Source organism: Phoenix dactylifera, unplaced genomic scaffold, assembly GCF_009389715.1.
Source record: "Phoenix dactylifera cultivar Barhee BC4 unplaced genomic scaffold, palm_55x_up_171113_PBpolish2nd_filt_p 000100F, whole genome shotgun sequence".
Taxonomy (NCBI): Eukaryota; Viridiplantae; Streptophyta; class Magnoliopsida; order Arecales; family Arecaceae; genus Phoenix; species Phoenix dactylifera.
In genome coordinates, this window is record NW_024067682.1 from 550744 (window position 1) to 672639 (window position 121896).

General features: G+C 42.5%; 4 protein-coding genes and 3 long non-coding RNA genes across 7 annotated transcripts; 5 read left to right on the forward strand and 2 right to left on the reverse strand.

The window, feature by feature from the left end:
• Positions 1-8681: 8681 nt before the first annotated feature.
• Positions 8682-11703, forward strand: LOC103698478 (cytochrome P450 71A1-like). Its single transcript, XM_008780505.4, has 2 exons — positions 8682-9715; positions 10841-11703. The coding sequence occupies exons 1-2, from the start codon at positions 8723-8725 to the stop codon at positions 11456-11458; spliced, it is 1611 nt and encodes a 536-aa protein (XP_008778727.1). The 5' UTR covers positions 8682-8722; the 3' UTR covers positions 11459-11703.
• A 23556-nt stretch (positions 11704-35259) lies between these two features.
• Positions 35260-36126, forward strand: LOC103721650 (protein translation factor SUI1 homolog 2-like). The gene is made up of 3 exons (XM_026810234.2): positions 35260-35296; positions 35348-35586; positions 35700-36126. Exons 1-3 carry the CDS (start codon positions 35260-35262, stop codon positions 35910-35912), a joined length of 489 nt encoding a protein of 162 aa, XP_026666035.2. The 3' UTR covers positions 35913-36126.
• A 20257-nt stretch (positions 36127-56383) lies between these two features.
• On the forward strand, positions 56384-57107 carry LOC120104774. The gene is made up of 3 exons (XR_005507140.1): positions 56384-56470; positions 56701-56761; positions 57045-57107. It is a non-coding gene; the product is annotated as an uncharacterized LOC120104774 (long non-coding RNA).
• Positions 57108-57225: 118 nt separating this feature from the next.
• Positions 57226-59244, forward strand: LOC120104775. The gene is made up of 2 exons (XR_005507141.1): positions 57226-57270; positions 58842-59244. It is a non-coding gene; the product is annotated as an uncharacterized LOC120104775 (long non-coding RNA).
• An 11979-nt stretch (positions 59245-71223) lies between these two features.
• On the reverse strand, positions 71224-79245 carry LOC113463086. Its single transcript, XR_005507143.1, has 3 exons — positions 79025-79245; positions 77694-77753; positions 71224-71346 (listed from the first exon to the last, which is right to left on the reverse strand). It is a non-coding gene; the product is annotated as an uncharacterized LOC113463086 (long non-coding RNA).
• A 376-nt stretch (positions 79246-79621) lies between these two features.
• On the reverse strand, positions 79622-81101 carry LOC120104779 (serine/threonine-protein phosphatase 2A activator-like). Its single transcript, XM_039116538.1, has one exon. The coding sequence runs from the start codon at positions 80890-80892 to the stop codon at positions 79885-79887; it is 1008 nt and encodes a 335-aa protein (XP_038972466.1). The 5' UTR covers positions 80893-81101; the 3' UTR covers positions 79622-79884.
• An 18380-nt stretch (positions 81102-99481) lies between these two features.
• Positions 99482-102386, forward strand: LOC103698407 (cytochrome P450 71A1-like). The gene is made up of 2 exons (XM_008780410.4): positions 99482-100441; positions 101552-102386. Exons 1-2 carry the CDS (start codon positions 99560-99562, stop codon positions 102167-102169), a joined length of 1500 nt encoding a protein of 499 aa, XP_008778632.1. The 5' UTR covers positions 99482-99559; the 3' UTR covers positions 102170-102386.
• Positions 102387-121896: the final 19510 nt, after the last annotated feature.

Genomic DNA, 121896 nt, shown 5'->3' on the forward strand with positions numbered 1-121896 from the left:
TTGGCTGTTGCTAAAAAGGGGCGCCCAAGGATCACGAGGATTTGTTTCTTAGGATTAGGCTCATGTTCCATATCAAGGACGATGAAATCTACTGAAAAATAGAATTTGTCTACCTTGACAAGAACATCTTCAATTATCCCACGTGGTGTTTTTACAGATCGATCAGCCAATTGAAGGGATACCGAGGTTGGTTTTAACTCACCTAACCCAATTTTCTCATAAACTGAATAAGGTAAAAGGTTGATACTTGCCCCTAGATCTAAGAGTGCTCGATCAATGAAATTATTTCCTAAGACACAGGAGATGGTGGGAGCACCAGGATCTTTGAATTTCAGAGGGGTGTTGTGTTGGAGAATAGAACTCACTTGCTCAGTTAGAAAGACCTTTCTGGGCACATGTGTCCTAGATTTTCGCTTTTGGATGCACAGGTCTTTAAGAAATTTGGCATAGGAAGGAACTTGTCTAATAGCATCAAGAGCGGAAGGTTGATCTTCACTTATTTGAAAACCTCCATCATCTCCTCTAGTGAAGTTCCCTTTTTGCCAAAGGGAGAGGGTGAATTAAGAGCTTCAGGAAATGGGGCCTTTGGGATGTGAGTTTTGGCAGAAGGTGGATTAGCTGAAGAAGAAGAAGGTTTTAGAGTTCCATTTGACACATGTCTATCCTCTTCTTCATCTTCCTTATTGTTATCTTCCCCAATCTTATTGTCTACTACACGTCCACTCCTTAGGATAGTCAAAGCATTGGCTTATTCATGATGAATTGCATTTAATTGATTTTCTTGAGCCATATATTGTCCCCTAGGATTACTTAGTGGTTGGCTTGGAAGCTTTCCTTCCTCTCGCTTGTTCAGTGCATTAGCTAGTTGCCCCATTTGGGATTCTAGCTTGGCGATGGATTGCGTGTGAGAATGCACCAATTGTGTAATGGTTTCCAAACCTTGAAGGGCGTTCAACACTTTCTCCTCAAAGGCTGTGTTTCTTTGGGGTGGAGGAGGAGTGTGTTGAAATTGATCGAGGGATGGTAGGGATGAATATTTTGTGGGGTTTGAGATTTTGAAAATTTTGGGAATAGGGTTGGGCTGTGTTCGAAGCTTGCTGCTTCCAAAAAAAATTTGGATGATTTCGCCATCTCGGGTTATATGTATTGGAAAATGGGTCAGTACCCGGTCTAGGCTATGTTTGAGCAGCATTGATGTGTTCTTGCACGAGTTCGGAGAATTGGGGCGCTGAAGGGCACTCATGAATAGGGTGGGATGGGCTAGAACAGATAGTACACACTTGTGCTTGGGAAGAGTTCATGTAATGCCCACCTATCATCAGTTGGTCAATCTTATGGGACAATGCATCTACCTTGCTAGACAGGTCCATAGAATGACTTATTTCACAAATGGTCTCTTTTCTTTGAGAACTCAGGGGTGCTTGACGAGAACAGGAAGCATGGTGGAGGGAGTTTTCATTTAGATTTTCAAATAATTGCCATGCTTCATGCTCATTTTGAAGCATGAATGTCCCCCCGCATGCAGCATCGATCATCTGACGGTTTCGTTCAGTCAATCCTGTTGGCGGAGGCCTGAGGGGCCGAGTCAACGTTGGCGGAGGCCTGGAGGGCCGAGTCAGTCCCGCCGCCTGCCAACGTGGATGCGCTGGAGAAGTAGGGTGGGTTATACCACTAAGGGGTCCCTGAACCCACTGGCGAGGCCCTGTCGGAGTCCGGAGTTGGGCGAGGCTTGGTCGGAGTCGACTCGTGGCGCTATGGGCCCCTGCGCTAGTTTAAGGAAATAAAGTTGCGCCTTCACTAACACCTGCGGATTTTGGTGTAATGGTAGCGCTTGATCCTGATAATTGGTATCAGAGCCATAGGTCTCGAGTTCGAAACCCAGGCATCACGTTGGGGGGGGGGATTGTTGGCGGAGGCCTGAGGGGCCGAGTCAACGTTGGCGGAGGCCTGGAGGGCCGAGTCAGTCCCGCCGCCTGCCAACGTGGATGCGTTGGAGGAGTAGGGTGGGTTATACCACTAGGGGGTCCCTGAACCCACTGACGAGGCCCTGTCGGAGTCCGGAGTTGGGCGAGGCTTGGTCGGAGTCGACTCGTGGCGCTATGGGCCCCTGCGCTAGTTTAAGGAAATAAAGTTGCGCCTTCACTAACACCTGCGGATTTTGGTGTAATGGTAGCGCTTGATCCTGACAAATCCGTCATAGAAACATTGCACTAGCTGCCACTTAGGTATTTGATGATGAGGTTATTTACGGATTAGGTCCCGAAATCTCTTTCAAGTTTCATGAAATTCTTCTCCCTCAGTTTGGGAGAAGCTTGTAATGGCACGTCTAAACTGGTTCGTTCTTCCGATGAAAAAGTATTTTTTTAGGAATTCTTGTTGCATTTGATCCCAAGAACGAATCGAGTTGGCTTCTAAAGAATTCAGCCATTGTTTGCCTCTATCTTTAAGGGAGAAGGGGAATAATTTAAGTTTCAGAGCATCATCAGTGAAATTCTGAATCTTGACAGTGGTGCAAATCTCAAGGAATTCATCTAGGTATTTATATGGGTCTTCATTGGTGAGCCCATAAAAAGATGGGAGCATTTGGATCACACTAGACTTTATTTCATATTGTACCGCTGCTAGCTCAGGTAATCGAATGCAAGATGGGGAAGTGTAAATGGTGGGAGTAAAGTACTCCCTCAGGAGTTTGGGTTGTTCTTCAGCCATCTTAGGAGGTGGGGATGATTCTAATGTTCTGATCTCAGCTCGAATATTCCTAAGGGTCCGTTCTATTTCAGGGTCAAAAGGTAATAGGTCACGTACTCTAGAACGACTCCCTTGCATACACTAGTACTTGATCAGTCAAGCATGCAATAAAAGATAAACATATCAATCCTTGTATTTGTTCTAAAATCACTAGACAGCTCCTAACTGGTTTGAAGAGGGCACCTAAGCCTCCAATCCGGTCTAATGAACCGAGTTGACCAGGTAAGCTCCCAGGTAAGTGGAGGGGTCACGATGCGTTCGCAAAGGTCCCACTTAAAACCCACTTGCCTCGAACAGATGAACTGTCTCCCTTATAGGGACAAAGCTTGCCTAGACATCAACTAAGCCACAGAGCGAAATTGGTGCAACTTTCGGTGATCTTCGTCCTATTGAGCTCGAATGTCCCTAGGAGCCAACGTCTAATTAATTTTAATTAAGCTGACACTATGTGAGATTGAGTTTACCTAAGTTCGGCAAGAGTCCGGTAATAAAATCTGGCTCTTATCTTGTTGGGGTGATTGCCCTTACTATGTGCGGATTAATTTGTGTATGTGTATCAAGCATGCATTCACACTTTTGCTGAAATTAAAATCAAACAATCACCACAAAATTTCAAGCTAATAATTAATTTAAATAAGAAAGGTTTAGAGGTTACCAAAGAAAATTTTCTCAGCAATTTAAAATTTTTAAAGCAAACCTCTAAAGCATTCCTTTTTGATAGCCCAGATCTCCTCTTCGATTCTTGATCAAATAAGACCAAAAGAAAAATTAAAAAAAAATTAGTAGAAGAGAAAAAGGAGATTAAAAAAGTAACAATAATAGAAAATAAATTTTTATTTTATTTTAGATATATATATTTTTTTTGAAAGTTTTTTAATTAATTAATTTTTTTTAATGATAGGAAAAATAACTATATATGCTAGCAATCCCTGGCAACGGCGCCAAAAATTGATCGGTTCTTTCAATTTCAAAAATAAACCACGCAATAGCATGTATCCTGTAGGATAGTGATTACGGGTGTCGGTCCACAGGGATTGAAGAATAAGTTATTTTTCTTTTAAAAATACATCAAGAAGAAGGATTTGCTAACTTGATTTAACTAAATTAATCTATGAGTACGAATTGAAATTTATCAAAGTAGATAGATCTAGGGTTTGGAATCCACCGCGTAGCATTGCATTAGGGACTGTGTTCTTAATTTTTATCTTTTCGAGAGGCATGCAAATTGGCTACAAGCCTTTTAAAATAAAAGCATAAAGAGTGTTAGGAAGATCCATCTTCGGTGTAGCATGAAGTGTCTACCTAAGTATGCTAATCTAGGATGCAGCACACTTCATCTTCCTAGGCATGAATCATCTTAGACTACTTTAGCAAACATGATTAGTAACTAGCATGCTCAAAGTTTAAATATCATAAAGGAATATTTCATTGAAAATAAGAATTTAAACAAGCACCAAAATAATAAAAAAAATAAGAACTACAATGCCCTGATACATTGCTAGGGCTTCATCCAGCCCTAGACTAGACGTTTAGCCGCGCATGGCTTCCGGACGACCTCCCATCTTCAATATCACAAAATATTCTCTTTCCCCCTCCTTTCTCTCTTTTTTTTTTTTATTTCTTTTTCTCTCCCTCTCGGCTTTCTTCTTCTTTTCACCGAAACAGGGGGTCTCCCCTGTTTTTCTGTTGAACCGAGCCCCCTCCTCCCCTTTTCAAGCCGATGGCCACCCTCTTTATACCTATTCTCCCCCTTGATGGATCCACTGAGAGCGCACTGGATATGCGGAGGTGAGATCACGGGATGTCCGGACGCGGAGGAGGCTGGGATCACGGAGAGGAGCTGGGGATTCACGCTCGCACGGCTCGGCTGCGGGCTGCGTCACGGGCGGAGGATGAGGCAGAGATGCTGGGATTTCGACTGCTAGGAGTGGATCGTTGATCTCGGAGGAGAAGATGCGGGCAGTGATGGCGAAGGGGCTGGATCTCCGCTGCTGGGAAGAGTCGACCGCACGGGCACGGTGGGCACGCGGCTGATTGCGGCCGACTGGAATCACGGAGGACTGGTTGCCGGCGGATTTGGTCGCGGGATCGTCGGGAGGACGCCGCGGACGGTGGGCTGCGCGTGAGATGTTCATCGGGGGAGGAAGAAGATGAACAGTGGCTGAGTCTTTTTTTTATTTTTATTTATTTACTTATTATGTATTATTTATTATTTTATTTTTTTCTCTAACACTGTTCACATGAACAGTGTTTTTACGGACACTGTTCATGTGAACAGTGTTTTCGTGGACACTGTTCATATGAACAGTGTTTTCGGCATTTTTTTAACACTGTTCATATGAATAGTGTTTTAACGGGACACTGTTCATATGAACAGTGAATCGTGAATATTTAGTTATTATTATCATTTTTTTGTTTTAAATTTATAAATTTTATATGAAGGCAGGTAACGAATTGGTTGGAAATTGGCTTTGGATTTGCAGTGGGTCATGATCGTTGATTTGCTTGGACTTGTTCTCGAGCCCAATGTCCTTCAAATTTAATTATTGCTAAACTGCTTCAGATCGAACTCGACCAGTCAAGACTAAAAACTAGACCATGACTTAATAAAAAGGGTTAATCAAACGTTTTCCTTAGCAAATTTAATTATAACTTTTGATCGAGTCAGGACCAAAACCAATTTAATTATAACCTCAGCTTGATTACAACTTCATCAGATTACCAAACCGAATCAGCACAATCTCCTCCTTATATGTTTTTCTATAGTTTTCATGAAAGATCGTAATCAAGAAAAAGGAAAAGAGAAAAAAAAAACATATTTCAAATTTATTTCAATGATTATTCAATTTTCTGGTAAAATATGTATTTATTAGTTTAAGAACATTGATAAGTCTATGGAAAGATAACTAAATTATGAATTATTAAGCACTTATCAAGCTCCCATCTCTGGAGTACTGCCAGTAGGGTCTATAGTGTGCTCCTGCTGTGGCACACCCCGAGTCGGCATGGATGAGGTACCTTCCTGCTGTCCAGAGGGTGCCCAAGCTGTGGAGCCATCCGCAAATTGGGTCGGCCTTCTGGCACGCCCCCGACCACGCCCTCGCGCCATATCAACCTACACAATTTTTCCAGCATCGAAATTATCAGATTGAGAAAATTTTGCATCCTTCATATACTAATCACACCATTTTAATATCTGACGTGTTTAGTGATTCTCCCACTCAGGCTTACTCGAGCCTAAACCCTAGGATTTCTAAACCTTAAGCTCTGATACCAAATCTGTCACGCCCCGTATCCATCACCCGGGTCCGGCACGTGACTGGCCGCATGAGCCCTAGAGCAGTGCCCTAAAGATCATGCAAGGCCTAAGATAAACAACAATTCAATAAATCCACAACTAATTAATTAATTCAAATTGACAAATCCAACATGTCCAAATAAACAATCGATTCAATTACAAGATTTTCAATTGTTCATCAATAAAAGATAAGCTGCTTCTAACTATCTAGCTATCTGATTCCAAATCGAGCTCACTTCTTGTCCCACCCGACAGATTCTACGAATCCAATGCCTCTAAAAAAAATGTAAGTGTAGTATGAGCTTTTCCAGCCCATTAAGAATCCCAACAGCCATACACAGTAATAATAATAAAGTAATCAAAGTATCAAATAAATGTCATTTCATCTTTTTAAAGGCTCAACAAACAACAAATATATATAACCATTTCATATACATAAATCCTTTTTCACATTATGTGATCCATTCACGTAATACTCTGATTCCCAAGTTTTCAGACTTTTCACTTCTGGCTTTAGACTAACCAAGTTCATGTCCCAGTCCAAGACTGCACAAATTCCACGCATAAGCTCGTGGCAGCTATCCCACGCGTAAACCCGTGGAGGCTATCCTACGCATAAGCTCGTAGAGGCTATCTCATGACAAGGTTAGTCCAACCCATTCTACAAGTTTAGTTTAAATGTTTAATCAAATTCCAATCACATCACATATTTTCTTAAATTCTCAAAAATATGTTAATTCTTCCCAATTTAATTATTTCAATATTTTCATAACAAAATGCACATCTCAAATGTGTTATACAAGCTCATAAAATTAATATCAACATACTGATAAATTATAACCAATGATAAATTCCATACATGCATAAATAGAGTTGCTCAGTTGTAGGAATTCTTACAGAAATTGTAGACTGATACAAGCACGATCCGAATCACAACCTACGCGCTGGGGTGCTGAGTCCCCTGATCAAAATCTCCTGACGCCGCTGACTCTTCCCCTACAACATCAATTATATTTCACAGACTAAATTATCCAATATTTAAATATTCTAAAACATAATTCACATCTACTATGGGGTCCATCACTAGGTCCCTAAACATCTCAATCCCTCCAAATCTAGGGCAGTCGGGGTGGCCCGACTCCCACCCTGTACCACCGGTCTTTGTCGTCGCCAGCCGTGGCCGCTGCCACACCGGCGATGATGGCCGGTCCTGGTGAAGAGACCAAAAGAAAGGGATGATCTCTCTCTCTCTTCATGGTTGGGAATACATCTTCCTCCCTCAAATTCTTTTTGATCCAAGGGCAACAACCATGGTGGCTGTGCCCTCTCCTTCCCCAATCCGACAACACCACTGGCCGAACCATCGCCGGCCGTCTCTATTGCAGTCGCCGGCGATGGTGGCCGACCAAGAGAGGGAGAGAAGAAGAAGTTTCTTCTCCTTCTTCTTCTTCTTCCCCCCAAAAAAAACCGACATAGGGTCCTCTCCCCCTTCCTTCATTCATCCACGGAAAAACCACCGTGATGGTGGCTCGGCTTCCCCCACCCGACGGCAGCCACGGTGGCCAGGTCCCACCGTCGGCGCCGGCCGGCGGCGAACCGACGAGAGGGAGAGAAGAAGAGGGTGGAACCACGAGAGGAAGCCCTCGGTCCACCATCCCCATCCACAACAAACCCTAGGAATCCATCTCCGACCCTCACACACACCCGACCAACCCCGCCGCCATGAATCCCGACCAACCCGGCGGCCGGCGGTGGCGAAATCCGGAGGAGAGAGGCCGAAACAGGGGTACCCTGTTTCGGACCCCTCTTCGGCGATTTCACCGGCCAAAACCCAATTTCACATAGTCCTACCCCTAACAAAGAAAGCACAAGGGAAGAAGCCATGCTTACCTCGGTTCGACGGGGTGTTCCGGCGATCTTTGCGGCAAGAAATCGGAGGAAGCGAGTTCGGATCGAACTCCTCTCTTCCCCCGATTTGTGGATGGTCTTCACCGAAGGAAAGGAGGCTTTGGAGCTTCCCCCGCGGCCGGTCGAATCTCGGCGCTCGGTCTCCTCTTCGGTGTTTGGTCCCCTCCGGCGATCAACCCTAGCGCCGCCGCCGCCCCTTCACCCCTCTTCTTCCACGATCGTGCCTAGGGCACGATCGTAATAAGGGGGATGGGCCCGGTCTTTTCGGGCCGGCCCGTCCACCCTTTCCTTTCCTTTTTTTTTTCTTTTTTTTTCTGGGTTTCACAGCTACATGGCAATCTTGGTGGCTCCACATGCACCGGTGAGTGGGCGGACTTTTTGGGGAAATTGCACCCTATATCAGATGCACGATGGCAATAGTGCATCAGAGGAACAATCTGAGATGAGATAAGGATGCAAAAATCTAAAAGAAATCTGATTGGTATGGTAGGCTATGTCCCATAGCCTGGCGCCATAGCCGCATTTTGAAAGCGACCGGACGTTGAGCGGCCACCAAACTCACCGATGCAGCTGTAAAAAATAGATCACTATATGGCTGGGTTCTCCTTTCTGTATGGCTGGAGCTAGCTCGGGAAAATGATATCTCCCCCATACTTCCACCTCTTGAATACGTCTCTTTGTCCTTTTATCACTTGGGAAAATGAAAAGTTCTCCCATACTTCACCCCTTGAACCACCTTACCTTTGCTCTGCACCTGCCGCTATTAAAATGGATCTGTTCTCATCTCTCTACATCGCTAGCTCTAGACCTCACAACCCCTCGAAGGCTCACTATAAATATAAGGACAAACTAGACAAGGCATCGAAGGCTTTGAACACAATGGATTCCTTTCTTACTCTACTAGCTTACTCATGTCTCCTCTTATTTCCAATAGCTGTATTCTTCTGCTGCAAGGCCACCTGGCCGAGCCCGACGCTCCCTCCTGGCCCGATAAGGCTCCCAATCATCGGCAATCTTCATCAGTTGGGTGAGCATCCACACCGCTCGCTCCGGCTACTCTCGGAGAAGTATGGTTCCCTCATGAGCCTAAAGCTTGGTTGCATACCAACAATCATCGTATCCTCCCCGGAGATGGCCTGCGAGATTCTGAAGACCCAAGATCTCATCTTTTGCACCAGGCCTCCCCTGGTCGCCTACAAGCGATACTCTTATGGTGGACGCGACATAGCCTTCTCACCCTACAGCGAGCTGTGGAGACAGCTGAGGAGGATTAGCATGTTGGAAGTCTTCAGTGCAAAGAGGGTGCAAGCCTTTCAGACCATAAGGGGGGAAGAAGTGAATACCCTAGTACGAACTCTATTAAGGCAATCCTCGAGCGGTCCTGTGAATCTTAGTGAGATGTCTTTCTGCCTCTTCAACAATATCACTGCTCGAGAAATCTTCGGCAGGAGGATTTCGGGTGATGGTGACTGCACGAGCAGCAAATATCATCATCTCCTAAGTGAGATGATGTTTTTACTGGGCGGGTTTATTTTGGGGGACTTCTTTCCCTCGCTGGAGTGGTTGGATGTGCTCACCGGCACGAGAGCAAGGCTCGAGAGGAGCTTCCGCGGCATGGACGAGTTTCTTGAGGAGGAGATCGAAAAGCACATGCACGGTGGAGGAAGCCGAGATGACTTCATTGGTGTTCTCCTCCGGCTTAAGAAGGATTTAAGCCTTGGGTTCTCCCTCACCAGGGATCATATCAAAGGCATCGCCATGGTTAGTATCTTTGCCCCACTTCTTCCTTTACGTTGTAGAGCACATAAGGTGTTATTTGTTGTTTTATAAACCTACGTGTGCATAGAAATTATACAATTACTTTATCATCCTTGAGACATGTATGCATGGGTACCTGCACACAGATGGATAGTTCAACTATTTTTTTTGATTGATTAAATTAAGCATATAGACTGGTATACATGCATACACAACTAGTTCAGCTTTCATTACAGTATACGTAGAGCATGTCCAACATAGCTGAGGCAGAGTCCATATCCACCACAGAGATGGGCCTTGCAACTTGACCTTGATTGCCATAATAGTAAGAGTAATACCAACAACATCAACAACAATAACCTCAATATGTCATATATCAATTACAATTATAATGGGACAAGCCTTGTTTTCAAAATCCCGTGGCCGATCGTTCCATATATTTTTTTTGTGATTGGACTGGTCCACCTCTCAGTCGACCAATATTTTCTCACATCACGAAATTATTGGAGGGCTACCCTTCAACAAAAAAGGAAAATAATGGAGGGCCACCCTTCAATAAAAAAGGAAAATATTGGAGGGCCCTCTGCGTCATCATTTCTTGGACGGCCAGACATGAAACAGCTGAGCTGTATCGTCTTCTTGCCAGCCGGAGAGTTCACACAGTGACAGACACATATGAGGGAAGATCTCCATAAAGAGCCAGAGAAGATAATATCAGCAAAAAAAATAAAAAAAATAAGATTCTCTTTCTGCTAAAAGACGGCACAAGTTCGGAGTGCGACATGCAAGGCGTGCGAGTGTGGTCCCAAGAAGGAATTGGATGGGATTACGGGGGGGAAAATTACAACACCTTTCTTTGTCGGAACTCAGAAGATATGCACCATCTACGAATTCTTCACCACGTAGCTGATAACGATACGAAAATATTTTGCCCTATGCTAAATGCTGTTATTTGCCTCTTTTACACATGAACACTATATCACTATGGTACCTATGTATATATACTTCTTTCTATTTTGTCCATACAAGTATATTTTCATCAGGTAAATCATGCTATATTAATTTTTCAAACAAGATTCTCAAAAATTATTTTATATTTAATCTGATTATTAGTTCCATTCCTGGCAGAATGTGTTTATTGCTGGATCAGACACCTCTGCATCTACTTTAGAATGGGGAATGACTGAGCTCATTAGGAATCCAATTGTTTTGAAGAAAGCCCAAGATGAAGTTCGAGGACTCCTTGGAAACAAAGGGAAGGTAGAAGAGGATGACGTTCAACAACTTCGTTATCTCAAGCTCATAATTAAGGAAGTTCTTCGGTTGCACCCTCCCGGTCCATTGCTAATCCCTCATGAATGCATGCAAGATTGCAAGATAACAGGATATAACATTCCTAAGAAGACAAGGGCGTACATAAATGTATGGGCCATTAGTAGGGATCCCCGGTATTGGCAAGATGCAGAAGCGTTCATCCCCGAAAGGTTCGAGGACAATGATATCAATTTCAAGGGGCAACACTTTGAGTTCCTACCATTTGGGAGTGGCCGAAGGATATGCCCAGGCATGTCATTAGGTGTGATTGCCGTAGAGCTTGCACTTGCCAATATTCTTTATAGGTTCAACTGGGGCTTGCCTGATGGAATGAGCAAAGAAGATATTGACATGGAAGAGCAATTTGGTTTAGTAATTCGCAGAAAGTCACCTCTTATTCTAGTGGCAACCCCAACATCTCTCGATGCCTAGAGCTTTCTCCATGAACCAAGCACACTTCACTATCATGGTTGATAGTAACTATAACTAAGGATGGATAGATTACTTATAAATGACATTGTAATAATATATACTCTTATCGTAATGAATCTATTAGAGCTTTTGCCCAATCTCTTCTTATGAAAAGATGAAAAAAGAACTCTGTATTAGGAAGAAGCTCGATTGATTTCAGCGTTAGGCCCTCTAGTTATTGGTTGGAATCTATGTGTTACAAGTTTAACCTTGTTTTCATGATGTCGAAAGAGTCTAAATTTATCCGTCCACATACCGAGTTCACGAGCTAGGGATGCGACAACCGCCGCATGCCCATTCTGTGCTCTCCACATAAACACAAGCCATTCTAACATGATATAATTAGCCAAGCAAAAGAATAAATTTAAATAACTAAAGTTCAAATTTTAAAATTAAGTAACTAAAATCTAAACATTAATATTTCACAAAATCCAACAATATCCAAAGGTCTTATATCAAATTTCAAGAAACCTTAATCTAAGTTAGAGAAGTCAAAACTCCAATTCTAATCACTTTTTGTAGCAAAACCCATGCAAGTTTAGTTCTCAGAATCTATAAAAGCAATAAGATATCAAATAATGAGCTAAACAACTTAATAAGCCATAAACATGTGAACTAGATAAATCAAGCAATAAGGTAAATAATAATTTTATTGAAAATAAACATATGAAATATATTAATTCAAAAACTAGAAGTAGATGTACAACATTATCAAAATATCATGCATGCAAATCAAATCTTCTCAAAATTCGCATTTTCATTCATGAATCTAATTTCTTTCAAAACATTAAGTTCATCTCGTCAGCTATAAGCTATAGCTATATTATCTCCATGGCAGGATCCTTTTCATCATACCGTGTATCTTTTTGCTGTGTACCACGTATCTTCTTGCAGTGCAAATCTTTCGGGATAATCATGTGCCAATTTTTAATCTCCATTGTGGGATATTTTGTCGCACATTTTCTTACAGCATGCCATGTGTCTTCTTGCAACATACATTCTTCAGGATTAATCAAGTGCAAACCTTTAACCCCTATTGCCAGTATTCTTAGCACAATCAAGCTAAGACTTAAAAATCATCTCAAATTAAAGCTCTTTGTCATAAAGACACGTTTTATATTCTAAATCGAAAGACATATAAAACCATCCGATATCAAATTCAATCAAGCAATCTACAACAAAATCAATACTTTCGATCATGTATTATGGAATATTCCAAAAGAAGACATATTCAATAATAAAACACCATGTATCAAGTTCCTAAAACACAAATAATGCAACTTCAAAATTTATTAATCAATTTTTTTTTATAAATTAGCAATAAATCTAAAAAAGAGTTACATTATTTACCTTGTGAATATAATCAACTGACAAATCCAACTAACCCTAAAAATATTCTTTAGTCCTAATATTTAAAAATTATCTTTCTATAAAAAATTCAGCTATGATTATTTTAAGAATAAAAATCCTAAATCTTGACACTCCTACATAGGATTGAGCTCAATATCAGAAAGTAATTCTATGGAAATTAAGTCCCAGGGTTGAGAGCCAAGTTTAAGGTTGGAAATGGGCTCAATCTGGGGTGACTTCGGGTCAGACTTCCAGCTAGGCCCGAAAGAGTTTATGCTGGGTTTGGGCTTAAATGTAGAGCCCATTTATTTTTTAAGCTAGGCTTGAGGATGTCATTGGCTCGGCCTAGTCTCCGCCCAAGCTCGAGCCCGAACAAGACCCGATTGAGAGACCAAATGCAGCCCCAAACCCATTGGGTTAGCAAGGCCCAATTTTTTCTTTGGCCCTTGCCTTTGGGTTAGCATGGCCTACCATTTCCCTCTAAGCGATAATTCTCGTCCGACATTTTCATTTTTTTTTCCTCATCTTTTTTCCTTCCTAGTCCCCCAGTCCTTCGATTTCTCCTCCATCCTTCATGTTAATCTTCTCGTTTCTCTTCATTAACCAAATACTTTGGGTTTCTAAGCCACCTAATAACCCTACTATATATGATTTTTGAGGTTTTCTAGAATTGTAGCGCTAAATCTAGATTTTAGCCTGTAGAAAGAAGCCAGTTTTTGCCACAAATTTTTTGGGGGCTTGGAACGGGTCTCTTGGGGAGGAGATAAAGCAGTAAGTGCTTTCTTTGTTTTTTTAAAGGTTCTTTCTTCGATGAATGGATTTTAGTTTATTCAGGGTTGCAGAAATCCTAATGCTAAATTGTGTTTGGATTTTTAGAGTAGGAGCTGGGTGGATTTGGGTTGTCGATCTTTACAAGGCCTAGGAGGAATTGTGAGTTCATTTGCTTATTTGTTTTGGTCAATCTTTTGATTTTGAATTTTGAGAGTTGGAAAATTGAATGATTTGATGGATATTAGTTGATTATGCTAGAGAAAAGTGGAAGTTGTCTCTAGCTTTCCACTCTTGTTTAAGTATTTTTTTTTCACAATTGGGCCAGGGCTCGGGTCTAGGTTTTTGAAAAATTTTCGAGTCTAGGCCCAGCTCGAAGCTCGAAAAAAAAATTTCAGGCTGAGCTCGGGTAGAGGTGTAGCTTGGCCCGGTCGAGCCCATTTCCAGCCCTAGCTAAGTTAGGTCGATCTTGATATTATGATAACGGGTCCTCGAAGGTCCATCAGTAATAATGAAGGGAGGGGATAGAGAGAGAAGGGCGAGAATTGTGAGAGAGAGCCGTAGTGGCTTTTCTTTTTCTAACATGGATACCGGGTAATAAAGTAACTAGGTGAGAATTATACCGGGCAACAATGATACCAGAATAATACTAGACGAAAAAAGTGAATGAAAGGATAAAAGAAAAGAACTTCACTAGGATACAGATATCACCACCTGAAGAAAAATAGGCTCACCACCCAAGCAAGAACGCCAAAGAAATACAGAAATCACCACCCAAAGTAATCTCACAAAGGATACAGAGCAAGAACTCGCGACCTGTCAGAATCCACCAACGGATAAGAGTTTAAGAAGAAGCTCTTCTTCACAAGCCAAAGGATCATTTGATAATCAACTCAAGCCTGAAAATTTCATTAGCATGAAGGTGTTTAAATAGAAAAATGATAGCTGCATGAAAATGTACCTTTTAACACTACCACTTTAAGCTAAATTATTAATACTTAAGCATGATTTGGGAACTTTTATGTTATTTTTCTATTCTAAGCGTTACTTCACAAAGTGTCCAAGTCTTAATTGATTTTGGTGATTTTATTGTAGGAATGAAGTTAAGAAGATTGAATGTCTCATTGCAGTTTGAATGAAATAAAACTTGGTGGAGATAAAATAGACATGTTGAGGTTTCATATGCATCAAGAATTAGGTCAATTGGAGCTCCAGAGAGAAAATTATGAGATTGCAAAGCTTGGTTTTCCTAAACCACCAGCCTGGGCCCTGACATATCAGACCTTTGTATAGTATTTTAATGATTTCGGAAGCTACAGAAGTCTAATTGAGCTGATGCGAACTTGAGAGCCTCCCAAACTTTATGCTGACATTGGTGTTCGAAGGTAAAGTCGAAAAAACGCATGCAAGCGTGTCTAAGCCGTGTTTTCTAGAGTTTTTAGTCCTTAAACCCTATATACACTAGGAAGAGCTCGCCGTTGGAAAAAAGGCAGAATTATAAAGAAATCATGACGAGGAGCCACAAATTCAAGGAGAGCTAATTCTTTAGTGAAGCTCGGGATGAACTCGCTTGGATGATGGTAGTTTCAGTTATATTTGATCTATGTAATAGATTCTCATGTTGATAAAATTCTTGTTTATCATCTCTCATCAATGGATCCTTTCTTGTGTTGGGATAATCTTGAACTGATTCCTTTCAAAGATTCAACCATGTCTTTTTCTATAGAGTTGTTGAGGTGCTTGATTATGTCCAGATTTGATTGTTTATCTAGTTAGTGTGATTCTCTGCTGAAATATAGCCATTGGGTATATCTTTGTCTTTGAATCTGAGTCTAATAGGATAACAATCCTTAGTTTTAAAAGAGGAGAATGATTTTCTACTATTACCACTAAATATTTTTTTGATTATAATGCTATATCTTTCGATTAGAGAATCTGGTGCTATGATCTGTAATTAAATTATCCAATGGATCAAATATGAATGGAATTACCTGATTCAAGTGAGGGATTTTTGATGATTTGCTGCCATTAATTCTGGTCACATCTTTTCACTACTACAATCTAATTGTCAATTTACTTTTAAACATTCACATCACGTTTTACTGCTTTGATATTTCTTCTTAGTTTTGTAGTTTCTTTTAGTATTTCTATCTTCTCCTTGTGGAATCGACACCTCAATTTATACTGCGATAGCCGCATTATTCTTTGGGCGTAATCAAAAAACTTGGAACGACCCTCCAAGTATGGGTAATTAAAACTTGGAACAACCCTTCAAGCATAGGTAATTAAAACTTAGAACAACCCTCCAAGCATGGGTAATTAATGCTTACCACTTTTTAATAACTACTAGATAAGATTAATGTACCTAATTCTTGAAAAGACCAAGAAAGTAAAGAATAACAAGAATTTCCGTAGCATCCTGCCAGCTTTGCACAGCCTTTAGTAAAATCACCATACTTTCTCTAGAAGACTCTAAATTGCTTGCTATCTGATGCATTGGAAACTAGAGACATAGAGCTTTCCAATGAGATATATCTTACTTGCAAATTCATCCATAATATTTCCAAAATTTAAATTCAAAAATGATATGGCAATTAGACTAGATAGTGGGCTAGTCTTGGGATTCATTGGGCTCAACGGGCAGATTCTCAAACACTCCTGTGTCATGCTCCCCTGGTTGGAAAAGACTTGACCTTGAGTTTTGCTCTCCTTCTTAATCATAATAGGGCGAAAGATCAGAAATCTTGAAAGTTGTGAATACATTATAGTCACCTGAGAGCTCGATCTTATATGTATTTTCTCCAATTCATTGAAGCATCTTGAAAGGGCCATCAGCTCTAGGCATGAATTTAGCATGAGACCCACTAGAAAATCAATCGTTTTGAAGATGAATCCAAACAAATCACCTTCTTTAAAAGCCGTTGGCTTTCGGTGCTTGTTGATTTGCTTTTTATATTTCTCAGTTTGCTTGAGAATTGATAAGTGCTAAATAATACATAAATTAACCTCTTTCTCATAGCACTTATCATCATTTTAATGCATATATTTTATATTTAAACATGAGAAAATATATTCCCTTTCATCAGTACATTTTAATAAAGTGTTAAAACTAATTCAAGTTTGATTCTATTTATTATTATTATTATTGGTTGAGTCTAATGTATGCAGGTCAAGTCAAATTCATTTAAGATAATCTCTGAACCCAAATCGCATGCACCCCATGAATCAGATCCTCTCAGATTTCGATTCAATCGTCCATTCCAATTCTCTTATTCCTTTTCCAACATTGAGCTCAACAACTAACCCCCTGTTCACGCCTTGCCATACTTCCCACGCCCGCATTTTCCACGCGTCTGGCCCATCACCTCCTCCCAACCAAATCCAGTGTCTTCCCTCTTCCGAACCAACCCAGCCTCCCTCCGGATCACGACATTCACCCAAAATCAAGTCCTCTATTTCTCCTCATCCTCTTCCCCGGATCACACCAGTGAATTTTCCGAATCACCCGCGAGCGAGCTCATCTTCCCAATGTCTCCCTCAACTTCTCGTCATCCCACGTCATCATGCAAGTCCCCTTCATTCCATTTCAACTTCCACGTCCTCAGCCGAATCCAAACTCCATCGTCCGCGGAATCCTCCTGCGTCCAGCTCTCAACCACGGATCCAAGATGTTCTTCTAGATTTCCTCCCGTTCGGATTAACTCCATCATCCACGGATGAATCCCTTGCATCCCGGAACCAAGTCTTCTCTGCCTTGCTATACGTTTGTTCCCAGCAACCCGAGCTTCACGTGCTCACCTCCCCTATTCCGAGTCCATCCTATGTCCCAAGATAGATCCCCTCCACAGATAAGCTCTCATCCCGTTCAGAATCTTCTTCCGGATTAATCTCCGCCTTCATTCCGTTCGCAAGATACAGCTTCCAGATAAGCTTCAAATCCCACCCTCTTCCCGATTGCCTCCCACAATTCTCTACTCCGGATTAACTCCATCATCCACGGGCAGAACAGAGTTATCCTCTCATCTTCTCAAAACAACATCCCATCTCCTCCCACGACCGGTTATTCAGCGATTCATCTTCATCCCGTGAGCCATATCCTCCCTCCGGATCACATATCCCAGCTGCCATCCGAATCCCCTGTTTCTCCGTGACCTCCTTCACGTCCTTCCCAAGCTCATCCTCCCAAGGAATAGAGCCGACATCCCATTCGGATTCATCCCAGCATCTTCCATATTAGCTCTCCAGCTTCCTCGGCTTCATCCTTCCAAGCTTCACGGCATCCAAGCTTTTCCTCCCAACTTATGGATCAACTCCATCCTTCCGCATCCAAAGATCCTCTGTTCTCAGCCGTATCCACCATTTTCAAGCCTCCCGCATCTCCATCTCAGCCATAAGCTCAATCTGACGTCCACGTCCTCGCCATCCCCTGCAACCAAGGATCAAGCCGACTTCATCCAACAAATTCCAGCTCCCAGCTCACTGACTTTCACGTTCGGAGCAGATCATCTCCCCATCTCGATCACGTCCACGGAACAGGAAGCCGTTCCTTGCCCTTATCTTCCTACTCGAAAGATCCTATCCAGAGAGAGAAATAGGAGGGCTGGTGAAGGCCATAAAAGGGGGAGGAGACGGATCCCATGGCAAGCTCTTCTTAGGCCGAGTTCCCACAAAAATAAAAGGAGGGAGAGAAGTTTGGATATTGTGGGAATAACTCCCCACGGAGAGAAAAAAAAATGATGAAGGGAGTTTGATTCTTATTCAGTTCATGTTGGGATTAGTCTGAGAAGGAAGATGAAGAAGGAAGGAACCTAGTCATGATGAAGGCCTTCTGCGTCGTTGCTACTACCTCCCATACCATGGAAGGCTGATCTCTTCACTAGGGCAGGATGAAGCCCTAACAAAGGGCCAAGAGTTTTGTATTTTTTATTTCTATTCTTGGAGTTGTATAAACTTTATTTTATTCTTAATGAATATTTTATTTCATCTCATATTTAATTTCTATGATTTTAAGTATGACGTTTATACAACTGTTCTTCATGATCACTAAGTTAATATAAGATTACCCATGCTTAGGGAAGATGCAGTGTCCTACCTATTAGTTTAGGGTAGACATTTCATGCCAACCGAAGATGGATGTTCCTAAATTACTTTTGTGAAACTTTATTTGAATGCTTATTCGGCTTGTAGCCAATTTGCATGTTAATCCAAGAATAAATTAAAATACAATTAATCCTTGTTGCTTTGTTAGTTGTGAATTCCTTGCCCTAGGTTCCCTCAAACTGATATCATTTTAATTGCATTTCTTATTAAATTTCTTAGTATAGTATTTTTCACAAACTCTTCTTTACAAAGTTTTAAGAAAATAATTGTACCCCAATTCTTATGGATCGATATCCGTAATCACTATCCTACAAGATACGTGCTATTGCGTGGTCTTTAAAGTTGAGTATCAATTTTTGGCGCCATTGCCGGGGATTGAAAGCATGGTTGTTTTCTTTTTGTTTATTTATTTTTGTTTGTTTCGTTTTAGCGATTGGATACATCTACTTCCTTATATTGCTATATTTTTGAGATATACTAATCATTATTTATCTTGTTAGGACTATCGAAAAAAAAAGAAAGACGGAACGAATTCTAGACGACTAGAGGACACGTACTGAAGAGGTTTGATTAATTAGCTTGCTGCAATTTTTGCTTGGTAACTTCTAAACCTCTCTTGTCTTTTCGCGCATCAGCTTACAAACGTAGTGGAAAAGCTCGGCACATACGTCTCGACATATGTGTGTCTAGTCTGTCGCCCCCTTTAAACTACGAGTGCTCGAATAGATATTATTTAGGTTGTTCATGCGTTTGAATCCTTGTTGTGATTGTTTGATTTAATTTGAGTAAGGCGTGTATGCTTGCTTGACACACCACTTAATATATCATGCACATAGTAAGGGCATTCACCCCAACAAGATAAGAACTGGATTTCATCACCAGATTCTTGCTCAAATTAGGTGAATCAATTCTCACATAGCTATCATTTTAATTAAAATCAATTGGACGTTGGCCTCTAGGGACATTCGAGCTCAATAGGACGAAAATCACCGAAAGTTGCACCAATTTCGCTCTGTGGTTCAGTTGATGTCTAGGCAAGATTTGTCCCTATAAGGAAGACCGTTCATCTGTTCGAGGCAAGTGGTTATTAAGTGGGACCTTTGAGAACGCATCGTGACCCCCCACTTACCTGGGAGCTTACCTGATCAACTCAGTTCATTAGACCGGATTGAAGGCTTAGGTGCCCTCTTCAAACCAGTTAGGAGCTGTCTAGTGATTTTAAGGCAAACACAAGGATTTTATGTATTTTTTGTAATGCATGCTTGATTGCACTTGACTGATCAGAAGAGTTTTAGTGTATGCTAGGGTGTCGTTCCAGATCTTCTGAATTAGTACCTTTTGACTCTGAAATAGAGCGTTCTATTAGGGCCTTAAGAGCTGAAATCCACACCTATAGAACCATAAGATCCGCTCCACCTGTTGAGATGGCTGAAGAACAATCCAAGCTGTTAAAGGAGTACTTCACTCATTTTATTTATACCTCTTCATCTTGTATTCGACTACCTGATACCACTGCGGCTATACAGTTTGAAATTAAGTCTAGTGTCCTCCAAATGCTTCCCTCTTTTTATGGACTCTACAATGAAGACCCATACAAACATCTAGATGAGTTTCTTGAGATTTGCACTACTGTCAAAATTCAAAACTTCACTGATGATGCTCTGAAACTTAGGTTGTTCCCTTTCTTCCTGAAGGATAGAGCTAAGCAGTGGCTCCATTCATTAGAAGCCAATTCTATTCTTTCATGGGCCCAATTGCAACACGAATTTCAAAAAAAAATATTTTTCCATAGGAAGAACGAACCAATTTAGGCGTGCTATCACGAGCTTTTCCCAATCTGACGGAAAAGAATTTCATGAAACTTGGAAAAAATTTAGAGACTTACTTCGAAAATGCCCGCATCATCAAATACCCAAGTGGCAATTAGTGCAATGCTTTTATGGCGGGTTGTCTGAACGAAATCGTCAAATGGTTGATGCTTCTTGTGGGGAAACTTTCATATTTAAGGGTGAGCATGAGGTATGGCAATTGTTTGAAAATCTCAATGAAAATTTCCTCCACCATGCTTCCTCCGCTCGTTAAGCACCCCCTAGTTCCCAAAGAAAAGGGACCATATATGAAGTTAGCCAGTTCATAGGTCTATCTGATAAAGTAGATGCACTGTCCCACAAATTGGACCAGCTAATGTCTCGAGAACAACTTCCAAACTTTCCCCAAGCAAAGTGTGTGCTCTCTGTTCTAGCCCATCTCATCCTATTTTTAAGTGCCCTTCGGCAGCTCAATTCTCTGAATTTGTGCAAGAATAAGTAAATGCTGCCCAAACATAATCCCGACCGGGTAATGATCCATATTCTACCACTTACAACCCGGGATGGCGCAACCATCCAAACTTCTCTTGGAAGCAGCAGACTCCCAATACCTCCCAACCTTATTTCCAAAACTTTCAATCCTTTCCAAATGTTCATCGAACCATCCTCCTACTCACTATTTACAATTCCAACATGTCTCTCCTCCAACACCCCAAAGAGATATGGCAAAGTTTTGACAGCCTTTCAAGGACTAGAAGCCAACACACAGTTGTTGCACTCCCATACCCAGTCTATTGCCAAATTAGAAACCCAGCTAGGGCAGCTAGCTAGTACACTGAATAAGAGAGAGGAAGGCAAACTTCCGAGTCAACCAGTGAGTAATCCGAGGGGGCAGTACATGGCTTAAGAGACTCACCCGAATGATATTCACCATGAACAAGCTAACGCCATGACTACCTTAAGAAGCAGATGTATAATGGACAATAAGGTTGGAGAACAAGAACATAAGAAAAATGAAGACAGGAGTGTGACTTTGCCGAAAGAGAATCCAAACTCGTCTTTGTCGCCATCTAGTTCATTACCGACCACACCTTTTACACCGAAGGCTCCTTTTCCTCAGTGTTTGAATGCACCTTCTCCCTTTGGCATGAAAGGAACTTCGTTAGAAAAAATAATAGAGGATTTTAAACAAGTCAAAATTAACCTTCCTCTTCTTGATGCCATAAAACAAGTTCCATCCTATGCTAAATTTCTCAAAGATCTTTGTATCCAGAAACGAAAATCTAGGACACATGTGCCTAAAAAGGTCTTCCTAACTGAACAAGTAAGCTCCATCCTCCAACACAAAACTCCTCCTAAATTCAAAGATCCTGGTGCTCCCACCATCTCTTGTATCATAGGAGATAATCTTATTGATCAGGCACTCTTAGATTTAGGAGCCAGTGTTAATTTTCTTCCTTACTTAGTTTATGAGAAATTTGGACTAGGTGAATTGATGCCTACTTCGGTGTCTCTGCAATTAGCTGATAGATTTGTAAAAGTACCACGAGGAATAATTGAAGACATCCTAGTCAAGGTAGACAAATTTTATTTTCCAGTCGATTTTATCGTCCTTGATATGGAGCCTGTGTCTAACTTTAAGAAACAGATCCCTATGATTCTAGGTCGTCCCTTTTTAGCTACAACCAATGCGTGTATAAATTGTAGAACTGGGGTGATAAATATATCTTTTGGGAATATGAAGGTCAAGTTAAATATATTTCGTGCCTTTGATCAATCCGCAAAGAAAGTTGAGTGCTTCCTAATAGACAAAATGGACGATCTTATAGAAGAAACCCTTTCCTATATTTTGGCAGATGACCCTCTGAAAACATGCTTGGCCCATTTTGACTTTGATATAGACAAGACCATAGAAGCAGTCAACTTCTTGCTCGACAATCAGTCTCCCACAAATTTTCTTCCTTGGAAAACTCGGCATGAACCCGGTATGATTTGATAGGGATGTGCTACGTCTGGCTGAAGACGTTAAACTTAGCGCTTGTTGGGAGGCAATCCAATTTTCGTAGGTCATTCTTGCATTTTTTTTCTTATTGCATTTTTTAATGTCTTAACAGGATCCCTCATATTACTGATGCAACTACGGTAAAATGCTTTTATCCTTCATATGCATCATATCTTCGTCCAAACTAAAAAATAAAAAATATAATAATAATAAAAATAATAATAATATAATATTATTAAAAAAAATACTAAGGACAATGTCTGATCTAGGTTGGGGGGTACAGAATTAGAATTTTTGATGAAATTTTTCAAAATTTTGATTTGTGAATAATGAATAAGTTTTTCAAATTTTTTGATTTAAAAAAAATAATAAAATAAAATAATCTAATTTCTATGCCTTAGTGCTGAAATGATAAACACACGAAGTATAAAAAAAGCCCAATGACTAGTTAGGAGTAAGACAATTTGAGTTCTTTCTATTAAAAGTTCTTTTAGCGAGTTGTAAGATAATTTTTACTTTAGAATTTCACAACACACATGGCCTGCATTTCTAAGGGTTAAATTCAATATTATGTTGTTAAATCTAGTAGCAACCTTGAATCCTGATGAATCATACTTATCTAATTCACTTTTATCTCCAATAAAAAAAAGAGAAAAAAATAAAAAAAGAGAGTGAATTTAGTCAGGTACATCGAAAAGGGCTACCTATTGTCAAAGGTCAGCGGGCTTGTGATGATGAACCCGAACATAGGTCCGTAGGGGAGTCTTGATGCCCAACACCTTATGCCATCTGGCGTTGGAGTTGTTGACTGAATGCTCGCTACACGGAGGAATCATTACAAGAATAAAAGTATATAATTTATTAATTAAAAACAAAAAAAAAGAAAAAGAGAAAATAATATTGACCTTGAAAAAGACGATAATGTGAAAGCCGTCGTTGTAAAAATTCGAATAAACTGGAATATTACAGATAAAGCCCATGAGGTATTACAGTAAACATCCACAACTCTCGAAATCCTGCAAGATAGGATGATTTTGAATCAGTGATTAGGTCTTATCTGACCAATTCTTGGAAACTACTAGCTTTAGCAGTATTTTGGAGGACCTAAAGTCTTAGCTTGTGTATGGTCCAGATTTCACCGAGCACCACAGTATAAATAAGTCTTACAACTCTCTAACAGAAACTTAATAACTTCAACTTAAGTTGCGTACTGACCTAGGATTTGGGCTGACTTAGTAATTAAAACTTTGTGTGCTTTTGAAATTCTTGGCACTTATGCATTTGAAATTAGATTTTACGCAACGATAAAATAAATTGGGTAGAGACCGCAGTTTGTAGGTATCTGAGTCGGAAATCCTCACGAGACAAAACTCGTCCACTAGGGTCACCTAGGGGTTTAAAGCCTTATTGCATACGGTAAATGCAATCGCGATTCCTGCGAAAGTGAGTGGGTTTTTATTTTACTTGAGGACTAGCAAAATGTAGGCTGGGGGTATGATAAGTGCTAAATAATACATAAATTAACCTCTTTCTCATAGCACTTATCATCATTTTAATGCACATATTTTATATTAAAACATGAGAAAATATGTTCCCTTTCATCAGTACATTTTAATAAAGTGTTAAAACTAATTCAAGTTTGATTCTTTTTATTATTATTATTATTGGTTGAGTCTAATGTATGCAGGTCAAGTCAAATTCATTTAGGATAATCTCTGAACCCAAATCTCATGCACCCCACGAATCAGATCCTCTCAGATTTCGATTCAGTCGTCCATTCCAATTCTCTTATTTCTTTTCCAACATTGAGCTCAACAACTAGAGTTGGGCACTGGGCCGGGCCGCTCACGGCCCGGCACGAAGAGGGCCGTGCCTGGCACGGCCCGATAGCTACAGTGCCGGGCCGTGCCTGGCACGACCCCTTTAAAGGGGCCGTGCCGGGTCACAGGTTACTGGCCCGCGGGCCGAGCCAGGCACGGCCCGCTTCGGGCCTGGGCCGGCATGGCCCGCTCTAGGCCCGCGGGCCAAGCACGGCACGGCCCGCGGGCCAGCCCGGCACGGCCCATCAAGGCCTGGGCCGGGCTGGCCCGCGGGCCTGGCACGGTCCGGGCCTGGGCCCGCCCGGCCCGATAAAAATTAATGCTTCATAAATTTTTTTAATAAATTAATAAATATTGAAAACTAAGGATTTATGAATATAAAGCCACCTTAATGGTGGGGGGTTTGGCATAGACCCCTACCAGTTTATTAATTTAAATCAAAATAGTACATGAAGGGAGGTTTGGACCTTGGTCTGACCTCCAGAATACAATAAGAAAGGGGCCAAAGGGCCGAGGTTTGGACCTTGGTCTGACCTCTAGAATACAATAAAAATGTACAATTATAAAAAATTAAGAAATCTTACTAATCATCAGTGTTTCAGTGAATCAGTATTCACTCTTCAGTCTTCAGTAGTGTTTGTATCATCATCATCAGAGGATGTTGTATTATGTCCACCTTTATCTTGAAGTCTTGCCTCAGCATCCAACCAATCTTTGAAGCAGAGAAGCATCTCCACCGTTTCGCCCGTCATCCTACTTCTCTTTTCGTCAAGAACACGCCGACCTGCACTAAAAGCGGATTCCGATGCTACCGTGGACATCGGCACAGCTAAAATATCGCGTGCAATTGCAGACATAACAGGATATTGATTTCTAACACTCTTCCACCAAGATAATACATCTAGATTCTCTATTTGATTTTCATCATATGCAGACTGAAGATCATTTCGTAAATAAAATTCTAGTTCACTACTTAAAGATGAAGAAGATGAAGATAAACTTGAAGCATGTGTGTGTCTTCTCTGTGCAATGAATGAAAAAATAGATGACGAACGAGAACTACTAGAAGAAGGAATAGAGGTTTGTATTTGTGTTCTAGATCCACGAATTTTTTCATCATATATAGCATAAATATCATAAAGAAGTTGTTTTACCTCATTTTTAGCAGGTTCAGGATCTTTAATCATATTTTCACAGTATGCATCAAGTAAAATTAGCACGCCATTTAATTTAACTCTAGAATCAAATACAGCAGCTAAGTTATGCATAGGACATATCTTGTCCCAATACTCATTCCATTTAGATTTCATTAGGTCAATAATAGGCATTAACATCATCATATCTATGTTCTGCAAATTTTTGACTAATTATATATGCTTGTTGTAAAAATGAACATGAAGTTGGATAATAAATACCAGAAAGAACATTGGTAGCATTATAAAAACTAAGCAAAAAATCTTCCAAAATTTTTCCTTTATTCCAACCAGTTTCAGTCAATGTAAAGCCTAATCCACGATCATTAATATATGCACTTAATAAGTTTCTATATGGGTATGCATTATGTATCATGCTATATGTTGAGTTCCAACGAGTAATTACATCAAGTTTAAATTTTTTAAAACGTTTACCATGATTTATACATAGTTCCTTAAATTCTTGAAGTCTTGATCTTGAAGCATGAATAAAAGAAACTGCATTTCTAATTTTACCAATCACATCTTGAATCATACCCATGCCAGCTTGAACAGAAAGATTTAAGATATGACATGCACATCTAATATGCAATAAATTTCCATCTAACATGGGATGCAATGAGTCTTTTAATAATGCAACAGTAGAATTATTATTAGATGCATTATCAAAAGTAATAGACATAATTTTATCATTAATATTATATGAACATGCAGTTTGATAAATGATATTTGAAATTTGTTGTCCAGAATGTGGAAAATCAAAAGCACAAAAAGCAAGAATACGTTTATTTAATTGCCAATCATTATCAATATAATGAGCACTAATGGCAATAAAACAATTACTACCTACAGATGCTGACCAAATATCAGAAGTTAATGAAATTTTTACATTTAAAGTAGAAAGTGATTCAATTAAACTTTGTTTCATTGCTAAAAAGTTAGTCATAGCTACTCTTCTAAATGTACGCCTACTAGTTCTTTTGTAAGCAGGTTGTAGGTTTAATTGAACATATTCTTCGAAATTAAAAGATTCACATAAACTAAAAGGTAATTCATCCTTAACTATCCGTTTTACAAGTGCTTTTCTTTGATTTTCATGATTATATGCAAAATTACCTACAAGTAATCCCCCTTGTATATTAAGGGTACTTTGAGTTTGAGCATGAGAATCATGCATCCTATGACTCTCTTGATGTCTTTTTAAATGCCCTGTTCCCCCACTACTACTACAACTATAAAGTTTGGCACATTTTTTACATTTAGCTTTCCAGACTCCATCAACCATAACTCTATCAAATTCAGTCCATACAGCACTAGTCCTCTTACGAGAAGAGGTTTGATCTTCACTCGGTTCACTAGTTCTAGAGGAACTAGGAACATGGGGTTGGGGATTAGTTTCTTCTCCCTCAGAAACAGGAGGAATGCCAAACTGACTTTCCTCAAAAGATGACATATCTAAATTGATGAATTAAAAAAATAAAAACTAACCACAAAGAGGATTGGAGGAATTGAGTAGAGGGTCGGAGGGCAGAGGCAGAGCCGCAGAGCCGAGATTCTGAGCTTCCTCTTGTGCTCTCAACAGGAGTGACCTTCTCTTCTCAACAGGAACCTCCTCTTGTGTAGCACTTGAACACTTGCTAAATGCAAACTAAAAATTAAATTGCTAGAAGAGCACTTTAGAAGAGAGAAATAATAGTATTAGAGAAGGAGAGAATAGTTGGTTTGGTGTGGTGAGAATGAGGGAGGAAAGGGCTATTTATAGAAGCCCAAAAATTTTTTTTCCCCAAAATACCCCTCAATTCAGCCGTTATTGGACTGTTGGGAGGGGTAAAACCGACTTTTTCCCAAAATAGCCGTTGGAAACGGCTATTTTCCTCACCCCTCACCGTTGCGGGCCGTGCCAGGCATGGCCCGCAACGGCTCCAAACGGGCCGTGCCTGGCACGGCCCGTGGCGTGCCGTGCCCGGCCCGACCCGCCAATAGACGGGCCGGGGGCCGGGCCGGGCTTCCTTTTGCGCCCGCGCCGGGCCGTGCCGGCACGGCCCGTTTCGACCTTGGGCCCGGTGGGCCGGGGCCGGGCCGGCCCGGCACGGCCCGATGCCCAACACTATCAACAACCAACTTCCCTGTTCACACCTTGCCATACTTCCCACGCCCGCATTTTCCATGCATCCGGCCCATCACCTCCTCCCAACCAAATCCAGTGTCTTTCCTCTTCCGAACCAACCCAGCCTCCCTCCGGATCACGACATTCATCCAAAATCAAGTCCTCTGTTTCTCCTCATCCTCTTCTCCGGATCACACCAGTGAATTTTCCGAATCACCCGCGAGCGAGCTCATCTTTCCAACGTCTCCCTCAACTTCTCTTCATCCCACGTCATCATGCAAGTCCCCTTCATTCCATTTCAACTTCCACGTCCTCAGCCGAATCCAAACTCCATCGTCCGCAGAATCCTCCTGCGTCCAGCTCTCAACCACGGATCCAAGATGTTCTTCTAGATTTCCTCCCATTCGGATTAACTCCATCATCCACGGATGAATCCCCTGCATCCCGGAACCGAGTCTTCTCTGCCTTGCTGCGCGTTTGTTCCCAGCAACCCGAGCTTCACGTGCTCACCTCGCCTGTTCCGAGTCCATCCTATGTCCCAAGATAGATCCCCTCCACGGATAAGCTCTCATCTCGCTCAAAATCTTCTTCTGGATTAATCTCCGCTTTCATTCCGTTCGCAAGATACAACTTCCAGATAAGCTTCAAATCCCACGCTCTTCCCGATTGCCTCCCATGATTCTCTACTTTGGATTAACTCCATCATCCACGGGCAGAATAGAGTTATCCTCTCATCTTCTCAAAACAACATCCCATCTCCTCCCACGACCGGTTATTCAGCGATTCATCTTCATCTCGTAAGCCATATCCTCCTTCCGGATCACATATCCCAGCTGCCATCCGAATCCCCTGTTTCTCCGCGACCTCCTCCACGTCCTTCCCAAGCTCATCCTTCCAAGGAATAGAGCCGTCATCCCTTTCGGATTCATCCCAGCATCTTCCGGATCAGCACTCCAGCTTCCTCGGCTTCATCCTCTCGAGCTTCACGGCATCCAAGCTTTTCCTCCCAACTTATGGATCAACTCCATCCTTCCGCATCCAAAGATCCTCTGTTCTCAGCCGTATCCACCATTTTCAAGCCTCCCGCATCTCCATCTCAGCCGTAAGCTCAATCTGACGTCCACGTCCTCGACATCCCCTACAACCAAGGATCAAGCTGACTTCAGCCAACGAATTCCAGCTCCCAGCTCACCGACTTTCACATCCGGATCAGATCATCTCCCCATCTCGATCACGTCCATGGAACAGGAAGCCGTTCCTTGCCCTTATCTTCCCACTCGGAAGATCCTATCCAGAGAGGGAAACGGGAGGGCTGATGAAGGCTATAAAAGGGGGAGGAGACGGATCACATGGCAAGCTCTTCGCAGGCTAAGTTCCCACAGAAATAAAAGGAGGGAGAGAAGTTTGGGTATTGTGGGAATAACTCCCCACGGAAAGAAAAAAAAAATGATGAAGGGAGTTTGATTCTTATTCAGTTCATGTTGGGATTAGTCTGAGAAGGAAGACGAAGAAGGAAGGAACCCAGTCATGATGAAGGCCTTCTGCGACGTTGCTGCTACCCCCAACCATGGAAGGCTGATCTCTTCACTAGGGCAGGATGAAACCCTAAAAAGGGCCAAAGGTTTTGTATTTTTGATTTCTATTCTTGGAGTTATATAAACTTTATTTTGTTCTTAATGAATATTTTATTTCATCTCATATTTAATTTCTGTGATTTTAAGTATGACGTTTATACAACCGTTCTTCATGCTCACTAAGTTAATATAAGATCACCCATGCTTACGAAAGATGCAGTGTCCTGCCAAATTAGTTTAGGGTGGACATTTCATGCCAACCGAAGATAGATGTTCCTAAATTACTTTTGTGAAACTTTATTTGAATGCTTATTACACTTGTAGCCAATTTGCATGTTAATCCAAGAATAAATTAAAATACAATTAATTCTTGTTGCTTTGTTAGTGGTGATTTTTTGCCCTAGGTTTCCTCAAACTGATATCATTTTAATTGCATTTCTTATTAAATTGCTTAGTATAGTATTTTCACAAACTCTTCTTTACAAAGTTTTAAGAAAATAATTGTACCCCAATCCCTGTGGATCGATACTCGTAATCACTATCCTACAAGATACGTGCTATTGCGTGGTCTTTAAAGTTGACTATCAAGAATGCGATCTTGAACATGTTCATACAACTTTTAAATAGACTTTACCCACTCTTCTGCATCTCCACTAAACTATTGAGTATTAGGGAGTGGCACCAAATCCAAAGGACTAATGGGATTTTGTCCATAAACAACCTCAAATGGACTATGACTAGTAGTTTGACTAGTAGACTGATTGTAAGCAAACTCGGCTAGTGCTAGTAAGAGATCTTTTATTGTCGAATGTTTTTTCCCCCAAAACTTCTCAACAAACCGCCCAAACTTCGATTAACAACTTCTATTTGGCTATTTGTTTAGGGATAGCAAGTTGAACTAAATTGAAGATTAGTTCCAAGCTTCCGCCAAATGGTGGGCCAAAAATGACTCATGAACTTGGTATCTTGATCAGGAGTGATTGTCTTTGGAATGCCATTAAGCTTGACAATCTCTCAAAAGTAAAGATCAGCCACATGAGAAGCATTAAGAGTTTTACAACAAGGAACAAAATGCGCCATTTTGGAGTAGTGGTCAACAACCACCATGACAGAGTCTTTGTTCCTTTGAGTCTTTGGCAAACCCACAACAAAATCTATGCTAATATCTTCTCATGGTGAATTAGGAACTGGAAGTGGTGTGTGCAACCCTCTATTCTAGCCATGACTCTTGGCAACGTGACAAGTTTGACAATGCTCCAAGTGCCGCATAACATCTCGCTCTATTTTTGGCCAATAAATTTTTTTCTTGATAAGAGCAAGCGTCTTATCTCTTCCAAAGTGACCAGCAAGTCCACCATGAGCTTCAATGATAATAAAATTTCTCAAAAAATAGTTCGGAACACATAACTGGTTGTCCTTAAAGAGATAGCCATCCTATAAGAAAAAGTATTGGTAAGAATCCTTCGAGCACACTTCCCATATCTTTGCAAAGAAATGATCTTCTTTGTATAACTCCTTCATTATTTCAAAGCCCAAAATATTTGCACGTGCAGTGGCAAGCAAGTAATGTCTGCGACTTAAAGAACAGCTACTTGATTTTGAACACCCGCCTTATGCTTTAGAATAAATGAAAATATTGCAAAAACTCACTCCATTTGGCATGTCGGCTATTGAGTTTCTACTGGCTGTTCAAATACTTTAAAAATTCATGATCAAAGAAGAGAATAAATTTCTTGGGAAGGAGATAATGAGTCCAATGGTGCAAAGAGCGAACAATGGCATAAAACTCTTTGTCATAAGTTGAGTACTTCTTCCGAGAATCACTCAACTTTTCACTAAAGATGGCTATAGACTTACCTTCTTAGCTAAGAACAACACCAATACCCATATTTGAAGCTTCATGATCATTCTTGAATACTTTATTGAAATCGGGTAAAATGAGGATTGGAGCTTCAATCACCTTTCTTTTTAGGAGTTCAAAATTCTTCTCAGCTTCACTTGTCCATTTGAATATTCCTCTTTTTAAGTATTCAGTGATAGGAGCAATGATAGTGCTAGATCCTTTGATGAACCGCCAATAGAATGATGCAAGACCTGAAAACTTTGGATATCATGGATTGACCTTGGTGTAGGTGAACTCGTGATTGCTTCAATCTTGATGGGCTCCATCTTTATGCCCCTACTAGAAACAATATAGCCCAAAAATACAAGGCTTTTAGTAAAGAAATGACACTTCTTCAAATTGGCAATAAACTTCTGATCTCTTAGAGTATTGAACACTCATCAAAGATGCTCCAAGTGTCGTTCCTCATGCCTGCTATATACCAAAATATCATCAAAATAGATAACAATAAAATGTCCGATAAATAGTCTAAAGTCATGATTTATAAGCCTCATAAAAATGCTACAAGCATTAGAAAGCCCAAACGGCATAACCATCCATTCATATAGACCATCTTGTGTCTTGAAGGCCATTTTCTATTCGTCTTCTGGCCTCCTTCGAATTTGGTGATAACCGCTTCGCAAATCTATCTTCGAAAAGATAGTGGCACCATGAAGTTGATCAAGAAGATCATCAAGTCGAGGAATAGGAAAGCTGTATTTGACAGTAATCTTGTTCACTGCTCTATTATCAACCACATTGTTCGCCATGTTCCCTCTTTCTTAGGAATAAGAAGAGCAGGGATAGCACATGGGCTTATACTTTCTTTAACCAAGCCTTTAGCCTAGAGTTCTTTTACTTGCTGTTGCAACTCTTCATTCTCCTTAGGACTCATCCTATAGGCCGTCTTGGTAGGAATGACAACACCAAGTTCTAGATCAATGCAATGCTGAATATCTCTTATGAGAGGAAGACTAGGTGGAATATCCTCTGGAATGACATCAAGAAACTCAGGAAGAAAAGGCTGGAAAATTGGGGGTGGCTCATTCATTTCTTCGTTTTCTTGGAACACCACAAAAGCGCAAGCTTCAGTAGCACACTCCAACACGTTCTCAAGCTCACATTTTGAAAGTAAATTACTTTTCTTTCCTTGGTCTGGTTTGGAAAATTTCTCTAATCGAAGAGGACCCAAGATTATCTTAACTCCATCTTTCACAAAAGAATAAGTATTTCTGAACCCATCAATAATGGCTCTTCTATTATACTGCTATGGTGTACCCAAAAGTAGATGGCATGCATCCATAGGCACAACATCTCATAACACTTCATCCTTATCATTCTTTCCAATAGAAAATTGAACAAGACATCACTTATTGACTTTCACCTCGTTCCCTTTGTGAAACCATGTAAGCTTGTAAGGTTAAGGATGCGACTCCATCTTTAGTTTCAAATTCTCCACCATATCATTTGCCACAACATTTTCACAGCTCCCTCTATCGATAATAACTTCACAAACTTTGTCATGAGAAGTACATCTCGTGTAAAAGATGTTGGTGTGGAGCCACTCATCTTCATCTTTATGGTCAACGCTCAAACTTCGTTGAACAATAAGTGATTCTCTATTATCAGCATAAGTGACTCCTTTCTTTTCTTCAACAAAAGTCACAATTCTGCAATTTGGATGATCAGAGGCAATATGGCCAATTCATTGGTACTTGAAACATTTGCGAGCATCGGCAATTGGACGACTTGAACGATCTCCTGCTTCTTTCTTTGAAAACTTACAATTTGTAGCCTTACCTCCAGAAATTTGTTTAGAGGTTGCAAGACTCCCTCGGTTGGAAGGTCCCTCTTTTGTCATAAACTATTAGCTTCTTCCACAAGCCTCCTTAAGTTTCTTCTCCACCTTTAGTGCTAACTTGACAACATCAGCATAAGTCCAATATGGTTGTAGTTGGACAACATTCTCGATTTCCGTCTACAGTCCACCAAAATAGCGAGCGATAATCTGCTCCTCTAGCTCGGCAACATCACATTTCGTAGAAGAAATGGTCTTGAGACATGTTAATTTCTTGTACTTATATTGTATATTATTTTATTATTTTATTCTTGTAATTTTATTACAAGACAGTGTTTTAATCATTCCTTGTCCTCTTTAATTTCAGTTGTTTGAAATTTATATGGTGGATTCAGTGAAATTTCTTAGAATTTTGATGAGGTTTTCTTTGCTATTCTTTTGTTTTTCTCTGCAATTCATGATATGCTTTCAGCGACCTTGAGGTGAAACATGCTAAAATTTGGAGTTGAAATTCTAGTCTTTGCTGCTGTTTGATAGTTGCAATCCTGTGGGTTCAGGACACTTTGAATCTTGATGTTTAGGGCCTGATTGATTTTATCTCTGAATTTATTTGGTAGAGTCTAGTTTGTTTCAACCAGATCATTGAATAGATTGCTTTAAGCTTCAGTGTTGTAGAGGACCAGAATTTGTTTGGGCTTGCAGTTGGTGGATGGAACTACTTATCATGTCCTTGTATTATTTTATTTATTTTTATTTTTTAAATCTATTGAACTGTTCTACGTACGAAGTCAAAATCAGCAGCCGGATTCATTTGTGAGGTGATCGAGTTTTGATTAGTACATTTTCAGTTATTTAGTATTTGAAGTGGCTATAAACATGGTGAAAAGGTTTGATAAGAATGACTGGTGTGAACATTTTGCAAGGGTTTAATTAGAATGGTTTTGATCTTTGATTTTTTTATAAAATTGTATTACTTTAAAATGGAGTTGATGTTATAATTTAAGGGAATATGTATATAATTGTCTTACATTTTGCCTAGTGTGTTGAAAATTTTAGCTCTGAATTTCTCGGTGTGATATTAGCAATTGTTGGAACAATATCCATCACTTGCTGCTTCCTTGTTAATGATACCTTTCTGACAAAAAAAATGGTAGATCTACCAAATTGTTAGCTGACAATAGCTTTTCATAATCCTCCATAAATTAAGGAATATATGATGATAGTGGCTGCTTGAATAAATAATCTAAATTGTTTAATTTGTAGTGCAGTGCTTTGAGTTTATAGCTAATGCGGATTTAAGGTCTTTGAGCTTTTGTTATGACTTGATTAGTATTTTAGCTTGACTTAGATGAATTTAATGAGTGAATATGAATGATTATCGGCTTAAAGTTAGCATCTTTTGCAAGAAATAAGAATCAATTATCTGTACTAAAACATGGATTTTATTTGGTTTTGGATGCATAATGTGAATTTGATATATGTCTGAGATCCTTAGCTTCATGTACATCAAAACAAGATATTCTAAGGATTGAATTCGAAATTTAAATTTCAGCAAGACAAGATTACTACAGGATTCAACAGTTTTAGTAGTTTTAGTTGAAATTAGAGAAAAATCATTATCATTATAAGAAATCAAAAAGTATTAGAAAAATAAATTACAGGATCTCAATGTTAGAGCCATCTGATAATTTTTTGTGTGGTCACCAACTCAGGCCATTATATTATCTAATATAAAAGTGTCATAAAAATTTGTCGAAGGATATGTACTATGTTAGTGCTTTAGCAACATTCAATGCTAGGCATGGTATATATGTGCTAGTGCCTGGCTGGTACACCATTAAGTCATGATACTTCGATTATTGTTCTAAAGAAAGTAAGAAATGATAAAAATTGCAGAAACAGATGACACTGGCCAACTAGTTTTTGGCTAGAGATTTGAAACAAACCCCAGTTTTGGATCTGTTCTGGCTAGAACTAATTGTTTGATTTGGTTTGGAGTGTTGGACAAAATTTTAAAATTAAAGAGATGCATGTGATTAACTTCTTATGAGGAGTAAGTTAAAATTGAATTGAACCAAACTCTGAACTAGGGAAGCCTCTTGTTGTACTGTTTCCAAGTTTTTCCCTTTATTCAGACGCACTTCATGTTGTTTGAGGAAATGTTAGATTTAGAGTGAACTTGAATAGCATCTGGTTATTTCTGTAAGGAAAAAATGCTTTGTAAGCATTCTCATGAGAGTAGTACTTTTAGTCAGTGATGGAAGTTTAACAGTATTCACTCCATCCCTTTGCAGGTCTAACTGATAAGAAAGTAAAGCATTGTTTGTCTATTCTCTTCAACTAGCAACTGTCAAGAGTTCATGTCTGATCTCGACGTCCAGCTCCCCACTTCATTTGGTATTTTAACAGATGACAGTTGAGTATAAGTGTGGATCTTTCTGTAACAAGCTGTTGATACACCTGTTGATCTTTTGGGTGTAGATCCATTTGCTGAAGCAAATGCTGAGGACTCTGATGCTGGTGCAAAGGAGTATGTCCATGTGCGCATACAGCAGCGGAATGGCAGGAAGTGTCTGACCACTGTGCAGGGATTGAAAAAAGAGTTCAGCTGTAACAAGATTTTGAAGGATCTCAAGAAGGAGTTCTGCTGCAATGGTACTGTTGTCCAGGACCCTGAGCTGGGCCAGGTACTATATTGCTATGTGTAGTCGACTGCTGTGATATGTGAATATTTATCTTGTATATGCATCCGTAAGCTTGTGAATGGATAAACTTGTGTATTTTTTCTCGTCATTTATAGGTTATTCAACTTCAAGGTGATCAGCGGAAGAATGTTGCTACTTTTCTAGTTCAGGTACAACAACTTATTACCAAGGTTTCTCGGTTAGAGTTGATCTGTGTTGGTGAGATTAGAAAGAAAAAAGAGCCCCTTGTGCATGAACTTGTAGACTATAGTACCAATATGGAGATTGTACTTAAGAAGTTGGCCTTTACTTTTTCCTTCTCATGTTGAGGGCCTGCTTGAATGCCCAAGTCCCATATTCCCGTGTGAAAAATGAGATTTGGAGGTGAAAGAAAAGTTTCGGGGATTGGGGGGACGTGTTCGAGTTGCAACAAAACTGAGATATTTGGAATGGCAGAAATAAAAATTTTAGATTGATCTAGCATCCCAGCAAGAAGGTAGTTGAACAATTCACCAAAAAAAGAAGGTTGTTGAACAAAGGGATTAGGGGATCAACCAGTTCTTCCCAATTATTTCTTCTCAGTATGTAACAACCCAAGATCTCACTCAAAATGGCTAGCCGGAAGTTACTAATTGGGTTCATTGATCCTGTATAAATACCCAAGATCTACCCAGTGAATAACCGATGTGGGACTAAACACACGCCTGCACGGGTCCTCACATACTCTTCCTGTTCAAGTTCTGACGTCTTCGTCAGGCTAAGGGTTCAAATCCATTCAAATCTAATTACAAACACCACGATCGGCTCATGGTTAGTTCTAATGGATTCGTGCTGCAGTGTCCTTTAGTCCACATAGATTATGAGCCGAGTCTGCTCTGATACCATTTGTAACAACCTAGGATCTTACCCAAAATGGCTTGTAACAACCCAGGACCTCACCCAAAATAGCTAGCCGGAAGGTATTATTTGGGTTCCTTGATCCTGTATAAGTACCCAAGATCTATCCAGCAAATAACCGATGTGGGACTAAACACATGCCCGCACGGGTCCTCACATGGCTAGCCAGAAGTTTTGGATTTCTTGATTTTGTATAAATACCCAAGATCTATTTAGCGAATAACCGATGTAGGACTAAACACACGCCCGCACGGGTCCTCACACAGCATCTCTCACTTCTGTGACACAGTGGATAAGCATCCCAATATGGGATTTGCAATGTGCAAACAAATGAATGCACTGGCATTGGCATCCAAATAGCTCGTTTATGCTTACACAAACATCCAAACAGAATGCATGAGTATACATGCACTTATAAACATGCATTTCTCATTGGCATGAAGGCAATTGCTGATCTTGGGAAATGTTAGGACATTGAAAGAGGGTTTAGCACAAGAAGAGTTGATCTTTTATCTGTCGAAGCATCACGGTGTCTAACCTTTTTTTATTTTGTTGCAGGCTGGCATCGTTAAGAAGGAACATATCAAGATTCATGGCTTCGGAGTAACTACATATTTATCTAACTACATATTAGGTTATTGGTCTGCAGGTTTTAAAGGGACTAATGTTATTGGCAAGCTAGTAAAGTTGATTATATAACATGTTTGTAGGTTTTAGGGGATATCCCGGTCAAATGACCTGCTTCTTCTACGTCCTCTTCTGTAATAAGAGAATATTCCCTTTCCTTGCTTTTGCTTTAACTTTCAGTTGTTCATTTACTTACTCGGGATTTATCGACGTTCAGATCTGCAGTTCTGGGTTATAATGAAAGGGGTTCGCATCTTGATACATTTGCTCCTTTGGATCTTTATAGTTGTGAGGCATCCATTGTTTTCCTTTTAGTTGCTTCGAGACGCTGTACCTGTGCGTGTTTTATTATGGGGATTGGTGAGCATGCAACTGATGGTGCTTCTTGCAGCAGTAAATATGAAGTTAGACTTTATGTGATACACCAAAATATTCAGTTGCTGATATGGAATATTGCCCTGGATTTCTGACCTGTTTTACGCGGAATTTTGTTAAATTTTTTGGGCATCTGTGAGCGGCAGAAAGTGAGAACCTCTGTGCTTGGAGTTTGTTTGCTTTGTCTGCTCAGTTTGGCTCATGAAGCTTCTTAAGAATATACTCTTTGGAGTATTTTCAAGCTCAAGGTCAAGCTTGATGCTGGATGTATTATTGAGAAGGAGCTTTGTCAAGCTGTGTCAATACAATTAAACAGGATTTGAATTAGTCCTCTGCGATCTTGTTGGACCACTGATGACAGTAAAGGAATGATCTATTGGAGTGGAATCAAATTCAGTCTAGTCTGACGGTGGGTGGTTCAGAAGGCTTAATAATAGAGATCGTATAAGAATATATAGTTGCTCTGATGATAGGAGATGGAATTCTTAACAAGGGGAGGCCAAGCAGGATGGTTTAGGTCAGAGGAGAAGGGACCATTGCAGAAGCTAGTTTGGTAGCTGAGGTCGGATTGAATTTTGACCCTGAAGTGCTTAAGATGATTTTGGTCATAACGTCAGCATGCCAATAAAGATTTCCCATGATTTATATCTGTAAGATCATCAGAATACCCGAAAAGCCAAACGAACCAATCAGCCCTGTTCGGTAGGATCCGAGATTTCTGCTAAGCTCTAAGTCTGAAATACCGACCACCTTTTCTTCAGAAAGCTATTAGTTTAAAGATTCAAACATATTAGCTTGATTTAATTACTACTTATGCTCTCCATCACAAGAGGGAGCGGAACAAAGGCAGCTCGCTTAACAGTGTGATCAGTTCTGACGTTAAGATTTATCCTCTCCTTTGGTGGAGTATAGTTGCAACTTGAGATGCATGTTGCTCCTTTCCTACACTTGGCCCTTAGGTGGCCTTCCTAGCCTTACCTAAATTGGACACTAGACAGAGCAAAGAGTAAATGAAAGAGAGAGAGCTCTCTTAACTAACATCTCTTCTATAAAGCCTGGGGAGAAGAATTTGTAACTGGATCTATCAAGAAGACTGGATTTACAAGGAGTCACTACAACATCTTGATGACAATATCGAGCCCACTAGATTTTTTTCTTGGTAGCCAACCCTAGAGATTTCTCCGGGAGCATACTTTAGAGATAAAAAGACTGAGCCCACTCAAATTTCTCTAGGTAGCCAACTACAAAGATACCACCGGAAGCATACTCCGGAGATGAGAAGACCAAGCCCACTCGGATTTTCTTTAGGTAGCCAACTCCAGAAATGCCTCGGAGAGGATACTCTAGAGATGAGAAGACCGAGCCCACATGGATTTTCTCTAGGTGGCCAACTCCAGAGATGCATTCGGGAGCATACTCTGAAGATAAGAAGACCGAGCCTACTCGAATTTTCTTTGGGTAGCCAACCATAGAGATGCCTTCAGGAGCATACTCCAGAGATGAGAAGATCGAGCTTACTCAGATTTTCTCTAGGTAGCTAACCCCAGAGATGCCTCCGGGAGCATACTCTGGAGATGAGAAGATCGAACACGTATGGATTTTTTTTAGGTAGCCAACCCTAGAGATGCCTGTACGAGCATACTCCAGAGATGAGAAGATTGAGCCCACTCGAATTTCTTCTAGGAGCCAACCCTAGGGATGCCTCAGAAAGCATACTCCAGAGATGAGAAGACCGGCCATCGCGCCGAATGTTCGAAGAGTCAACCGACCTCTTTAGGTTGATAATGGCCCAAGCAGGAGAACCAAATGTCGTGCCAAAGGCTTAGTATGCCAACTGACCTTCTTTGGTAAATAATGGCCCAAGCAAGAGAACCGACCACCGCGCCAAAGGCTCGACATGCCAACCGACCTATTCAGGTTGACAATGGCTTGAGCAGGTGAATCAACCTCTATATCGAAGGCTTGGTGTGCCAACTGGCTCCCTTAAGTCGATAATAGCCCGAGTAGGTGAACCGGCCGCTGTGCCAAAGGTGAGCATGCCAACTGACCTATTCTAGTCGAGAATGGACCAAGTAGGGGAATCGACCATCATGCCAACTGGCCCCCTTAGGTCGAGAATGGACCGAATATGAGAGCTAGCTATCGCATCGAAGGCCTGGCTTGCTAACTGATGTCTTTGAGTCGAAAATTGTTCGAGTAGGAGAACTGCCCGCTGCACAGAAGGTTTGGCATGCCAACAAACCTCTTTAGGTTAGGAACGGACCAAGTAGAAGACCAGGTCCACTCAAAATTTCTTGGGAGCTGGACTTCGAGAAAATCATCCGAAGAGCCCAAGACAAGGTAAAGCTTCACAACCAGGAGGGTTCAATGAGAGAACTTGAACTCAAATAAAGAAATAAGGAACAACAAGTAAAACCAAAGCTAGGTACTTCAAAAAGTTTTTTTTTTACGTTATCTTCTAGTACATGCATTAATCTCGGCAGAAACCAAGCAATAAGTGCTACAGTCAAAGGCCGAGGCCTGTCACAAACTCAAACAAAGAGCAAACAACAACACGATGCAAACCAAGACCGAAGTCAGGTACTTGGAAAACTCTTTGTTTTCAATAAAGTTGTGAATTTTTATACTGACCTCAGAAGAGGCCAAACAAAAAGAAGAATACATCAAACTTGGTTCACTCGAATGAAAAAAAAAAGCAAAAACAACAAGGTAAGGGGCTTTATTCCTAGCCTTTGCCACCCCTGTTGCTGCCGAAGTACCTAGTTTTCTTCGATTGAAAAGATCTTGATCTTCGTGAAGATCCTTGCTTGCAAGGTTGTTTCCTGAGGGATCGGTTTCTCAGACACGATCTTTGATGTCAAGGCTAAGATCCAAGATAAGAAGGGCATCCCCTCAGATCAGCTCCTTTGCCTCTACCCCTCAGTTTCTTCACCGTTGCCGCTGCCGACCTTGATGTCTTCATGAACTCTCAGGTTGTTGCCTTCATCGCTACCTTCGCCGCCCTCGCCTCCATAGTCATTGTTGTCAAAATCGGAGAAGTCCATCCTCAAAAAGAGTTGTCGTGCCCAAGCTCGGCATTCTATGAAGCCCTTCCTGAATGCGTTGGCTGCAGTCTCCAGGGCCCCCTCTTTGAACTCCTCGAAGGCACGATATTCTTTGATCGCCCCCACAACCTTTGCCTTATCATGAATGGCTCCTCCCTAGCTTCAGCGGCCTTCCACTCGACCTAGATCAGTTTATCGGCAAGCTCCAAGACCTTCTACTTGGAAGTGCAGTAGGCCTCTCTAGATGAGGACAATTTTTTCTCCATGATCATTGCTTGGGTCTGCACTGCTGAGGCATGTGCTTCTATGAATCTGACTTTGTCTTTGGCTATGTTCTCCCTCAGCTCAGCCTATTGAACCTGCACCTCGGCAGCCCCCATCCCCGCCTCGACCAGACAGGTGTGCTTCTCGGTGATCTCTGCCCTTGCTTTGTGCTCCAAGATGCATCACGAGAGTGTCCTGATCCTCTCATGCACGCAGCTAACCATGAGGGTGTGCTGAAGAAAAGAGGAAGTCATTTGTCGGGAAGTGACTTGGTAAAGTGATGCGGGATGAATGCGAGGGATTTAAACATAAGGATTATCAGTAAGTTATGTTGATTAACTAGCCTAATAGCAGCAGAAAATTCAGTCACATATGGGATAAGAAAACATTAACATGAGCATAGTAATTTCAAGACTAGTTACCTGCACGTACTAATTCATTTAGGACTTAGAAGAATGGACCATTGTGGTTGAGAAACCACTTGATTAGGACACTTCCTTCAATAAATCAGACCTAGAGTTGAGGTTTACCAAACATTGAACTTCTGGATTTTTTTTTGGAGGATCCTTGATCTCACTCTTGAAGGTTGATGATTGGATGACCAAGCTTCATCTTCCGTTGCAACAGGGCCCTTTTGCTATTGGTTTGGAAGGATAATTGACCCAATGACATGGAGTACTTTAAGGACCTGCAAAGAAACAGGGATTAGAACTTTGGCGTGAGAGAGGAATGGAAATCACAAAAGAAAAAGGAGGCGAGAGGAGGTAGGGCAATGGTGGATGTGGTTGTGGCTTTAGGGCCTCACGCCCAACTTGGAACAAGGGCCTCACGCCCAACCTTCTCTCAAGGTGACGAAGCAAGATTGCTAAGGAAGAAAGAAGCACTTTTTATTCATTCATCAATTGAAATTACAAGATATCATAAGGAGGTATTTATAGACTTTCCTCATGATTTGAAATTTAAACACATAATGAATGGCGCTCCACATTTGAAGGCTTGGTTGCTAGAGAAAAGAAAAGAAAGTCGGCCGGCTTTAAGGGGGAGGATTTGAAAAGTTGTTGGCTCCCATTTGAAATTTTCTTGCATTTAAATTGTGGCCGACCTCTTAGACTTTGAATTTGGGTGACGTGTCAACTTGTATGAGGTGGCATGGTGATTGGTTCTTCTGATGAGGTGGCATGACATTGCATTGGTTTCTTTGATGAGATGATGTGGTCGGCTCCTTATGCTTGACTTCATCCTGGTTGGCGTGCTTCCATTGGTTGGAGTGGTGGTGAGGTGGCCAGCTGATGTTGATGTGGATGCCGAGGTGGTGCTCCAAGGGTGTGCAAAGGTGGTGGTAGAAACATGCAACATATCCTGACTTGGCTTGCTTTCTAACTTATTGAGGCTTGCTTTCTGACTTATTGAATTTATTTACAGGACTCGATCAAAGCCACAGTGATCTTGAGTTAATTGATTGGAGTCTTTTCTGAATTCTGGTGCCCGCACCAATTCTCCCGGGGTGGGAAGAATTCGACTCTGTCGAACAGGGGTTGGTTTGGCTGTGGTACTTTTCTAGGAGATCTGGGTTGAGTCTCTGTAGGTCCTCTCGAGTAATCCATGAATCATCAGATTTTGGTCGACCCTCCCAGTTAACCAAATAGCGTTGGTACCCTTTGTTCCGGGTGGTGATAGCTTGATCATCCAAAACATGTTCAACCCTATCTCTCGATTCTGGAAATGTGGCTGGAGGGCACTCAGGTGTGGGTTCACTCTCAATGGGAGCATGATCAAAAGGCTCACTAGGTATCAATGTTGGTCCCTTATACTCTATAAGGTCTGAGATGTTGAAGGTCGAGCTAATACCAAAATCAAGGGGTAAGTCAACCACATAAGCGTTAGGTTCAATTTTCTTTAATATCCTAAATGGACCTGCACTGCGGGCATGCAATTTTTTCATAGTTCCCGGGGAAAACCTTTCAGGTTTTAGTCTAATCATTACATAGTCTCCTTCAATGAATTCCTTAGCCCGTTTGTGACGATTAGCTGCTTGCGCATAAGCTTTGTTACTCATGTCAATTTTCTTACTGATTTCATTATGTAAATCCCTGACATGTTGTGCATATGATTCTGCTGTCTCTGAGACTCATGCATGTGAGGATAATGGAATAAGATCTACAGGTTTCCTAGGTTTATATCCATGGACAATCTCAAAGGGACTCTTTCCTGTGGATCTATTGACTGAGCTGTTATAAGCGAATTCAGCGCGTGATAATAGGAGATCCCAGTTTCCTAGGTTGTCACCGACAAGGCATCTCAATAAGTTCCCTAGACTCCGATTAACGACTTCGGTCTGACCATCAGTTTGAGGGTGGTAGGCAGTGGAGAATTTGAGTTTGGTTCCTAGCATATGCCAAAGGGTCTTCCAGAAATAGCTAGTGAACTTAACGTCTCTATCTGATACGATGGTCTTGGGTAAACCATGTAGCCTAACCACTTCATTTAGAAAAAGTTTAGCTATTTTTGAGGCATCATAAGTCTGGGAACAAGGTATGAAATGTGCCATTTTGGAGAATCGGTCTACCACGACATATACTGAATCATGTTTTCTCAGGGTTTTGGGTAATCCTAACACAAAGTCCATGCTAATATCTTGCCAAGGGCATTCGGGGACTGGTAGGGGAGTGTATAGACCGGTGTTTTGTCGTTGTTGCTTTGCTGTGGTGCAGGTTCGACATCGGGCTACTATTTGGGCAACGTTTTTCTTTAGACCTGGCCAAAAGAACTGGTCTTCAACTTCTAAGATGGTTTTGTTCCTACCAAAATGACCAGCTAGGCCTCCTGCGTGGATTTCCCAAACTAGAAAGTCTCGGGTGGAGGTACGGGGAATGCACAACTTATTTCCTTTGAAGAGGAATCCGTCGTGAATGGTAAAATCGGGAAATTGGCTCGAGGGTCCTTGACGGATTGATTGGTAGGTTTCCTTAAAGTCGGGGCAATGTTCATACTCCTCCTTGAGCCTTTCAAAACCTATGACTTCGGTACTAACAGAAGTGAGGAGCATAGATCGTCTACTAAGGGCGTCGGCAACACGATTTTCTTTTGCAGCCTTATGTTTTAGGACGAAGGTATAGGCTTGGATGTACTCTACCCATTTCGCATGTCTAGGGTTCAACTTTTTCTGAGAGTTGAGGAAACGTAGGGCTTCATGATCGGAGTATAGGACAAACTCTAGTGGCAGAAGGTAGTGTCTCCAGTACCTTAGGGCTTGGACCACTGCATACAACTCTCTATCGTAGGTAGAATATCTTAGCTTGGCGTCGTTTAATTTCTCACTAAAGAATGCTACTGGGTGGTTTTCCTGACTTAGAACGCCTCCAATCCCGACTCCTGATGCATCACAGGCAACCTCGAAAACTTTGGAAAAGTCGGGTAATCTCAATATAGGTGCTTGTGTCATCTTGTCCTTATAATCTCTCTAAAGCCTTTTCAGCTGCCTTGGTCCACTCAAAATTTTCTCTCTTAAGGCAATCAGTAATGGGGGCAACAATTGTGCTGAATCCTCTAATGAATCTCCTGTAGAATGTGGCTAGACCATGAAAGCTACGAACGTCATGAATGTTTTTAGGTACTGGCCACTCGATTATGGATTTGACTTTTTCGGGATCGGCAGATACTCCTTCAGTGGTCACGACAAATCCTAAAAAGATAGTCCTATGTGTCATGAATTCACATTTCTTTCGATTAGCATAGAGGCTATCTTGTCTAAGTGATTGACAAACTTGTCTAAGGTGATTTAAGTGGTCATCTTTTGTTTTGCTATATATGAGAATGTCATCGAAATAGACCACTACAAACTTTCCAATGAATGTCCTTAAAACTTGGGTCATGATCCTCATAAAGGTACTAGGTGCGTTGGATAAACCGAAAGGCATCACTACCCATTCAAATAAGCCGTCCTTAGTCTTAAAGGCGGTTTTCCATTCATCCCCTGGCCTAATTCTTACTTGATGATAGCCACTCTTAAGATCGATTTTGGAGAATACCGTGGCTCCGGCCATCATATCTAACATGTCGTCTAGACGGGGAATAGGGAAACGGTATTTGACGGTAATCTTATTGATGGCACGACTATCTACACACATTCTCCAAGTGCCATCTTTCTTAGGGGTCAGAAGGGCAGGTACTGCACAAGGACTTAAACTCTCCCTAATGAACCCTTTCCTAAGTAACTCGCCAACTTGCTTTTGCAATTCTTGGTGCTCTGAAGGATTCATCCTATAATGGGGTAGATTGGGCAAGGTGGCTCCTGGAACTAGGTCTATGGCATGCTGAATGTCCCTTAAAGGTGGTAGGTTGTCAGGAAGATCTTTAGGAAATACATCTTTGAACTCCTCTAAGATTTCAACCACTTCTTGAGGGTGTGCTACTGGGGTTTGGTCCAGGGTCTCCTTAACAGCCAACATCCAAATGGGTGAACCTTCATTGATCTCTTGCTCTAATTCCTTAGCATTGATTAGGTTCAATCCAGGTTTCTTTTCCTTCAGACTACTACTAGCTCCCCTCTTAATGTTGTCCTTAGGTGGGGTAGGGTGAACTACAATATTCTTTCCATTATGATTGAAGGAACATGAATTTGATCGTCCAAACAGGATAGCATCATGATCGTATAGCCATGGTCTGCCTAGGATAATGCTACTTACTCCCATAGGAAGGACATCACACCATACCTTCTCCTGATAGGATTGGAATTGTATCTGGACTTGGCATCTAAGTTTAATGGGTATTGAGGTCGAATTTATCCAAGATACCTTATAGGGATTGGGATGGGGTACGGTAGGCAACCCTAAACTCTTGATGGTGTTGGTTGATATGGCATTGACACAGCTTCCACTATCTAAGATGATTTTGCAGGCTTTTTCTCCTATTTTGATAAAGGTTTGTAGGATGTTGGTCCTACGCCAATCTTCTTGTTCTTTAGCCTGGGTCAATATACATCTCACAACTCCTAGAAATTCAGACGTCTCAATGATTTCTTCCTCTTCTTCATATTCATCTACCAAATTGGTCTCTGCTTCGTAGACTTCTTCTCCATAATTCTCTAGGGTCTCAGGATCTTCTTCTTCTACTTCTCCTATGTGTAACGCTCTAGTGGGGCATTGGCTTGCATAATGTCCTATTTTATGACACCTAAAACAAGGGACATTGTTTTCCTTTCTACCTTCAGGGGCTTTCCTTTGTCGTCCCTACGAGCCTGTGGAGTGATAGGATTGGGTCTGTGTGATGGGTTTGAACTTGGGTTTGGCCTGCTTCCAGGGTTGCTAATCCTATTGGGTTCAGGTCGTCGAAAAATGGGTCCCCTCTGGAATCGTTCGCAGTTTCTGGCAATCTGGTAGGCTTGGTCTAAATCATGAATTTTCCTTAAGAACAATTCCCTTTGAATGTCCTCCTTAAGACCAGCTCTAAACCTAGATAGGGTTACGGCTTCTGACTCGACTATGTTGCACCTCATAGCGAACTCATCAAATTTGGCAATGTATTCAGATACAGTTTTCCCTCCTTGATTTAATCTTTGCCATTGATCTAGTAACCTCTGTTCGTAGGATAATGGGACGTATTTCTCTCTTAGCTTAATTTTCATCTGTCTCCATGTATTGATAGGTAGTTCTTCTCTTTGCCTAGTGATCCTCTCAATATTTCCCCAGTATAACCTTGCATGTCGTGTCAACCTAAGCTTGGCAAATTTGAATTTTCTTTCTTCCGACATTTCATACCACTCAAAATATTGATCCATGTCATTTTCCCAATCAATGTATACCTTAGGGTCTAGACTTCCTTCGAAGGAGGGTGCATCAAGTCTGATACTCCTAAGGGCTCGTTCATCCTGGTCTACATGATCCTGTTGTGGTCGTCGCTGATTATGTTCAGGAGTGAAAAGGTGGCGATGGGGTTGGGGTGTCAATTCAGGTTCCACGCGGGTCTGTTGATTTTTCTCTAGGGTTCCTAGCCTCTCCTCAACTTGATCAAACCTATTGTTCAATTGTTTGAACTGCTCAGTCATAGTCCTTAGGATGGTCTCAAGATTGGGGTCCATGGCTTCAATGGGTTGTGTATGTGATGGGTTGTAGGGTGATCCTGATCTAGTTGTCATACAAGGCTCAAGACAAAACAAAATGACTAGCCTATGCTAGGGTTTGCTAAATCTAAATCAAAGACTTATCTAATCAAAATTGGTTCACCACTTGCCCAGGCCAATTGGACCAAGAGTTCGTGTAACCGCCATTAACCATACTTAGCTGACACCAACCGCTTAACGGGGCTGGGCTGATAAGATGGTAGCCACGACCCTGATCGGAACTTTTCTAGACAGCAAGGAATTAGCCAAATTCAATTAGCCTAAAAACTCGTTGTGGTTTCTAAGTTAAGTTGGCTAGTTGAGTTTTAAATTAGGCTTAGGTTCTAGATTTATGAGGGTGGTTGTTTTGGGCTAAGGAAAGGTGATGAAATCCTTCCCTTATGTTGCAATTAGAGTGCCCTTAATATGATTTATGATGGATGCAACTATTTTAAATGTCCACTCAAGTTGAGATTTAAAATTTCAAATTTCAAATTTCGAATTTAAACTTTTGAATTTTGAATTTCAGATTTGAATTTTAGTTTTCAGCTTTTGAATTTCAAATTTCAAATTTCAAGTTTAAATTTCAAATTTAAATTTTGAATCTCAAATTTTTTTGGTTTCAATTTAAGTTCCCATTTTTAATTTCGAATTTTGAATTTCAAATTTGGATTTCAGATCTAATATTTCAAAATTTCAAGTTTTGAAATTCGAATGCAAAAGTCATATTGGAAATTTCAGATTTGGAAATTTTAGATTTGGAAATTTCAGATTTGGAGCCCAAACCTAGAATTTCAAATTTAACTTTGAAATTGTTAACTTCAAATCCTAAATTTATGGAGATCAGATCTCAACTTTAATAACTAAAATTCGGAATTAAAATTTGAAATATTCAGATTTAATTCATAAACTTAATAAGGCATGCAAACTAGGATTTTGGCATCAATGGATTTCAGAAAAGTGCAGAAATTTCAGCAAGTGCAGAATTTCAGCATAATCAATGTGCGTGTCCTAATTAACCTTGCTCTGATACCAAAAATGATGCGGGATGAATGCGAGGGATTTAAACATAAGGATTATCAGTAAGTTATGTTGATTAACTAGCCTAATAGCAGCAGGAAATTCAGTCACATATGGGATAAGAAAACATTAACATGAGCATAGTAATTTCAAGACTAGTTACCCGCATGTACTAATTCATTTAGGACTTAGAAGAATGGACCGTTGTGGTTGAGAAACCACTTGATTAGGACACTTCCTTCAATAAATCAGACCTAGAGTTGAGGTTTACCAAACATTGAACTTCTGGATTTTTTTTTGGAGGAGGATCCTTGATCTCACTCTTGAAGGTTGATGATTGGATGACCAAGCTTCATCTTCCGTTGCAACAGGGCCCTTTTGCTATTGGTTTGGAAGGATAATTGACCCAATGACATGGAGTACTTTAAGGACCTGCAAAGAAACAGGGATTAGAACTTTGGCGTGAGAGAGGAATGGAAATTACAAAAGAAAAAGGAGGCGAGAGGAGGTAGGGCAATGGTGGATGTGGTTGTGGCTTTAGGGCCTCACGCCCAACTTGGAACAAGGGCCTCACGCCCAACCTTCTCTCAAGGTGACGAAGCAAGATTGCTAAGGAAGAAAGAAGCACTTTTTATTCATTCATCAATTGAAATTACAAGATATCATGAGGAGGTATTTATAGACTTTCCTCATGATTTGAAATTTAAACACATAATGAATAGCGCTCCACATTTGAAGGCTTGGTTGCTAGAGAAAAGGAAAGAAAGTTGGCCGGCTTTAAGGGGGAGGATTTGAAAAGTTGTTGGCTCCCATTTGAAATTTTCTTGCATTTAAATTGTGGCCGACCTCTTAGACTTTGAATTTGGGTGACGTGTCAACTTGTATGAGGTGGCATGGTGATTGGTTCTTCTGATGAGGTGGCATGACGTTGCATTGGTTTCTTTGATGAGATGATGTGGTCGGCTCCTTATGCTTGACTTCATCCTGGTTGGCGTGCTTCCATTGGTTGGAGTGGTGGTGAGGTGGCCAGCTGATGTTGATGTGGATGCCGAGGTGGTGCTCCAAGGGTGTGCAAAGGTGGTGGTAGAAACATGCAACATGTCCTGACTTGGCTTGCTTTCTGACTTATTGAGGCTTGCTTTCTGACTTATTGAATTTATTTACAGGACTCGATCAAAGCCACAGTGACCTTGAGTTACTTGATTGGAGTCTTTTCTGGATTCTGGTGCCCGCACCATAAAGATTTATGAAACTTACCCGAATGATCGTGGCATAGGCCCCTCGAAGAAATCAATGGCATTAAGGAAGAATACGAGCTCCCTATCGGCTCAGAGCTACATGGCTCAGACCAGCTCCCTCGCCACCTCAGGCGTCTTCAGATCTAAGCCGAATCTGAGGGTTAGGGACACCCTTATATAGGGGCATGAACGGCCTCGATCGGAGCACCAGTCTGGCTACCTGAGTAGAACGAGCCATGTGTCAGCCTAGGGTATGACACGGGCGATCCAAACGATTCGCTACATTAATGGCATCTCTGTGTCAGCCCGCAATTATGACATCTCAAGATATCTTGGATCCGATGATGCTTCCGAAAGACCGTTCGACACACTTAACGCCCTTGATGAAGGTCTCGCCCTCAATCAAGGTGACTGCTTGACTTCTATTCAGCCTCAAAAGTGCGGTGTAAGTGATGAGAAAAATATGGGACACCTTGACCTCAGTTCAGACTGACCCCCCTAACCGCGGACATGAACCAAGGTAACGACTTTAGCTCCAACCGAGGAGTCGCCAACCAAGGAGAACCATCAAGACGCGTCGACCATGGTTGATAGCCCTGGCCGTCCGTAGTCCTGGTAGCCTCACGTCCCACATTAAACCTGCGCTGCACTTTGCCCACACATTCTAGCCCTTACACTACAGTCGTACCACCGGCCACTATCTGGCATCATTGCACGTTACATCGGCTTAGGTAACAAAAGAGCTAGTTTTCTAATATAAAGGGGCAACTTGGGAGACTTGAGGTACGCGCATAATAAGCATTCACTATTACTCACAAAGACCACCCTCTACTGAGATCTCTCCCTTCCACACTATTGCCTCGTTATTTGACATAGACATTGAAGGATCTTTTGTCAAAAACTCTCCAGCAAGTGGACTTCTTGTAGGCTACCTAGCAGAGGAGACCAGTGCCTGATGTCTCAACCAGCCTGCTCAGCTCGCCTTCAGCCAACCTCAGGGTCGTCCTAGCTGTACTCCCACCTCGGTCCGTATTCAGAGGCAACAGGTAGATTTCGAGAGATTTAGGACAGAAATTGTAAGTTACCTCCACCCCTAGTATCTTTAATCATATCATGATCTGATGTATATTATTTAGAAATTAATCTATTTCTATTAAGTATTTTATGTATACTGCATGAAATTGGATTGTAAAATATCGGATCAAGTATGATATGATTTACTTGAGCACGAATCATACTTTATTGCATCGATAAATGTGTTAATATTTTACATGTTCTGATTTTGGTACTCTCTAATCCGACTATGATCACAAGGGTTTAGAATCTAGTGTCCTTCGGGCCTAGTCAATCAGGGTTGATCACTGGAACACGCTGATGTAAACATGTTCTCCATGTGATTTCAAAACTAGTTTCCTTTTGGGCCTTTAGTGGGGCGATTGTTGGCGCGTGACCGATAGATATTACATCGTAATTAGGATCTAGTCTCTTTCGGGGCTTACCACGAGTCGATTATGGCCATAGTCACGAGGACTAGGATAGTGAGAAATGGATGGTCCATCCATAGTTGTTTTGGAGAATTTATTTTTGGCTAAGTGAACTATATATTTTGAAATCTATGTTGATTGATATGATATATTTTATATATATTTGACATATTATTATTTATGAAAAATCATGCAAAACTTATATTTTTGCACAATATACTTGATCTTATTTAAGGTTTTGGTAGCTTACTGGGCTTTGAAGCTCATTACCTTATGGGGCTTGTGATCGAATGGTGAATAGCCTAGGGTAGTGCTCTTAGAATAATTTGGTTATTAGTAATTGTGAACTGTTCTTTTGAATAAATAAATTAGATTATTTATTTCTACCACAATTTGAGTTGGAATGATATGTGTATGAATCAAAAGATAGGCCTTGCATGATCTCTAGGGCATCGCTCTAGGGTTCATGTGGGCAATGGATTCGGAGCAGTGGAATCACAATATAACATAAGGTTTAGGAAATGGAAATTTCAAAAGCATCGGAAATTAGCGACGCTTTTTAGCGACGCTTTAAAGCGTCGTTAAATGTGATTTTAACGACGCTTTAAAGCGTCGTTATAATATTATTTTTTTAAAATAAAATTTCGTGATTTTAACGACGCTTTAAAGCGTCGTTAGAATATTATTTTTTTTAAAAAAAATTTCGTGATTTTAACGACGCTTTAAAGCGTCGTTAGAATATTATTTTTTTAAAAAAAAATTTAATTCATCCAATCACATAAAATATATATGACTCCAGAATCACATGGTAACTGCATAATATAATTCATCCAATCGCTAAAATATATACTAGTGGTTGCAGCATAACAATTTCAGCTCTAATTATGAAGCAACCACATATCTTTTGACTACAATTGGGCACAATACAACAGCCATGGATGGTGTCTCCAACATAACTGACATGGAACAAGGAGACAGACTGAAAAAGGGATAGGCAGTGGATAAGATGACACCAAATAGTACATGTTCTCAGGAATTTACACTACTGAAATGACAGGAAGTTGGATAATAATAATATGGAGATGATTCTGAAAATTGATTAGCATGTCATGAACAATAAAAATGGATAAAAGAATATAATGAGGATATGAACCGAAACACAGCTTCTTTAAGAAATGAGCACTTGGCTTCTGTACAGGAAAGAGTCTCTCTTCAATTGATGATTAATTTTATAGATCTCAAACTACTTTTCTTCTTCTGGTGGCAATGTTGGACTCTTTGAGCACAAGCTGATACTGTGAAGCTCTTTCATCCTCTCCATGGGGTTGCACAAACCTGAGAAATTTAACTAATTTGGTCATTCAGTTGAAAGAAATTTTCTGTAGTTGGGCATGTACAAACCGGATGTGAATACTAGAAGGTTGTCCGCTGATGGCACCACGCTGACAGTGTTCAATGAACTAATTTATTATGACAAATGATCTAACTGTTGGATCTCTCAGATATTTTTCACATTGAATCAAATAACAAGCAAGAAATTAATGACAAACATGCTAAATCTAAGAACTGAGTTAAAATGTGTAGTATTGTCGGTACATGAATGCATCGGGCTTTTGTTATATAGGGCATACATGCAAAAATTTCAATGCAATCAAATGACAAGTGCTTTCTTTTCCTTTTTTGATTTCTTATACAAGGGATATTTATAGTTCTTTCCTTGTGTGCCAAAAATAATCCATAATGAATGCCTTTTGAAATAACATTGATTAAGATGATTAATAGGATAACGGTGAGATCTAGAAAGAGTTAATTTATGTCTGTTTATGTTGAGTTGAATATACAAGTTATAAATATAATGAGCAGCAATATCCAAAATTTTGGAAAATAGACTGAGCTCTAATTATGGAGCATTTGATAAGAGTGTGTTCCTCCACAACACACTCTTATCCCACTAAATTCCAAGAAAGAATGCAGCATTACAGTTCAGATCACCAAATCCCGCAAAAAGACCACCAAATAAGGCAAAAGATAGAACCATTATCACATAGAGATCTAAGGAAACTATCTCAGCAAGAATCCACAGTTCAGATGAGCAAATCGGCCAAAATAACCACCAAACGAATGGAGAAAAGAGAGAGAATCACAAGAAAGAAAGCCAACAAAAGTATCTACTCCATACCTGCCCTGACCCTGGACGCGCCGGCCTTCTTCAAACCCTTCTTCTTGACGATGAAGCTGGCGCCGATGAATAAGCTCGAGGACAGCGCGAGGATGAGGCCCTTGATGTTGTCGGCGGACATCCCGGTGTAGGACTCCACCCAGCTCCTCCCCGACGCCGCCCCCGACGCCATCGCGGAGAAACCCTATCGATCCGGATGCTACCTCGAGATCCCCACCGCCCGTCCCACGGCGTCGCCCATGGCGGCGGCAGCGGCAGCGGCTTGTCAGCGGGAAGGGAAAGCACCCGCGCCGCTAGATTTCGGGACGTAGGGGACGGCGCACGCGGCGGAGAGTCGGCGGCGGGGTGGATCCGTGGTTGCGGTGGGTCGTCGCCGTCGGTCGCCTCGGTCTTGTCGGAGATCTAGCGGCAGTGGGCGAAGAACTCGCGGAGAGAAGCGAGAAGACGCACAATGAGGAGGTAAGCGGAGAAAGAAAGTAGAAGGTTTGCCGGGGGGTGAATGGAAATATGATAGGGGAAGGAGAGGGGAAGAAGATCCCAAACCTGGCCAACGGAGAGGGGGAGAAGGGGAAGGAGATGCGGCGGAGGAACACGATTTGGGATCGTTCGTCGGAGGAGATTGGCTGAGATCGGTGAAAAGGGCTGAGGACGGAGAGGGTCGGTCGCCGTGAGTTAGGGATTTAGGGCTGTGGGCTATGGAGGGAGGGGGTCGATGGGGTTTTGTGTAGGGGAGGAGTGAAGTCCGACGACGCTTATAAGCGTCGTCGTATTTTTTTCCTACGCCGACGCGTACAAGCGTCGGCGGAACCTTTTTTACCGACGCTTTAAACAAGCGTCGGCGGTTACCGTTGCAAGAAAAAAATTTGCCGACGCTTTTTTGTAGCGTCGGCAATATAGAGTCGCCAAAACCCTTTACTGTTGTAGAGTAGTACTTGGACCCAAAAATGATCATGTACTTTGTAATGGAAGGAAGCTGTGAGCTTTCAATTGTAAAGAATTCTACTCCTTTGTTAAGCATGGTGGATTACGGTCTCCTTTTTGCACCACTCTCTGGAAAATAGTAGCTCCTGAAAAGATTAAGGTTTTTTCCTGGCTTTTTTTTCATGATAATCTAAATACTAAGCCTACGATAATTAGGAAAGATGCGCAAGTCCCCAGCACCTGTGCTCTTTCGAAGGCGAGACGAAACAGGCAATCACCTTTTCCTCCACTGTTATTTCTGAAGGAAGTTTGGAACTCCTTCTTGCAAAAGCTGAATATTACCTCACGACCAAGGACACTTAAATCTATGCTGATTGTTCGGAGGTGCATACATATAGGCAAACACTGGAGACGAGACTATGACTACCTGAACATGGCAATTTGCTAGGTTATCTCAAAGGAAAGAAATCAGAGAATCTTGTTGCAAAAAGCTTATCATCCAAAGGATGTGCATGGGAGATCTGAAAAGATGATTCCTACTTGGTCGACCTTAAGGAATAGGAAAATGTCGTTATTTTCTCCATGTTTCTCCCCCAAGTTTGTATGTAGTTTAGGTCAATTGTGTTTCTTGTGAGTCTGCCTCCTAGTTTTGACTATAGTCTTCCTTTTCAGACTTTGTTTTACCTCTTTTTTTTCTTAATAAAGTCGGATGGGTACTTTGCTCTCCTACTTAATTCAGTCAAGAATACAGCATGATCATCAGGTATACCAAAGCAATCTATACCTGATTTCACCTAATTAATTCTCAAGTCTACTCCAACTTCTAGACTAGAGAGGATCTGCACCCAACCAAGAAATTGTAACTTTTCCTCCATTGTATCTGAATATTGGCTGATCTCTAAGAAATCCAAAGATCGATTAAAGGATTTTGCGAAACAATAATGCTAAATGCGTCCAAATGGCACCAGAAGATTGGCAAACAATCGGCATATGATTTGTTGATTCCACCCGTTGAGAACAAAACAAGCACTACAAGAAAATACGGTTTTGCCGACTCTTCCCCGCCGACGCTAACAAAAAGCGTCGGCAAATTACGAGCGGGGGCCGAAATTGGACGACGCGTTTTGTTAGTGTCGGGTGGAATTTAGATACGACGACGCTTTAAAGCGTCGTTGGAGGCCAAAAGGATACGACGACGCTTTAAAGCGTCGTCGGAGGCCAAAAGGGGCCCATCGCCCCCGATCCCTCCTTTTTCCTCCCCGATCCCCTGCCTTCTCTGTCTCTCTCTCTCTCTCGCACGCGGAGCAAACCCTAACCCTTTCACCCAGCCGCCATCCCCCCCTCCTTCCTCCCCAATCCAACTTGTTCTGCTTTGGATCCCCCTCCCCCTCCGAGCTTCGAGGACGACGATGGCCGTCGAGAAAGGTGTTCTACCCCTCCGAGCTGGGGATACGGCGGTGACGGCGGGCGGGCTGTGGTCCGACGAGATGAGCGGCCATGGATGTAGGCAAATGGAGGCTGGGTTTGTGAGTTTCAAGACCCTCGTCCATCTCGTAAGTTTCATCTCCTCCTCACCTCTCCATCCACCCTTGCAGCCCCATCTCCCTCCAAGAACTTCTCCTCCTCTCACCCTCCCCTCATCGGAGGCCCAGGCCGCGGCTCGTGGCATCCAAAGTTCGATCAGGCCCCGAGGAATGTTCGAAGGGCTCGGAGGCAGCTGGAGAAGGAGATCGTGAGAGAGCTGTGATCCTTTCCTTTCCTCGGGTGGAGCCGCCACGTCGAGACAATCTTCGTCGTCTTCTTCCGCTCCCTCCCCCGCGTCGCTTTCCGCCGGGAGTGCCTGAGGACGCGGGACAACGCCGCCGTCGCCCTCGATTGGGTCTCCGGCAAGGAACTGCAGCTTCCCTTTGATCTCCAGTTCTCATTCTTCTGGTTAGCTTCATTCCATTTCTTGAATTCATCTAATTGTAAGAATTACAGACTTTTGGTTCTTTTTCAAGAATCAAGATTGCAACCTGTTTTGTGGTTAACATCTTTTTCTTGGAGGTAGGGTTTAGATAAGATAACTGGGGAATTCCCTGTTCCTTTTGAATTTTAGAAGAAATTCTTTACATCTGATTTCTTCTAAAATTCTTTATATCTGATTTCTTCTAAAATTCTCATCAAGACGCTTCAGGTTCTACACTGCTCTTTAATGTGGGAGGGTGGAGGGATAGAAACAGGGAAAACCCTTCTCTGCTCTCTTTCCCTCTCACCGAACCCTCGCTCGTCCTGATCGAGCGAGCCGGAATGGCGCAGAAGCTCCAGCACATATGTAAACTTTGATGAAATTGCATGTACTGCAAGCATCGCAATCTATACTTGTAGATTTCCACAGTTTATCTTACTGGATATACATTCATTGATTATAGATTTACTATGTTCTTAGGTGTGGTAAGTAAGAAGTGTTAGCTGCATAAATGGTTGAATTGCTTGTTGGTTTTGTTACTTGAGTGTGCTGCTATTCTCATTGAACCTCAATGGATTTGGCTCACTTGTTTAAGAGTATGGCAAGTTTCACTTCCTAAAGCTGTATGCCTCTTGCCTGTGTCTGCGATTTGCTAATCTCATTTATGTTTGTAGATTAATGAGGAAGCAAGTGATAAAGTTTTGGAGAACAGAAATATAACGAGGTTCGCAGACCTGTCTACATTAAACGGAATGAAATCATCCAATCCATTCCAGACTTTTGGTTAACTGCGGTTTGTAATCTCTCTCTTTTTAGTAACTTTATAATTAGGCTACAACCTAATTAGGACACATGTATTCCATTGTTCTCATCTCTACCACATTCATGTTCTATTCATAGAAAGATACTGAACACAAGTCTAACAGTAATATTTGTTAAACATGGTTTTGTATCATTATATGTTGCATGATACTTGGATGCCTGACTTGTTTTCTCATTCTTTGTTTTGATTTTTTAATGCAGTTTCTTTAGTTGGTTTGGTGAAACTGAACTGAAAAATTTCTCAGATGGAGTAACAGATGAGGTAATAATTCATAGTAACATTGGAAAGACTGATTGTTTTGGAGTTTGGACTATTCCAAATCTTTCAAATCAATTTTTCTTTTTATGCTTCTGTTATCATAAAAAAAATTATATGATAACCTGGTCTTGATGTTTGTCTTGTTTTTTTAATCTTCCTATTTTATGAAGTCTGCTATCTTGTATGCAGATTCCTGTTTTCAGTTTTTGAATTAGTTCAAACCTCGAGCTTCTTTTCCCATACATTTTCTGTCTGCTTATGTTTCCTCTACAACAAACTGATGCAGGTGGCAGAGATTATCAAGGAAGATTTATGGCCCAACCCTTTGAAATATTTTAATAATGCAAGTGTTCTCCCTTCCATCCATTACTCTTTCTTTTGTCAAATATTGATATTTCTTCTCACCGAACATCATTTCTGAGTTCACCTAAGACTCTTCTGCACTTTTCAATAATCTGATGATGCAGGAGGCTGATGAGGAGGATTTTGATGGGGATGAAGATGATGAAGAGGTAAATGTCTCACTTGTTTGAGTTTTAAACGAAGCTAGCCAGTTTCTGATGCTGCTGCTGCTGTTGACTTAGTCAAAGGGGTACCTATTATGAATATTGGCCTCCCATTGCTTGTCTATTTTGCTCCAATTTCTTTTGTAGTCAAACTATTTGCTTTTCTATGATTTTATGCACTGTATCTGCAATCCTCATTAGTTGTGCTGCTATTTTTCTGTATCCATATGGATATAAACTATTTATTTTAGCTTAATGTTGTGCGGGCGTCTAAAACAAACATTGTGTTTGACTCATATCTACATAAATCATATTGTTAAAAAGGAACCTTTAAATAATGGTTGCTAATTTTCCACTACAGTTTTTTCTTCTCAAGTATATGCATGTGTTCTTGTCTGCTGAAGCTTTATGCCCTCATTCTTGAAATCATCATTATTTTACTTCTTGTTGTATTATGATGACTTAAAATTAAGATTTCTTTGGAGAGATTGATATAAAAAATTTAGTGTTTTGATATAAAAATTATTGTTTTGAATTTCAGTTTTCCTGCTGTATGTGTAATTATTGTATCTTTTACCAGAAATAATTATTGTATAGGTTGTATTTCAGAACTAAAAGAACTCTTTGTATCTAAGGTCTGACAATGAGTTATATTTTAAATGGGCTAGTTTAAATTTATATGCATTGCACTGGGAATGTAACTAACAAGCAGTTAGTTGCTTTTGGCTATGCGACTATGGGTAGGATTTTTGATTTCTCAAACTTCTGCTCTCATTTATTCTTTAGTTCCATTTTATTTGTTCTGTGCTCTGTCTTTTGCTTAAGATCCACTCAGCTTTTGTGTTCATTATAAAATTCAATAAAAAAATTCAGCCAAAAAGGATGTATATACTACTCTAGTCTAGCATCTTTACTTGGTGTGGTGACTGATATTATAGTCATCATCCATTCTCTTTTTTTTTTTTTCCAAATTCTCCACTTTGAAAAAAAGAATATTTACTGATCCATAGAAGTGCTTCTGCATATTAATATTAATAATTTATGCAACTGATGCAATCTTATTCTTAGACATGTTAATTTTATTTATTTGTTATTTTGTTTAGATGTTTTTGCACTTTTTTACAGAAATAGTGATTGGCAATGGCTTGAATTGACTTTCTCGATGTCCGTGGAAATTTGACTAAATTACAGAGTAGGCAACCCAAAAAAATTTACTCCTATGATTCCTAATAATTCTATCCACTTTGAGGCTTCAGAAGTCTTTATTTGATATATTTTGAAATCTCTGGTGTTTTGCTTCCTGAATATTCTCATGTTCCATTCCTCTGTTCCTAAGCCTTTAATACGGTGCAATCATGATGTTCGATAAGGTATCATGGAGACCTAACAAATGACTATCAAGTAAATTAAAGAGTGAATGCCATGAGATCATCTGTAGACAAGTATAGCACTATATTAAATCATGGACATGAGTTTTGCTTGCTGTAGACCTGTGCTATTGCTGTGTATTATACAATATCTTCTTATTTGCACACACTAATAAATCATGTGTGACCAATTATGCTATTTTTTGTCAGAAGGGATCTGAAGATGATGAGGATGGCGACCAAGATGATGATGAAGAGGAGGATGATGAGGATGATAGTTAATCCCTTGTAGCTTCTTTCATTTTGGCTTCCACCACTTGCTGTGGCGAGTGCAAGGCAAGCTTATGACTATTGAAGGGCTCTTGACTCAAGCGGGCTGACTTTCGATCATGCTTTAAGCTTTGTAGTTGTCAATTTTTGTACTTGGGGAGTTTCATGAGCCCTAGTTATAGCTGGGGGCGTGTCTAAAGCTAGGAGTTTATTTACTGATGTGGGTATTAAATGTTTGATCTTGGACTTATAGCATCTCCGTATCAAGAATCCAGGACTTTGTATGGGCAGCTGCTGCATCATTTTTTATGAACTTGTTTAGTTTTACATCAATTTAATCTGATCTCTTTTCCTCTGTCTTTTAGTTGGTTCTTCTTGATATCTCTGCATGGGGTAAATTTTCTTTTCATCCATGTTCTAGGGTCCGGTCAGTTTGAACTTTTGTATCTCTCGGCTCTCAGTAGCACCACTTGAGTTGTGCGTGCCCATTGTGTTTGTTTTGACTGTGTTGGGCCAGGACCCCACATCGGTCTTCGTCCCAGGAACCAATATATGGGACATTGTGCCCGTTGTGTCGACTAATTACATTTGTCGCATAACAAAATTTTTTTACATAATTTGTCATGCAATATATGGGAGAGAAGTAATGCACAAGCTATTAATCCAACTGGAAAGGATCGGAGCTTAGATTTAGGTCCGCTATCTAAAAAATCACGAATTTTTTTTTAAAAAAAATAATATTCTAACGACGCTTTAAAGCGTCGTTAAAATCACGAAATTTTTTTTAAAAAAATTAATATTCTAACGACGCTTTAAAGCGTCGTTAAAATCAAGAAATTTTTTTAACAAAAATAATATTCTAACGACGCTTTAAAGCGTCGTTAAAATCACATTTAACGACGCTTTAAAGCGTCGCTAATTTCCGACGCTTTTGAAAGCGTCGGAAAATATTTTTCCCACTGTAGCATAGGCGACGCTTTACCGACGCTTGGGAAAGCGTCGGGATGGTTTTTACCGACGCTTAAAAGCGTCGCTAAAGGCCAAAAAAAGCGTCGCTAATGCCCAATTTTCTTGTAGTGAAGCAGGTTGTCTAGTCCATCTTTCTATGCTTGTTATCGGATGTGAGAATTTTGTTGTTCATAGTGAAGCAGTTAAATACTAATATGATAAAAGATAGCTAACATCTCCACGTATTCTTGGCAAAAGCGGAAAGGACTCTTGCTGGAACAGCTGGGGGGTGTGAGCCATGGCTGTGCCTGGAGCTGGGCCGTCGGAGACGACGGTGCCGGGGAAGGCTGGAGGGCTGAATCCCACTGGCCCCAAGGTTACGGCGAAGGGCCCTTCATGGGCGGAGGTGGCAAAGGGAATGTCGAGGCAACCGGAATGGATAAGCCACCGCATTTCCCCTCGTGAACTAGAAGTGATGCAGAGGATATATACTGAGGTGGTGGTGGTGCCGGAGGAGGAGCTGGAGGCTGCACGCTTGGAATGGAGGAGCACCACGGTATTGGTGAGGAGCCAGGGGAGGAGCATTCCCGTTGACTGGGTGGCGAGGGAAGTACAACAGGTAGGGCATCTGGAATACAAGGTCGAGTGTTTCCCGTTGGCGGAGGACTTCATCGCCGTTCGGTTCGCCAACGAGGCGGATAGGGAGGCAGCCCTGCGGAATGGTCCTTGGATGGTTGGCGGAAAGATGTTGGCCATGGACCGGTGGCGGCCAAATTTCATCTCGGGAGCTGGAGGAATCGGGCGGGTGGTTGTTTGGCTTCGCCTGCCCGGATTACCTCTGGATTACTGGAAGAAGGAGACAATCTTCCGGATTGCAGCGAGGGCCGGCAACCCGATGGCATTGGATGGATTCACAGAGAAGGGTAGCAGGCATGGATTCGCTCGGGTAAAGATTGAGCTGGATGGCTCCGTTCCACTCACACCGGGTACGTTTGTTTTGGGTAGTTCGGCAGGAGCAGAGGTGAAGTTCTGGCAAGGTTTCATTTATGAAAACTTGCCGGCTCCATGCTCCAAGTGTGGGCGGCTAGGTCACTCGGAGGCGGAGTGCGCATTCATGTTTCCGGCGACGGCGGGGACGAAGTCGGCGGAGGAGGTTCGTGATATGGGAAAGTCTGCAACTGAGAAGGATGGCGCGGAGGCTACGGGGCACGAGGCCAGGAAGGGAGATGGGTCTGGGGGGGAGGAGAGGGCTTACGGTCCGTGGTTGGTTACTAACCGGTTCGGTTTCCGGCGGGCGCCGGTGTCGGCGAATCGGAGGAAGGAGGTGAACGAGCCCAGGGTACGAAAGAGCTCGGTGCCCACATCCCCACCCCCCGGGTCAGGTGTGAAGGGGGATGGGTCATCTTCTTCGACCTCTCCGACGGATCTCGAGGGGTGGCAGAAGCCAACCAAGGTGGCTCGTCGGCGGACGCCGGAGAAGGATGTCTCTGTAGCAATGGGCGGGTCCACGGGCGGTCCGAGTCAACTCGCGCTTGGACCCGGGTCGGGAGCCGAGTTGGCCGAGAGTTCTGGCAGCCGGGCCAACAACGACCTGGGCCAGGCTACGGATAGGCCCATTCCCAGTAGTGGGCAGTGTTCGGGCGGGTCGGGCCCAAGCCCGTCGAAACGAGCGAGGAGCCCACCCAAGGCGGCGGGCCAAGCGATGGGAGGCCCGTCCAACCCCAAAGGAGGGACGGTGCCATCTACGGCGAAGGCAGGGCGGCCGGGGGCTAGTTTCCGACGGAGGTGCAAAAGCTCCCCCCAGCCCCTTGCGACGGCACGCGGTCGACCTCTCCGGAGGGAGCAGGTGCACAGAGGTGGGAGCTTCGGTTCGCGACTGTTCGGGGAGGCAGAGCCGGCTGGGAGGCGTTCGGCCCCGGTACTACTCGCAGCGGCGAGCTCATCCGAGCTGGAGGCGGCGGGGTCGCATGGTGCCGGCAATGCTCCGATGGGGGAGAGCCATGGCGAAGCAGGTAGCGGCGACAAACCGGGTGTAGGGGCAGAGGGTGCAGCCGGTATGGGGGAACACTCCAAGATCAGTGCGTGCCATATGGCACGGGGGCACAGTGGCTCTATCTGTGAATTGGGAATGGGGAAAAAGGCAGTGGGTGATTCATGTTTTCCCAAGCGCCTGGATGGTCTCAATATAGAGTCAAGAGGGGGGATGACAGAAGGCCTTGCGGCAATAGTGGAAGCTACTGGAGACTTACCGTGCCATTTGGCACAACTCGGTGATGGAAGGGCTCACCATCGAATAGTGTCTCAGTTGAAGGCTGCAGCTCAGGGAGCGAGGTCTGCAGGTTTGGAGAGTGGATGGGCTATTGAAGATGCGGTGTTCCATGATTGCAGCCCTGGGGTAGGGGGTTGTGATGTGTCGTCAGGTAACCAATGAAGGTCATCTTATGGAATTGCCATGGCGCGGGGAAGCCTTCTTTTGCTCCGACTTTTCGTAGGATTGTGCAGCAGCATAGTCCGGATATATGTGTGTTGTTTGAGACCCGGATATCGGGGAGGAGTCTACAGAAGGCTAGGAGAGCGGTTCCTCGGTCGTGGGGATTTTATGCAGTGGAGTCCCAGGGGTTGTCGGGTGGCATCATTGTCACCTGGGCGCAGGGCTCTTGTAAGTTGGATGTGTTCCATGTATGTAACCAGGAGGTGGCACTACAAGAAAACTCATCTTTCTCGGTGCTTTTTATAATCTTTACCGATGCTTATAAGCGTCGGCTAAAGTTCCCGCAATGCAAATAGAAGCGTCGTAAAAGCATTGGCGATACCGGAGTGGCAAAAGTTTTTGCCGACGCTAAGAGAAAGCCTAGGCAAAAACAAGGCTTTTCGACGCTAATAAAAGCGTCGGCAAAAATGACATTCACCGACGCTTTAAAGCGTCAGGAAAGCCCGCCCAGTTCTGCGTTTCGCCGACGCTTTAAAGCGTCGGTAAATGTCATTTTTGCCGATGCTTTCATTAGCATCGGGAAAGCCTTGTTTTTGCCGACGCTTTAAAGCGTCGGTAAATGTATTTTTGCGGACGCTTTTCTAGCGTCGGCGTAGACGTGCCACAACTTTTATTTACCAACGCTTTAAAGCGTCGAGATTGCTATTTTTAAAAAAAGTAAAAATACGAATGTAAATTATAAAAACACATTATAACAATATAAACCTGTATTATATTTACATTGACACAAACATTCAAATCATTCAAAATATTTAAATTGTCATATAATCAAACTACTTTGTCGCTACTATTGAACAATTCCCACACCAATCTTCCCTCTCACTATAATCATATAATGTATAGTAATGTTGCACAAGTTATAATTACAATTGTTGTTGTCAGGTAACCCTGCTGCCATTGCTCTTTTTAGTTTCTAAAGTCGAGCCTTCGTGGCCCTCCCATACAGTCATCATCATCATCTTCTCCATCCTCATCATTGATGCCGGACCAAAATTTTAAATGGGAGCAGAAGAAGAGGGGAAGAGAAGGAGGAAGAAGAAGAAGAGGAGAAGGAGAAGGGAGGAGAAGAGAAGAAGAGGGAAACGTGGGGAAAGAAATCTTTAATTCTGCATTAACCCTAATCAACATAAAAGTTCCCTATAAATAGGGCCCAATAAGAACACTTAAAATAAAACCCCTTACACAAAATAAAACCCACAAATAAGCCCTAAAATGCAAATGAGTCCAGAAATAAAATAAACCACAAATAAACCCCTAAATGCAAATAAACCCAGAAATAAAATAAACAAATATGCAAATAAGATGGGGACCTAGCTGATGTCCCCATCAACTCCTCCCGGGTGAGAAAAACTCGACCCCGTCGAGTGTATATCGGGTCGGCTGTCGTACTGCTCCAGAAGATCCAGATCAAGGCGCTGCAACTCAGCTCGCGAAATCCACGACATATCTGATTCGGGTCGACCTTTCCACCGAACAAGGTAACGTTGGTAGCTTCCTCTCCTGGTAGATATAACCTGCTCATCTAATATATGTTCTATATGTTCTCTGCGTGCATGAAACTGTGGAGGTGGAGGCTCACTAGCAGGTGCTAGATCAGGGTGATCAACAACAGTGGATGTATCAACAAAAGGGTCAGAAGGAATGAATGTTGATTTCTTGTATGGGACTAAATCTTCAATATTAAATGTCGCACTAATCCCATAGTCGTCAGGAAGATCTACAACATACGCATTCGAACTGATTTTCTTTAGTACTTTGAACGGTCCCGCACTACGAGATTGCAACTTTTTGAACGTCCCCGAAGGGAGTCGTTCAGGTCTAATTCTTACCATGACAGAATCGCCTACATTCAATTCTTTATAACGTCTGTGCAAATCAGTAAGGGATTTATATTTTAAGTTATTAGAGTGAATATGTTTGCTGATCTCCTGATGCAATGAATGCAGGTGTGAAGCAAATGATTGTGCAGACTCAGAGACTCTATGTTGATGAGACATGGGAATCAAGTCTATGGGTTGCCTAGGTTTATATCCATGCACCACTTCAAAAGGACTCATGCCTAAGGTCCTATTGACCGAACTATTATATGCAAACTCGGCAGTTGGTAACACTAGATCCCAAGTCCTAGCATGCTCACCTACCAGACATCTTAAAAGATTCCCTAGACTTCGGTTGACAACTTCGGTCTGGCCATCAGTTTGGGGATGATAGGCAGAGAAAAATTTTAATTTGGTACCCATCATATGCCAAAGAGTTTTCCAAAAATAGCTCATAAACTTAACATCCCTATCGGACACAATAGATTTTGGGAGGCCATGTAGTCGAACAACGTCGTCAAAATAGAGTTTCGCAATCCTAGAAGCATCGGAAGTCTTAGAACACGGGAGAAAATGAGCCATTTTAGAGAATCGGTCTACCACTACAAAAATGGAATCGTGTTTGGTCGAGGTACGTGGAAGCCCTAACACAAAATCCATGCTAACATCTTGCCACGGACAATCAGGAACAGGTAGTGGAGTGTAAAGCCCAGTGTTCTGTCTACGTTGTTTGGCTAGTTGACATGTGTGACACTGAGCGACGATTTTGGCCACGTCTCTCTTGAGACTCGGCCAGAAGAAACGTCTTTCCACCATTTCAATGGTTTTGTCTCTCCCGAAATGCCCAGACAGTCCTCCAGCGTGTACTTCCCATACTAGAAAATCTCGCAAAGACGTTCGAGGAATACACAATCGGTCGGAGCGAAAAAGATAATCATCTTGTAAAAAGAAATCATCGTGCTCTCTCTCTACTCCATCTCGTAAGGTCAGGTATACATCACTAAAATCGGGACAAGTGGTATATTGTTCCCTGATCCTTTCAAAATCAATTACTTCAGTGCTCATCACGGATAGGAGGAAGATCCGTCGACTGAGCGCATCAGCAGCCTTGTTCTCAACTCCAGCTTTATGTTTCAGCACAAAAGTATAGGCTTGTAGAAACTCAATCCATCGGCCATGTCGAAGGTTTAATTTCTTTTGAGAATTAAAATACTTTAAAGCCTCATGGTCTGAATACAGAACAAATTCTTGCGGTAGCAAATAGTGTCGCCAATGTCACAAAGTTTGCACTACCGCATAGAATTTCTTATCATAGGTGGAATAACGCAACCTGCCATCACTTAACTTTTCGCTAAAGAACGCGACAGGGTGACCTTCTTGGCTTAACACACCACCTATGCCAACGCCAGAGGCATCACATGCGACCTCGAATACCTTAGTGAAATCGGGGAGGCGCAAGACAGGTGCTTCAGTCATCCTATTCTTAATATCTTTAAATGCTTGGGATGCCGACTTAGTCCAGATAAAGTCTCCTTTCTTCATGCAATCTGTGATGGGAGATATTATTGAACTAAAATTTCTAATGAAGCGACGATAGAAAGTAGCCAGACCATAAAAACTACGTACTTCTGCTAAGGTCTTGGGCTCAGGCCAATCGACTATCGCGCTTACTTTTTCTGGATCAGCGGAGACACCCTTGGAAGACACTATGAATCCTAAGAAAGTGACGTGATCAGTCAAGAAGGCACACTTCTTAGGGTTTGCAAAGAAGCTTTCTTTCCGCAGGACTTCACAAACCTGCCTCAGGTGTGAGAGATGGAGCTCTTGAGTTTGACTATAAATGAGAATGTCATCAAAGTATACAACGACAAATTTGTTCAAGAAAGGTCGAAAGATCTGTGTCATCACCCTCATAAAAGTACTTGGAGCATTTGTTAATCCAAAAGGCATTACTAACCATTCGTAGAGTCCATCTTTGGTTTTGAATGCAGTTTTCCATTCATCCCCAGGACGAATCCGAATCTGGTGGTACCCACTCTTTAGGTCGATCTTGGAAAAAACTGTAGCACCAGACATATAGTCTAAAAGGTCGTCCAGCCTAGGAATAGGAAAACGATACTTAACCGTGATTTTATTGATAGCACGGCTATCGACGCACATCCTCCAAGAGCCATCTTTCTTGGGAGTGAGGAGTGCAGGTACAACACAGGGACTCAAACTCTCACGAATATACCCTCGAGTGACTAGTTCGTCAACTTGGCGTTTCAGTTCAGTGTGCTCGTTTGGATTGAGTCTATGATGGGAAAGATTTGGCAGTGACGCTCCAGGAATGAGATCAATTACGTGCTGGATATCACGCATTGGAGGGAGTGCCTCTGGAAGATCAGTGGGGAAGACAGAGTGAAACTCCTCCAACAGAGGAACTACGGCGGCCGGATGTTCGGCATTTGACTCCACATTGATAACTCTAGCCACAAGGGCGAACACAGGTGAATGGCTTTCGATATCTTTCATTACCTCTTTCGAAGTAATGATGTGAAGTGACTCATCTTTTTGTGGTGTAGCACCCTTCTTCTCAGGGCCGGGCTCTCTAGGAGGCAATGAATTCAGTATAATTTTTCGACCCTGGAACATAAAACTACACGAATTTGACCGACCATGAAGTGTGACGTCCCTATCGTATAACCAAGGTCTTCCTAGAATGACTTGACCTACGTCCATCGGGAGGCAGTCGCACCAAATCTCGTCTTTATAAGATAGAAATTGAATCGGGACAAGGCATCTTTCTGAAACTGAAATGGACGTCTTATCTACCCAGGCTACTTTATATGGATTAGGATGAGGGGTAGATTTCAGGCCAAGGCGAGAAACAACTCCAGACGCAATGGCATTGATGCAACTCCCGCTATCAAATAAGATTTTGCATGTTTTACCATTGATCTTGATAAGTGTATAAAACAGGGAGGTTCTTCGCCAGTCTTGTTCGGTCTTTATTTGGGCTAGTGTGCACCTAACCACATGGAGCCTATGGTTTTGGTCATTCCTATCAGTGGGCTCATTTTGGTATTCAGTCTGAACAAACTCTAACCCAGTCTTTTCGTCTCCAAAGTCATCTACAAAATCCTCAATGTTTGGTTCATAGACTTCTTCGACACATTCAGTATCCTGGGTCCCTGCTTCCAATTCAGTCATTAAATAGGTCTTGGCGTTACATTGGGACGCAATATGGCCAAACTTTTGGCACCTGAAACACTGGGTTTGGTTTCTTAAGGGCGGATTGGACCCTAATATGCCTTTTTCTTTATCAGTTGATGTACTTTGAACAGGCACCGGGAACGTCCTAGTCGGTGTTTGGCTAGAACCGGGCTGGGAAGGATGATTGGAGAGTGGTCTAGGTTGTGGGAGATAGCTTTGACTAGGTCGGGCTCCTGGGGGTAAGAACCGAGAGTCGGTACGTCTCACCACAGGGACTCGTAAAAAACTATCCACATCTTGAGCCAATTGGTATGCCTGGCCAAGGGTAGTAATCTCTCGAAGGATCAATTCTTTCTGGATCTCCTCGCGGAGTCCTGCTCGAAACCTAGAAAGAGTAACAGTCTCCTCTTCGATTACACCGCACCTCATGTGAAACTCCTCAAATCGTGCAATGTAATCGGCAACAGTTGAGGTTCCTTGAGTTAGTTTCTGCCACCTATCCATAAGACGTTGTCGGTAAGAGAATGACAGATACTTCTCATTCAGTTTTTCTTTCATATCCTCCCAAGTGGTGATACGTGGAAGCCTTTGGGTCTCACGCCGATGTTCAACGTTATGCCAGTACCAGTGAGCTTGCCCAATAAGCTTCATTTTGGCAAACCGTACTCTTCTATCATCGGTCATATCGTACCACTCAAAATAATTATCCATGGCTGCTCTCCAATCAAGGTACACGCTCGGCTCTAATTGACCAGCAAATGTGGGGGCTTCTACTCGCACGGTACGAAGTAGTCGCTCGTCAAGATCGCGCTGGTGATCAGGATGATGTTGGTTCCTAGGGGGATGGGAAAAAGCTACAGGCGGTGTGGTCAAACCAAACTCGGGATAAGCTGCGATTGGGGATGATGTTTCCGGAGTCCTAGGGTGTTGTACTAGAGCACGGATCTCACATTTGAATTCGTCATGATCAGCTCGTATTGCAGCTAATTGTTCCAGAATATCTTGTATAACTCTGGGGTCCATGGTGGATAAAGGGGTCTGAGAGTCAGTGAGGAGGTACTCTCTACCACTACGGGTGGACATACAGGAACTACTCTAGTTGGTGATATGATATGCAATGCTACTAATGAACCCTAATTGTCCAAATGTAATGCAGGACAACCTACTGATGCAACCCACTAATGCAACCTACTATGAATTCGGAAATCAGCAACTTTTCACAAAAATAACTTAAAATTAAATGTTACTAATTTGTACGTTGGTTATTTCAGAATTAAAGTAGAAAATTAGTCACTATAAGAAGTTAGGTTGCAAACACGTTTTACAGTCATTCAAAGTCTGAAAGTAATCTGATCTATGGATGTTGATGATGTCCTGACACTAAAGTGTGCTAATTTAATATTTAGATTTAATTGGTAGGTAGGACGGGTGTGGTGGAAAATGTTCTAGGTTTTGCAGTTTGACAAGAAAATAAGTTTCAAAATAGGATTGTCATGCAAGAGAACTAGAACATAATTAGATAAACAAGCCCAAAGGAGGAAGAACCTATTACCTGTGGTGAATGCAGTTGACCAGAATCACCTGCTCGTGGAGTCTCGAACACGAAGTTGGCGCCGCGCAGAGCTAGCTGGAGTTGTGGAACTGGATCTACAGCACAAGGACTCTTGGACTTCTGTACTGGGCTGAAAAGAGGTGCTGGATCGGGTCTGAAATAGGACCTGCAGCCGATTGTGCTTGGGCTCAAAGGGCTGGCGACCTTGTGGGTGTGGGGTTCAGAAAGGCATGCGGGCCGTGGGCTTGACGAGGAGTTGTGGGCCTCCTGACGGTCCAAGGGTGGAGTCAGCTTGAAAGAAAAGGGGGTGACATGAAACCAGGGGAAATGAAACAAAGCAGGGGGGGGGGGGTGGGTGAAAGCGGAGGGGAAAGGAGAAGGTGGAGGCGGCGGTCTGGTGCAGCGGCAAACGGAGGTGGGCGTAGCGGCGGTGGCGTGTTACGGAGTTGGCGTGGTGGCGCGGCTCGGTGGGGAGGGAGACAACGACGCTCGGAGGAAGCGGGCGGAGCTCGGGTGGTCTGCCGGCTGCCCAACGGCGTCGCGGCTGGTTCGGGCGGCGCTGTGGTTGGCCGCAGGGAAGAGGCACCTCGATCGGTGGTGTCGCAGCTGGTCCGGACGGCGTAGCGGCGCGACGCGGGCTCGGATGACGGAGAAGACAATCTCGGGCGACTGCAGATCTCGGCGGCGGTAGGAAGCGGCACTGGCGGAGGCGGCGAAGGCGGAGCGGCACGGGTGGGGAAGCTCTGGTTGGATGCCCGGCGGCGGCACTAGCGGAGGCAACAACGGCAGCGACTGGAGGCGGTCGGCGGCTCGGGCTCTGGTGGCACGACGGTGAAGACGCGGCAGAGGCGGTGGTGGCGCGGCGTGCGAGCTTCGGCGGCGGCGGAAGGTGGATTGGGCGCTGCAGGCTAAGCTCGGCGACGACGGCGAAGGAGGCGGTGGAAACCCTAGGGTTTCCTTTTCGGCAGAACAGAGGTTTTTTTTTTTTTTTTTTTTGGAAACACGTGCAGGTCACGTGATCCGACTTTTTTTTTTTTAAACCTTAACGGATTTGGGGTTATCGGATTCGGGTTTCGAATGGGACCCGCTCCGATAACTGTGAAACTCAGCACGTGCAGATCACGTGCGAATTTTTTTTTTTTTTTTTTTTTAAACCTGTTGGATGTGGACCCGGGCTATCGGATTTTGGGGTAACGGGTTTAGAACTTACCCGTTACCACTCATCTTCAACCTCCCGATTGATTCGGGAGAACGGCCCGGTCGCTTCGGCGGTGGTTGCGGAGCGGCCGAACGGCGTGGCGGCGGAGCTTGCGGCCGCAGCTCCGTGGTCGGAAGCGACAGGCGGCGGCCGGTTGTGGCGGCGGCTGGGATCCCCCTGTGGGCGGTGGTCGGCGGGTGCGTCGACAGTGCCGATGGATAATGCTGAGAATTGATCGGCGACGCCCTTCTTCTTTCCGGCAGCGGGAGTCACGCGTGGCCCTTCGACACGCTCCGGTGTCCGTGGTCGAGGTACGGCGTAGTACTCGTGCGGCCACAGGAATCCGGGGATCCGGCGACGCTCGGCCATACACCGGCTGACGGTGGTGGCAGGTGGTGGGGGCAGCGGCGTTGCAGGAAGGAGTCCGGCGGAGCTGTTGGAAATAGGTGGCTGCTGCGGGGAGGGACACGGTGGAACGGCACGGCCACGGGGAAGATTTCCTTTTTTTTTTTTTTTTCAACACTAACAGAGATAAAGAAGGGGAAACCGAGAGAAGCCCGGTGACCCAGGGATTGTTCACCTCTGTCCCTCCTTGTGAGACCCGAGAGAGTGAGAGATTTTTTTTTTTTTTTTTTGCTCTCGGTTTGGATGAAATGGCCAGGAGATGAAGTGCTACACTGCACGGCAGCCCACAGGAACTAAGGCCCTGATGGATCGGGCTTTGGCAGCAGTGGCAAAACCCTCCAAAGCTCTGATACCAAGTTGATGCCGGACCAAAATTTTAAATGGGAGCAGAAGAAGAGGGGAAGAGAAGGAGGAAGAAGAAGAAGAGGAGAAGGAGAAGGGAGGAGAAGAGAAGAAGAGGGAAACGTGGGGAAAGAAATCTTTAATTCTGCATTAACCCTAATCAACATAAAAGTTCCCTATAAATAGGGCCCAATAAGAACACTTAAAATAAAACCCCTTACACAAAATAAAACCCACAAATAAGCCCTAAAATGCAAATGAGTCCAGAAATAAAATAAACCACAAATAAACCCCTAAATGCAAATAAACTCAGAAATAAAATAAACAAATATGCAAATAAGATGGGGACCTAGCTGATGTCCCCATCAATCATCTTCACCTTTATCCCATGGAGCTTTTCCACCTCTCAAACTTCTTGGAGTAGGTCGTTTCCTCTTGACATTAGCTGTGCACGTAGCATAATCCATAGCATCTTCCCTAAACAACCTCTTGAACTCCTGCATTACAATATCATATTATGAATTGGTAGATCCTAAAAGCAAGACAATGATTGGCCTGATTGGGACAAAATCTGTTCGTTAATTCTATTTTTTGCATGTTTTTCTTTCTTTATTCTTTGGGGTGGGGGTTGAGGGCATCTATCTTCTTTTATCAAACTTGCTTTCTGTCTTGAAATACAAGTCCTTACTATAGAGAAAAAAGATTTTACTTCTATATTTAAATTTTATTTTGTGTGGAAAAAACCGAATGAATTCAAACTCACAAGGTTAATACTTGCATAAACATAACAATAACACAGTTTCAATTTAGTGCAAATAACGACCAGATAAATTAAGCTTCCAATTTCAAAAGAACTTAAAAAATAGAATGTAAGTTTGTTGGGGTATGTGGAGACCTTTGGTGATGAAGAGAATTGAAGGAAAATCAATTCTGCATAGTTTTCTGTCTGGCGGACTGTCGGAGTCGACTCGAGCTTCAGTCGAGTCGACTCGGGAACAGTCGAGTCGACTCGAGGTCTGTCGAGTCGACCCGAGAGGAGAAAGCCGCAAAAACCATGTTTCTGTCTGGACTGTCAGAGTCGACTCGAACTACAGTCGAGTCGACTCGGAGCATCGTCGAGTCGACTCGAGATACAGTGGAGTCGACTTGAGATCGTGCCAGTTAAACTGGAAGTTGTTCAGACGTGCCAGAGTCGACTCGGACTTCAGCCGAGTCGACTCGGGCTCGCGAAAAATCGTACGGATGATTTTCTTTTGGTGTTTTTTGGTGGCGTTTCGACGGCTATGATCATCTGAAGGTCTTGAGACTATATATAGGACTCATGAGAGCCCTAGGGTAAGATTATTGGCCGTATATTTGAGAGAGACTCTTGTTTGTGAGGCTAGGGTTCTAGAGAAGAAGAGGATTGGGATCCTACTTCTTGTGCAAAGGGAATTCTGTGTGAATCTCTTGTAGATCGATCGCTTGTGATCGTTCGGGTGTGTGCTATCTCTGTAATCAGTTCATCCTTATTGAGATTTGGAGCGGTGGAGGACGTAGGCTATTTGTAGCCGAACCTCGTTACATTTTGTGTTTGCTTTGCTATTTTCTTCCTTCTTCTTCCTTTGATCTTTGATAATCCGTTGCGGTGCTCAAGTGTTTTATCCTACTGATACCACGGGGTAATCTTTTGCCCTTCGTAGGCGGAGCGAAGAGGTGATCCTTGAGTCCGGAGTCGAGGGAGCGAGAGAGTGCTTATCCGTTTGTATCTCTCTTGCTTGTCCGACGTCGGTGGCGGCGCTGGTGTGAGTGGGTTCCGGTGCGGGGCGCCGACAACAATTGGTATCAGAGCTATTGGTTATTCTGCAATGGCGGATGAAGGAAAGTTGCGAATTGAGAAGTTCAATGGCACGAACTTCGGGTTTTGGAAGATGCAAATAGAAGATTACCTTTACCAGAAGGATCTCTATTTACCTCTTGGAGGTAGAGCAAAGAAACCAGAGAAGATGTCCGATGAAGACTGGGAGGTCCTCGATCGGAAGACGCTCGGCACCATCAGATTGTCACTTGCATCCCAAGTGGCATTCAACATCAAAAACGAGAAGACGACGATGGAGTTGATGGCAACATTGTCGCGGATGTACGAGAAACCCTCAGCATCAAACAAGGTATTTCTCATGAAGAGGTTGTTTAATCTTCGTATGAAAAAATGGCGGCAGCATAGCAGAATACCTCAACGAGTTCAATGGACTCACGGCCCAGTTGGAGTCAGTGGAGATTAGTTTTGACGATGAGATTCGGGCATTGCTAATCCTCTCCGGATTGCCTGATAGCTGGGAGGGCCTAGTGATGGCGGTGAGCAACTCTTCGGCAATGGGGAAGTTGATTTTTGATGACGTTGTGGGAGTGCTTCTGAGTGAAGAAGCAAGAAGGAAATCTTCTGGAGCTACGGAGTCGTCTGGAAGTGCACTAAACACCTCTGACCGGGGAAGACAAAAGAAGGACGGTCGCTTTCGAAGCGACTCGAAGTCGAGATCCAGCAGGTCTCGAGCACCTCAGAACAAGGGAGCGAAGTGCTGGAACTGCGGGAAGACGGGGCACTTTAGGAGGGATTGCAAATCTCCTAAAGGGAAGCAAGGCGACCACACCGAAGGAGTCAGCAAGGATCTGGCAAATCTTGCTGAAGACGGTGATATGGATGCCCTCGTTCTATCTTTGTCTACCTGTGACGAGTCTTGGGTGATAGACTCGGGCGCGTCTTTCCATGCTACATCCCAACGGAAGCTTCTTGAAGGATATGAGAAGGGAGACTTTGGCAAAGTCTACCTAGGGGATGGAGAGCCTTGCACCATACAAGGAAGGGGAAGCGCGGAAGTGAAGTTGGTTTCTGGATCTTCACTTGAGCTTGAGGACGTACGGCACGTACCTCAACTGCAGAGGAATCTGATTTCTGTTGGACAGTTGGCGAGCCAGGGGTACAAGGCTACTTTCACAGCTGATCAATGGAAGATATCCAGAGGTTCGTTGACGGTGGCTAGTGGCAAGAAGGTTGGGACACTTTATGTCACCAACGGCACGGAGAACTCTATTGGAGTTGTTGCAGCAGATGTGGACACCAAGTTATGGCATTGTAGACTTGGGCACATGAGTTATCAGGGACTGGAGGTGATGCACCAGTTGGGAAAGCTGCAGGGTCTCAGGAGTGTTGAGATGGACTTCTGTGAGGATTGTGTTCTCGGAAAGCAGAAGCGTGTTTCATTCAACAAAGAAGGTAAACCTCGGAAGCAAGAAAAGCTAGATCTCGTGCACACGGACGTGTGGGGGCCTGCACCAGTTTCTTCCATTGGTGGATCTCAGTACTATGTTACTTTTATTGATGATGCTACCAGGAAGCTTTGGGTGTTCTTCTTGAAGCACAAGTCAGAGGTATTTGGGGTCTTCAGGAGATGGCAGGTGATGGTAGAACTCGAGACAGGAAAGAGGTTGAAATGCCTGAGATCGGACAACGGTGGTGAGTATTGTAGCAGGGAGTTTGAGGACTACTGTGCAGATGCTGGGATCGTCAGGCAAAGGACAGTTCCAGGAACACCACAACAAAATGGAGTTGCTGAAAGGATGAACAGAACAATTAATGAGCATGCCAGGAGTATGAGGATACATGCTGGATTGCCACAGCAGTTTTGGGCGGAAGCAGTTAACACTGCTGCCTACTTGATCAACAGAGGGCCATCAAAGAAACTTGAATTTGGGATTCCTGAGGAAGCATGGACAGCGAAGAAGATTGATTTGGCGCACTTACGAGTATTCGGTTGTACCAGTTATGTCCATGTTGATTCCAGTCAAAGAAGCAAACTAGACGCCAAATCAAAGAAGTATATTTTCATTGGATACGGAGGTCAACAGTTTGGGTACCGGCTTTGGGATCCCGAACACAAGAAGATCATTCGTAGTAATGATGTGGTATTCAATGAGAAAATGCAGCAGAGCACTGAATCAGAAACAAAACCTGTTGAGCCGTGTTTTGTGGATCCTGAAGAGGAGTCTACAAATTCTGGTCAGAAGACTCATTCAGAGCAAGAACCTGAAGCATTGGCACCCCCTCCACAACTAAGAAGGTCCACTCGTAGTACTCATGGGAAGCCTCCTCAAAGGTATGATGGGACTCTTAGTTATTTGCTGCTCACAGATAATGGCGAACCTAAATGCTTCACGGAGGCATTGGAGGTTGATACCAGGAAGGAGTGGGAGTTGGCCATGGATGATGAGATGAAGTCATTGGAGCAGAATCAAACGTGGGATTTGGTGGATCTGCCCAAGGGGAAGAAAGCACTGTCAAACAAATGGGTTTACAGGCTGAAGGAAGAGCAAGGCGGGAAGAAGCGATACAAGGCCAGGCTGGTTGTAAAAGGATTTCAGCAGAGAGCAGGTATCGACTTCACAGAGATCTTTTCTCCTGTAGTCAAGATGAGTACTATTCGAGCGGTGCTGAGCATGGTGGCAGTAGAGGATCTTCACTTAGAGCAGCTTGATGTGAAGACGGCCTTTCTCCACGGAGATCTCGATGAGGAGATATATATGCAGCAGCCGGAGGGATACATTGCAGCTGGCACGGGTGACTTAGTCTGCAAACTAAAGAAAAGCCTCTATGGTTTGAAACAGGCACCCAGACAATGGTATCTCAAGTTCGATAGTTACATGCTTGAGATAGGATACAGGAGATGTCAGGAGGATCACTGTTGCTACTTCCGGGACTTCGGTACATCTTACATTATCTTGCTATTGTATGTTGATGACATGTTAGTTGCAGGAGCTAGCATGCATGAGATTGCAAAATTGAAGCTGAAGCTGTCAAGAAAATTTGCAATGAAGGATCTAGGAGCAGCAAAACAGATCCTTGGGATGCGGATCAGTAGAGATAGGTCTAAACATATCCTCAGACTATCTCAGGCGGAGTACATCAGCCGAGTACTCAGGAGATTCTGCATGGAGGGTGCCAAACCTGTTGGCACACCGCTGGGTGCCCATTTTAAGCTCTCAAAAGGGCAAAGTCCGAAGACGCGGGTGGAGGAGCTCAATATGTCAAAAATCCCGTATGCATCGGCAGTGGGGAGCTTGATGTACGCTATGGTGTGTACGAGACCAGACATTGCTCAAGCAGTGGGAGTTGTGAGTCGCTTCATGAGCTGCCCAGGCTTGGAGCATTGGCGCGCAGTCAAATGGATACTGAGGTATCTGAAAGGCACTGAGCACATGTCATTGTGCTATGGAGGTTCTGAGATCCGGTTACAGGGCTATGTGGACTCAGACATGGCAGGGGACTTGGACGGCAGGAGAAGCACGACAGGGTACTTGTTCACCTTGGGCAGTGGAGCCGTCAGTTGGATTTCCAGGTTGCAACCAGTTGTTGCATTGTCGACTACGGAGGCGGAGTATGTGGCAGCCACAGAGGCGTGCAAGGAACTAATATGGCTTCAAGTCTTGATGAAGGAGCTTGGGAAGGAACAGAAGGATTGCATGTTATATTCAGATAGTCAAAGTGCAATTCATCTGGCAAAGAATTCAGCTTTCCATTCAAGGACGAAGCATATTGACATACGGTACCACTTCGTGAGGTCATTGCTCGAGCAGGGACTCGTCAAGTTGGAGAAGATTCATACAAGTCAGAATCCTGCAGATATGTTGACGAAGGTCGTCACGGTGGAGAAGCTGAGGAGTTGTTCAGCTTCTGCTGGTCTTCATGCTTGAAGACGTTGAGGAGGCATCGTACCTATTTCACTAGGATGATTTAGTTTCAGTGGGAGCACAGAGGAGAGCCAAGTAACAAGAGGATATACCCAAGGTCTCCAAGTGGGAGATTGTTGGGGTATGTGGAGACCTTTGGTGATGAAGAGAATTGAAGGAAAATCAATTCTGCATAGTTTTCTGTCTGGCGGACTGTCGGAGTCGACTCGAGCTTCAGTCGAGTCGACTCGGGAACAGTCGAGTCGACTCGAGGTCTGTCGAGTCGACCCGAGAGGAGAAAGCCGCAAAAACCATGTTTCTGTCTGGACTGTCAGAGTCGACTCGAACTACAGTCGAGTCGACTCGGAGCATCGTCGAGTCGACTCGAGATACAGTGGAGTCGACTCGAGATCGTGCCAGTTAAACTGAAAGTTGTTCAGACGTGCCAGAGTCGACTCGGACTTCAGCCGAGTCGACTCGGGCTCGCGAAAAATCGTACGGACGATTTTCTTTTGGTGTTTTTTGGTGGCGTTTCGACGGCTATGATCATCTGAAGGTCTTGAGACTATATATAGGACTCATGAGAGCCCTAGGGTAAGATTATTGGCCGTATATTTGAGAGAGACTCTTGTTTGTGAGGCTAGGGTTCTAGAGAAGAAGAGGATTGGGATCCTACTTCTTGTGCAAAGGGAATTCTGTGTGAATCTCTTGTAGATCGATCGCTTGTGATCGTTCGGGTGTGTGCTATCTCTGTAATCAGTTCATCCTTATTGAGATTTGGAGCGGTGGAGGACGTAGGCTATTTGTAGCCGAACCTCGTTACATTTTGTGTTTGCTTTGCTATTTTCTTCCTTCTTCTTCCTTTGATCTTTGATAATCCGTTGCGGTGCTCAAGTGTTTTATCCTACTGATACCACGGGGTAATCTTTTGCCCTTCGTAGGCGGAGCGAAGAGGTGATCCTTGAGTCCGGAGTCGAGGGAGCGAGAGAGTGCTTATCCGTTTGTATCTCTCTTGCTTGTCCGACGTCGGTGGCGGCGCTGGTGTGAGTGGGTTCCGGTGCGGGGCGCCGACAACAAAGTTGGCAATAGCAATGAAAGAGAAATGGAACAGCAGTAACTTTTAAAGAACAGGGAAATCTAGCACCTGAAGATCCTCCCTGATTCTTAGATTCTGTCCTGCTGGGTTCAGTAAATCATTAACAACCTGGGACCAAGAAGGTTCAGTGAGCAATATATCATCTCCTCTATATATATAAAAGAGGCAAATAATTAGCATCAATAGGAAAGCGGTCATCTCAGTACAACCAGTATCCTTAGCAAAAGAAATTATTGTATCAGTGTTTAGAAGCATAAATTCTAGGAGACTTGATTCTTGCAAGATCACCAATAGAAAAGTACCAAACAGAAAACAAGTTGATTAATGGATAACATAATGGGAATCAACTACTATATGAAACAACAAATAAAAAGATAATCAAAAATTCACAAAAGGGAAAGCGTGGCATCTAGAAGGGAAATGTATACCGCATTTTGGACATCATCCTCCACAATGAAGTTGATTGCTGGATCATAGAAGGAGATGACAACATCTACTTTTGTTAACCATATTTGGAATTAATTAGGCTCCTAGAAAAAAGGGAAACAATGACTATGTTCTATATACTTTTAGGACATTTCTTAACAAAAATTTGGATATATACATATATATATATGTGTGTGTGTGTGTGTGTGTGTGTGTGTGTGTGTGTCTGTTTGTGTATGTTGGGCATATCTGGCTTTTTTTTCTTGACTATTTGAATCAGAGATGGTTCTAAAAAAAAAGAAAAAAAGAAACTATTAATTTGATTTGAGGATTTAACTTTTATAATCATTAGGTCCTACCACTTAAAGTTGAGAGACCTAACTCTTCATCTAATTAGAAGCTAAATGTAGTAAAATGAATTATATAATGATTGATATGAACAATTAACTTAAAGAGAATCTTGTCAAAAAGATAATACCTGGCAAAAGTGTTTAAATATCAGTACTACAGTCTTTTGTGCCAAACATGGCAATTTCACAAACATACTCAACTATATAATCATTATGCATCAAAGGATTAAAATAGAAAGACCTCTCACCTTCTAGATTCCACAAGTAGAGCATGCTGTTCAGATGTTTTATCAACACTAACATCTCTCTCTCTAGCAGTATAGCTGCACAAAAATAACTAGGCTACAGCAATCAGATGATCAGCAGGGCACAAAGATCATAATGTATCATGTATTGATACTGTAATATGCAGAAATTCAGCATTGAAAATACACCAATTACTATAAAAACTACTATTTACCAGTGAAAATTCATGAGAATACATCAAATTTATGTTAAATAGCTTCGCACAACCAAAAAAAAAAAAAGACAAATACACATGACTGACAATCATTATTCATGACTTCTTGAGACCTAATAAGAGCTGAGTGCGTAAATCAGTACCTCGAAGGAAGAACTGCTTGAGGAACAAAAGGGGCATAAGCAGTTTTCCTCTCAGCTGCAAGCCTTTGAGCTTTCTGAAACTCTTTCAGAACTGCTTGGAAATATTTTGCAAGCTTTACATCGGCTATCTTTTTGCTTGCCTGCATTTAGAAATTCATGTCTAAGAATCACGGAATTAAGGGGGAAAATCAGCATGATGTGTAGACCAATAGTCTTAGAGGCCTTATTAAAATGAAGCATATATACAATATGTCACCTCTATATAGCTAGAAGTCTCAAAATAGCTGCCACCATGCCATAGTAATTTAAACACCATGCACCAGAAGCAACAATCATGACCACTACATCATTTGACAAGGACAAGTTCATGAATCACCAATCAAGAGCGCAGCCAAGGTTTAACAACCCAAGAGATCAATTACAGCAATTAAATACTAAGGCTGTCTTTGGTTCATGGATAAACCCCAAAAGTAATTGCAATCATGACCAACTACATTATTTGACAAGCACAAGCTCATGAATTACCAGTAAAAAGTACAACTATGGTATGCCTCTCAAATAGTTTGAACAACTCAAGAGATCAATTCCCAAATCTACGTTATATCATAATCACAAAGAATAACCAATTTTATCATGCGGGTAGAAGCAATTTCACATGTGAAAGAACATAAAGTTTCCACTTAATCAAAATGCCAAGGGAAAGATGGAAATGGTAGGAACACAAAAACAATCAAAATAAATGCCATAATGAATATTAATGAGCCCAAATCTACATTATATCATAATCGCAAAGAATAACTAATTTTATCATGCGCGTAGAAGCAATTTCACATGTGAAAGAAGATAAAGTTTCCACTTAATCAAATGCCAACGGAACGATGGAAATGGTACCATTTGATGAGCAAACCAAAGACAAAATGCTGCATGATGGGCACCTTCTCAAGCACCTCAGCCTTATACATCTTCAGCATTCCACTGTTCACCTTGCTCCATGTCGGGACCGCACTGATATCATCAAGCATCGGGGAGTGCTCAGCAAACACCCCCTTCTTCACCTTCTTGACAAAAGCCACACAGGCCAAGTATATATACTCGTGGGAGAAGTTATCAAGAATGTCCTGGTTGTGAATCGACTTGGGCTTCATATACTTGTGATCAATAAGCTGAGCTGAGCCAAAGATAAAGGGGAGAAAGTGGTAGTTGTCGAGGCCCCAGACACCGTGAGACCCAGCGGGCTCGAGACAGTAGGTGATCTGGAGCCTGCGCATGAGTTCGAGGTAGGCGACGAAGACCCGGATGACGAGGGCCGGGTAGTCCTCCTCCCTGATGAGGCCGAGGCAGGCGAGGAAGGTGGCGAAGTTGGTCTCGTGGCCGGTGCCGTAGTCGATGTGGGAGGCATTGCCGAAGGAGTCGAGGAGGTAGGGGAGAAGCTCGTCAGTGGCGGGGAGGAGCTCCTCGGAGGTAATAAGAGGGAGAAGGAGGGCGGGGGCCTCGGTGGAGAGGCGGGCAAGCCAGGAGCGGTAGGCAGGGTTGCCGTAGCGGGCGGAGTGGGGGAGTGGGGGAATCTCATCGATCCAAGAGGTTAGGGCTTGGAGGAGGGAGAGGAGGGAGGTGACGGTTTGGGAGAAGGGGGGAACGGGGTCGGAGATCTTGCGGCCGCGGACAGAGTGGGAGAGGGCGGCGATGAAGCCAAGGAAGTGGCGGCCGGCGGCAGAGGAGATGGAGGCGGTGGGGCCGCCATAGGTGGAGCACACCGACGACGGCGGCGGGCTGGCCTCGGCCGCGGTGGCGGAGGTGGAGCAGACGGCGGCGCATGAAGAGTCGGCGGAGGCGGCGGAGGAGGGGGAGGAGGGCTCGGCGTCGGTCATTTTTTATGGGAGGCAATGCGGGGTTCGGAGGGAGAGGATGAAGAAGAATCGAGGCGGCGGGAGGGGGGAAGGGAGAAGAATCGGGGCGAAGAAGAAACGAGAGAGGGTGTGTGAGAGAGAGAGAGAGGAGGCGGGATGGGTGCGGGCGGAGGGAGAGGAAGAACCGGTTTCTTGCAACACTGGTCGGCGCCGGAGAGGAGGGAGGAGGAGGCAGAAGGAGGAGGAGGCATAGGAGGGGGGTTGGTTTTCAACGACGCTAATAAGCGTCATCTTAGGCCAACTCTACGACGACGCTAACGAGCATCGTATATTGCCGACGCTTTTAAAATGCGTCGGCTATTTTTGGCGCTCTGCAGGACATTGCCGACGCTTGTAGTAAGCGTCGGCAAAAAAGCGTCGTTAAAACCCCTTTTTCCTGTAGTGTGGTTATAGTGATTTCGGAAGGTAGTAGGGTTTTATGGGTCCTTGCTGCAGTGTATGCTCGTACTGACTTCAGGGATAGATGGATATTGTGGAAGGAGGTGTCTCAGTTGATTAATCAGGGGTATCCTATGATGGTGGCTGGTGATTTCAACTATATTGTTGATCCTCAAGAGAAGATGGGAGGGAGGCCTTTCTCATATGAGAGGAAGGTAAAGGAGTTCCAAGATTTTTTGACATCAAATGGTTTGATAGATCTGGGGTTCTCGGGCTCTAGGTTTATATGGTGTAACAATCAGCAGGGCCAGGCTAGAGTATGGGAGAGAATTGATAGAGCTTGTGCGACTGCTGGGTGGGTTCAGTGCTTCCCGGATTATCGTGTGAGCCACTTACCCAGGATTGCATCGGATCATAGTCCGTTATTGGTGAGTACAGACACTTATATTCCAGTTCGGCCCCCCTTTAGATTTAAGAAGATTTGGCTATGTTATCCGAGATCATGGGAGATGGTGAGGGAGGCATGGAGTGCACCAGTTAGAGGAAATGCTATGTATCGGGTGTCTCGTAGATTGGAGTTGACGAGGAGACGACTGAGGAGGTGGAACCGTGAGAAGGTGGGAGATATTTTCAGGAGGATTGAGGAGTCTGAGGAGGCTATCGCTAGGTTACAGACTCAGGAGGACCAGAGGGGGGCCTAGCGGATGAGGAGATGGGGGAGCTCAGATCACTACTGGCACTGCATGACGGCCTTCTCAGACAGCAGGAGACATTTTGGAGACAGAAATCGAGGGTGCAGTGGATTATGGAGGTGAACAAAAATACTAGATTTTTCCACCAGGCGATAGTTATCAGGAGGCACCAGAACAGAATTAGAGTTATTCGGGATGAGGAGGGGTAGCTTTCGGAGGATTCAGAGATGATTCAGAGGGTTATGGAGAGCTTCTTCAGGGCTAGATGGACAGAGCAGCCCACGGGTGGGGGCCCAGCGGATATACCCTTGCCGTTGGTTGGGGTGTTAGAGGAGGAGACAACAGTATTGATCAAACCGGTTTCGGAGGGGGAGATTAGAGAGGCAGTGAGGTCCCTAATGGGGGACAAGGCTCCAGGGCCGGATGGCTTCCCACCTTTATTTTTCTAGAGATATTGGATGATAGTAGGACGAGATGTGACGGCAACTATACAACAGTTTTTTTGCACAGCAGTGATGGCAGCAGATTGGCAGAGGACTTTCATTATCTTGATACCGAAGCGGCATGACGCCACGGAGCCGAGTCATTTTCGTCCGATCAGCCTTTGTACGACCTTGTACAAGGCTACAGCGAAGATCCTTGCTATCAGGTTGAGGGTTGTTCTTCCTAAGCTTATTAGCCCGGAGCAGGGGGCTTTTTTGGAGGGGCGGAGTATATCTGATAATGTGCTTATTGCCCAGGTGTTTGATCTCGGTAGCGCTTCGGTGAGGAGGAGCTTGATGGGGATCAAGCTTGACATGGAGAGGGCCTATAATAGAGTGAGATGGGATTTCTTGCAGCAGTCCTTGCAAGGGTTCGGATTTCATGAGACTTGGATCAGATGGGTGATGGGCTACGTGCGTGTCCCTTCCTTTGCTATCTTGGTGAACGGGACGCCATCCCGTTTCTTTCTGTCTTCAGGAGGGTTGCGTCAGGGATGCCCCCTATGTCCCCTATTATTCATTATGTGCTCAGATGCACTGTCTAGAGCCCTACGACGGGCAGTGGTCAGTCAGGAGTTGGAGGTTTATAAGCCGGCGGTGAGGGCTCCTCCGATATCCCACTTGCTTTTTGCTGATGATTGTTTGCTCCTAGCCAGATCGTCGCGGCAGACGGCCCGGTTATCTGTCATATTATTCAGGATTACTGTGCAGCATCGGGACAAAGGGTCAATTTGACCAAGTCAGCTGCTATTTTCAGCCCGAAGACCAAGGTAGTGGTGAGGCGGTCTATATTGGTGATCCTGGGGGTGGGAGAGCAGGAGGGCATGATGACATATTTGGAGGTCTCTCTATCCTGCCAGCGGTTGTGGCGTAGGGACTGTACATCTTTGGAGCTCAGTATCAGACGCAGGTTAGAGGGGTGGCAGATGCATACACTTTCTATGATGGGTAGGATTATTCTGGTACGATCAGTTCTTACCTCAGTTCCCATTTACCTACTCTCCAATACTCTCATTCCAGTTACAGTCCTGAGGTCCCTTGAGCAGTTATTCAGAAACTTTATTTGGGGGAGGTGCAGAGGCAGAGGTGGAGTCCATTTATTGGCATAGGATGTGGTGTGCCAGTCGACTAGCTACGGAGGTCTGGGGGTACAGTCCCTGGTGACGATGAGGGAGGCCCTAGCAGCTAGACATGCAGTCAGATTAGTGCTCGAGCCCGAGAGTATGTGGTCTTCGCTGATGAGGGCCAAGTATGGTGCCTTGGCTCCCGGGGTGCGAGCTGGTCACCACCACTCATGGATCTGGAGGGAGATATGTACTAGAGTAGTGGTGGTGCTTCCAGAGATCAGATGGGTCATAGGTGACGACCGATCTATTCATGTGCTGGAGGATAGCTGGATGACCGAGCTGTTGATCTGTTGCATGCCGACCATGGTGGATTTGACGAGATTAGCAGGCTGCAGAGTTAGCGAGCTGTTGACTTCAGAGGGGGGTCGATGGAGGGAGGAGATGATCCAGAAGGTTTTTGGAGAGCAGCTGGCGAAGTCGGTTCTGTCTCTTACGGTTCCCAGCGCAGGGGGGGCGACAGGCTAGTATGGGTCCCGACGGGACGAACGAGGGTTCGTGCTAGAGACCTCTATGCCTTGATTTGTAGGGAGCCAGCTCGTCAGATTGAGGGTGGTTGGATATGGAGGTTGCGGATTCATCCGCGGGTGGCTTTATTCATCTGGAAGGTGGCCTGGGGCTGCCTCCCTACGAGGAGCTTGTTAGTCCAGCGTGGCATGGCGGTTTCTCAGTGCTGTGAGGAGTGTGCAGATATTGAGGAGACGACCGAGCATGTTCTTTTGCAGTGCCCCAGAGCCAGAGAGATATGGAGGAGGTCACCGGTCCTACTACCCGACTTGATAGTCTCTATGCAGGACATGGTTCAGATGTTGAGAGTCTCCATGTAGAGTCCCCGATCTACTGAAGCAGGGATTTTGGTGGCATACTGTCCTACCACATCTGGTTGGACAGGAATGCCGGCCTATTTGAGGGGAGGAGGTCGTCCCCGAGGAGGGTGGTGGACAGAGCGACGCTATATGCGAGGGAGGTTTTTGCGGCTACCGTTGGATTTTCTTCTGAGATAGTCAGGGACATCTAGGGTACTTTCCACGCTGCTTCAGCGCCTGGGTTTGCCTTTGTTTCTTGGGTACCCCCACCCCTTGACTATCTCAAAGTAAATTTTGATGGCAGTCGGTCACTGGATGGCGTGGCTGGAGGGGTTGGATTTGTGATCAGGGACCACCTTGGTAGGATGATAGCAGCAGGAGGGCGGTGCACGCTAGGACTCACAGTGGTCGGGGCGGAGCTGCGGGCTGTTTGGGAGGAAATATCCTACGCGTGGCAGGTACTTGGAGTGGAGCAGGTCTGCCTTGAGGGAGACTCATCTATGGTTATGACTGGCTACGAGGGACGGATCGATTTGGGGATGGTCACCCTCTCATTCGGGAGACTCGTAGGGTGGCACCGGTGATGGGCGATGTCCAGATAGGACACGTATTCAGGGAGGCGAATAGGGCTGCAGACTGGGTCGCCTCTTTTGTTGCCCGGCATTCCGGAGATTTTTGTTGGACGTCCGTAGCAGACGTTCATCCTGATTTGCAACTTTTACTTTTCTGCGATTTAGCAGGTTGTAGTCACGTTAGAGTTATATGAGATGAGTAGCCGCTTTTACCCAAAAGAAAAAAAAAGAAAAAAAGAAAAAAAAAAAGAAAAGAAGAAGAAGAAGAAGAAGAAGAAGAAGAAGAAGAAGAAGAAGAAGGACTCTTGCCCCAACTTAAGCCTGCAACCATACTCGACCCATCCTAGCAATAAAAACCCATGATCCCACCCCTCTCCCCCCCCCGCCCCGCATGCCTCTCTCTCCCCATCACAATCGCTGAAGGACTCTTGCCCCAACTTAAGCCTGCAACCATACTCGACCCATCCTAGCAATAAAAACCCATGATCCCACCCCTCTCCCCCCCGCCCCGCATGCCTCTCTCTCCCCATCACAATCGCTTTTCCTTTCTCTTTCTATCCCATGATACCTTGCGCTGGTACCCGGGCCCATGGGCCATAACCCAACCAGCAGATGAGATAGGACATTTTTGCAGCAGTTGATTGTGGAAGATATGGAATGAGAGGAATTGAAGAATTTTCAGGTTCTCTACTATGTCTGCCGTGTTGGTTTTGGGAGGCTAAAATTTGTAAAGCGAAAATTTTCAGAAGGAGAGATGTTTGGACTCTAAAGTTTTTTTTCTACCTTTCTCCTTAATATTCTCATTCAACATATGAGTTTAAATCCATAAAACATGCTCTTTAGGCTTCTTATATTCAATGCATCTTAATCTCTAAAACATTAAAAGACAAACAATGTTGGGTACATGAATTAGTAGAAATTCTCCAACTGTTGCTCTCCCTAAGGTACATGAACGGCAAAACTTCTTCAATTGTAACTTCTTTTGAATTCCAGCAAAAAGGTCACTTTTTCACATGCCAACTTGACTATCAAGAAAATATCTTCTTTGAGCATCATTGGTTGGACTCCTGCTTCTTGCGGAAAGTTGATCAGTTCTGATATCGAAGGCTTTCATTGTAACCTTTTGCTTGAAGATTGTGCCTTGTTTAATTTCCACAATGAAATGATTGTGATAGGCATTAACTATCTTCTTCTGTGGAAAAAGAAGGGGAAAAAAATGGCCCCGAGCACGCGCAGATGGTTCTTGGCAAGCTAGTTTCCGGTCAAGATTTTCTGCTCGTTGCTATAGGTTTGAGTTGAATCTTTGGACGGCATCTTGCATAGATTTCAAAGCATTCCATATAGATCTCGATGCAGGGGCGGCCCAATGCATTTGGAGGCCCAAGACGAATTCACAAAACAGACATTTTTTAAAAAATAATAATTTTTTTAATAAGTGTAAAATAATTTAAAAAATTATTTAAAAATAATTCATCTAGCTTTTTGAGATACAAAATTACTAATCAAGCTTTTGTACTTAAGATTTATGAAAATACTATTTTCAATCAATAATATAGCTAATCCATTTAATCTTTTGATGCCGAACCAGATCCAGGAAGAATGATTGCGGTGGTAGAAAGTAAGAGAAGAGAAGGAAGAAGAAGAAGAGAAGAAGGAGAAGGAAGGAGGAAGAGAAGAGAGGAAAACATGGGGGAAAGAAAATGCTTAATTCTTCATTGAACTTTCATCATGAAAATAACTCTCTATATATAGAGCCCAAATACACAATTTGCATAAACCCCCTTACACAGAAATAAATCCTAATAAACCCATAAATAACCCACAAATAAGCTCTAAAATGCAGATAAGCCCTGAAATAAAATAAACCACAAATAAACCCTAAAATACAAATAAGCACAGAAATAAAATAATAAAATAAATATGCACATAAAATGGTGGCCTAGCTGATGTCCCCATCAACTCCTTCCGGGTGGAAAAAACTCGATCCCGTCGAGTGCAGATCTGGCCGGCTGTCGTACTGCTCCAGAAGATCAGGATCAAGGCGCTGCAACTCGGCTCGCAAAATCCATGTCACATCTGATTCGGATCGACCTTTCTACCGAACAAGATAACGTTGGTAGCTTCCTCTCCTGGTAGAAATAACCTGCTCATCTAATATATGTTCTATGTGTTCTCTATGTGCATGAAACTTTGGAGGTGCAGGCTCAATAGCAGGTATGGGATCAGGGTGATCAACAACAACAGGTGTATCAACAAAAGGATAAGAAGGAATGAATGTGCTTCTTGTAAGGGACTAAATCTTTAATATTAAATGTCGCACTAATCCTATAGTCTTCAGGAAGATCTACAACATAAGCATTCGAACTAATTTTTTTGAGAACTTTGAACGGTCCCGCACTACGAGATTGCAACTTTTTAAACGTTCTCGAAGGGAGTCGTTCAGGTCTAATTCTTACCATGACAGAATTGCCTACATTCAATTCTTTATAACGTCTGTGCAAATCAGCAAGGGATTTATATTTTAAGTTATTAGAGTGAATATGTTTGCTGATCTCTTGATGCAATGAATGCAGGTGTGAAGCAAATGATTGTGCAGACTCAGAGACTCTATGATGATGAGAAATGGGAATCAAGTCTATAGGTTGCCTAGGTTTATAACCATTCACCACTTCAAAAGGACTCATGCCTAAGGTCCTATTGACCGAACTATTATATGCAAACTCGGCGGTTGGTAACACGAGATCCCAAGTCCTAGCATGCTCACCTACCAGACATCTTAAAAGATCTCCAAGACTTCGGTTGACTACTTCTGTCTGACCATCAGTTTGGGGATGATAGGCAGAGAAGGATTTTAATTTGGTGCCCATCATATGCCAAAGGGTTTTCCAAAAATAGCTCATAAATTTAACATCCCTATCGGACACAATAGATTTTGGGAGGCCATGGAATCTAACGACTTCATCAAAATAGAGTTTCGCAATCCTAGAAGCATCAGAAGTCTTAGAACAGGAGAGAAAATGAGCCATTTTAGAGAATCGGTCCACCACTACAAAAATAAAATCGTGTTTGGTAGAGGTACGTGGCAGCCCTAACACAAAATCCATACTAACATCTTGCCAAGGACAATCAAGAACGGGTAGGAGAGTGTAAAGGCCAGTGTTCTATTTACGCTGCTTAGCTATTTGACATGTGCAACACTGACCGATAATTTTGGCCATGTCTCTCTTGAGACTCAGCCAAAAGAAACGTCTTTCCACCATTTCAGTGGTTTTGTCTCTTCCGAAATGCCCAGATAGTCCTCCAGCGTGTACTTCCCATACTAGGAAATCTCTCAATGAGGTTCGAGGAATACACAATCGGTCGGAGCGAAAGTGATAATCATCTTGTAAAAAGAAATCATCTTGTTCTCTCTCTACTCCATCTCGCAGGGTCAGGTATACATCACTAAAATCGGAACAGGTGGTATATTGTTCCCCGATCCTTTCAAAACCAATTACTTTAGTGCTCATCACGGATAGAAGGAAGATCCGTCGACTGAGTGCATCAGCAGCCCTGTTCTCAACTCCAGTTTTATGTTTCAGTACAAAAGTATAGGCTTGCAGAAACTCAATCCATCGGCCGTGTCGAAGGTTTAGTTTCTTTTAAGAATTGAGATACTTTAAAGCCTCATGGTCTGAATACAGGACAAATTCTTGCGGTAGCAAATAGTGTCCCCAATGTCGCAAAGTTTGCACTACCACATGGAATTCCTTATCATAGGTGGAATAACGCAACCTGCGTCACTTAACTTTTCGCTAACGCGATAGGGTGACCACCTATCTTGGCTTAACACATCACCTATGCCAACGCTAGAGGCGTCACATGCGACCTCGAATACCTTAGTGAAATCGGGGAGACGCAAGACAGGTGCTTCGGTCATCCTATGCTTAATATCTTTAAATGCTTGGGATGCCGACTTAGTCCAGATAAAGTCTCCTTTCTTCATGCAATCTGTAATGGGAGACATTATCGAACTAAAATGTCTAATGAAACGATGATAGAAAGTAGCCAGACCATGAAAACTACGTACTTCTGCTAGGGTCTTGGGCTCAGGCCAATCGACTATTGCGCTTACTTTTTCTGGATCAGCGGAGACACCCTTGGAAGATCCCCGCATACAGGGCTTATAAGGGCAGATCACTGTACGGAAACAAACAAAGATGCCAATGTGAATGAAAAGTGCATTTCCTCTTGTAGCCAGTAGAAATGAAATTCAAGGCCTACGTTTATCAGCTGTCAAAGTTGCTGGCTCGGGAGAGAGAGCTTACTCAAGCAGTAGCAGTAAGGGTACTAGAGGCGAGCTCGAACCCGTTTTCACAATCTTCTAGATGGATAGCGACAGAGAACTCGTTAGTCAGTAAAGCCCACGGCAGGTGCTGCTGTTAGTAAAGCAAGTCATTTTTGCTCGGTACTCGGTTGATCAAAATCAATTCCAAAAACCTTATTTTCAGGGAAGGAAAGCCCTGGCTCTAACGCTCTACTCTGGTCACCGATGGCTAAGTCAGACGTTGTGAAACCGGCTCTGGCCTTCGCTTCTTTACTTCAAATTCTGATGATCTTTGACTTTCCCCCCATTCGTCGATTCATGTGCCTCCGGCCTTACTTCACAATCTTACCTCTCCATGGCCATTTTGCACATGGGGAATTGACATCATAGGAAAGGTGACACCCAAAGCATCAAATGGACACGAATACTGGTAGGTCAGCTCACCACTTTTGGTTTTTCTGTTATAAATACATATCTACTGGCACACCTTTCATTTAATATCTCTTTCCCGTCTGCTCTGTCTGAGATGGATCTTCCCGCTCTCATCCTTCCAATGGACTTTCCTGTTTTTTCTTTCTTTTGTTCGTTTTCAAAATAGGAGAGGCATTGCATTCAAGGCAGTTGATTGGATGAAGTTAGAAGTGACTATAACGTCTTCTTCTTATTATATTAAGATGGGGTATATAAATGAAAGTATCATGGTACATCGTCCTTCCTTGAAATGGAACTTGAATGCGTCTTCTTGCTCCAGCATTCAAGTCGATCTATTACGACCAGCGCGGTTGTTCGTATTTCATTTTCTTCTTCCAAGCCAAGCCCCTCTTATAAAAAAAAGCACTCACTGAATTACTTACGGGAAGGCGGCAAGGGCCGCTGAAGGGGGGAAAACGAAAGGCGTTTTCTAGTCTCCCCTTCGCCGGTGAGTCCACCAGCCGTCTCTTTAGTGTCAAACTCGTCTCTCTAGCTTGGATAGAAGATCCAACCCCCTGAAGCAAGGTATGCACGAACCACTTGGGAGAGGTGGGGGCCTAAGCAAACTACCAAGGGGCCGGAAACCTTCACGGAAAGTGCTTTTTAAGGCACGTCACATTAGTTGCATTCGCATCGTAACCGATTAAATGATCCCCCGCCAATGGTTAAGGTAATCCTAGTCTTTTTTATTAACCCTTAGATTCTCCAAAAACATCTTTTAGCCACTCTTTTAATGCAATCGGCCATCTTATACCACATCACAGAGGTTTCTTCCGATAAATTCCATTTCCCTTCCTCGTTATAAAGAGAAAGTCGGAATGGTTCCTGCCCCTGGGTTTGCCCTGGGCTTTGTTTACAAAAAAAAAACTACTATGAACCTTAAGAAAGTGACGTGATCAGGAAAGCACACTTCTTAGGGTTTGCAAAGAAGCTTTCTTTCCGCAGGACATCACAAACCTGCCTTAAGTGTGAGAGATGGAGCTCTTGAGTTTGACTATAGATGAGGATGTCATCAAAATATACAACGACAAATTTATTCAAGAAAGGTCGAAAGATCTGTGTCATCACCCTTATAAAAGTACTAGGAGCATTTATTAATCTGAAAGGCATTACTAGCCATTCGTAGAGTCCATCTTTGGTTTTAAAGGCAGTTTTTCATTCATCCCCAGGACGAATCCGAATCTGGTGGTACCTACTCTTTAAGTCAATCTTGAAAAAAACTGTAGCACCAGACATATAGTCTAAAAGATCGTCCAGTCTGGGAATGGAAAAACGATACTTAATCGTGATTTTATTGATAGCACGGCTATCGACGCACATCCTCCAACAGCCATCTTTCTTGGGAGTGAGGAGTGCAGGTACAGCACAGGAACTCAGACTCTCACGAATATATCCTTGAGTGAATAGTTCGTCAACTTGACGTTTCAGTTCAGTGTGCTCGTTTGGGTTTAGCCTATGATGGGAAAGATTTGGCAAAGATACTCCAGGAATGAGATCAATTACGTGCTGGATATCACGCATCGGAAGGAGTGTAACTGGAAGATCCTTAGGAAAAACAGAGTGAAACTCCTCCAACAGGGGAACTACGGCGGCTGGATGCTCGGCATTTGACTCCACATTGATAACTCTAGCCACAAGGGCGAACACAGGTGAATGGCTTTCGATATCTTTCATTACCTCTTTCGAAGTAATGATGTGAAGTGACTCATCTTTTCGTGGTGTAGCACCCTTCTTCTCAGGGCCGGGCTCTCTAGGAGGCAATGAATTCAGTATAATTTTTCGATCTTGGAACATAAAGCTACACAAATTTGACCGACCATGAAGTGTGACGTCCCTATCGTATAACTAAGGTCTTCTTAGAATGACTTGATCTACATCCATCGGAAGGCAGTCGCACCAAATCTCGTCTTTATAAGATAGGAATTGAATCGGGACAAGGCATCTTTCCGATACCGAAATGAACGTCTTATCTACCCAGGCTACTTTATATGGGTTAGGATGAGGGGTAGATTTCAGGCCAAGACGAGAAACAACTCCAGATGCAATGGCGTTGATGCAACTCCCGCTATCAAATAAGATTTTGCATGTTTTACCATTGATCTTAATAAGCATGTAAAATAGGGAGGTTCTACGCCAATCTTGTTCGGTCTTTGTTTGGGCTAGAGTACACCTAACTACCTGAAGCCTAGGATTTTGGTCATTCCGATCAGTGGGCTCATATTGGGATGCAGGCTAGGCAAACTCTAACCCGGTCTGTTCGTCTCCAAAGTCTTCTACAAAATCCTCGATGTTTGGTTCATAGACTTCTTCGACACATTCAGTCTTCTGGGTTCTTGCTTCCAGTTCAGTCATTAAATAAGTCTTGGCATTACATTGGGATGCGATATGGCCAAACTTTTGGCACCTGAAACACTGAGTTTGGCTTCTTGAGGGCGGGTTGGACCCTAATATGCCTTTTTCTTTATCAGTTGACGTACTTTGAGCAGGCATCGGAAATGGCCTAGTCGGTGTTTGGCTAGAGCCGGGCTGGGTAGGATGGTTGGAGAGTGGTCTGGATTGCGGGAGATAGCTTTGATTAGGTCGGGCTCCTGGGGGTAAGAACCGAGAGTCGGTACGTCTCACTACAGGAACTCGTAAAAAACTATCCACATCTTGAGCCAACTGGTATGCCTGGCCAAGGGTGGTAATCTCTCGGAGGATTAATTCTTTCTGGATCTCCTCGCGGAGTCCTGCCCGAAACCTAGAAAGAGTAACAGTCTCTTCTTTGATTACACCGCACCTCATGTGAAACTCCTCAAATCGTGCAATGAATCAGCAACAGTTGAAGTTTCTTGAGTTAGTTTCTGCCACCTATCCATAAGGCGTTGTCGGTAAGAGAATGGCAGATACTTCTCATTTAGTTTTTCTTTCATATCCTCTCAGGTGGTGATACGTGGAAGCCTCTGGGTCTCACGCCTATGTTCTACGTTATGCCAGTACCAGTGAGCTTCCCCAATAAGCTTCATTTTAGCAAACCGTACTTTTCGATCATCAATCATTTCGTACCACTCAAAATAGTTATCCATGGCTGCTCTCCAATCAAGGTACACACTCGGCTCTAATTGACCAGCAAATGTGGGAGCATCTACTCGTACGGTACGAAGTAGTCGCTTGTCAAGATCGCGCTGGTGATCAAGAGAAAGTTGGTTCCTAGGGGGATGGAAAAAAGCTACAAGTGGTGTGGTCAAACCAAGCTCAAAATAAGCTGCGATTGGGGTTGACGGTTCAGGAGTCCTAGGGTGTTGCACTAGAGCACGGATCTCCCATTTAAATTCATCATGATCAGCTCGTAATGCAGCTAATTGTTCCAAAATATCTTGTAAAACTCTGGGGTCCATGGTGGATAAAGGGGTCTGAGAGTCAGTGAGGAGGTATTCTCTACCACTACGGGTTGGCATGCAGGGACTACTCTAGTTGGTGGTATAATATGCAATGTTACTAATGAACCCTAACTTACCAAATGCAGTGCAGGACAAACTACTAATGCAATCTACTATGAATTCGAAAATCAGCAAATTTTCACAAAAGTAACTTAAAATTAAATATTACTAATTTGTACTTTGGTTATTTCAGAATTAAAGTAGAAAATTAGTCACTATAAGAAATTAGGTTGCAAACACGTTTTACGGTTATTTAGAGTCCGAAAGTAATCTGATCTATGGATGTTGAGAACTATCCTGTCGCTAAGGTATGCTAATTTAATATTTAGATTTAAATGGAGGGTAGGATGGATGTGGTGGTAAATGTTCTAGGTTTTGTAGTTTGACAATAAAATAAGTTTCAAGATAGGACTATCATGCAAGAGAACTAGAACATAATTAGATAAACAAGTCCAAAAGAAAGAAGAACCTGTTACCTGTGGCGAATGCAGTCAACCGGAAGCGTCCGTTGTAGAGTCTTGAACACAAAGTTGGCGCTGGGCAGAGCTAGCTGGAACTGTGGATCCGGAGCTGCAGCCAAAAGGGGTTCTTGGGCTCCTGGAATGGACTGACGAAGGGCTGGATCGGGCCTGAGAGGACCTACAGCCGCTTGGGCCTAGGCCGCGTTCAAGTGATGGCGCGCAGGCTTGGGCCAATACGGGAGCAAGAGCGGCCGGTGTGGGCGACGCACTGAGTCGGTGGGGTTGGAGCTGCTGGCCCTTGGTTCGTGTAGGAAGGATGGAGAGCCAAGGGGAAAAGGCAGAGTGGGAGAGAAGATGAGGGAGGTGACGGTGGGGGTGGCGGCCGAAGTCGGGGAGGTGCTGTGGTGGTGCTTGGGGTGGCGGTGGCAAAGATGGCGTGGGTTCTGGTGTCGTTCACGAGAGACGTCGGCGGGTTGCAATGAAGGCGGACACAGCGGCGTTGGTGGACGAGGCTCGGTGGAGGCGGAGCTCGGCTTCGGTGATGGCGCGGCGAGTCGGGCGCAGGCGGCGCGGATCGGCGAGGAAGCAACGGCGGAGGCAGTGAAGCGGCGACACGGCTGCGAAAGAAGAGGAACAGAGGTAGGGTGGGCCTGACGGTTCGGGTGGGCGAAGGCGGAAGCGGGCGCGAGAAGCGGCGGCGGTGGAAATCGTCGGGGTTCGGAGACATGGCGGAGACGGTGGAGGTGGCGAAGGCTGGAGGCGGCGCGGCAGGCTGAGCTCGGCGACGGCGGCGAAGGAAGCGGCGGAAACCCCTAGGGTTTCCTTTCGGCAGAAACAGAGGTTAGTTTTTATTTTATTTTTTTGGGAACACGTGCAGGTCACATGATCCTACGGGATTTTTTTTTTTGAACCTTAACGGGTTCGGGTTTCGGGTTTGGGTTTCGAATGAAATCCGCTCCGATAACTGTGAAATCCAGCACGTGCAAATCACGTGCCAACAAATTTTTTTTTTTTTTTAGAATGACTAGTGGGCTCGGGTTACCGGGTTCTAGGTAACGGGTTTAAGACTTACCCGTTACCTAACTTCTTCTTCAACCTCCCGACCGATTCGGGAGGCCGATCCGGTCGCTTCGGCGGTGGTTGCGGAGCGGCCGAACGAAATGGTGATGGAGCTCACAGCTGTGGCTCCGTGGTCGGCGGCGATAGGCGGTGGCTGGTCTTGGTGGCGGCTGGGATTCCCCTGTGCGCGATGGTCGGCGGGTGCGTCGACAGTGCCGAGGGACAAGGTTGAAAATAGATCGGCAACTTTCTGCTTCTTTCCGGCAGCGGGATTCACTCGTGGCTCTTCGACACGCTCCGGTGTCCGTGGTCGAGGTACGGTGTAGAGCTCGTGCGCCCACAGGAATCCGGGGATCCGACGACGCTCGGCCATACACCGGCGGACGGTGGTTGCAGGTGGTGGGGGCAGCGGCGACGACTGATGGCGGCGGCAGGATCAAGTGCGACGACGGGCAGGGAGAATCCGGCGCAGGGACTATTGCCCTTTCTTCTCTCTCGGCTACAGAAGGTTTTTTTTTGGGAACACGTGTAGGTCACGTGATCTTACGGAATTTTTTTTTTGAACCTTAACGGGTTCGGGTTATCGGGTTTGGGTTTCGAATGAAACCCACTCCGATAATTGTGAAATCCAGCACGTGCAAATCATGTGCCTACAAATTTTTTTTTTTTAGAATGACTAGTGGACCCGGGTTACCGGGTTGTGGGTAACGGGTTTAAGACTTACCTGTTGCCTAACTTCTTCTTCAACCTCCCGACTGATTCGGGAGGCCGATCCGGTCGCCTCGGCGGTGGTTGCGGAGCGGCCGAACGGAACGGTGACGGAGCTCGCAGCCGTGGCTCTGTGGTCGGCGGCGACAGGCGGTGGCCGGTCGTGGTGGCGGCCAGGATTTCCCGGTGCGCGGTGGTCGGTGGGTGCGTCGACAGTGCCGAGGGACAAGGCTGAAAATAGATCGGCGACGCTCTTCTTCTTTCCGGCAGCGGGAGTCACTCGTGGCCCTTCGACACGCTCCGGTGTCCGTGATCGAGGTACAGCGTAGAGCTCGTGCGCCCACAGGAATCCGGGGATCCGGCGACGCTCGGCCATACACCGGCGGATGGTGGTTGCAGGTGGTGGGGGCAGCGGCGACGACTGATGGCGGCGGCAGGATCAAGCGCGACGACGGGCAGGGAGAATCCGGCGCAGGGACTATTGCCCTTTCTTCTCTCTCGGCTACAGAAGGTTTTTTTTTTTTTTTTTTTGTGAAGCTGACAGAGGGAAAGGAGAAGGAACCGAGAGAAGCTCGGTGAACCAGGGTTGTTCCCCTCTGTCCCCTTTTGTGTAAACTGAGAGGACAAGAAATCATTTTTTTTTTTTTGGTGAGCGGACTGACAGAGGGAAGGGCCCTGTTCTTGTTGTTGATGGTAACCGAGGGAAAGGAAAACTGTTGATGGATCGGGGCTTTGGCAATAGAAGCAAAACTGATTGCTCTGATACCAAGTTGATGCCGAACCAGAACCAGGAAGAATGATTGCAGTGGTAGAAAGTAAGAGAAGAGAAGGAAGAAGAAGAAGAGAAGAAGGAGAAGGAAGGAGGAAGAGAAGAGAGAAAAACGTGGGGGAAAAAAAATGCTTAATTCTTCATTGAACTTTCATTATGAAAATAATTCGCTATATATAGGGCCCAAATACACAATTTACATAAACCCCCTTACACAGAAATAAATCCTAATAAACCCACAAATAACCCATAAATAAGCTCTAAAATGCAAATAAGCCTAGAAATAAAATAAACCACAATAAACCCTAAAATGCAAATAAGCCCAGGAATAAAATAATAAAATAAATATGCACATAAAATGGTGGCCTAGTTGATGTCCCCATCATCTTTCTTGTGACATAGTTGACCGCAAATAAGATTTTATCAGCTTTAATTTTGAAAAATTTCTTTCAGCAGAAACAACTATTACAGGTATTGTTAACAATATCCTGCAAGCAATACTTGCATTTGAAAAAAAAACTGTTTTTTTTTATAAAACTTAAGGTATCAATAGGGGTACTAGTTTCTATTTGTAAAACTTCTTTTAAAACTTTTAACTCTGCAAACAGATCAAGACCATAATATCAGAATATTCACCATGCTTTAAAAAGTTTTCAAGATTCAAACAATATTTTTTCAAATCCTCTTCATGAAAATGCGTTGTGTCTGAATGCATTGTGATATCAGAGAGATTTTGGGTTCCAATATAATATTCCATCACAATAAGTAACAGTTTTTGAAGTTTAACTATAGATGGAGGTTGCATTGATATCAATCGACACTACACCTCTGCTCTCATGTTTCACTGGCACGGCACAACATAGTTTGCACTAGCATGGCAGTATGGCACGGTTTTATTTTTCTACTAGCAACCACGCTCAATTGTTTCGTCTCTTCATGTTTACTTCAGTGTGCTGAATCTTAACTTGCAGACTTATCAATAAAAATATGATTTATATCTCTGTCTGAAGATAAGCTGCCATAGCAAATAATCACTTTGCTCTACTTCAGTTTTTCAGCAGGCTTTGCATATGTCTACTAGCATTCTACTTCAATTTCAGCAGGCTTTTCACTCTTCCCCATATAATTTTATGATCAGTAATTTTAGAAATACTTATGGGCTTATGGCAGAAACTAGAAAGAAGTCTTTGCATAGTTTGTTTCGACATATCTTCCTTTTTCTAATCCTTCAAGCAACGTTAAGATGACCCTGGGCTTTATCATGCTCTTTATCTTTCGTCAGAAAATTTCAATAATATTTTATGGAATTGTTGATTCACTAATCGTTTATAGCAATAGCAATGCTATTACTCTGGTCACATGCCCTATTCTCGATTAAACGACTCAGCATATTTGCAAGAATGGCTTGTAAAAAACATATACTAAGGCTCTATTTGGGGGAGCTATTGGCAGTAGAGTTTTCGGAAGTAAAACTGTTAGAAGTAAAACTTTCTGAAGTAGAGCTTTTATGAAAAGTTGTTTGCTGTTTGATAACTACATTTCTAAAATGTTGTGGCACTTTAACATTTGTTTGGTAAACAAACTGAGAAAGTACTTTTTCGGAAAACTTCAAAATGGAGCTTCTCCCAGAAAGCTGTTTTTAGCTTTCTAGAAAAGCTAAAACAGCTTGCTGAAATTTTTACCAAACACCTTTTTTTTTATCCAAAAGTATTTTTAAAGGGCCAGAAAGTACTTTTTGGCCCTTCAAAAGCTCCTCCAAACAGGGCCTAATGCAATAAGCATAATTTTGTAATATGTAATAATGGAAAATGGAGAGAACTAGAGTTGTTTGCTTATAACTAGAGTTCATGTCAAATTTTTATGGTTACTTCTACTCTTGTATCCAATGTTGTTTGTAATGTGTGTTTTTATTCAGATTAGGCTTTAGAGTGGGATGAAAAGTAAAAAGAAAAATCCATCTAATTTGGTTTTATGCTTTCATGTCTATTTAATAAGCATCACATATAATCTCCAAAAGAAGTCAAATTTCCGCACTTGATAAGAGTCCAACAATCCATACCGTTCTTTTTCTTTTTCTTTTTTCTAGGAAGCCAACACCATTCAGTTGGCCCAGCATACTCTGAGGACATATAGGGGAAACAACAAAAAAGCTGAGTATGTGTAAAAAACAATTAAATAAACCCCGACCTCTATAATTTTTCTTCCCGCTACAAAGCAAAACAGAGGAAGGAACCATTGAACCAATATACTGAATTAGATATTCAAAAAAAAAAAAATCTTTTGGTTGATCGAGCATATAATAACAAAAATAAATAACCCATTACCCATGTTACCCATGACCCAAGTAACCCAACTAACCCAAGTTACCCAACAAAGAGAACAGAACACTAAACCGCCTTGCTGGTCTGCTGGATGCCTGCCTGGATCATAGATTCGTACTTCGTAAACAGAGCAGCAGGCAGGGGCAGGCAGCAGCTGTGAAGCTATGATGGGCATTGGGCAGCTGGAGAGTAGAGGCAAATGGCGACCCCAGACTGGAAAGGAGACCTTCCTTTGGGCCGAGGTCTTAGGCGACCGCCTCGGCCGCTTAAGGCTTAGGCCAGCATTGTCTCGATGTAGAAACAAGTGGAGAGATGAATCCGTCTTTTGCAGGGGAGAGACCACCCCCTATCAGTTGCCGTACGTGACAAAAATTCTTGTGATAAGGGACAATCTTGCTGGCCCCACAAGCTCCACTGGGCAGATCTGGGTAGGACTGGGTTCACGGAAGAATTTGTTTTTTCAACTTCAGCATCCAGAGTTGTTACTCTCTCTTCTAAGAAGATCATAGCTACACGGCAATCTTGCTGGCTACACATGCATCGGTGAGTGGGCGGACTTTTTGGGGAAATTGCACCCTATATCAGATGCACGATGGCAATAGTGCATCAGAGGAACAATCTGAGATGAGATAAGGATGCAAAAATCTAAAAGAAATCTGATTGGTATGGTAGGCTATGTCCCATAGCCTGGCGCCATAGCCGCATTTTGAAAGCGACCGGACGTTGAGCGGCCACCAAACTCACCGATGCAGCTGTAAAAAATAGATCACTATATGGCTGGGTTCTCCTTTCTGTATGGCGGGAGCTAGCTTGGGAAAATGATATCTCCCCCATACTTCACCACCACTTGAACACGTCGCTTTGTCCTTTTAGCACTCGGGAAAATGAAATTTCTCCCATACTTCACCCCTTGAACGTGGCCTTACCTTTACTCTGCACTTGCCGCTATTAAAATGGATCTGTTCTCATCTCTCTTCATCGCTCTAGACCTCACAACCCCTCGAAGGCTCACTATAAATATAAGGACAAACTAGACAAGGCATTGAAGGCATTGAACACAATGGATTCCTTTCTTACTCTACTAGCTTACTCATGTCTCCTCTTATTTCCAATAGCTGCATTCTTGTGTTTCAAGGCCACCTGGCCAAGCCCGAGGCTCCCTCCTGGCCCGATAAGGCTCCCAATCATCGGCAATCTTCATCAGTTGGGTGAGCATCCACACCGCTCGCTCCGGTTACTCTCGGAGAAGTATGGTTCCCTCATGAGCCTAAAGCTTGGTTGCATACCAACCATCATCGTATCCTCCCCGGAGATGGCCTGCGAGATTCTGAAGACCCAAGATCTCATCTTTTGCACTAGGCCTCCCCTGGTCGCCTACAAGCGATTCTCTTATGGTGGACGGGACATGGGCTTCTCACCCTACAGCGAACAGTGGAGACAACTGAGGAGGATTGGCATGTTAGAAGTCTTCAGTGCAAAGAGGGTGCAAGCCTTTCAGTCCATAAGGGCGGAAGAAGTGAACACCCTAGTGCAAACTCTATTAACGCAATCCTCGAGTGGTCCTGTCAATCTTAGTGAGATGTCTTTCTGCCTATTCAACAATATCACTACTCGAGAAATCTTCGGCAGGAGGATTTCGGGTGATGGTGACTGCACGAGCAGCAAATATCATCATCTCCTAAATGAGATGATGTCTTTACTGGGAGGGTTTTTTTTAGGGGATTTCTTTCCTTCGATGGAGTGGTTGGATGTGCTCACCGGGACGAGAGCGAGGCTCAAGAGGAGCTTCCATGCCATGGATGAGCTTCTTGAGGAGGAGATCGAAAAGCACATCCATGGTGGAGGAAGCCGAGATGACTTCATTGGTGTTCTCCTCCGGCTTCAAAAGGATTTAAGCCTTGGGTTTCCCCTCACCAGGGATCATATCAAAGGCATCGCCATGGTTAGCATCTTTGCCCCACTTCCTCCTTTACGCTGTAGAGGATATAAGTTGTTATTTGTTGTTTTATAAACCTACGTGTGCATAGAAATTATACAATTACTCTATCATCTTTGAGACATGTATGCATGGGTACCTGCACACAGATGGATAGTTCAACTATTTTTTTTGCATGATTAAATTAAGCGTATAGACTGATATACATGCATACACAACCAGCTCAGCTTTCTTAACAGTATACGTAGCATGTCATAGCTGAGGCAGAGTCCATATCCACCACAAAGATGGGCATTGCAACTTGACCTTGATTACCATAATAGTAAGAGTAATACCAACAACATCAACAACAATAACCTCAATATATCATATATCAATTACAATTATGATGGGATAAGCCTTGTTTTCAAAATCCCGTGGCCGATCGTTCCATATATTTTTCTCAGTCGACCAATAGTTTCTGACATCACGAAATTATTGGAGGGCCACCCTTCAACAAAAAAGGAAATTGTTGGAGGGCCACCCTTCAATAAAAAAGGAAATTATTGGAGGGCCCTCTGCATCATCATTTCTTGGACGGCCTGACATGAAACAGTTAAGCTGTCTTGTCTCCTTGCCAGCTGGAGAGCCCTGGAATCCCCTCATGCTTACGCAGTAACAGACACATGAGGGAAGATCTCCATATAGAGACAGAGAAGATAATATCAGCAAAAAAAAAAAAAAAAAAATCAGATTCTCTTTCTTCTAAAAGACGGCACAAGATCCGAGTGCGACATGCAAGGTGTGCGAGTGTGGTCCCAAGAAGGAATTGGATAGGATTGCGAGAGGGAAAATTACAACAGCTTTCTTTGTCAGAAGATATGCACTATCTACGAATTCTTCACCACGTGGCTGATAACGATACAAAAATATTTTGCCCTATGCTAGATGCTGCAATTTTTCTCTCTTACACATGAACGCTATATCACTATGGTATCTATATATATATATATACTTCTTTCTATTTTGTCCATGCAAGTATATTTTCATCAGGTAATCATGCTATATTAATTTTTCAAACAAGATTCTCAAAAATTATTTTATATTTAATCTGATTATCACTTCCATGCCTGGCAGAATGTGTTTATTGGTGGATCAGACACCTCTGCATCTACCTTAGAATGGGGAATGACTGAGCTCATGAGGAATCCGATGGTTTTGAAGAAAGCCCAAGATGAAGTTCGAGGACTCCTTGGAAACAAAGGGAAGGTAGAAGAGGATGATGTTCAACAACTTCGTTATCTCAAGCTCATAATTAAGGAAGTTCTTCGGTTGCACTCTCCTGTTCCACTGCTAGTCCCTCATGAATGCATGCAAGATTGCAAGATAACAGGATATAACATTCCTAAGAAGACAAGGGCGTACATAAATGTATGGGCCATTAGCAGGGATCCTCGGTATTGGCAAGATGCAGAAGCGTTCATCCCTGAAAGGTTCGAGGACAATGATATCAATTTCAAGGGGCAACACTTTGAGTTCGTACCATTTGGGAGTGGCCGAAGGATATGCCCAGGCATGTCATTGGGTGTGGTTGCCGCAGAGCTTGCACTTGCCAATATTCTTTATAGGTTCAACTGGGGCTTGCCTGATGGAATCAGCAAAGAAGATATTGACATGGAAGAGCAATTTGGTTTAGTAATTCGCAGGAAATCACATCTTATTCTAGTGGCAACCCCAACATCTACCGATGCCTAGAGCTTTCTCCATGAACCAAGCACACTTCAGTATCATGGTTGATGGTCACTATAACTAAGGATGGATAGATTACTTATAAATGACATTGTAATAATATATACTCTTATCATAATGCATCTACTAGAGCTTTTGCCCAATCTCTTCTTATGAAAAGATGAAAAAAGAACAATGTATTAGGAAGAAGCTCAATTGATTTCAGCATTAGGCCCTCTAGTTATTAGTTGGAATTTATGTGCTACAAGTTTAACCTTGTTTCCGTGAAGTCGAAAGAGTCTAAATTTGCCCGTCCCCAAACCGAGTTCACGAGCTAGGGATGCGACAGCCGCCGCATGCTCATAATGTACTCTCCACATAAACATAAACCATTCTAACATGATATAATAAGCCAAGCAAAAGGATAAATTTAAATAACTAAAGTTCAAATTTTAAAATTAAATAACTAAAATCTAAACATTAATATTTTGCAAAATCCAACAATATCCAAAGGTCTTATATCAAATTTCAAGAAACCTTAATCTAAGTCAGAGAAGTCAAAACTCTAATTCTAATCACTTTTTCTAGCAAAACCCATGCAAGTTTAGTTCTCAGAATCTATAAAAACAGTAAGTTATCAAATAATGAGCTAAACAACTTAATAAGCCATAAACATGTTAACTATATAAATCAAGCAATAAGGTAAATAATAATTTTACTGAAAATAAACATATGAAATATGTTAATTTGAAAACCAGAAGTAGATGTACAACATTATCAAAATATCATGCACGCAAATTGAATCTTCTCAAAATTCACATTTTCATTCATGAATCTAATTTCTTTCAAAACATTAAGTTCATCTCGTCAACGATAAGTTATAACTATGTTATCTCCTTGGCAGGATCCTTTTCATCATATTGTGTATCTTTTTGCTGTATACCATGTATCTTCTTGCAATGTAAATCTTTCGAGATAATCATGTGCCAATATTTAATCTCCATTGTGGGATATTTTGTCGCACATTTTCTTACGGCATGCCATGTATCTTCTTGCAGCATACATCCTTCAGGATTAATCAAGTGCAAACCTTTAACCCCTATTACCAGTATTCTTAGCACAATCAAGCTAAGACGTAAAAATCATCTCAAATCAAAGCTCTTTGTCATAAAGACGTGTTTTAGATTCTAAATCGAAAAACACATAAAACTATCCGATATCAAAATCAATCAAGCAATCTATAACAAAATCAATACTTTCGATCATGTATTATGGAATATTCCAAGAGAAGACATATTCAATAATAAAACACCATGTATCAAGTTCCTAAAACACAAATAATGCAACTTCAAAATTTATTAATCATTTTTTTTATAAATTAGCAATAAATCTTGAAAAAGTTACATTATTTACCTTGTGAAATAATCAACTGACAAATCCGACTAACCCTAAAAATATTCTTTATCCTAATATTTAAAAATTATATTTCTATGAAAAATTTAGCTATGATTATTTTAAGAATAAAAATTTGAAATCGCGACACTCCTACATAGGATCGAGCTCAATAATCGGAAAGTAATTCCATGGAAATTAAGTCCCAGGGTTGAGAGCCAAGTTTAAGGTTGGAAATGGGCTCGGGCCGGGCTGACTTCGAGCTAGGCCCGAAAGAGTTCAAGCTGGGTTTGGGCTTAAATGTAGAGCCCATTTATTTTTTAGACTAGGCTTAAGTATGTTATTAGCTCGGCCCGGTCTCCGCCCAAGCTCGAGCACGAACAAGGCCCGATTGAGAGCCCAAATGCAGCCCCAAACCCACTGGGTTAGCAAGGCCCAATTTTTTCTTTGGCCCTTGCCTTTCGGTTAGCATGTCCTACCATTTTCCTCTAAGCGATAATTCTCGTTCCACGTTTTCATTTTTTTTCTCATCTTCTTTCCTTCCCAGTTCCCCCAGTCTTTCGATTCCTCCTCCATCCTTCATGTTAATCTTCTTGTTTCTCTTCGTTAACCATATATTTAGGGTTTCTAAGGCACCTAATAACCCTACTATGATTTTTGAGGTTTTATAGAATCGTAGCACTAAATCCAGATCTTAGCCTGTAGAAAGAAGCTAATTTTTGCCACAAATTTTTTGGGGGCTTGGAACGGGTCTCTTGGGAAGGAGATAAAGCAGTAAGTGCTTTCTTTGTTTTTTTTAAAGGTTCTTTTCGATGGATGGATTTTAGTTTATTCAGGGTTGTAGAAACCCTAATGCTAAATTGCGTTTGAATTTTTAAAGTAGGAACAGGGTGGATTTGGGCTGTCGATCTTTACAAGGCCTAGGAGGAATTGTGAGTTCATTTGCCTATTTGTTTTGTTCAATCTTTTGATTTTGAATTTTGAGAGTTGGGAAATCCCCAACCATAATTATAACCCTCACCCTGATTTCAAATTATAATCAATCTTTTGATTTTGAATTTTGAGAGTTGGGAAATCCCCAACCATAATTATAACCCTGATTTCAAATTGAATGATTTGATGGGTATTGTTGATTATGGTAGAGAAAAGTGGAAGTGGTCTCTAGCTTTCCACTCTTGTTGAAGTATTTTTTTATCACAATTGGGCCAGGGCTCGGGTTTGGGTTTTTGAAAAATTTTCGGGTCTAGGCCCAGCTCGAAGCCCAAAAAATAATTTTAGGCTGAGCTCGGGTAGAGATGTAGCTTGGCCTAGTCGAGATAATGAAGGGAGATAGAGAGAGAAGGGCGAGATAGAGAGAGAAGGGTGAGAACTGAGAGAGAGAGTCGTAGTGGCTTTTTTTTTCTAACATTGATACCAGGTAACAAAGTAACTGCGTAAGAATAATACCAGGCAACAATGATACCAGAATAATACCAAACGAAAAAAGTAAATAAAAGGATAAAAAAAGGGACTCCACTGGGATACAGATATCACCACCCAAAGGAAAATAGGCGCACTACCAAAGCAAGAATACCAAAGGGATACAGAAATCACCATCCAAAAAAATCTCACAAAGCATACAGAGCAAGAACTTGCCACCTATCAGAATCCACCGATGGATATGAGTTTAAGAAGCTCTTCTTCACAAGCCAAAGGCTCATTTCATAATCAACTCAAATCTGAAAATTTCATTAGCATGAAGGGGTTTAAATAGAAAAATTTGGCACGACCCTCCAAGCATGGGCAATTAAAACTCGGAACCACCCTCCAAGCATAGGTAATTAAAACTTAGAACAACCCTCCAAGCATGGGTAATGAAAACTTAGAACAACCCTCCAAGCATGGGTAATGAAAACTTAGAACAACCCTCCAAGCATGGGTAATGAAAACTTACCACTTTTCAATAACTACTAGATAAGATTAATGTACCTAATTCTTGAAAAGACCAAAAAAGTAAAGAAAAACAAGAATTTTCGTAGCATCCTGCCAGCCTAGCATAGCCTTTAGTAAAATCACCATAACTTTATCTAGAAGACTCTAAATTGCATGCCGTCTAATGCATTGGAAACAAGAGACATAGAGATTTCCAATGAGATATAGCTTACTAGATAATTCATCTAGAATCTTTCCAAAATTTAAATTGAAATATGATCTAGTAATTGGACTAGATAGTGGGTTGGTCTTGGGATTCATTGAGCTCAATGGGTAGATTCTCAAACACTCCCGTGTCATGCTCCCTTGGTTGGAAAGACTCAACCTTGAGTTTTGCTCTCCTTCATCATAATAGGATGAAAGATCAGAAATTTTGAAAGTTGCGAATACATTATAGTCTCCTGAGAGCTCGATCTTGTATGCATTTTCTCCAATGCGTTGAAGCACCTTGAAAGGACCATCGGCTCGAGGCATGAGTTTAGCATGACACCCACTAGAAAATCAATTGTTTTGAAGATGAATCCAAACCAAATCACCTTCTTTAAAAGCTGTTGGCTTTTGGTGCTTGTTGGCTTGCTTTTTATATTTCTCAATGTGCTTGAGAATACGATCTCGAATTTGTTCATACAACTTTTAAATAAACTTTACCCTTTCTTCTGCATCTCCACTAAACTGCTGAGTATTAGGGAGTGGCACCAAATCCAAAGGATAATGTGATTTTGTCCATAAACAACTTCAAATGGACTACGACTAGTAGTTTGACTAGTAGACCGATTGTAAGCAAACTCGGCCTGTGCTAGCAAGAGATCTCTCATTGTCAAATGTTTTTTTCCCCAAAACTTCTAAACAAACTGCCCAAACTTCGATTAACTTCTATTTGGCCATCTGTTTAGGGATGGCAAGTTGAACTAAATTGAAGATTAGTTTCAAGCTTTCGCCAAATGGTGCGCCACAAATGACTCATGAACTTGGTGTCTCGATCGGAAGTGATTGTCTTTGGAATGCCATGAAGCTTGAAAATCTCTCAAAAGTAAAGATCAGCCACATGAGAAGCATCAAGAGTTTTACAACAAGGAACAACATGCGCCATTTTGGAGTAGCGGTCAACAACCACCATGATAGAGTCTTTGTTCCTTTGAGTCTTCGGCAAACCCACAACAAAATCCATGCATGCTAACATCTTCTCATGGTGAATTAGGAACTGGAAGGGGTGTGTACAACTCTGTATTCTAGCCATGACTCTTGGCAATGTGTGAAGTTCGACAATGCTACAAGTGCCGCATAACATCTCGCATTATTTTTGGCCAATAAAATTTTTTCTTGATAAGTGCAAGCGTCTTATCTCTTTCAAAGTGACCAACAAGTCCACCACCATGAGCTTCAATGATAATAAAATTTCTCAAAGAATAGTTCGGAACACTTGGTTGCCCTTAAAGAGATAGCCATCCTGTAAGAAAAAATATTGGTAAGGATCCTTCGAGCACACTTCCCGTATCTTTGCAAAGAAATGATCTTCTTTGTATAACTCCTTCACTATTTCAAAGCCCAAAACATTTACTCATGTAGTGGAAAGCAAGTAATGCCCATGACTTCAAGCATCAGCTACTTGATTTTGAACACCTGCCTTATGCTTTAGGATAAATGAAAATGATTGCAAAAACTCACTCCATTTGGCATGTCGGCTATTGAGTTTCTGTTGGCTGTTCAGATACTTTAAAAATTCATGATCGGAGAAGAGAATAAATTTCTTGGGAAGAAGATAATGACTCCAATGGTGCAAAGAGCGAACAATGGCATAAAACGCTTTGTCATAAGTTGAGTACTTCTTCCGAGAATCACTCAAATTTTCACTAAAGATGGCTATAGGCTTACCTTCTTGGCTAAGAACAACACCAATACCCACATTTGAAGCTTCACAATCATTCTTGAATACTTTATTGAAATCGGGTAAAACGAGGATTGGAGCTTCAGTCACCTTTCTTTGTAGGAGTTCAAAATTCTTCTCAGCTTCACTTGTCCATTTGAATATTCCTCCTTTCAAGCATTCAGTGATAGGAGCAATGATAGTGCTGGATCCTTTGATGAATCGTCAATAGAATGATGCAAGACCATGAAAACTTTGGATATCATGGATTGATCTTAGTGTAGGTGAACTCGTGATTGCTTCAATCTTGCTGGGATCCAGCTTTATGCCCCTACTAGAAACAACATAGCCCAAAAGTACAAGGCTTTTAGTAAAGAAATGGCACTTCTTCAAATTGGCAAATAACTTCTGATCCCTTAGAGTATTGAACACTTGTCGAAGATGCTCAAAGTGTTGTTCCTCATGCCTGCTATATACCAAAATATTATCAAAATAGATAACAATAAAATGTCCGATAAATGGTCTAAAGACATGATTTATAAGCCTCATGAAAGTGCTACGAGCATTAGAAAGCGCAAACAGCATAACCATCCATTCATATAGATCATCCCGTGTCTTGAAGGCCATTTTTCATTCGTCTTTTGGCCTCCTTCGAATTTGGTGATAATTGCTTCGCAAATTTATCTTCAAAAAGATAGTGGCACCATGAAGTCGATCGAGAAGATCATCAAGTTGAGGAATAGAAAAGCAGTATTTGACAGTAATCTTGTTCATTGCTCTATTATCAACGCACATTGTTCGCCATGTTCCATCTTTCTTAGGAACAAGAAGAGAAGGGATAGCACATGGGCTCATACTTTCTTTCACCAAGCCTTTAGCCAAGAGTTCTTCTACTTGCCGTTGCAACTTTTCATTCTCCTTAGGACTCATCCTATAGGTCGTCTTGTTAGGAATGACAACACCAAGTTCTAGATCAATGCAATGCTGAATATCTCTTATGAGAGGAAGACTAGGTGGAATCTCCTCTGAAATGACATCAAGAAACTCAGGAAGAAAAGGCTGCAAAATTGGGGGTGGCTCATTCATTTCTTCATTTTCTTAGAACATCACAAGAGCGCAAGCTTTAGTAGCACACTCCAACAACTTCTTAAGCTCACATTTTGAAAGTAAATTACTTTTCTTTCCTTTGTCAGGTTTGGAAAATTTCTCTAATCGAAGAGGACCCAAGATCATCTTAACTCCATCTTTCACAAAAGAATAAGTGTTTCTAAACCCATCATTAATGGCTCTTCTATTATACTGCCATGGCGTACCCAAAAGTAGATGGCATGCATCCATAGGCACAACATCACTTAACACTTCATCCTTATAATTCTTTCCAATAGAAAATTGAACAAGACATCACTTATTGACTTTCACCTCATTCCCTTTGTGAAACCATGTAAGCTTGTAAGGTTGAGGATAAGACTCCATCTTTAGTTTCAAATTGTTGCCCAAAAAGACAACCCAAGAGGGGGGGGGGGGGGGGGGGTGAATTGGGTTTTAAATAATAATTGCAATTTAAAACCTTAATGAGTACCTAATTAACCTTAGTTGCAGGTGGATTAATTAGTTTACTATATGCAGTGGATGAGGGGAATGGAAGAGACAATTAAACAGTCACAAACACAAGTGATTTTATAGTGGTTCGGAGCTAACCCTTGTTCCTACGTCCACTCCCCAAGCTTTACTTGGGAGTTCACTATAATCCCTCGGATTACAGTCGGTTGTTTTACAAGCTCACAACCCAACTTGTTGTTTTACGAGATCACAATGAACTCGGTCGGTTTTCACAGGCTCACCGACTAGAACCACCCGATTGTTTTTCCGGGATCACAATCAAACCCTTACACCGTTGGTTTTAACCTCGGCTCACCAACCAACCTTAACACCCTTGATTCAATCTCCTGATTAAATCAAGTAAGAAAAACAGTTTGTAAAGAATACAGGAAAAGCTTCTTAACAAGCAAATATAAGCAATATAAGAAATGTGGAGTTAGAAGCCCTCAAACAGATATTGGAAGAGGAGGAAGAGGCTTCTCGAACTCTGAGTCTCCTCTTTGAATGCTCTGATGATCTGATGTCAGAGGAGAGCCTTGAATGCAAGGAAGATGTTTGGAGAGTAGACTTCAATGCACTTCTTCCTTCTTTCTCTTGTATTAACTCTTGAAAGGCTTTGGTAGGTGAAAATCTCTTTTTGCTTTCAATGGAGTCTCACTTTCTTACTCTATTACTGTTCACTCTGGCTATTTAAGCCATCCCCAACGAAAACTAGCCGTTAGACACACTTTTGGAGCCGTTCTGCACAATCTGCAACTCCTGACAAAGTGTCAGTTAGGATCGGAGTCGACTCGCTCGATCAGGAGTCGACTCGGCTGTTGCTGGAGTCGACTCATGCTTTACTGGAGACGACTCGCCCACTGTTCAGGATTTGAATTAAAGTGCTGTCCCGTTCTGGAGTCGACTCGGCCAAACTTGGAGTCGACTCGGCAATATTCGGAGACGACTCTGCCTTCTGGTGACGACTCATTTTCAGGGATCCAAAGATCTTTCTTTCGGATTTACTTCCTCGAGTCGACTCGGATTCTCTTGGAGTCGACTCGGCTCTCAGGGCCTGAAAACTGGTCTTCTGTCTTTGGAGTTGAACTGCCTCGGAGTCGACTCGGACTTTGCGGGAGTCGACTCGGCTCTCAGAGACCAAAAAACTGCTCTTCTGTCGTTGGTGTTGAACTGCCTCGGAGTCGACTCGGACTTTGCGGGAGTCGACTCGGCTCTTAAAGACCGAAGTTGGCTCTCTGACTTTTAGTCTTGCATTCCTCTGAGAGTCGACTCTTGCTTTCTTTGGAGTCGACTCGCCAACCGTTGGAGTCGACTCGAGTTCTTCTAGAGTCGACTCGGTTCTCAGAGTCCAAAACAACTTCTCTGTCTTTCTGTCTGTTACTCCATGGAGTCGACTCGTACTTTGTTGGAGTCGACTCGGCAAGCATCGGAGTCGACTCTAATTCTTCAGGAGTCGACTCGGTGACAGGGTCTGAGATTCATCTTTCTGTCCTGCTGTCTGTTCTCAATCGGAGTCGACTCGTAATGTGCCGGAGCCGACTCGAGCTTGTGCCAGTGCTTCTAATACACTTGGAGTCGACTCGTAATCTTCCGGAGTCGACTCGAGCTTCAGACTTTGGTTCAAATTGATTTCCATGCTTAGCCAAAATGTATTGAACCAAAGCTAGAGACACTTAAACATAAATTCACAAATATTTGGCTGAAACACTAGATTGAATTCATTAGTATAAGATATACTCAAATGCTTTGAGCTCATCAAAATCAAATAGGGTTATAATCAATCACTCCACAATCTCCCCCTTTTTGATGATGACAAAACATTGAGTATTTATAAAGTGAATTGCTCAACCAAAAGGAGATTTATAATAAAGTTTTGAAATGAATTCAAGGTCTAGTCATTTAATTTATCTAATATTGAAAGGTGTGAAACAGTAAATTCTGAAGTTAAAGCTTCCCTTTTTATTTGGAATTATATAAGCCCTCATGTCATGCAATCAATTGTTTGGCTTATATATGTTTAATGAATTTGCTTTCTTAAAATTTTAGATTCTCCCCCTCAACATATGCATTCAATTTTGTTTAGATTCTCTGAATTTTGCTTTCTTCAATTTTTGGTTTTAGAGGGATAATCTGCCAATTTGTTCTTGAGTATGATTCAACTAATCTCCGAATATCCCTTGAATGGATTCTGGAGATTACTCCTTTAGGAGCCCCAACAGAGAGATAATGAGCCTCGAGGTATCGAATCCACTTGGAACAAATTACTTTGTGCTTTGAAAATCTTCTTTTTTTTGATTCTCTTTACATTTCAATTCAATATATTTTCTCTCCCTTTTTGTCATCATAGCAAAAAGGCAGAAAGCACAGTAAGGTACAAAAACTCAAGAATGCACAATTTTTGAAAGGAATTTCTACTCATTGTATTTAATTCAAATTTAAGTACAAGTGTGATTACATATCAAGTGAGTCCTCAAGGGACTGTACATCATAAAGTAAAAAGAACAAAAAAGAAACACTAGGGTTTCTTTGTGGTGGAGGATGTGGCTCCTGATCTGAGTCTATTCATTTGCATGACTCAGCTTATCCCCTCAGATACGTTCCCTAGCTGTGCGATGATCTCCGGGATGAGTCTAGACTGTGTCGAGAAAATCGCGTTCACTTTTTCTTGGATGGTGTCAAGCTTAAAGATCAAAGCATTAGCTAGCCGCTCTGCACCCTGACTCTGGTTGCCTAGCTCATGTCTGATGCTGTCTCGCATCTTCCTTGTGTTGTCCTTGACGTCACTTATGTTCCAGTATTGAGCTTGAACTAAGCTTCGAATATTGAATATCTCCTCCTTCAGATTTGCAACCATTTCTGTCACGGCTGCTAAGGAGGGAACAATCTCGGTGGAGGGAGCACTCGAAGGACCTCGGAGCTCCCTCAGCAACTCATCTCTGAGATCCCTCACTATCTCCTGCCGCAACTCTCGGAGCTGCTCAGAAGAAATGCGGACCTCCAATGGCTGCTGCTGAGTAGATGGGGCAGTGGAGGTGGAGGGCTCTGTATGTGCAGGACCAGAGGTAGAAGGATGGGTGGGTAGATCTGTATGGTGGTCCTGGTCATGGTCAGAGGTAGGAGAGTGATGAGTGGTAGGGTCAGAAGATGTGGATGGTCTCCGTACCCAGACTCCCTCTACTCTATGGAATCCCATCCGATGAAGGGTTCTCTCACCCATGCGATCTGTAAACCGCAGTGAGCGAGAGGGTTCCCCCTCAGGAATGGGGACCTCTAACTCCCTAAATATCAGGGTAAACAACATGCCATAAGGGAGACTGAGCCTAAGTTTATCTAGGGGCTCACAGAGGTACTTGTAGATAAGTTTAGGAAAGTGGATGGGAGTGTCTTGGAGGAGGTAGAACATCAAGGCTAGGTCTCTCTCCGAAATGAAGTCAAACCTACCTGTCTTCGGAAAGAGAGTCCTAGAGATAACACTAAGGAGAAGTCGCATTTCAGCCGAAAGCTGATTTGCGAACACCTCCTCTATAGGGGACACTGGTGGACTCCCTAGAATGGCCGTAGGGGCCTCTGTCCTGTCAGAGGAGTGTGTGGGAACAATCCCCTCACTCGAGAGATGGAGGACTTGTGCAATAAAGTCCTCCGAGATGAATACAGGGACACCCATAACAGTTCCCTGGATGTCCCTGCCTACCCGTGCCACTGAACCATAAAACTCCCTAACAAGCCCTGGATAGGTAGGGAGGTCAAAAGTGCAGAAAAACTCTAAACTTTGGGCTCTAAGGTGATGCCCTAGGTTGAACCCTTCCCGGGAGAGGAAGTCAAAGTTGACATACCTCCCGGTAGAGACAACCTTTCCGGCGCATGAGCGCGAGGGAACCGGCCTAGGCGGGGAAGGAACCGGAGGTGGTGGCCTCGCCGGTTCGTTCCGAGCCTTGGACCGTCGCTCGGCCCCGCTCGCGGAGATGGGTCTCTTTCGGCTTGGGACAACTGCTTTCCTAGGCATTTTTGACCTAGACACGGGAGAGGAACTAGAAAAAATGGAGGAAAACTCGATGGAGAAGACCTAGAATGGGTCGGAGACGAGGTCGGAGTCGGCTCTAGGGTTTTGGAACAGTGTCGGCTGTGAATAAAAGTAGGGATTGAACGTTTCGATTAGGGTTAAAACATCGGATTTCCGACCTCGAGTCGACTCTAGTAAGTCGCGAGTCGACTCGACCGCGAGTCGACTCCAACATATGCGCGAGTCGACTCCCCCATGAGCCGACTCTAAAATGTATCCGAGTCGACTCGAACTCTGGCACGCATCCAAAATCATGTTATTTTCGTGCCACAAGAGAGAGTTATGGACTTATCCATGATTTAGGAACTGATTTGATGATCATAGATAACAAGTTCTATGTCCACCATAGACTAATCCTCAAAATCTATGAACTAGAGGAGAGTATCACGAGAATAGATCAATCACTCCTAACCCTCTTCTAAGTATGCAAAATCGATCCTCACTCAGAGGTTTTGTGAAGATATCAGTAAGTTGATCATCAGTACACACAAATTGAAGTGTCACATCACCATTCAGTACATGATCTCTTATGAAGTGATGTCTTATCTCAATGTGTTTAGTTCTTGAGTGCTGAATTGAATTTTTAGTTAGATTAATGGCACTTGTATTATCACAGTTAATGGGAATTTTATCTTGTTTAATGCCATAATCTTCAAGTTGTTGTTTAATCCATAAGATTTGAGCACAACAACTCCCGGCAGCAATATATTCGGCTTCCGCCGTAGATAGTGCAACCGAGTTTTGTTTCTTGCTAAACCAAGAGATTAAATTTTCTCCTAAGAATTGACATGACCCGCTGGTGCTTTTTCTATCAAGTTTACAACCAGCAAAGTCTGAATCTGTATACCCTATTAAATTTATGCTAGATTCTTTAGAGTACCATAAACCTATATTTTTTGTTTCTATTAGGTATTTAAAGATTCTCTTAACTGCAATTAAATGTGATTTCTTAGGATTAGATTGATATCTAGCACACATGCATACACTAAACATGATATCAGGTCTACTTGCAGTGAGATATAATAAAGAACCTATCATACCTCTATACATCTTTTGATCTACTGATTTACCTGATTCATCTTGGTCTAGTTTGCATGATGAACTCATGGGTGTGCTGATTGACTTGTTTCCTTCCATATCAAACTTCTTAAGCATCTCCTTGATGTATTTAGCTTGATTGATGAAGATCCCTTCTTCAGATTGTTTGATATGGAGTCCGAGGAAGTAGTTCAGCTCTCCCATCATGCTCATTTCAAATTCACTCTGCATTAGGTCAGCAAATTCTTCGCAGAGGCGATTGTTAGTAGCACCGAAAATAATATCATCTACATAAATCTGAACTACTAACATATCTTTGTTTTTCCTTTTTAAAAACAATGTTGTATCAACGTTCCCTCTAGAGAATTCATGGTCTAACAGAAATTTGCTAAGTCTTTCATACCATGCTCTAGGTGCTTGTTTCAAACCATAAAGTGCTTTGTTTAATTTATACACATGATTGGGGTATTGATGATTTTCAAAACCAGGAGGTTGTTCTACATACACCTCCTCATTAATATACCCATTCAAAAAGGCACTTTTTACATCCATTTGAAATAATTTGAAATCTTTAGAGCATGCAAATGCTAGTAACAATCTAATTGCTTCAAGTCTAGCTACAGGAGCAAAAGTTTCATCAAAGTCTATACCTTCTTCTTGATTATAGCCTTTTGCTGCTAGTCTAGCCTTGTTCCTAATCACGATTTCATTTTCATCAAGTTTATTTTTATATATCCATTTGGTTCCTATTATTGAGTATTCAGAGGGTCGCTCAATTAGGTTCCATACCTTGTTTCTAGTGAATTGGTTTAGTTCTTCTTGCATTGCATTTATCCAATTTACATCATTTTCAGCTTCTTCTATGTTTTTAGGTTCAAGGTGTGAGACAAATGCTAGATGATTATTTAAGTTCCTAAAAGATGCTCTAGTTCTAACAGGTTGAGATAGATCATCTAAAATTAATTCCTTAGGAAGTCCATGAGCATACCTCCAAGCCTTAGTCAGCCCATGATCCACAATTGCCTCTTGGTTTGTTGATGCATTTTCAATTAGTTTTTGTTCATCTTCTTGTAATGTCATCTCATCAATCTTTTCTTCAAGAATTTCTGCATCATCATCAGGAACAACTCTCTTGCTAGAAGAGATATCATTAGTATCATCAAAAACAACATGTATAGACTCTTCAATAACAAGGTTTCTTTTGTTAAACACTCTATAAGCTTTACTTGATGTAGAATATCCCAAAAAGATACCTTCATCAGATTTTGAATCAAATTTACCTAAGTTATCCTTGCCATTATTATGAATGAAACACCTACATCCAAAAACATGAAAATAGTTTACTTTGGGCTTTCTATTTTTCCAAAGTTTATAAGGTGTTTTCTTTATAATGGGTCTCAATAAAACTCTATTTAGTATATGACATGATGTATTAATGGCTTCTCCCCAAAAATACTTAGGTAGGTTACTTTCACATAACATGGTTCTAGCCATTTCCTCTAGGGTTCTATTCTTTCTTTCTACAACTCCATTTTGTTGTGGTGTCCTAGGTGCAGAGAAATTATGGATTATCCCCTTTTTACTACAAAATTCATCAAATAGATGATTTTCAAATTCTGTTCCATGGTCACTTCTAATAGCTATGACTGAAGCATCTCTTGCATTAGTTACTTCTTTATGAAATTTATTAAATACAGAAAATGCTTGATCTTTATGAGCTAAGAACATGACCCAAGTATATCTAGAAAAATCATCTACAATAACAAGACCATATTTGTTTCCACCAAGACTTGTGGTTCTAGTTGGTCCAAATAGATCCATGTGTAGTAGTTCAAGAGGTCTAGAGGTAGAGACACAATTTATGGATTTAAAGGAGTTCTTCGATTGTTTGTCATATTGACATGCTTCACAAATTTTATTTTTCTCAAATTTTAGTTTTGGCAAACCTACTACAGAATCTCTTTTAACTAACTTAGATATTGTATCCATACTAGCATATCCTAATTTACGGTGCCATAACCAACTTGCATCATCAACCTTAGTATCACTAGCTACTAAGCAAGGACTGTTTTTAGCAAGATCATCTAGATCTACTACATAGACATTTCCACGTCTTATTCCTGTGAATACTAAGCTATTGTCAATTGAGTTGGTTATGATGCATAGGGATGGTTTAAACAGAACATCAAAGCCCTTATCATATAATTGACTTATGCTAAGTAAGTTATGTTTAAGACCATCTACCAATCGTACATTATCAACAAAGGTTGAGGAGGTGATTTGTATTTTATCTATACTAATGATGCGACCCTGATTATTGTCTCCAAACGTCACTGCACCTCTCTTTTTAGGCTCTAGGGTGAAGAATTGCTCCTTGTCACCCGTCATGTGTCTTAAGCAGCCACTATCCAAGTACCAACAGTTTTTGTCGACTTTGGCTGCAAGACACTCCTACACAAGGAAATCATACAATTTTAGGTACCCAAGTTTTCTTGGGTCCTTCATGGTTAGTAATGTTGGTTTCTTTTGGAACCCAAACCTTTTTAATTTTTCTTTTAGCTTTTCCTTTTCTATGGTCACACACATTAGCTTTATGTCCCATCTTTTCACAGCAAAAACAGGTTATATTCTTAATTTTGCTTTCCCCTGCTTTTACAAAAAAATTACTAAAGAGCTTTTGCTTATTCTTAGGTTTATACCCTAAACCAGCTCTATTGAACACAGCCCGTTGATTATTAAGTATCATTTTCAATTTTTCAGAACTATATATAAACTTTTCTACAAAAGGTTTGTATTTTTCAAGTTCTTGTGCCAACTTTTGTTTTTCTGTTTTTAGTATGTTTAAGTCTTTTGTGAGATTATCTCTTATAGTTTGTTTATCGTTTTTAAGTTCTGAAATTTCCTTGGTTAGTTCTTCGTTATCTTTAATTAAGGTATTAGTTTTTTGAATTAACATTTGCTTGCTTGTTTTAAGTTCTAAATTTTTTTTAATGATAAAATCCTTATCCTTAACTAATTTATCGTATTTATGGAAGTGAGATTGAATGGTTAGTTTTAGCTCTTTATTCTTAAGATTTATTGTCTTATATTCATCCATTAATTCATTAAACGCATCATACAATTCATCAAAGGTAAAATCTAAATGCGTTTCAGATGTTACCTCATTTTCATTCGCCATAAAGTAGAGGTTGGCCTTTTCCTCTTGTTCCTCATCCGATGATGATGATGATGAATCGGAATCCGATAAGGTGGAGACGAGGACTTTCTTTTTCTTATATTTGCTGGCCTTCTTGAGCAAAGGACAGTCCGCTCTGAAATGTCCCGACTTCTTGCATTCATAGCATCCGATTCCCTCATTTTTCCTTTCCTTACCTTTATCCTTGTAATAGGAACTCGAGGGACCTCTCCTCTGATGAAAGGACTTCTTTCGGTTGATGAATTTTCTGAACTTTCACACGAGAAGAGCCTCATCATCATCTCCCTCATGATCTTCTTCTTCACTGCTGCTACTGCAAGATAAATTCTTGTTAGAACAAGTAGATTTGAGAGCTATTACCTTTTTCTTATGAGAGAATTCTTCTTCGCTGTGTTGTTTCATTGTGAGCTCGTGCGTCATTAGGGATCCAAGAAGCTCCTCAAGTGGAAGCTTGTTCAAGTCCTTGGCTTCTTGGATTGCCGTAATCTTGGCCTTCCATGACCTTGGCAGACATCGAAGAATTTTTCTGACAAGGTCACTGTTAGTATAATTTTTGCCAAGGCTTTTTAGGCCATTGACAATATCAGTAAATCTAGTAAACATGCAAGTGATAGTTTCATTGGAATCCATCTTAAATAATTCATACTTATGTACTAGTATATTTATTTTAGATTCTTTTACTTGATTCGTGCCCTCGTGGGTCACTTCAAGTCTATTCCATATCTCTTTTGCAGAATTGCAAGTAGAGACTCTATTGAATATCATTTCGGTCTAAAGCACAATAAAGTACATTCATTGCTTTGGCATTTAGTTGTGCCTTCCTAATATCATTGTCATCCCAATCTTTTTCAAGTTTGGGTATAGTAACACCCTCTACAAAAGTAGATGGGGTGTATGGTCCATTAACTATAGTGCTCCAAATCTCATAGTCTTGAGCTTGGATAAATATCCTCATCCTAGCCTTCCAATAGGAATAGTCGGTTCCATTAAAGAATGGAGGTCTATGGGTGGACTGCCCCTCAATATGAGAAGATCCAAATGGGGTTGTCATTTTGATCTTTTACTCTTTTGGTAGAAGAGTTCCTGCTCTGATACCACTTGTTGCCCAAAAAGACAACCTAAGAGGGGGGGTGAATTGGGTTTTAAATAATAATTTCAATTTAAAACCTTAATGAGTACCTAATTAACCTTAGTTGCAGGTGGATTAATTAGTTTACTATATGCAGTGGATGAGGAGAATGGAAGAGACAATTAAACAGTCACAAATACAAGTGATTTTATAGTGGTTCGAAGCTAACCCTTGCTCCTACGTCCACTCCCCAAGCTTCACTTGGGAGTTCACTATAATCCCTCGGATTACAGCCGGTTGTTTTACAAGCTCACAACCCAACTTGTTGTTTTACGAGATCACAACGAACTCGGTCGGTTTTCACAGGCTCACCGACTAGAACCACCCGATTGTTTTTCCGGGATCACAATCAAACCCTTACACCGTTAGTTTTAACCTCGGCTCACCAACCAACCTTAACACCCTTGATTCAATCCCCTGATTGAATCAAGTAAGAAAAACAGTTTGTAAAGAATACAGGAAAAGCTTCTTAACAAGCAAATATGAGCAATATAAGAAATGTAGAGTTAGAAGCCCTCAAACAGATATTGGAAGAGGAGGAAGGGGCTTCTCGAACTCTGAGTCTCCTCTTTGAATGCTCTGATGATCTGATGTCAGAGGAGAGCCTTGAATGCGAGAAAGACGTTTGGAGAGTAGACTTCAATGCACTTCTTCCTTCTTTCTCTTGTATTAACTCTTGAAAGGCTTTGGTAGGTGGAAATTTCTTTTTGCTTTCAATGGAGTCTCACTTTCTTACTCTATTACTGTTCACTCTGGCTATTTAAGCCATCCCCAATGAAAACTAGCCGTTAGACACACTTTTGGAGCCGTTCTGCAACGCCTGACAAAGTGTCCGTTGGGATCGGAGTCGACTCGCTCGATCAGGAGTCGACTCGGCTGTTGCTGGAGTTGACTCATGCTTTACTGGAGACGACTCGCCCACTGTTCAGGATTTGAATTAAAGTGCTGTTGCCCAGATAGACAACCCAAGAGGGGGGGGGGGTGAATTGGGTTTTAAATTAATTTGGATAATTAAAACGTTATGGATGATTAATTAAAAACTATTGCAAGTTATTTAATTAATGCTAAGTGCTGTGAGTGATGTGAGAGGAAGAAGAGAAGAGACAATCCAATGCAAACACAGAGTTTTATAGTGGTTCGGAGCTACCCCTTGCTCCTACGTCCACTCCTCAAGTCTCTCTTGGGAATTCACTATAACCCCCTTGGATTACAGCCGGTTGTTTTGCAAGCTCACAACCAAACTTGTTGTTTTACGAGCTCACAACGAACTCGGTCGGTTTTCCCAGGCTCACCGACTAGAACCAACCCCGATTGTTTTCCCGGGCTCACAATCAAACCCTTACACACGTTGGTTTTTAACTTGGCTCACCAACCAACCTTAATCCCCTTGATTCAATCCCCCGATTGAACCAAGTAAATACAAGTTATAGAAAGAAAGGAAAATAAGCTTCTCAAAAGCAGATGTAAAACAATATAATCAAAAGAGGAGTTTAGAAGCCCTCAAATGCTTTTAAGCTGAAGTAGAGGAATGGCTTCTTGAACTCAGGTCTCCTCTCGAATGAGTAGTCGACTTGAATGCAGGAGGAGGAGGCTTTAATTGCTGGGAAGATGTAGTTGGTTGCAGTAAATGCTGATCTTCCCCTTTTTCGTTGAAGAGCACGTTGCAGAGCTTGAAAGCTTGAATGCTTGGAGTGGAATGGTTGTTCTCTGCCTTGCTACAGTCTTCTGTGGCTATTTAAGCCAACCCCCACAGAAACTAGCCGTTACACTGCTTTTTCTGTCCATTCTGCACACTCTGCGCAGCCTGACAATATGACCGTTGGTGGGTTGGAGTCGACTCCCGCGATCAGGAGTCGACTCGGCTGTAGCGGGAGTCGACTCAAGCTTTTTCGGAGTCGACTCGGCAACTGTTCCAAATTTGAATTAAAGTTGCCGTCACGACTGGGAGTCGACTCGTCTTGACCCGGAGTCGACTCGCCAACTTCTGGAGCTGACCTGGCAATTTTGGAGTCGGCTCATCCACTGAAGTCCGTGGATCCAATTTTGAATTTTGTCCACTCGAGTCGACTCGACTGTCCTTGGAGTCGACTCGAATCTCAGAGCCCGAACTCCCGATTCTCTGTCTTTTGGCTCATCCAGTCTTGGAGTCGACTCGAACTTCCTTGGAGTCGACTCGGCTCTCAGTTTCCGAAAGTTGGTCTTCTGCCTTTTGACGTGAAGCTTGTCTTGGAGTCGACTCGAGCTGTCTGGGAGTCGACTCGAATCTCAGAGGCAGTAACATGGTTTTCTGTCTGTCGATGGTCGCACAGTCTCAGAGTCGACTCGCGTATTGCGGGAGTCGACTCGAATCTCAGAGTTCATAAAATGCTCTCTGACCTTTTCTTTGTGTACCGCTGAGAGTCGACTCTTGCTTTCTCTGGAGTCGACTTGCCAACCATCAGAGTCGACTCGCGTTCCACTGGAGTCGACTCGAATCTCAGACTCGAAAACTGCTCTCTGACTTTTCTTTGTGTACCTCTTGGAGTTGACTCTTACTACCCTGGAGTCGACTCGTTGAACATTGGAGTCGACTCGCGCACTTCAGGAGTCGACTCGTTGACAGGTTCTGAGATGAGGCTTTCTGTTCTCAGTCGGAGTCGACTCGTACTAGTCTGGAGTCGACTCGAGCTTGTGCCAGTGAACTTGATACGCTTGGAGTCGACTCGAGTCTCAGACTTTGGTTCAGCAGACTTCTTAACTTATCCAAAATACTATGAACCAAAATCTAGAGACACTTGGACAGGATTTTCACTGAAACACTCAATTGAATTCAATAGTAATCACAAGATATACTCAAATGCTTTGAGCTCATCAAAATCAAATGGGGTTTTAATCAATCACTCCACAATCTCCCCCTTTTTGATGATGACAAAACTTTGAGTATATGTAAAATGACTTGCTCAATAAATAATGAAATAAAATCCATAAATGAATTCAAATGTCTGATAATTTAATTTATCCAAGTTTGAAAGGAGTGAAACAACAAATTTCGGAGTTAAAGCTCCCCCTTTCATTTGGAATTATATAAGCCTTCATATTATGCAATCAATTGTTTGGCTTATATGTCATTAATGATTTAGCTTGATTAAAATTCAGATTCTCCCCCTCAACATATGCATTCAACTATGTTTTGATTCTCTGAATTTTCTTTTAATGCTTTGAAGTTTTTGAACTGAATTTTTTGTTTTTAGAGGGAAAATCTGTCAATTTGTTCTTGAGTAGGATTCAGCTAATCTCCGAATATTCCTTGAATAGATTCTGGAGATTACTCCATTAGGAGCCCCAAAAGAGAGATAATGAGCCTCGAGGTACCGAATCCACTTAGAACAAATTTGTGTGTGTTTTTAAGAGTTTATCTTTTTATTTATTTCCATTGATTTTTTTTACATATATTTTTTTTATTTTTCTCCCCTTTTACACATTTTATACATATTTCTCCCCCTTTTTGTCATCATACCAAAAAGGA

What these genes read in the sequence shown, in the direction of transcription:
- LOC103698478 (XM_008780505.4), top strand. Translation starts at nt 8,723, where the DNA reads ATGGATCTGTTCTCATCTCTCTACATCGCTAGCTCTAGACCTCACAAC. An exon ending in ATATCAAAGGCATCGCCATG is followed by an intron (nt 9,716 to 10,840) that starts GTTAGTATCTTT and finishes CATTCCTGGCAG; the next exon opens with AATGTGTTTATTGCTGGATC.
- LOC103721650 (XM_026810234.2), top strand. Translation starts at nt 35,260, where the DNA reads ATGTCTGATCTCGACGTCCAGCTCCCCACTTCATTTG. An exon ending in CCAGCTCCCCACTTCATTTG is followed by an intron (nt 35,297 to 35,347) that starts GTATTTTAACAG and finishes TTCTGTAACAAG; the next exon opens with CTGTTGATACACCTGTTGAT. An exon ending in AGGACCCTGAGCTGGGCCAG is followed by an intron (nt 35,587 to 35,699) that starts GTACTATATTGC and finishes CGTCATTTATAG; the next exon opens with GTTATTCAACTTCAAGGTGA.
- LOC120104779 (XM_039116538.1), bottom strand. Translation starts at nt 80,892, where the DNA reads ATGACCGACGCCGAGCCCTCCTCCCCCTCCTCCGCCGCCTCCGCCGAC.
- LOC103698407 (XM_008780410.4), top strand. Translation starts at nt 99,560, where the DNA reads ATGGATTCCTTTCTTACTCTACTAGCTTACTCATGTCTCCTCTTATTT. An exon ending in ATATCAAAGGCATCGCCATG is followed by an intron (nt 100,442 to 101,551) that starts GTTAGCATCTTT and finishes CATGCCTGGCAG; the next exon opens with AATGTGTTTATTGGTGGATC.